This window comes from Aulonocara sp. 'chitande type north' Nkhata Bay, linkage group LG9 (assembly GCF_057382095.1).
Source record: "Aulonocara sp. 'chitande type north' Nkhata Bay isolate Kocher_YH1m ecotype deep benthic linkage group LG9, A_spYH_male_GT1.1, whole genome shotgun sequence".
Lineage (NCBI taxonomy): Eukaryota > Metazoa > Chordata > Actinopteri > Cichliformes > Cichlidae > Aulonocara > Aulonocara sp. 'chitande type north' Nkhata Bay.
The window spans coordinates 12,096,901-12,241,079 of record NC_141352.1 but is presented as its reverse complement, the minus strand read 5'-3'; the positions used below and the strand labels follow the sequence as shown (position 1 = coordinate 12,241,079).

The 144,179-nt window shown below is 41.6% G+C and overlaps 4 protein-coding genes and 1 pseudogene across 11 annotated transcripts in view; all 5 read left to right on the top strand.

Moving 5' to 3' along the window:
• LOC147321743 (uncharacterized) overlaps positions 1 to 6,775 on the top strand; it is a 10,169-nt gene extending 3,394 nt beyond the window's left edge. Inside the window, exons 2-4 of one of the 3 annotated variants that reach the window (XM_086305874.1) lie at positions 586 to 691; positions 2,425 to 2,853; positions 5,464 to 6,775. In XM_086305874.1, coding sequence (XP_086162000.1) covers positions 674 to 691; positions 2,425 to 2,853; positions 5,464 to 6,039 — 1,023 coding nt within the window. In that variant the 5' untranslated portion in view covers positions 586 to 673 and the 3' untranslated portion in view covers positions 6,040 to 6,775. Of the gene's footprint in view, positions 1 to 523; positions 692 to 2,424; positions 2,854 to 5,460 lie in introns of those variants that run through there. The other 2 variants (XM_086305872.1, XM_086305873.1) reach the window with 2 other exon arrangements.
• Positions 6,776 to 13,724: 6,949 nt separating this feature from the next.
• On the top strand, positions 13,725 to 16,112 carry LOC147321742 (uncharacterized; annotated as a pseudogene).
• A 9,656-nt stretch (positions 16,113 to 25,768) lies between these two features.
• Positions 25,769 to 30,868, top strand: LOC147321741 (uncharacterized). Of its 2 annotated transcripts, none has more exons than XM_086305876.1 (3): positions 25,769 to 25,935; positions 27,605 to 28,033; positions 28,857 to 30,868. In XM_086305876.1, exons 1-3 carry the CDS (start codon positions 25,918 to 25,920, stop codon positions 29,430 to 29,432), a joined length of 1,023 nt encoding a protein of 340 aa, XP_086162002.1. In that variant the 5' UTR covers positions 25,769 to 25,917; the 3' UTR covers positions 29,433 to 30,868. The 2 variants fall into 2 exon arrangements, with proteins under 2 accessions (XP_086162002.1, XP_086162001.1); XM_086305875.1 differs by having other exon boundaries at positions 28,854 to 30,868.
• Positions 30,869 to 46,270: 15,402 nt separating this feature from the next.
• Positions 46,271 to 94,277, top strand: LOC147321740 (uncharacterized). 2 transcript variants are annotated; one of them, XM_086305809.1, is made up of 5 exons: positions 46,271 to 46,859; positions 50,968 to 51,564; positions 69,277 to 69,873; positions 87,171 to 87,767; positions 88,320 to 94,277. In XM_086305809.1, exons 1-5 carry the CDS (start codon positions 46,842 to 46,844, stop codon positions 88,896 to 88,898), a joined length of 2,388 nt encoding a protein of 795 aa, XP_086161935.1. In that variant the 5' UTR covers positions 46,271 to 46,841; the 3' UTR covers positions 88,899 to 94,277. The 2 variants fall into 2 exon arrangements, with proteins under 2 accessions (XP_086161935.1, XP_086161934.1); XM_086305808.1 differs by lacking the exons at positions 46,271 to 46,859; positions 50,968 to 51,564; positions 87,171 to 87,767; positions 88,320 to 94,277 and adding exons at positions 61,746 to 62,009; positions 63,682 to 63,787; positions 71,507 to 72,103; positions 72,771 to 77,647.
• A 3,673-nt stretch (positions 94,278 to 97,950) lies between these two features.
• On the top strand, positions 97,951 to 130,764 carry LOC147321739 (uncharacterized). 4 transcript variants are annotated; one of them, XM_086305770.1, is made up of 6 exons: positions 97,951 to 98,214; positions 99,879 to 99,984; positions 101,368 to 101,964; positions 102,975 to 103,571; positions 127,674 to 128,270; positions 129,641 to 130,764. In XM_086305770.1, the coding sequence occupies exons 2-6, from the start codon at positions 99,967 to 99,969 to the stop codon at positions 130,217 to 130,219; spliced, it is 2,388 nt and encodes a 795-aa protein (XP_086161896.1). In that variant the 5' UTR covers positions 97,951 to 98,214; positions 99,879 to 99,966; the 3' UTR covers positions 130,220 to 130,764. The 4 variants fall into 4 exon arrangements, with proteins under 4 accessions (XP_086161896.1, XP_086161899.1, XP_086161898.1 ...); XM_086305773.1 differs by lacking the exons at positions 127,674 to 128,270; positions 129,641 to 130,764 and adding exons at positions 106,389 to 106,958; positions 107,514 to 108,848; XM_086305772.1 differs by lacking the exons at positions 127,674 to 128,270; positions 129,641 to 130,764 and adding exons at positions 106,389 to 106,958; positions 107,511 to 108,848.
• The last annotated feature ends 13,415 nt before the right edge of the window (positions 130,765 to 144,179 follow it).

Below are 144,179 nucleotides of genomic sequence, written 5' to 3'. Positions count from 1 at the left end.
TCAGGCAGCTGTGATTGAGCAGCAATGTAAATCCCACTATTTTCACGGTTGTTGTGGTCGTGACATTGGCTGGTTGGCAGCCAATGTTAAGGAGCATTACCGCCCCCTGGCACACATCTCAGTGGACATTTAGATGAGAAAATATATTTGACACATTTTAGGAAAATAATAATAAAATAACAATAAATAAAATGAATGTTCCCTTTAGAAATCTTTTCTTTTTTTGGCTCTATAAAAATAGTTGTTTTTCATTTTCTCAGGCTCTTACAGCCTTACCTGTATCATAACAAAGTGTATAAACCCCAATCCACCTTTAACATGGTCCTTCTCCCAAACCTTCAAATAGGACTTTCTGGCCCTGTCATAGTAAAGGGCTGCTTAGAATATTAGAGCCAATGTCACAAAGTTCCTCCTGAAGTATAAGTGAGTGAGAGAGTTTCCTCACTTTGCAGCACAACACGTCTCACAAGATTTCTACAAGCAATCAGAGTGAAATTTGTACTTTGTGTTGTCAGATGAACATATGAGACACTTTGACTCTTCAGTGCAGTGTGGAGCCTAACAAAGATCTGTTTTGTGTCCCAGCTGATCAGCAGGAGGAGAAGAGTCTGACGGAGCAGCAGAGGAACATTTTCAGCCATCTGGACTCAGCTGAGTCACTACAGAGGAAACAATGAGCTCAACACAGGAGGTGAGGAAAATATCACAGTTTCACCAAATAATCAGTCACGTCTAAAACTCTCATCCTCCCAACCTGTTATATGACTGTGTTGTATATTATGTTGTTTTTTTAGACTATTATGTTTACAAACATTATTAAGTCACAAGCAAAGAAAGACTACACCACAGCACATGTGTAAGGCTTATTCATCGAAATTATTTAATAATCAAATGGACATAACATTTTGTTCTTCACCCCAAAAATACACATTCAAAGCATCACAACAGCAGCCCGAATGAAGGAAAATGAAGGAAAATAAAACATGTGTGTATTTTCTGTTGCCTACATTGTAGAGGGTGACTTTGCCTCTAAACAGGAACATGAGCAGGGAAGAGGTTAAAGTGGGATTGAGCAGGTGGGAACCCTAAAATCAGCTGTAGTGGCTCAGCGTGGGGAAAAGAATCACAGCTCACAATAATTTCTGTTGAGAGCTCCAGTAGATTTTCTTCAAGTACAGGCTGTGATCAGCTGACCTGCTGCTCTCTGTGGATGTACACAACTGAATTCAACCAGATGTCAGCAGATGTTTCATGAGCTGTCCTGGCTGATTTCCATCCTCTACACTGACAGTACACTGTCTTTATATTAGACACTATACTGTTGGTATGAAGGTGGAACTCAGTGAATGAATGTCAGCATCATGAGCTTCAGTTTAAATGAATCTCTGCTACACTTAATCTAACTGTGACATGAGCACCACAGTCACTGTGCACCAGTCACACACTGTTCTTTACTTTAAATCCATCACAGTTCAGCAAACGAACCTGTTTATCCTGCACTAACCTGCAGAGGATCTTCATGCAGTCTTTAAATAACACAGTTAATCTGCCTCAGATTGTTTTGCAGCATCTTTCACAACCTGAAAAAACACAATGTCACATGTACAGACCCAATATCTGATTTCAACACATGAGGACTTACATGTAAGCTTTAATCTCCAGTTGATCAAATCCCACTGAGCAGTCCTTCCCTTTAAATCTAACCTCTCTTCTTCCTCTCCTGTCCTGTGTGTCTTATCTTTCTCCATCTCTGAGTGAAGTTAGCTCTCTTCCTTTTCTCTCCCTGTGATGTACAGCAGCTGGACCTTTAGCCAGCAACACACTGTGAGACAAACTGCACACAAACAGTTTGTGTGTTTGCTGATGTTTGTTGATAGAAACGCTGCATTTGAAATTACCTGTTTGTTCAGGTGCTGTGCAAAAAAGAAAGAAGAACAACGTCTCACTTTAACTCCTGACTATGACTCACAGTTTTGCCTCTTTCATCTCTTTTTATGTTTCACACCCTGGTGATTAGTACACGATCAGGATTATTTCATGTGTTACTTTTCAGGCTCTAATTGGTTTGATGTTTGATGCCCTTAGTGATGAAATGACTCCTCTCAAATTTCTCAAACCAAAAGTAAAAAATCTGTTTTGTAAATACAATGAGTAGAAAGTCTTTTTTTTCTGTGGGGAGTAAAAGTAAAGAAAAAAAGGAAAAATATTTTAGAGTGTTTGAACAGTCATGAATTATTTTTAACACCAGGTTGGATGTAATGTGTTAGAACTACCAGCAGGTGGGGATAAGAGACCTTTAAGGTGTTTGGTGCCACACTCCACCTTCAGGTTTAAAACTAGTGTTAATGGAGGGAGTTTGAAGGTTGAGTTTGTTCCACGACTGCATTTCACTCACTGCCTCTGTTTGTATCTCTGTCACTGCAGGACCAACATGGAGCGAGAAGTCAGCGCTCTCAGGAGGCTGACAAACCTCACAGAAGAAAGGGAGAGAAAAAACACACCTGTGACGAGTGTGGGATGGGTTTTACTGGGAAGGCTAAACTAAAACGTCATCAGGTCATCCACACTGGAGAGAGACCGTTCAGCTGTGACTTGTGTGGAAAGACTTTTTCCTGGAAGAGTGCTCTAAAAAGACACCAACTCATCCACACTGGAGTTAAAGTGTACTGCTGTGATCAGTGTGGCAAACAGTTTACAAACAACACATTGTTACAACGCCACATGTTTACCCACACTGAGGGGAGACCTTACAAATGCGTCCTGTGTGAGAAGACTTTTAAAGCTCCACGTTACCTGAAAGAACACCAACAGATCCACACCAGAAAGAGACTCTACAAGTGCAGTTACTGTGAGGTATGTACCGTATTTCCCGGACTACAAAGCGCACCTGAATATTAGCCGCACAAGCTAAAATCAGAGGAAAATCCTGTTTTGTACATACATTAGCCGCACCTGACCAAAAGCCGCAGGTGTTTCAATATTGACTTATCATATGTAAGAGAATATGCACAAAGCGAATTGTCAGGAAAGAGATGGCTGTTTGGAGACACACCCCTTTTATTAATATTTTGAAAATCAAGTTATGGGTACATATTTGCACATGTGCTGTGCTTCATAAATGAGTAACAAATGTAGTACATAACAATAACCTACAGCACACCAGAAAAATAGATTCAGACTACCTTTTAGGCTCAGGTGCAGTGACGCGGCTTTAACAAGAAGAAAAGTCAGTCATTCACCACCATCTTCCTGCGCACTAAAACCACCAAAGTCCTCTTCTCCAGTGTCGGATACGAACAGGCTCAGGATGGCTTCGTCATCCACTCTCAGCTTCTTTCCTTCGTTGTCACTTTCAAAACCAAAGATAATCCTCATTGTCATTGTCAGTGTCAGAGTCGAACACCCTCTGAAGGGCCGTGGCGGTGTCCTCCTCTTCATTATGCAGCAGTCCAGCCCTTCGAAATCCGTTGGTGATCGTGGATGTTTGCACACTTTTCCACGCTGTCAGAATCCACCGGTAGAGTTGAGCACAACTTGCTTTTCGCAAGTTTATCGCCGCTCGTCATCCACGACTCCCGCTGAACGCATAGCGCTACTTTGAAGTTTGTTTTTCGCGCTACTTGTACAGCACTATGTTGCCTGGCGGATGGACATGTGACCAACATACCACTCTTGAACCCCGATCCTTCCGCCAGGCAACGTAGTGCCGTACAACAGCGGAACAAACAAAACAAATCGTCTTACGATATCACAAAAATCATGGACAATCTATAGAAAAGCCGCACCTGACTAAAAGCCGCAGGGTTCAAAGCTTGTGCAAAAAGTAGCGGCTTATAGCCCGACAATTACGGTATTTATATTGTTGTCATTTTAGCCTGACTGTTTGGAACAACTCTGCTCATTAAACTGTGTTAGCATGTTAGCAATTCTACTGCATGGAAAAGCAGCTCTGAGTCATTATTCAGATTTTCATTTCAAATTCAAAAATTCAAATTCAAATTTTATTTGTCACGTACACAGTCATACACAGTACGATATGTAGTGAAATGCTTGGACAACTGCTCGTGACCTAAAGAAAACAAAATAGGAAAAGGCTATGAATAAGATAGGAAATAAATATGAAAAATTAAAAAGGGTAAATTTAACTAGGAAGGAATAAAATATAAATTAAGGTTAAAAATGAAATAACTGTACAACACAAATTAGAATGAAGGGTAAATTTAACTGGGAGAATAAGATAAAATATATAAATTAAAGTTGAAAATAAAATAACTGTACAACAAAATACACAATATAGAACTATATAAGAATGTATGAAGAAATATAAATAAATATATACACAATAACAGCAGCGTGATTTAAGTAATGAAGTGATTTCAGTTGTGATTTTTGTTTACAGGATCATGAAAAACTAAAAGTGCTGAAAATTAATATGATGGTGTTATTTAATGTTCAGGCAGTTTCCTGGTATATAATGACATTGTTATTATTTCCACATAAATGGCCTTTTGTTTACAGAGCCTGATTCCTCTGTTAGGAGTACATGGAATAAAATAAAACACAAATGAAAATAAGTACAAAACCAAACATTCAGTAATCTTCTATTATGGTTAACAAAGTTGTGTTGTTACATAATAGTATTTTAGTATAGTAGTAGTGTTAAAATACTCATTTAATATTATAATTGCAGTGTCATGGGGGTAGTAGTGTTTTTCTTGTGTCCCATTCAGCTGAGTGTTATAACTACACAGTTAGTGTTATTAAATTAGTATTATTGCAGTGTTACATTAGTAGTTTTGCACTGTGTTGGTACCCTGCAGATATTAGGATAGTAGTACTTTAGTGCAAGTCAGATGTTATTGTAACATATTAGTAGTATCAGTATTAATGCAGCACGGTGGCACGGTGGTTAGCACTGTTGCCGCACAGCAAGAAGGTCCTGAGTTCAATTCCACCATCAGGCCGGGGTCTTTCTGTGTGGAGTTTGCATGTTCTCCCCGTGTTTGCGTGGGTTCCCCCCGGGTACTCCGGCTTCCTCCCACCGTCCAAAGACATGCAACTTGTGGGGATAGGTTAATTGGATAATCCAAATTGCCACTAGGTGTGAATGTGCGAGTGAAAGTGAGTGCGAATGGTTGTCTGTCCCTGTGTGTTGGCCCTGTGACAGACTGGCGACCTGTCCAGGGTGTACCCCGCCTCTCGCCCTATGACAGCTGGGATAGGCTCCAGCGCCCCCTGCGACCCTGAAAAGGATAAGCGGAAGTGAATGGATGGATGGACAGTATTAATGTAGTATTATGATGGTAGTATTGTAGTTTTTACAGCCCACTAAACTGAGTGTGTTAACTGAAACAGTAAAATGTAATTGGACGTCTGCAGAGATGCTCTTTATTTCAGGCGACGTTCAGGATAAAAATGTTGAAGGACTGACTTACACTGTGTCTTTGTGTCTTTGTTTAGAAGCAGAGCGACACAGATGGATCCAGTTCTCAACCCTGTCATTACTGTGGTGGTGGGAAAAACTTCCTCTGTGACCTTTGTGGAAAAACTTTCAGCCATAGAAAAAACCTAAAAACACATCAACGTAAACACACTGGAGACAAACTGGAACACTGCAAAGAATGTGGGAGAAGTTTCACCACATCAAGTAGATTAAAACGCCATGAACTGATTCACAGTGGGGTTAAAGAGCACCTCTGTGATCAGTGTGGGTCATCTTTCACCACTGCAGTCAACCTTAAAGAACACAAACGTGTCCACACAGGAGAGAAACCATACAAGTGCAGACACTGTGACAAAAGCTTTTCACGCTCATGTCATTGTAACAAGCATGAACGTACACACATGGAAGGAAACTACAGCTGTGACCAGTGTGACAAGAGCTTCAGGAATCTCAGTTCATACACCACACACAAACAATCCCACGTTACTAAAAAACTGTTTCACTGTTACCAATGTCCCAAAACATTCACTAAATTATCTGCTCTGTGCAAACATCACCTTGATCACTCAGGGCTGAAATCGCTCCCATCACAGTGAATCTGCAGAGACAGAAAGATCCTCTTCTGCTTTCAGGGTGAGACTCAAAACTCCTGAGATCAGGCTCCACAGAGTTCAGATGGAATCTCCTGTAAAGATCTGATGAGGCAACTATGAATGAAAATGGTTCCCTAGTTCCATTTTAAGCTTTCTAAACTGTTCTACTTCAGTGTTCATGTCGAGTGGTTTGCTTTGCTTCAGCAGTTGGATGAAAAAATCTGTTTTCATGTTATCAGTGACCTCCTGACCCAGTATGAACCTTCCAGATCCCTCAGGTCATCTGGATCCGGTCTTTTATCAGTTCCCAGAGTCAGAACCAGACACGGAGAAGCTGCATTCAGCTTTTATGCTCCATATATCTGGAACAAACTCCCAGAAAGCCTCACATCAGCTGAAACACTGAGTTTATTTAAATCCAGGTTGAAGATTCACCTGTTCTCAGCTGCATTTGAATAAAACACCAAATCCACACTTTTAAGCTTAAATTTCAAAACTTACATTTTAACTACTGATTATATCTACTGTTCTGATTTTATCTACTGTTTTTTTAATCCATTTTAAATCATGCTTTTCATTTTATTTTATTTTTTTAATGTGTCTGTAAAGCACTTTGAATCACCTTGTTGTTGAATTGTGCTATATAAATAATCTTACCTTATCAAGTTTTTATTGAATGTATTTTGAACGTGAAGTCTTGAAAATGTTAAATAAACATTTAAAATGTTAAACAAAGAAATAGTTTGAGCTGTGATTTCGCTTCCTGTTTTTCAGAGTAAAGACTGAAGTGACAAATGGAAACGTTTACAGTCACAGTCAGATGAACTGTTTTCAGTGGCACAGATGGAGGTTCATCAGAGGAGGAGACTTGGCTGTTCTCCACTCACACTGAACAGGGTTCCTGCAGCTTATTAAAAATCTGAAATGTAAGAACCTGAAATGTAAGAAAAATAAAATATTCAAAACCTGACTTCCGGTAATGGCGGCAAAGTGAGGAGACCCGTGCTTCGCGAGCTCAGTTGTCTTTTTCGTTAAATACTCTCTGTAAATCCAAAATAGAACTTACGTTTTGACATAGTTCGTTTGGGAACATATGAGAACGCTAACATGCCTAAAAAACTGAAAAAGGACAAACAAAAAACTACGTCTGAGGCACAAGACGAAAGCGGGGTGGAGGAAGGGCAGATGGACGCTATGCATGAACACGAGCAAGAAAAGCAACCTGCAAACCCAGAAATGCCTTCTACCTTGGACCTTTTAAACGCTATTCGATTGTTCAAGCAAGAGTTCCATACTGAAATGGGTGGTATTATGTCAGCAATAGGAGCTGTTCAAGCTGATATACAAAAATGTGGAGGGCGAATTGACGAGGCTGAAAAAAGAATCTCCAACGCGGAGGACGAAATCACCTTATTGAAAAATGATATGGAATGCCTTGAAAGACAGGCCAAATTTCTATCTAAAAAGGTGGAGGATTTGGAAGGAAGAAGTCGGCGTAATAACATCCGAATCCTCGGCATCCCTGAGAAAGAAGAAGGTACAGATCCACGTACTTTCATGGAGAAGTTTATATCGGACATTTTGAAAATTCCCCCTCCTGTCCTGGAGAGAGCGCACAGGATAATCACAAGGCAAAGCTCCATTGCAAACCAATCGAGAACTTTTATAATTAAGTGCTTAAGTTACAGAGATCGAGAAGGCATCATGAAAGCCGCTAGGACGACAAAAGAACTGACGTATAAGGACAATAAGATAGCCTTCCTGCCGGACCTGCCTGCAGAGACATATAGACATCAGCGTCAGTATGATGGTATGAGGAAGAAGCTGCGGGAGATTGGATCGTGGAAACATCGGATCATTTATCCAGCGAGGCTGCTTTTGACCAACGAGGAACGTACGCATGTATTCGATACACCAGCGGACGTGGACGCCTACATTAAGAGCCTCAATCAAGTACAAGATGTTTGATAAGGTATATGATGGTAGATCACTAACTCGTAAATACACTAAGTGTATTTATGAACCATAATGGACAGAACAATTTATTATATTGCCAAAGGGTTGTTATACAATGCTGGGTTAGACATTGGTTGTTTTGTTCTCTTAATAAGAGTTACTAGTAATTTCACTTATTGTGTCAAATGTGTGAGAGTAAAAACTTGACAAGGTGGATTTATTTCTATTGTTATTATCTTTTTTTTTCTTTAGTTAAATTCTTTTAATCAATTGTAATTACTTTAACAACTGTTGCTAAATGCAGGTGAATAGTTCCTCGGTTTAGGGTGGACATGTTCCAAGAAGAGGGCGGAAGTAGTTTTGGGGTTAAGGGATGCCTGTATGTTCTTACACAGGCTGGGGTGTGGGAAGGGTTGCTCTCTCAAATCGGTAAATTCTCAACATGGTACAATACTTTTCTTTTGTGTATATACAGTGGGGCAAAAAAGTATTTAGTCAGCCACCGATTGTGCAAGTTCCCCCACTTAAAATGATGACAGAGGTCAGTAATTTGCACCAGAGGTACACGTCAACTGTGAGAGACAGAATGTGAAAAAAAAATAAAAAATAAAAAAAAAAATCCATGAATTCACATGGTAGGATTTGTAAAGAATTTATTCGTAAATCAGGGTGGAAAATAAGTATTTGGTCAATAACAAAAATACAACTCAATACTTTGTAACATAACCTTTGTTGGCAATAACAGAGGTCAAACGTTTACTATAGGTCTTTACCAGGTTTGCACACACAGTAGCTGGTATTTTTGGCCCATTCCTCCATGCAGATCTTGAGAGCAGTGATGTTTTGGGGCTGTCGCCGAGCAACACGGACTTTCAACTCCCGCCACAGATTTTCTATGGGGTTGAGGTCTGGAGACTGGCTAGGCCACTCCAGGACTTTCAAATGCTTCTTACGGAGCCACTCCTTTGTTGCCCGGGCGGTGTGTTTTGGATCATTGTCATGTTGGAAGACCCAGCCTCGTTTCATCTTCAAAGTTCTCACTGATGGAAGGAGGTTTTGGCTCAAAATCTCACGATACACGGCCCCATTCATTCTGTCCTTAACACGGATCAGTCGTCCTGTCCCCTTGGCAGAAAAACAGCCCCATAGCATGATGTTTCCACCCCCATGCTTCACAGTAGGTATGGTGTTCTTGGGATGCAACTCAGTATTCTTCTTCCTCCAAACATGACGAGTTGAGTTTATACCAAAAAGTTCTACTTTGGTTTCATCTGACCACATGACATTCTCCCAATCCTCTGCTGTATCATCCATGTGCTCTCTGGCAAACTTCAGACGGGCCTGGACATGCACTGGCTTCAGCAGCGGAACACGTCTGGCACTGCGGGATTTGATTCCCTGCCGTTGTAGTGTGTTACTGATGGTGACCTTTGTTACTTTGGTCCCAGCTCTCTGCAGGTCATTCACCAGGTCCCCCCGTGTGGTTCTGGGATCTTTGCTCACCGTTCTCATGATCATTTTGACCCCACGGGATGAGATCTTGCGTGGAGCCCCAGATCGAGGGAGATTATCAGTGGTCTTGTATGTCTTCCATTTTCTGATGATTGCTCCCACAGTTGATTTTTTCACACCAAGCTGCTTGCCTATTGTAGATTCACTCTTCCCAGTCTGGTGCAGGTCTACAATACTTTTCCTGGTGTCCTTCGAAAGCTCTTTGTTCTTGGCCATGGCGGAGTTTGGAGTCTGACTGTTTGAGGCTGTGGACAGGTGTCTTTTATACAGATGATGAGTTCAAACAGGTGCCATTCATACAGGTAACGAGTGGGGGACAGAAAAGCTTCTTACAGAAGACGTTACAGGTCTGTGAGAGCCAGAGATTTTCCTTGTTTGAGGTGACCAAATACTTATTTTCCACCCTAATTTACGAATAAATTCTTTACAAATCCTACCATGTGAATTCATGGATTTTTTTTTCACATTCTGTCTCTCACAGTTGAAGTGTACCTCTGGTGCAAATTACTGACCGCTGTCATCATTTTAAGTGGGGGAACTTGCACAATCGGTGGCTGACTAAATACTTTTTTGCCCCACTGTATGTAACACCGGTGAAATTGAATAAATATAATAACAGAAGTCCAGATACATGTTTTAAATGTGGAGAAGCCCGTGGAACATTTTTCCACTGTATATGGGAATGCAGAATTGTCCGTGCATTTTGACCGGACCAGGCGGAGGAGCCGGTGGTGGCTGAACGGCCTCGCCAGAACCATCAGCAGACACTGGGACGTGCTGGCTGGGTCCTCCCGGACCCCCAGCTGACGAGGCAAGAGGCTGAACGGGCCCCTCGGACCCTCCAGCGGAGACAGGTGGCTGACCAGAAGATTGAGGAGAGGAGCGACGGTGGCGTCGTTTCCTTCTGAAGGAGGGAACTGAAACTGGCGGAGAAACGGTGATCTCCTCCTCATCCTCCGACCACATGGCCACCAGGAAAAAGGCAGGCGAATGGGCAGGCGAACAAGGTCCCGGCTGGTGTGAGGAAGGAGAGGCAGTCTGAGGTAGCGACGAGGCAGGTGGTGAGTGTGTGTTGTCCTGGAGCGGCGGTAAAGAAGTGGAGGTGGAGGTAGAGAGAGCAAGCTCGCCAGCCCTGACTTGCTCCCTCCAGGCAGCTATGGAGCTGCCCAGCACAGTGTCCATAGAAAGCTGAGTAAGCCAAGGGTTGCTCCGAATGATGGCATCTACAGCGCTTAGCCCAACTGCCATGGTCCTCAAATCATTGGCCTGAGCAATGCGGTCAAGGAGCTTAATCATCCGCTCCATCTCAGCGTTTAATCCAAAAGCTAAAGAGTCTGCGGGGTCCATGTTCTGGTCGTGATCTTCTGTCAGGTTAAGGCTGTGTGCAGGTAGGAGTGGAAGTAGAAGGACCCAAAGTGCAGACACTCGGAGGCAGAAAATGGCTCAAAACTCAGCTTTTATTGCTGGATGGCAAAAAGTAGTGGCCCGCTTGAAGCTGACGCTCCGGAGCGTGTGTCGAAAAAAACAACACACTGGTTCAGAAGCACTGTGTCGAGGCTTGCTTCGTTTGGCAAAAGTCACGTGACCAGTGACGTCTGAAGCTTCATTACGCACGTAACTGCTTCGGTACCTGATTCAAACGGATATAAGGAAGTGAATCATCCACGGGATTCGTGGAGTGTGTTGATGGTGACAGATAGCGACGAGGTGATCATTCCACTGACAGATATGGAGCCAGCGAGGAAGAGAGGACGTTCTGGCGTGTGGGAATATTTTGAGTTGATTTTGCTCAATTCATTTTATCTGCCGAAGTGAAAAACTTGAAATGTCCAAAATCATGTTTTCATAATGTAAATATCATTACAGCATATGACTTTAGGAACACTTCCATGTGAATTAAAGCTGATGAAGACTACAAAAATGTATTTGACACTATACGTACATTACATTGCTACACAGTTTAGAAAATCATTTTGTTTATTGTTTTTAGGTGATAGTCTGCAGGACCCAGGAATACCTGCATATCTACCAACTTGCAGTGTAGTTCCTGCACTCCACAGCCTCTTCTGTTCCATGCAAGTGGATTTTCTCCAGGGCAGGAGAAACAATTTCTAAGAAAAGAAACAGACTCAGCCAGCGCACAGTAACACTAATCCTCTTTTTAAATGTAAATAACAAAAGGGCTACCTTACATAGATCATGTTTTTACTTTGCAAGTTCTTGATTAGGAGTGGGTTTTGATTATCGCTTTTCTGATTACAATCCATGCTAAATTGAATAAAGTGATATTGATTCATTAAAATCCCGTGTCGATTTGTAAATTAACGTTATTATGCCTGAAACGCCAGCATCTCAGGTTAAACCTCACAACATGTCGTCAAACACCATGCAGCTAAAACAGTAACTGGGAGCAGGTTTACGGATTCTGCATACAAACGTGAACACAGAGCGCGGACCCGACGCGTCAGAATCAGATTTTGGTGTGTCGTTGGGTCCGCGCTGTGTTTGCCTCTTTTTTTCCCGCTGGCTTCTGCAGCTGCAGGTTTCATAACTCTCTGTTTACATCTCTAATTAAGTCTCACATGTGTCAGCTTTCTTTTAATAGATACGAAATTATGGAGGTCGCTCCCGTTCCTCTTACACCGTGGGACAAGGCAGGGTTGTTGCCTCTCTCCAATGCTTTTTGCTTTAGCTCTTGAGCCGTTGGCCATTGCCATCAGAGCCAATTCCCATATCTCTGGTATAAATTGTGGCACGTCAGAGTACACCATTGGTCTGTATGCAGATGATATCATATTGGCTCTTTCAGATTTAAAGATCTCCCTTCCTCCACTTCTTAAGCTGATTGACAGCTTTGGCCACCTATCAGGGTTCACCATAAATTGGAAGAAGTCTGTTCTTATGCCACTGTCGTCTGGTCTGGGCCCTGATTTCCTGTCTAGTTTGCCCTTTAAGGTCTCCCAGGATTACTTTTCATACCTGGGTATTAACATCCCTAGGAACTCAAAACTCCTCTTCAGGCTTAATTATTCGGTTCTAACTGATGAGCTCAAGTGTATGATAGATAGGTGGAAACTTCTCCCACTTTCAATGATTGGCCGTATCAATATAATCAAAATGGTTGTGCTCCCTAAATTCATGTACCTATTCCAGAACGTTCCTATTTTTCTCAGGTCTTCCTTTTTCAAAGCGTTGGATTCCATTATCATGCCTTTCGTTTGGGCCTACAAGCCCCCCCCCGCATCTCGAAGTCTCACTTGCAAAAGCCCTCGGACGAGGGTGGTCTGGGCCTTCCAGTTTTCAGACATTATTACTGGGCCTGTAATGCCAGAGCCTGGGTCTTCTGGAATCTGCCTATAGTTGGTGATGCTGTGGGATGCAGGTCCAGCCCTAAATGGCTCGAATTGGAGCTTAGCACTGCTATCGAGCACACTGGAGCATCCTTGCCAGCTATCTTATTTTCAAAATCGGTTATTAAAAGTGCATGTGATGACTTTATTCTTTGCAACTCCGTAAAAATATTGAATCAAATTAAGAGAATCTTGAACCTCCCGGTAGTGTCAACTTTTGCCCCGATCTGCCACAATCCTAGCTTTACGCCTAGTACAATGGATGCTGCTTTCAAACAATGGCCTGTCAAAGGGTTAATTGCTATAAAGGATCTTTATATCGACAATCATTTTGCCTCTTTTGCTCAGCTTCAGACAAAGTACAATCTCCCTACAAGTCATTTTTTTCGGTACTTACAAATTAGGAATTATGTCAAGCAAGCATTCTCAAATTTAGATACCATCCCCATACAGCATGTCTTTTACAATATGATGAACGAACCTCCCACCTCAAAACACTTAATTTCTCGGCTTGTCAACCTTTTTTCTTCGGCAGCCCCCTCTTGCCATATTAAAGAGGCTTGGACAAGGGACACTGGTTTGGTTATCTCTGACGATCTATGGGCTGAAGTGTTAAGTCGGATAAAACTATGCTCTGTTAACGCCCGGCTTCAGTTAATTCAATTTAAGGTTGTCCATAGACTGCACTATTCCAAAACCAAATTGAACAAGATTTTTCCTAACGTTTCCCCCAAATGTGATAAATGTAAACTTGTGGACGGTACTCTTGGGCATCTTTTTTGGTCCTGTTCTACACTTACAGCCTTTTGGACTAGTATTTTTAGTTTCTATAGCACTGTTTATGATAGGCAACTGTATCCTGACTGTCTTATGGTGATCCTGGGCTGCTCCGGCGACTCCTTGGCACTTCCCTTTGCTGTTCAACAGGCCCTCATGTTTGGTATGGTGATTGCCAAACGTTTGATTCTGGGGGAGTGGAAATCTGCCTCCCCTCCCTGCTTCAAGAGGTGGCTCAAGGAGATGGTCTCCTGTCTATACCTGGAAGAAATTCGGTTCTCTACGTCTGATTCCATGGAGAAGTTCAGGAAGATATGGGGGCCCTTTATAGACCACATTAAGAAGGACAGTCCACGCCCTGGGTCCTGACCACATTGTTTTAACTGCTTTCATTCTGAGCTGTTGCCCATAACTGTTTTTGCATGATTGTTATCAGCTCCTCCTAGCGATCTTTGGATTTGATCTTGTGGATTGGACTCACTAGATTGTGAGTTGTTTGACATGTATACCACTTGCTTTGTTTGCTTCTCTGCTGTTTTTAATAAGTGCTGGCCTTGTACCCTGTTGTGTGGTTTGTTGCTCTGTTTTTTTTGTTTGTTTGTTTGTTTTTTTTGGTTGTTATTGTCTTTATTGTCTGTGTTCTTCTGTCCCGCTGTTTGTGAATGTGTAAAAAAATTTTGAAACTTGCATAAATAAATACATTAAAAAAAAAAAAAAAAAAAAATAGATACGAAATTATGGATATATACTGTTAAATGATCAGAATTGTAATATTTCTGACTGAGGCAAAACTTTCCAGATTCCAATCAAATTGAATCGGATCCTGTATCGAATCAAAATGATTCTACAAATCAGTGACGATGCAGCCGTACTCAGCCCCCTAAGCATTTTCCCTTTCCAGTTCACAATCAATCCCACCCCTAGGTCAAAAATATGTATAGGAATTGGCCTAATCTAATATTTTGTATGAACCTGTCCAGCTGTCCAGTGATTAAACGACAAGTAGATGGAGGCAGGACTTCACAGCAGGGGCATACTCCATAATGTGCTGTGCATTATCATATGTATATTATATATATTGCTCACTTATTGTATTTACCAACATCAAGGAGTTATGAGCAAAGAAAGGCCACACCATAGTGCATGTTTAAATAGGGAAAGTTTATTGATCAAAATGTATTACGCAGATACGCATTACATTTTTTTCAGCCCCCCAATCGAGAAAACAAAACCAATTACATGTTCAAAGCAACGGAACGGTGGCCCAATATCAGAGAGAACTCCACTCTTGAGTGAGCAGTGATAATTGAGCAGTCCGTTTTATTTTGCAGATTCAAGCTGCTCTTCAAAATTTTCACCACCAGATGTCACCGGAGAGGACTGTGTTGAAAAGCTTCGAGTAATGAACCGTTTTTCAATACAAGCTTCAGTGCTTCGGAAAGCTTCATTTGGCCATCACTAGCAAAAAGTAACAGAAATCCAAATAAACTTACATGACCAGGCAAACGGAACACACAGCATGAATGAGAGTAGATCACGACACAGACACAAAGAAACACGGGGCTTAAATACACAAAGGGAGCAATCAGGGAATGGGTAACAGGAGGGAAACACAGCTGGGGCAAATCAGGCCTAACGAGCCAAGGGGAAGCAAAACCAGACACATTAACATCAGACATGGACTTTCAAAGTAAAACAGGAAACATAACACAGACTCACAGGCAGGCACTATAACAAAGGGAACAAAGAGGTGGGACTAGGGTAGACACAGACACTGACTGGATGTGGGGATACAGCAGACAGGGGAGACAGCAACTATGGAACACAGACAGAAAACCAGAACACTAAAACTCTAACCAAACCCCACCCAGAGAACCTAAACTAAGAATGATCCTAAAACCCATAAAGCAAAGCTAGAAAATAATGAAATAACAAAATCAAAGAACCAAAAACACAAAACACTGGGTCAACGACCCAGGGACCCTAACAATTTGCCATCATATTGTCTAGCAGTATTTGGATTTTACAGACGGAGGGGCAGCAGCCGCAAGTCAGCACTTTTTGAATGGCTGAAATCCAAACTGTCCAAAAGAAAATTATCTGAAGAGGATGGCAGTAGCACACGGCAAAAAGAACATTTCCAAACAACCCATAAAAGAAATGCTCTGAAGAGAAATAGAAAAATAGAAATAGGATGGATGCATTATGATGAAGACACTGAGGTTTTCAAGCAGGTTAGAGCTAGATGAGGAGGAGGAACAAGAAAAACAGACATTTGCAAGGATGCCAAGAAAAAGGACATATTACAGGTTGCAACAGGCCTGTTCTTTCCAGATGGAGAAAATCATTCAGGGGCCCTTAAGAGCTGGTTTTCACTTCATGACGAGGAAGTGGTTCGGTGTTAATGCTTGGAGGTCATTTGTGTCCTGTGATAGCTTTTCTGATGGTGCATTAATGCATGAGTCAGTATCTAAAAAGTAATCCCCTTCGAGGTGCACGGCTCTGCTTGTTATGCAAGTGAACGCTACTACATACCGTTTTACAATACTGCGCCCTCTTTTCACAACAAGTGGACCAAAATAATCTAGACCAACGTTTCTGAAAGGTTGCAGATCTGGAACCACTCTTTCCTCTGGCAGGTCTGCCATCTGTTGTTGGCTGGGTTTTCCTCCATTCAGTTTACAGAATAAACATTTTGCACAGCTTAAACTCCATTTGTTATCCGAAACTTTCTTTCTAAAACAATATCTGGGAAACATGCTCTTTGGCCAGTCTTCTCGAGAATCTCATTTGCCTTTGTTCTCTATTTTTCTCTCAGTTTAAATGAAAAAGTTTGAATCAGAAGTTTAATGTTAGCTGGCATTATTAACTCCTGCAAATACTGCAGTTCCTCCATAGCATTGCAACACTCCTGAATATATAGTCAAGTCCAGTCAAGTCAAATTTATTTATATAGCACATGGAAAACAGCAACTGTTGACCAAGGTGATGGACATTTAAGATCATAAAAAGAGATAAAAGAGATAAAAGAGATAAAACATAAGAAGACATGAAAGAATCATAAAATTAGAAGATTTGAGTAAGAAGTAAGATAAAAGTAGTACAAACTCATCCTGATTTAAAAGCCAAGGAATATAAGTGGATTTTTTAGACGGGTTTTGAAAGTGTCCAATGTTGGAGAGGTCTTTGTGTGACAGTTTGTTCCACAATTTAAGAGCAGTCACAGCAAAGGCCCGGTCTCCTCTGTCTTTAACCTGGACCTCGGGACAGCTGAGAGCATCCACAGACCTCAGTGATCTTACAGGAGTGTACCAATTTAGAAGATCAGAAAGGTTGTTTTTTCCTGCCTTGCTTTGTATCATTGTTTGTAGCTCAACCTCACGTGTCTGAATTTATTTGTTTTTTCATTGACACACTGTATTAACACAAGATTCCTGAAATCATACAAAAGACTACCCTAGTAGTATTTTTTTACTGTAAAAACCACAGACATGTTAAATAAATTATTTTATAATTTGAAATGGTAAATGGACTGGTTCTTATATAGTGCTTTTCTACTCTTCTGAGCACTCAAAGCGCTTTACATAACTTGTGCATTCACCCATTCACACCAGCACATTGTTCTAGTTGCTTTCTAAGTAACATTCACACACAAGGATATTTGGCATGCAGACTGGGGAAAGCCAGGAATCGAACCACCAACCTTCCGATCAGTAGATGACCTGCTCTACCACCTGAACTACAGCCACTCACATGCAAACCTACAGCCACCTACAGCCATGCAAATATAAATTGTGTATTTTGAAAACTTATGCACACATTGTGTAAATATATACAATTATTTATCAAAAAATGGAGCCAATACACCAGGGTTTCTTTGTTTTTGCTTTTGTTTTGTTTTTTGGCCACAACTAAGGACCTTACACACCTGCAGCTGATCTGACTTGTCAGGGGAGTAACATAGGAGTGTAGCTTAGAGCTCCTCGACGCTGGATCGTTGAGTTACACTCCATAGTTAGTGTGTGTCTAAGTGTAGTGTCATGCTGGTCATGTATGCCCGCGGGAGTTAGTGTTTCCCTGTAGGAGGAGAGTGGACGAAAAAGGAAAGAACACACAGGGAGTTTGGGAAGACGAGAGCAGAGAGCACGAACGTTTGGGTGAAGACATGACATGGGAGTCTAGTGAGCTCACAGGGATTTGTGTTCTTGGTATTTGCTCCACTGTATATAAAATGCACTCATCAAAGAGTCCAGCATTTGGGTCCTTCTTCCCCACAGTTGGCCAGCGCTAACCATGAGAAATTATGGTAAATTGCCACATGGGAAGGACAATGTATCAAAAGGAGGGATTTCAGGTTTACTCTATAACTATCTGGTGATTTTTCTACAGTTTTCTACAATTTTCAGTGATTTTTCTATGATTTGTGTGACTAACAGTTAATGTACAGGTATTAAACCCCTACAGGTGCTATTAGATAAGTTGTTGATAACCTACAAGTTCACTGAACAGAAAGTGGAATGCTGATTGATGATGATTGATATATTTTCAAAACGGTTAGAAGTTTTTCCTTCAAGTAAGGAAATACAGGTGCAGTATCCAGAGTATTGCTGGGAGAAATCATCCCAAGGGTGGAAGCTCCAGACTGAAACTGGGTGCTGATCAGAAATCTTCAGAGAGCGGGAAGCAGGGACCAGTCCAGGCACAGCCGACAGCCCAGACAGCGGTCAAGGGCCCGAGTCATGTCATTTGGGGTCCTGCTGCTCATCACAGGAAGATTCCAGAGCACACAGAAAAAACCGCAAAGGTTAAGAAAGATCCCTGCGTTAAGACGCTGAGGAAGACAACAAGGGTGTACAACGTGCTCTGCCCTTTCAACCCACAGCTGCGTTAGAACGAGAGAGTGAGGGGTGAAAAAGCGCCCTCCTCCAACAAGAGTGTGCCAAGCACCAACTTAGTGACGTGCAGGTTGAGGCTCTGTGTCACTGATGAGGGATCAGCGATGGAACGCAGACAACACCTGATAAAACCGCCAGGCAGTTTTGCCTGAAAAGTTCAGTGTGTGTTCAATAAGGTGGTTATTGGTGTGACTTTTTAATTGCGTCACAAAATATTTAAATTTACATGACTCTCCAATTATCAAAGAAACAGGAAAGGTGTATATGAATTGCTTGGTTTCAAACTTTTCTCTAGTTCTGATGTGATTAAAAATAATATGCAAATTTCACAGCCATTTGACTAACAATGACTTGTGCACGCTCTGCATGGCAGGTAGACTGCTTTGTGGGCTGTGCATTAGATCCTAAATACCACAGTAAATATATCAACAGCAGTTTGTTAAACTGTAGCTCCTTTGACATAGCTAATTTGTCCTGACACATTATCTGACACCCTAAATAGGATTTTGGGGTCATTACACTTTATTAAGGGATTTTACGAGACCTGAAACATGCTTTGAGGATCTCGAGAATGAACTTGTTCTTTCAGAGCTAAATGTGACTGATTGTTTGGAGCACTGACTAGTTAGAATCTAGATCTATCAAACTACTGTAAACCTTAGATCAGAAGTGTTTGATGTATGGTGGTTGTTAGAGTAGGGGGGGGGGGGGGGGGGGTATTATTTGATTCTTATTTAAAGTATTAGATAAAGCTGTTTTGTTATATACATAATGCGAATGTGCTCATAACTGAGTCGGCGCTCCATATTTTGAGAGTTAAGAGCTTCATTCAGTGTTACTGTCTGTATTGATATATTGCAGGATGACGTAGAGTGCAGAAGGTTTTTTTTGCAGCATGCTTACACATACACATGATGTACACGAGACAAGGTCAGGACGCGGACAGAAGAGGATTAACTAAAGAGTTCAAGCTCTCATTTAGCAGGTGAACAACTAAAGCTCTTTCATATTTCCACGTGTAATCTGTTGTTTTAAAATTTTTTCCTTATTATTATTACTAATATTTTGCATATAAATTTCAGATGAAGAAGAGACGATAGTGAGAGTAAGGATGACCACTAAGTGTAAAATTGTACCTCTAACACTGTAATGATGCACATAATGAACCTCTCTGAGTATTCATTGTTGTTGATGTTACTTGGTGTTGAAGTAAAACTCTTTTAGTGATTTTTGTATGATAAACAATAATAAAAGTGATGTAATGGGAAAATGATCGTTAATCCTCACATTTAGATTTTGTGTTTAGAATCGCACTGTATGATTTTTGTATAACCTTTGCCTGCTTAAGAAAGTGTACTTTATTGGTCCCCGTGGGGAAAATCCCTCTCTGCATTTAACCCATTCACTCATTCATGAAGCAGTGGGCAGCCACTGGGCGCCCGGGGAGCAGTGTGTAGGGACGGTACCTTGCTCAGGGGTACCTCAGGGTAGCTGTTGAGGGGAATCGAACCCCCGACCTTCCGATCACGGGGGTACCACTCTACCTACTGAGCTATCCCTGCCCAGCGATGAAGCAAGTATGTGTGCAGACTTTATTTACAAAATTCAAAGACAGACTGCAGCCATGACAAACAGGCAGCGTGATGCCATTTTGCCAGTCATTGGCATCACTCTGTGAGTCATGAGAGCGACTCATTCATGAAAATCAAAACCGCCATCTTTGAAACCCAGCAGTTTCAACCATATTGCTATAATGACTCCACCCACATTAGTTGGTAGTTAATTATAATGGAAAATGACCAAAACTGAGTAGGTACTAGTGTACCTACATGTATACATGCTTCCCCCAGGTAGTATCATTAGAAGACATAGCATACATTTTCACTGCTATGCTGATGACACCCAGCTCTATCAATCAATGAAGCCAGGTAACACACACCATTTAGTTAGACTGCAGGAATGTCTTAAAGACATAAAGACCTGGATGGCCGCTAACTTTCTGCTTGTTAATTCAGAACAAACTGAGGTCCTGAAAATCTTAGAAATATGGTATCTAACCAGATTCTGTAAGGAGTAATTTTTGACCAAGACATGTCCTTCAATGTACATATTAAACAAATACGTAAGACTGCTTTCTTCCATTTTCACGACATCTCTAAAATTAGAAATATCCTGTCTCAGGGTGACGCTGAAAAACTAGTTCACGCATTTATTTCTTCCGGGCTGGACTTACTATCAGGATGTCCTTAAAACCCCCTAAAAAGCCTTCAGTTAATCCAAAATGCTGCAGCAAGAGTACAGACAGGGACTAGAAAGAGAGAGCATATTTCTCCTGTTTTGGCTTCCTGTTAAATCCAGAATTGAATTCAAAATCCTGCTCCTCACATACAAGGTCTTAAATAATCAGGCCCCATCTTATCTTAATGACCTTGTAGTACCATATCACCCTATTAGAGCACTTCGCTCTCGCTCTGCAGGCCTACTTGTTGTTCCTAGAGTATTTTTAAAGTAGAATGGAAGGGAGAGCCTTCAGTTTTCAGACTAGAGATAGTCTTGATATGCTAGATAACATGCTTTCTTCCATCTTTAAACAACTTGTGTAATTGCTAAAATATATTTGTTTGTAGCCACAACTTCATTTCCCTAAAGGTTTAAAAAAAAAAACCCACTCCTGCATGTTTTTAGTAATAAAATCCTTCATTACTTTCATAAATTATAACACTGCTCATGTCATGTCATCAGAGGCATCCTGGATTTATGCCATTAAAGTCACCAGTTATCTTGATCTTAATGAGGACTCATGTCATGATTTACAGCCGGTATCTTTGTCATGTTTTAGCTTTATTGTTTTTGCAACTGACCTGTAATGTTGTAAAGTATAGGAAAGTAAAATTTAATTTATAGCACCTTTCAAGATAAAAATCACAAAGTGCTTCACAGAAGCAGAAATGGACATACAACCTCAAACAAAATCAACCAAAAGCAAGTATAAACAGATACATTTTTAACTGCTTTTTAAAAGAAATGACTGAGTCCACAGATCTCAAACTCAAAGGGAGCGAGTTCCAGTGTCTGGGAGCCACTGATACAAACGCTCGGTCACCTTTTGTTTTTAAACTTGTATGCTGGACAACCAGCAAGCCCTGATCACGAGACCTCAGGGACCTGCTGGGGCGATAAGGAAGAAGAAGATAACTGATGTAAGTTAGAGCTACACCGTGCCAGGCCCTATAGGTCATGATTATAATCAGTACCAGTACCAGTAACAATGATTGATCTTTACTTTATTTTATTTTTTGCGGGGGAGATGAATACCCAAAAAGAAAATCACACATGGTATGTTAGTGGCCAGAAAGGCAATTTAATGACCAAATAACCATTGAAATGACCACTAAAATGATCAAAATTTATATTCCAGTGTGTGCTTCTGTGTGTATGCTCATTAGCAGCATGATGTGCTAACCACAGTAGAGTGGTTTTTGTACACTTTCTACACCTGGTGCATGGGGCTGCTGTTCCAATCCTGGTGGTGCGCCTTTTGCACCTTCTTCTCATTTCGTTGGTGGAGTGTGGATCACACTCTGGTTCAGACTACTGTATCTTGAGATCAATGGCAGAAGTGGCTGAGAATCAGGGACAAGTGTGTCTTGCAGTTGTTGAGGTCACCAGCATGTGTCCCAGCTCTCCCAGGATCACTCTTCATTTGTAGGCTGTAGAGGACTCCCCCACTTCAGTGAAGTTGTTTCCAGCTGGACAAAGGCATCGTATCCCAAGACATCCAGGAGATTGGAGAAAAGAGCCATCAGCCATCAGTTAGTTTTCCTTCTACAACTCGAGGTGCCAACATCCTCTCTAAGTTATCCAATGTGTATTTGTGCCTATTGTAATCCAGGATTGCTTCTTGCTTTCACGCATCCTTTATTCCCCATCACTGACTGGTTCCTTGTGTGCTGCTGTCAAAAGAAGCACATTCCTCCGTTGCTTTGGCATGTGGGATATCGCCGTGGCAGTTTCGGTGAAGCCAAAGACAGACAACAAAATCTTCCTCTGTTGCAACTGGAGGAGCTGGGGAGGAAGCTCTGGGTTGTTTCCCCTGTGCCAGTTTTCATATAAAGAGTTCCTCTTCCAAAGTGACCGAAGTAAAGACATTGTCCTCAGAGCTCCTCCGTCAGTTGGAGTCTGAACCCTATGCCATTTGTTACTTCCTGAGAACTTCCAGTGTTGTCATCCAACATGCTATGTATTGGTTTCTTCTGGTGTAGTCTCCACTTCATCTATAATCCTCCAATCCTTGCACCTTCGCCCCCTGTGCAGGTTTGTGAGGGTGCACAGCAGCTAAATCTCCTTTATTATAAAAAGTTCAAAAGTAGATCTCAGGTGATCCACTCAGTCACCGGCTCCTCGGTCTCAGAAAATGCCCCTATGTTCTTTTCCATCAGCTGCTCAGCCTCCACCTCCATGCCCCCCAACACCAATCCTCCCCCAAAGAAGAGGATTCGGGCACTGGCTAGTACTCATCATCAGTGGTGAATGATGCAGTCAGCCTCTTTGCAGATTCTCCCCTCATCTTCTGGAGAGGAAGTTTCTTCATCTTGGGCAGATGTCTTTTCTTCAAGGGCAGAGGACTGCTTGCTGTCCTTGCTCTCTGACCAGCTCATATAGGCAGTGCTTGAAGCAGTGATGACCTTCTTGCTGTATTGTCAGAATAAATGATCTGGAAGCTGTTAGGCTTACAAAAAGCGTTTGCTGTCATTTGCGCTGCAGCTGCACATTTGAACTCTGTAAAATGTCCTGTGATTGTTGTTTTTTGAGAGTTAATATTTTGGGTACGGTCTCCTTTTTTGAAAAATACACAAGTAGAAGTGCTTTTAGCATGTGCTTCGAAGCTAGGTTTGACTGGGATCCTCAAAGCTCAATACCCTGCACCTAGAAGTAAAAGAAGAAGAAGGGCGGAGCAAAGTGTGGACGCTTCAAGAGAGGTGTTTGCGCAAAAGGAGCTGGATTTTCATTCAAAGCGAATAAAGTAGTACCAACGTTTGGATCGATATCTGCATCGATCTGCCCACCCTTGTCTCCTGCATCGTAGCTGAGATCAGCGTGAACCACGTGGGTCTCTGCTCCCTGATCTGTTTCCTGTGTTTGGAAAGAGTTGCAGCTTCATCACGATTCAGCTTCATGCATGATTCAAAGGAGAGGAGAAGAGATGAGAAGCACAAGAAGGAGAGGAAAAGAGAGGAGGTGGTCATATCTAGAATAAGATTTGGATATACTGGTTTGAACTCTACACTATTCATGACAGGGAAATATAATACAGGTAAATGTGATTCCTGTGGAGAAGAGGAAACTATAGAACATGATATATTATACGGATCCAAAAACTCAGTAACATAAAAATGGAACTGGATCTTATTGATTTACTGCAAAAAGACTCAAGAAGTGAAAGTGATCAGGCCTTATTCCAGGTTTTAAAAGAGAGTAAACTGTTGCTAGTCGACGTTTCAATTCAATCTCCATACCAGTTGGTGGCGGTAATGCACCATTTTGTTATTTGCCAAACGTATAAAGAAGAAGAAGCATGCTCGGTGGTGACATGCCGTGCGCAGTTTGCACAGACGGAGCTACTTTTTCATCCAAAGCGAGTAAAGTAGTGAACTTAGAGGAGAAAACAAACCAAAGTATCGATCATATACCACTACCAACGTTTGGATCGATATCTGCATCGATCTGCCCACCCTTGTCTCCTGGATCGTAGCTGAGATCAGCGTGAACCACGTGGGTCTCTGCTCCCTGATCTGTTTCCTGTGTTTGGAAAGAGTTGCAGCTTCATCGCGGAGTTTCTCTCGGTTTGTGGGCTCATCTAAAGGTAAGCACCGAGCTAACTTTACTGTGAGTTCAGTTCATGTTGAGTTTAGCTCCTGAATGAGGTCTTCTGCTGCTCTCCTCGGTGTCTGTTCTCAGTTTATTGTGAACACGTTGAGAGAAGAGTGAGAGAGTGTTTGGAGAAAAACACCAACTAATCATTAGCTCAGCATGCTGGGAGAAGTTGGAGCAGAAAAGTCTTTTCATTGTCCCTGCAGCTGTTTTTCTGCCTGCACCAAACCTCTACAGCCTCATTTCTATTTGAAGCGATAACAGGAAATGGATGAGAGCGATCTGCTGCAGTATCAGGGTCACAATAAACTTTATTGTCCAGCTGCTGTGGATGAACACATGAGAGGAAGTGAACTCCTACAAAGTCTCATTTTAATGAGTGTGGCTGCTGTAAAGTGATGCACAGGAAGATGTTAACAAAAACTAATGAAACAGAGATGAAAGTAAACAGTATTCATATTTGAAAGCACAGAGAATAAAATATATTGTGGTGTTAATTTCTCCCAATTCTTTCGATCTTTGGGCTGAAGGAAGGACAATACTCGGTGTATAAATGCTCAATCAACAATTACTTCATTTCATACAATTCAACACCTTTGAGCACAAACCATCCGGATGGGGAGACATCAAATCTCCAACTGGTGGAGGGTTACTCAAGCTCTTATAGCCTCTAGTGGCCCCCACCGAGTCGTAAAAGAATGTAAAAATGTCTTCCTGTGTCAAACACAGCTGCAGTCAAAGCAGGAAGGAAAGCACTGAAACCACTGATCAAAGCTCATTAATCAAAGACCGCTGATCAATGGCCATGATTACCGTTCACAGTGAGTGAGTCGCTGCAATCACAGCATTTGATCAATGAGCTTTAATCATTGGTTGTCGGGGAATGGTGGAGGTGGTGGGACTGGGGGGCTGAAGGAGTTGAAAGTGTGGGGTGGGGGAGTAACAGGTCTGTCCCTGTTTGTGGAAACCACAGGAGGAGCTGTTCAGGCTGTTGCTGGGTGTGAATTGTTGATGGAGTCTTTAAACTTGTAGTTGCTGTTTTCCAGACTGAAGCAGAGTTGTTAGCTGAAAACTGGTTTTAGAGCTTCATTCAGGACACCTTCTCAGGCTCTTACAGCCTTACCTGTATCATAACAAAGTGTATAAACCCCAATCCACCTTTAACATGGTCCTTCTCCCAAACCTTCAAATAGGACTTTCTGGCCCTGTCATAGTAAAGGGCTGCTTAGAATATTAGAGCCAATGTCACAAAGTTCCTCCTGAAGTATAAGTGAGTGAGAGAGTTTCCTCACTTTGCAGCACAACACGTCTCACAAGATTTCTACAAGCAATCAGAGTGAAATTTGTACTTTGTGTTGTCAGATGAACATATGAGACACTTTGACTCTTCAGTGCAGTGTGGAGCCTAACAAAGATCTGTTTTGTGTCCCAGCTGATCAGCAGGAGGAGAAGAGTCTGACGGAGCAGCAGAGGAACATTTTCAGCCATCTGGACTCAGCTGAGTCACTACAGAGGAAACGATGAGCTCAACACAGAAGGTGAGGAAAATATCACAGTTTCACCAAATACTCAGTCACGTCTAAAACTCTCATCCTCCCAACCTGTTATATGACTGTGTTGCATATTATGTTGTTTTTTAGAGACCACAGCACATGTGTAAGGCTTATTCATCGAAATTATTTATTAATCAAATGGACATAACATTTTGTTCTTCACCCCAAAAATACACATTCAAAGCATCACAACAGCAGCCCGAATGAAGGAAAATAAAACATATGTGTATTTTCTGTTGCCTACATTGTAGAGGGTGACTTTGCCTCTAAACAGGAACATGAGCAGGGAAGAGGTTAAAGTGGGATTGAGCAGGTGGGAACCCTAAAATCAGCTGTAGTGGCTCAGCGTGGGGAAAAGAATCACAGCTCACAATAATTTCTGTTGAGAGCTCCAGTAGATTTTCTTAAATTACAGGCTGTGATCAGCTGACCTGCTGCTCTCTGTGGATGTACACAACTGATTTCAACCAGATGTCAGCAGATGTTTCATGAGCTGTCCTGGCTGATTTCCATCCTCTACACTGACAGTACACTGTCTTTATATTAGACACTATACTGTTGGTATGAAGGTGGAACTCAGTGAATGAATGTCAGCATCATGAGCTTCAGTTTAAATGAATCTCTGCTACACTTAATCTAACTGTGACATGAGCACCACAGTCACTGTGCACCAGTCACACACTGTTCTTTACTTTAAATCACAGTTCAGCAAACTAACCTGTTTATCCTGCACTAACCTGCAGAGGATCTTCATGCAGTCTTTAAATAACACAGTTAATCTGCTTCAGATTGTTTTGCAGCATCTTTCACAACCTGAAAAAACACAATGTCACATGTACAGACCCAATATCTGATTTCAACACATGAGGACTTACATGTAAGCTTTAATCTCCAGTTGATCAAATCCCACTGAGCAGTCCTTCCCTTTAAATCTAACCTCTCTTCTTCCTCTCCTGTCCTGTGTGTCTTATCTTTCTCCATCTCTGAGTGAAGTTAGCTCTCTTTCTTTTCTCTCCCTGTGATGTACAGCAGCTGGACCTTTAGCCAGCAATACACTGTGAGACAAACTGCACACAAACAGTTTGTGTGTTTGCTGATGTTTGTTGATAGAAACGCTGCATTTGAAATTACCTGTTTGTTCAGGTGCTGTGCAAAAAAGAAAGAAGAACAACGTCTCACTTTAACTCCTGACTATGACTCACAGTTTTGCCTCTTTCATCTCTTTTTATGTTTCACACCCTGGTGATTAGTACACGATCAGGATTGTCTTTCATGTGTTACTTTTCAGGCTCAAATCAGTTTGATGCCCTTAGTGATGAAATAACTCCCCTCAAATTCCTCAAACCAAAAGTAAAAAGTCTGTTTTGAAAATGTAATGAGTAGAAAGTCCTTTTTTTAATGTGGGGAGTAAAAGTAAGGAAAATAAGGAAAAATGATTTTAGAGTGTTTGAACAGTCATGAATTATTTTTAAGACCAGGTTGGATGTAATGTGTTAGAACTACCAGCAGGTGGGGATAAGATGTCTTTAAGGTGCTTGGTGCCACACTCCACCTTCAGGTTTAAAACTAGTGTTAATGGAGGGAGTTTGAAGGTTGAGTTTGTTCCACGACTGCATTTCACTCACTGCCTCTGTTTGTATCTCTGTCACTGCAGGACCAACATGGAGCGAGAAGTCAGCGCTCTCAGGAGGCCGACAAACCTCACAGAAGAAAGGGAGAGAAAACATACACCTGTGACGAGTGTGGGAAGGATTTTACTTGGAAGTATGAACTAAAACAGCATCAGGTCATCCACACTGGAGAGAGACAATTCAGCTGTGACTTGTGTGGAAAGTCTTTTTTCTGGAAGAGTGCTCTAAAAAGACACCAACTCATCCACACTGGAGTTAAAGTGTACTGCTGTGATCAGTGTGGCAAACAGTTTATAAACAACACATTGTTACAACGCCACATGTTTACCCACACTGAGGGGAGACCTTACAAATGCGACCTGTGTGAGAAGTCTTTTAAAGCTCCACGTTACCTGAGAGAACACCAACAGATCCACACCAGAAAGAGACTCTACAAGTGCAGTTACTGTGAGGTATGTATTTATATTTGTATTTTGTCATTTTAGCCTGACTGTTTGGAACAACTCTGCTCATTAAACTGTGTTAGCATGTTAGCAATTCTACTGCATGGAAAAGCAGCTCTGAGTGATTATTCAGATTTTCATTTCAGTTGTGATTTTTGTTTACAGGATCATGAAAAACTAAAAGTGCTGAAAATTAATATGATGGTGTTATTTAATGTTCAGGCAGTTTCCTGGTATATAATGACATTGTTATTATTTCCACATAAATGGCCTTTTGTTTACAGAGCCTGATTCCTCTGTTAGGAGTACATGGAATAAAATAAAACACTAATGAAAATAAGTACAAAACCAAACATTCAGTAATCTTCTATTATGGTTAACAAAGTTGTGTTGTTACATAATAGTATTGTAGTATAGTAGTAGTGTTAAAATACTCATTTAATATTATAATTGCAGTGTCATGGGGGTAGTAGTGTTTTTCTTGTGTCCCATTCAGCTGAGTGTTATAACTACACAGTTAGTGTTATTAATGCAGTATTAAATTAGTATTATTGCAGTGTTACATTAGTAGTTTTGCACTGTGTTGGTACCCTGCAGATATTAGGATAGTAGTACTTTAGTGCAAGTCAGATGTTATTGTAACATATTAGTAGTATCAGTATTAATGTAGTATTATGGTGGTAGTATTGTAGTTTTTACAGCCCACTAAACTGAGTGTGTTAACTGAAACAGTCAAATGTAATTGGACGTCTGCAGAGATGCTCTTTATTTCAGGCGACGTTCAGGATAAAAATGCTGAAGGACTAACTTACACTGTGTCTTTGTTTAGAAGCAGAGCGACACAGATGGATCCAGTTCTCAACCCTGTCATCACTGTGGTGGTGGGAAAGAGTTTCATTGTGACCTTTGTGGAAAAACTTTCAGCCATAGAAAAAGCCTAAAAACACATCAACGTGAACACACTGGAGACAAACTGGAACACTGCAAAGAATGTGGGCGAAGTTTCACCACATCAAGTAGATTAAAACAACATGAACTGATTCACAGTGGGGTTAAAGAGCACCTCTGTGATCAGTGTGGGTCATCCTTCACCACTGCAGATGGGCTTAAAACACACAAACGAGTCCACACAGGAGAGAAACCATACAAGTGCAGACACTGTGACAAAAGCTTTTCACGCTCATGTCATTGTAACAAGCATGAACGTACACACATGGAAGGAAACTACAGCTGTGACCAGTGTGACAAGAGCTTCAGGAATCTCAGTTCATACACCGAACACAAACGATCCCACGTTACTAAAAAACTGTTTCACTGTTACCAATGTCCCAAAACATTCACTAAATTATCTGCTCTGTGCAAACATCACCTTGATCACTCAGGGCTGAAATCACTCCCATCACAGTGAATCTGCAGAGACAGAAAGATCCTCTTCTGCTTTCAGGGTCAGACTCAAAACTCCTGAGATCAGGCTCCACAGAGTTCAGATGGAATCTCCTGTAAAGATCTGATGAGGCAACTATGAATGAAAATGGTTCCCTAGTTCCATTTTAAGCTTTCTAAACTGTTCTACTTCAGTGTTCATGTTGAGTGGTTTGCTTTGCTTCAGCAGTTGGATGAAAAAATCTGTTGTCATGTTATCAGTGACCTCCTGACCCAGTATGAACCTTCCAGATCCCTCAGGTCATCTGGATCCGGTCTTTTATCAGTTCCCAGAGTCAGAACCAGATACGGAGAAGCTGCATTCAGCTTTTATGCTCCATATATCTGGAACAAACTCCCAGAAAGCCTCACATCAGCTGAAACACTGAGTTTATTTAAATCCAGGTTGAAGATTCACCTGTTCTCAGCTGCATTTGAATAAAACACCAAATCCACACTTTTAACCCTCCTGCCTTCTTGGGACCTTTTTGTGCCACTGCTATGTGTTAAATGGCTGCCATTTCCACTGTGTTCAGTGGAATATAACCAAACTTGCCACAGGATAGTTTTTACCTGTCAATGTTAATATTCCAGTGTGAATTCCTTAAATCAGCCTAAAATGGCTGAGCAGCAGAAACCCCCACACCCATCACCCTGGGGACCATTTTCTGCCCATTGACTTCCATTATAAACGCTATTTTTCAACCCCAAATTATCATCATATGATTTTATTTTTTCTTCTTTTCTTGGATGTCAATGAAGACTCAGGGCCTTGAAGTTTTAATTTTTAAATTGCAAAAAAAATGCAAAAAAAATAATGGCAGGTCAAAATGTATGTTGGTGCCAATCTTTGGTCCATCTAAAGGCCTACTTATAATGACAATCACATATTACTTAAACTGGTTTTTTGTGGAAATATTTAGTTTCGTTTTTTGGTTTTTGGGGCTTATAACACAGGGCGCTCATGTAATAACACTGGGATTTGAAGGGTTAAAACAACGAAAATATAATTAAAACTTTACATGAATATTTCAGGGAGAAGTAGTTTTACAAGGTTGGCTAATTTAAAGTGGAATAAAATATGGATATATGGTCTTTTTATGCCGTGGCTGAGAATGGTCCCTAGGGTGATGGGTGTGAGTTTTTTAAAGGATGGCAGGAGGGTTAAGCTTAAATTTCAAAACTTACATTTTAACTACTGATTTTATCTACTGTTCTGATTTTATCTACTGTTTTTTAATCCATTTTAAATCATGCTTTTCATTTTATTTTATTTTTTTAATGTCTCTGTAAAGCACTTTGAATCACCTTGTTGTTGAATTGTGCTATATAAATAATCTTACCTTATCAAGTTTTTATTGAATGTATTTTGAACATGAAGTCTTGAAAATGTTAAATAAACATTTAAAATGTTAGACAAAGAAATAGTTTGAGCTGTGATTTCGCTTCCTGTTTTTCAGAGTAAAGACTGAAGTGACAAATGGAAACATGTTTACAGTCACAGTCAGATGAACTGTTTTCAGTGGCACAGATGGAGGTTTATCAGAGGAGGAGACTTGGCTGTTCTCCACTCACACTGAACAGTAGTGATAGGCAGATGAAGCTTCATGAAGCACTGAAGCTTTTCATCCAATTGGTTCACCCCAGCACAAAGCTTCTTGAAGCTTCATTTGCTCTAGTAGGACACCTACTGGACATAAAAATATTAGTTGGCAAGAATTTGAAGAGTGTGGCCTTTTGCACACAGTCAACAACAAAAGGAGTGTGTAAAACATCTATATTGTAGTGATGGCAGCATACTGTGTATATTTATACTGGCAGTATGGAAAATGATCATTTGGAAATGCTTAAAATGGAAATGATCATTTACTGTGAGGTGAGGACAGTGGTTGTGCTTTTGTAACGTTGAGGTATGGACAGCTACACACTGAGGCCTCAGTCCTGCCTGTTCACATTTTATTCTGTAAAAACTAAATTTTTTTACGTCCTTTTTAGTGGGGAGAACATAGCTAGGATTTAATGATTTAACAACTCTTTTGAATCCTTTGTCCTCCACAATGCTAAATGGCTGGGAGTCCTCAATCACCATGCTGACCAGGTCTTCATCTATTTGAGATTGTTCTCTGAGGAAAGACAATAAAGACAAAGCACAAATATAAATATCACACACGTAACTTATTACAGTTGTATAATATTGTTATATCATTTAGTAACATTACTGCATGCTATATTATGGCATTTGATGGCTCACCTCTTGCTTCTCAATCGGTGTTCCCCTTATTCTCATGCAAAGCTCTGTAGTGCCTAAGCATGGATGAGGTGTTGTTGTTATATCCCAGCTCCCTGGCACATAGCAAACACTTCACCTTGTACAAAAGTAAAGACAGCTTAACATATATTGTATTGCACCATCAGTATTATGAAAATACATCTTCTGTAGAAATTTACATACCTTGTTGGGAGGAATAAGATCAAAATGTTACCACACAGGGGAGGACATCCTCCTCTTCTTAGCTGGCTCCATTCTCTCCTGACTTTCTCTCCTCACTCTCATAAACCTCCAAACTGTCTCCAAACTCTCACTAACCGCAACTCTCCATCAAACACCCACATTTTTGAATGAAGTCTGAGGGGTTTATATCGCTGTCATATCTCGCGGCAAAGTTCGAACCACTTCATGAACCAGTCACGTGGTACAGCCGGGCAGCGAGGCTTCGGACGTCATCATTTTCAGCTCCTCCCATAAATGAAGCAAGCCTCGATATGCGCATCGCGGAAACGCCCCCTCCATTACTCGACACAAGCTTCGAAGCCTCGATACAGAACGTCACATCACTACTGAACAGGGTTCCTGCAACTTACAGTAGGGCAAAAAAAGTATTTAGTCAGCCACCGATTGTGCAAGTTCCCCCACTTAAAATGATGACAGAGGTCAGTAATTTGCACCAGAGGTACACTTCAACTGTGAGAGACAGAATGTGAAAAAAAAATCCATGAATCCACATGGTAGGATTTGTAAAGAATTTATTCGTAAATTAGGGTGGAAAATAAGTATTTGGTCACCTCAAACAAGGAAAATCTCTGGCTCTCACAGACCTGTAACGTCTTCTGTAAGAAGCTTTGCTGTCCCCCACTCGTTACCTGTATGAATGGCACCTGTTTGAACTCATCATCTGTAAAAAAGACACCTGTCCACAGCCTCAAACAGTCAGACTCCAAACTCCGCCATGGCCAAGAACAAAGAGCTTTCGAAGGACACCAGGAAAAGTATTGTAGACCTGCACCAGACTGGGAAGAGTGAATCTACAATAGGCAAGCAGCTTGGTGTGAAAAAATCAACTGTGGGAGCAATCATCAGAAAATGGAAGACATACAAGACCACTGATAATCTCCCACGATCTGGGGCTCCACGCAAGATCTCATCCCGTGGGGTCAAAATGATCATGAGAACGGTGAGCAAAGATCCCAGAACCACACGGGGGGACCTGGTGAATGACCTGCAGAGAGCTGGGACCAAAGTAACAAAGGTCACCATCAGTAACACACTACAACGGCAGGGAATCAAATCCCGCAGTGCCAGACGTGTTCCGCTGCTGAAGCCAGTGCATGTCCAGGCCCGTCTGAAGTTTGCCAGAGAGCACATGGATGATACAGCAGAGGATTGGGAGAATGTCATGTGGTCAGATGAAACCAAAGTAGAACTTTTTGGTATAAACTCAACTCGTCGTGTTTGGAGGAAGACGAATACTGAGTTGCATCCCAAGAACACCATACCTACTGTGAAGCATGGGGGTGGAAACATCATGCTATGGGGCTGTTTTTCTGCCAAGGGGACAGGACGACTGATCCGTGTTAAGGACGGAATGAATGGGGCCATGTATCGTGAGATTTTGAGCCAAAACCTCCTTCCATCAGTGAGAACTTTGAAGATGAAACGAGGCTGGGTCTTCCAACATGACAATGATCCAAAACACACCGCCCGGGCAACAAAGGAGCATTTGAAAGTCCTGGAGTGGCCTAGCCAGTCTCCAGACCTCAACCCCATAGAAAATCTGTGGCGGGAGTTGAAAGTCCGTGTTGCTCGGTGACAGCCCCAAAACATCACTGCTCTCGAGAAGATCTGCATGGAGGAATGGGCCAAAATACTTTTTTCACATTCTGTCTCTCACAGTTGAAGTGTACCTCTGGTGCAAATTACTGACCTCTGTCATCATTTTAGGTGGGGGAACTTGCACAATCGGTGGCTGACTAAATACTTTTTTGCCCCACTGTATTAAAAATCTGACCTGAAATGTAAGAAAAATAAAATATTCAAAACCTTTTTTTCCTAATCTTTTTATTTAGTGTTAGACAATAAAACATAAAAGGTAATGCACATACACACCCAACACATACACAAAACTCGTTTGGCTCTCGGTGAAGGCGGTCGCACTTTTTCTCCTCTCCTCTCCCTTATCTTCCCTGCTTAGCTTCTTATGTCCTTTTCTTGTCTGGTGTTTTTACTTTTCCCTGGAACACTCTCTCACAGTCTGTTTCTAAACTCAAGGCTGGAGCTGAACAACAACACTCTGATAATGGACTGTGTTTAGACTGTTCTTCCCATTCCATGCAAGGCCACCTGGGTTGTCTGGTAGACTGTTTACTTAGCCTAGCAGGGTGAAGGACACTATCTTAGCTGAACTCTGGACATGCACACACATACATATACACTGATAAGCACACACTCATCCCCCCTCCCTTTCCAAATGCCTTCAATGCTTGTTCCCTCCTGGGGAACACGGCCAGCGGTGAGCCCGCGCTGGAATGGTAGCACTGGGCAGGATGGCTGCTGTGTTTGCTTCGGATTACTCCTCACCCCCTACCCAACCCTGTGGCTTGTCACGTGTTCCATAATGTTGTGCTGTGGACATTTATGTGCTTTTCTGTGCAGAGGATTTTTTTGTTTCCTGTTCTCATGCTGTCCTCCCAGGAGCCCAGCATGAGTAGAGGTCTCTGTTTTTCCTCTTATACCCTCCCATTGTAGTGTATATTTCAGTGTTTTTTCTGTAACGCTACCGATTTCCAACCTGTATCCCTATGTGATGGGGGGGGGGGGGGGGTGTCTCATTTCACTGCAGGGCAACCTGCACATGTCGAATTGATTGATTGATCGACTGACAATGAAAAAAAACTAAAGCAGACAAACTTTCAGTAAGTCACATAGTTAATCCCTCATATAACGGCTACACATACGTATATATATATGGAAGCCGGTTTCCGCCACTAAATAAAAACCAAAAAAATAGTATCCATAACTCAAAATTTCGAGTTACTTTTCTCAAAATTTCGAGTTACTTTTCTCAAAATTTCAAGTTACTTTTCTCAAAATTTCGAGTTAGCTCTGCCAATCAAAAATCTACGTGAATGAGGTCGCTTCCTTGTTACCCGGAAGCATATGGCGCAGAGGAACGCGCACTCAAAAATGGATCCCAACAAATTGGTGCTTTCGCGAGTACGTTTGCTGATAGTAACACCATGTGATTCAGCTAATAACACAGGGATTTTATCATTTGTGAAGCCAGGCTGAAAACACTCAGCAATCTGTGCATTCACGACTGGATGTAATACCGGTAGCTTAGCTGTAGCATTTGTAGCTGAGGGCTTCAGCTTCCGGGTAACAAGGAAATGACGTCATTCACGTAGATTACTGATTGGCAGCGCTAACTCGAAATTTTGAGTTACTTTTCTCAAATTTTTGAGTTAATAAATCAAACGGGTGCGCACTCAAAACTAGATTGTGTCGTGAGCTACTGTATAACAACAAATGGCGCCAGGCTCTTCAGCTTTGAATACCTTCCTACAAATGATAACTGGATAAAAGGTATACAAAACAGTGTGACAGCGATTGTTACATACAAAGTTGAATAGAATGCAATGTGAAGGTTAACCAAAGGTACCTATAAGGTTTCTGTTACACGCTAATGACACCTGTTACGTCTGATGAAACAGACGTTTTGCTGAAAGCATACGTAATAAGTGTACAGCACTATATAAAACAAAACCACAAATCACCCAAAACAGGGAATATGACTGAAAACTATATAAATAAGGAACAAAACCAATAAAAATGTAACCAGGCAAATGGGAAAAGGTGGGATTGACTGTATTGTGATGCTGATTGTAGTTACAGTGCAAATGGACACTTAAAAATGCCATTCCCACTTCCCCACCATAGTCAGAGCTCATAATGTAGGTAGGCACAGATACTTTGATGATAACATGGTGGCTTTATAATAGGTAATTTTAATTTACATCCTTCCTTACAGCATGGGAGACTTGACTGAATTCTTGAAACAAAGAGAAGTCTCTGAGGAATTTATACAGACCTTGGAGAATGAGAAGGTACTTAATTCCAACAAGATACTGGTTGAAATGCAACTTTTCCTCATTGTTCTTAAGTTAAAAATAGGATTGTATTTTCAAGGCTGGTTGTTTTAATAAATTAAATTATTTTTCCATCTTTAGATTGATGCCAGTGTCATAAGTCTAATGACAGATGAGGAGCTGAAGACTTATTTGCCATCATACGGTGATTGTCTAGCAGTATTTGGATTTTACAGACGGAGGGGCAGCAGCCGCAAGTCAGCGCTTTTTGAATGGCTGAAATCCAAACTGTCCAAAAGAAAATTATCTGAAGATGATGGCAGTAGCACACGGCAAAAAGAACATTTCCAAACAACCCATAAAAGAAATGCTCTGAAGAGAAATAGAAAAATAGAAATAGGATGGATGCATTATGATGAAGACACTGAGGTTTTCAAGCAGGTTAGAGCTAGATGAGGAGGAGGAACAAGAAAAATAGACATTTGCAAGGATGCCAAGAAAAAGGACATATTACAGGTTGCAACAGGCCTGTTCTTTCCAGATGGAGAAAATCATTCAGGGGCCCTTAAGAGCTGGTTTTCACTTCATGACGAGGAAGTGGTTCGGTGTTAATGCTTGGAGGTCATTTGTGTCCTGTGATAGCTTTTCTGATGGTGCAATAAAGCATGAGTCAGTATCTAAAAAGTAATCCCCTTCGAGGTGCACGGCTCTGCTTGTTATGCAAGTGAACGCTACTACATACCATCTTACAATACTGCGCCCTCTTTTCACAACAAGTGGACCAAAATAATCTAGACCAACGTTTCTGAAAGGTTGCAGATCTGGAACCACTCTTTCCTCTGGCAGGTCTGCCATCTGTTGTTGGCTGGGTTTTCCTCCATTCAGTTTACAGAATAAACATTTTGCACAGCTTAAACTCCATTTGTTATCCGAAACTTTCTTTCTAAAACAATATCTAGGAAACATGCTCTTTGGCCAGTCTTCTTGAGAATCTCATTTGCCTTTGTTCTCTATTTTTATCTCAGTTTAAATGGTAAATGGCCTGCATTTGTATAGCGCTTTTCTAGTCCATAGGACCCCAAAGCGCTTTACACTACATTCAGTCATTCACCCATTCACACACACATTCACACACTGGCGATGGAAAGCTACATTGTAGCCACAGCTGCCCTGGGGCGCACTGACAGAGGCGAGGCTGCCGGACACAGGCGCCACCGGGCCCTCTGACCACCACCAGTAGGCAAACATGGGGTTAGTATCTTGCCCAAGGATATTTGGCATGCAAAAGTTTGAATCAGAAATTTAATGTTAGCTGGCATGATTAACTCCTGCAAATACTGCAGTTCCTCCATAGCATTGCAACACTCCTGAATATATAGTCAAGTCTAGTCAAGTCAAATTTATTTATATAGCACATGGAAAACAGCAACTGTTGACCAAGGTGATGGACATTTAAGATCATAAAAAGAGATAAAAGAGATAAAACATAAGAAGACATGAAAGAATCATAAAATGAGAAGATTTGAGTAAGAAGTAAGATAAAAGTAGTACAAACTCATCCTGATTTAAAAGCCAAGGAATATAAGTGGATTTTTTAGACGGGTTTTGAAAGTGTCCAATGTTGGAGAGGTCTTCGTGTGACAGTTTGTTCCACAATTTAAGAGCAGTCACAGCAAAGGCCCGGTCTCCTCTGTGTTTAACCTGGACCTCGGGACAGCTGAGAGCATCCACAGACCTCAGTGATCTTACAGGAGTGTACCAATTTAGAAGATCAGAAAGGTTGTTTTTTCCTGCCTTGCTTTGTATCATTGTTTGTAGCTCAACCTCACGTGTCTGAATTTATTTGTTTTTTCATTGACACACTGTATTAACACAAGATTCCTGAAATCATACAAAAGACTACCCTAGTAGTATTTTTTTACTGTAAAAACCACAGACATGTTAAATAAATTATTTTATAATTTGAAATGGTAAATGGACTGGTTCTTATATAGTGCTTTTCTACTCTTCTGAGCACTCAAAGCGCTTTACACAACTTGTGCATTCACCCATTCGCACAAGCACATTGTTCTAGTTGCTTTCTAAGTAACATTCACACACATTCATACTCCGATGGATGCATCGGAGAGCAATTTGGGGTTAATATCTTGCCCAAGGATATTTGGCATGCAGACTGGGGAAAGCCAGGAATCGAACCACCAACCTTCCGATCAGTAGATGACCTGCTCTACCACCTGAACTACAGCCACTCACATGCAAACCTACAGCCACCTACAGCCATGCAAATATAAATTGTGTATTTTGAAAACTTATGCACACATTGTGTAAATATATACAATTATTTATCAAAAAATGGAGCCAATACACCAGGGTTTCTTTGTTTTTGTTTTTGCTTTTGTTTTGTTTTTTGGCCACAACTAAGGACCTTACACACCTGCAGCTGATCTGACTTGTCAGGGGAGTAACATAGGAGTGTAGCTTAGAGCTCCTCGACGCTGGATCGTTGAGTTACACTCCAAGTTAGTGTGTGTCTAAGTGTAGTGTCATGCTGGTCATGTATGCCCGTGGGAGTTAGTGTTTCCCTGTAGGAGGAGCGTGGACGAAAAAGGAAAGCACACACAGGGAGTTCGGGAAGACGAGAGCAGAGAGCACGAATGTTTGGGTGAAGACATGACATGGGAGTCTAGTGAGCTCACAGGGATTTGTGTTCTTGGTATTTGCTCCACTGTATATAAAATGTAGGGTGCAACGATACACAAAATTCACGGTTCGGTTCGGTTCGATACTTTGGTGTCACGGTTCGATATTTTTTCGATACAAAAAAAATGTTCATGCCTTTTTAATTTGTCATTTATTAAAATTATAAATATATATTTTAACTCAAAAGTACAGTTTTTAAATTTAACCCTAACCCTTGTACGTGTTTTTTATTTTGACAGCGAATGCGCACCTGCGGACCACTTATGTGCAGCCCTGGTTATTTAGCTCGTCATATTGCAGCCACAGAAATTATTTTGTCCATGAAACCATAAAGCTGCACTTTCTTTTTGCCTTATAGTCTGATTTGTCATAACTTCTCCGTTTTGTGGTAAGCTTTTCTTTGGCTGTCACTTTTTCACCCTGACCTGTCTTATTTGGCTCAGCAGAACTGAAATATATATCTGTCTGTGAAGGTTCTCAGTCATCCAGGTCATCGTAGTCAAATATAAATCCTGCTGCTTTTACACACTCACTCACATAAGCTAAGCGATTCTCTGCGCGATCAACCTCTCACATGTTTAAGCTGCGGGAGATTTCACTTGTCATGTTTGCATAGTAAGCTAACGATTAATAAGACGATGTCAGAGGAATTGGTGCACAAATTATCATCACTCACAGATCAGTGCTGTCGCTCTCTATACACAGTTCGCACAATTGCAAAGTGAAAGCAAAAAAACAAGCGCAAATTCAAACGCGATTTCAATATGTCACATATTGACAGTGGCTCACCGATGCCAATGACATAATTACCCAGCTACATTTCTGAAAGAATGCAAAAGCATTGACATATATTTTTCCTTCCTACAATAGCCCGACGGGCAGGGAAGAGATAGATTTTTGTAGCCCGACTGAAAAAATCGCTAGCCCCAGGACGTCAGGCTAGCGATATTGCAAGCCCTGTATCTGATTGAGGAATCATGCATCTTTGGAAAAGAGAGTTTATTACAGAGAAATGTCTCTTTCCAAAATAAAAGCTATACTATCCGCTTCTTCTGGGCTATATTCTCAGCAGCATAAGGAGAATCATGTGCTAACAGCTGTCTAAATGACTCGGCTAAAGTTAGTAGCATGCTTGTTGTTTTTGTCTTTGCACTAGGATGATGTCGGCGTAAATGTGCAGTCATATTCGTTGTGTTCCCACTAGTGCTTTCAGGTTAATCTCGTTGAAATGACCTTAACGCCACAACACGGCAAATCTCCGTTAACGAGCTACCGCCGATCGCCCCGTGCATGGGGCTAGACGGCCAACACGTTAACGAGCTAACTGCGCTAACACACTAGTTCCCACCCATGTAATTGAGCATTGCATGGCACATCCAACATACTGTTTTACTTTAGTCCATGACTCGCTTACCTTCAGGGTCATACGTCACATGAAAACCAAAATAATTCCAAACGCCAGATCTGAATGAGGGTGGGGGAGGTGCCCTGCGCTCTTCCTTCTGACTATGCTGTCTGTGTGGAGCACTCAGTGGATCTGCGCTCGACAGTGCAGCCTAGGCGGAGTAGTCGAACGCAGATTCACTGAGCGCTCCACACAGACAGCATCGTCAGAAGGAAAGTTGATAAAATAAATTACAAATGTTGTATTGTTCGATACATATGCGTACCGAACCGAAAGCACTGTATCGAACGGTTCAATATCGATACGAATATCGTTGCACCCCTAATATATATATATATATATATATATATATATATATATATATATATATATATATATATATATACATAAACGGAGCTATTTTTTCATCCAAAGCAAGGGCGTAGATTTGGTTTTGGCATTGGTGGGGACGGATTTTGATTTTAAAAAAAAAGGAGAAATATACTTGCCTACATATGCTATTCTACGTGTTTTTAAACCATTTAAAAATACAGTCATGACAATAAAAGAATATGACTTTAAGGACTTAACAACATTACTTCAGTTATAGGACACCAACATCTCTGAATGACCTGCTGGTTTTTGTCCATAAAACTACTCATCTAAGATTACCACAAAGTAACAGATCTCTTAGCAAAATTATGCAACATTTTAGGCACTCTTGCCCCTATCTGTCAGGGTCCTGGGTCTCTTGACCCAGTGTTTTTAGTTCTTTGTGATTTTTGTATTATTGTACTTGTGTGTGTGATTTATTCTATGTCTGTGAAGGTTCTCAGTCATCCAGGTCATCGTAGTCAAAGGAGCTTGCAAAGAAAAGCGTCTGGACTTCTTTAAGTTGCTTGAAGACGTTTCACCTCTCATCCGTGAAGCTTCTTCAGTTCTGAGGTCAAATGGTGGAGAGTCCCAGATATAAACCTAGTGGGAGTGACCCCCCACAGAGGGACAAAAGGACCCCTTGATGATCCTCTAATCGCCTGAGCCAAGGTGTGAAACTGGGTGTGGGTCCCAATCAGCCAGAGTTTCGGGTGCGTTCATTGTGAAACCTGGCCCCACCTTATCATGTGAATTCCTGAGATCAGATGGCCCAGGATGTGAGTGGGCGTTAAGGCGTTAGGGTTGTCTAAAGGCAAAGAAAGATGCCCAACGGATTTACTTTACCAAACTGACCATCCCAGCCTTGCCGTAATGGTCCATTTGATTCACCTTTTATTGTTTATTTTATTTTCACTTACTGAATACGGGACAGACTTGACTGGGGGAAAGAAGGGGAGAAAGAAAGAAAGAAGGAAAGAGAAACCGCTGAGAAGAGGGACGGGGGAGAAGGGCAAAAGACAAAAACCAACAGAACGGGCAGAGAAAAAAAATGCATATATCAATCACCTGGGTCACCTGCTGAGAAAGAAAAAAGAAAGCAAGCAGAAGAGAACAAGAGTAATAGAATAAACAACATCACAATGATATATGGGAATATGACAGTAAATACTAAATGTTAAACATTATTGTGCAGCACATAAGATCAACAGAACACAGTGTGCTTTGAGGTAGGAGCCAAAAAGGGTGTAGTTTGTGGGTGTGATCACCCGTGTGTACACCTGTGAGCATGGACGCGCTTGTTTTTTGTTTTTTTAAAAGGTTCCTTCATGTAATAATCTGCTAGAGGGTGTGGGGGGGCCACAGCCCCGTCCTCCAGGGCGTGAAGCAGGTGTGGAGGAGATCAAAACTCCAGACATCCAGAGGCCCCCAGAACACAAGAGACCAAGGAAGACCAACAGAGGGGCAGCTGCGCCACTGTCCCGGAAAGAGCTGAGGAGAGTCCCAGATGAGGGCTCACTCAGCAGCCGCGGAGCAGAAGCCAGGGGGAGTTGCAGTGACGCGCCCGTGAGCTCCGCTGGCAGCCAGCTGCGCCTGAGTGACCGAAGTGGCCCGAGCAAGCCCCAGGCTCCAGGCCCCGATAAGCGGCCGCCAAGGAGTGAGCCGGTGTGTACCTGGACGCCCATCCCCGGACACAAAGAACCAGCAACGCACCGATGTCTGAGGGGGTCCGCCACTGGCAGGGGAAGTGGTGGTAGGGGGAGATAGGCCTCCAAACCTTGGAGGGCCTGAGATGTCCCCAGAGAGGTGGCGCCTGACACCCAACCTGACATATAGACACAGACATACAGGCACACACAGATACAAACATCCATTCCCGCCCTCATGCTCTCATATGCACTTACTCCACACTCAACCAACGTGGAGACAGACATAAAGAGACGTTGTACACACGATCACACTCCCCAAGCGTACTCTACAAACCAGGTCTACGTGCCCCCGCCCCTGGAGGGGGGAACTGCACCCAGACCCAGGTGGTGTTTCCCTTTTTCCTGCGGTGGGGGGAGGCAGACCGCCCCGACTCCGCAGCAGCAGGAAGGCTCCACACTCCAGACCGCAGTCGGACGGCCAACTCCTCCTCCTAGTCCTAGCCCCCCCGCTCCAGCAGGTCGCAGAGAATGGGGGTGAGAGAAGACTCCAAACCTCCCTCCACCCGCTCATTGTAGTGTTGATGCATGTGTGTTCTAAGGTGCATTTAAAACCCAGGAGGGCATGGAGCTACCTGCCAGAGAGCAGCAGGTAAGCGCATGGTCCCTCCTGCTAGCCCTCAATGTCTAAGTGTATTTAAAATTGAGAGGTGGGCAACGATGCCAGGGGTGGATGGTACTTTGGACTCCGTGTATCGTGCCCACCCCCAAGATCCTATATGTATGTGTAATGAGAGTGTGAGTAATGTGAATGTCTAAGTTGTGGGATAAAATTGAGGCAGAGGCAGCCAGAAGGGGACAGAGGGGGGGGGGGGGGGGGGGTAGCCTCCTCTGCACCCTGGTGACATACCCCTACTCCAAGGCCCTGCATGTGTGGGTGGTTGTGGTGGAGCGGGTATAGGCAAATGCTAAGGGCGCCGTCCATCAGGGGGCGCCACGCCAGTGCCACAAATGTTGAAAAAAAAAAAGTTGGTACTATTATTTCTAAATACAAAAAAATAATCCCACGTTAATTAAAATGCAAAGTAAAGCTTATTTAATAGAAATATTATTTGTTACAACATTACACTACACTGCTGATGTAGGGGGGCGCCACCTAAAATCTTGCCTAGGGCGCCAGATTGGTTAGGGCCGTTTCTGGGTCCAGCAACACTAACACACCGACGCATGTATCAAGCTCACCTAGCGATGCCTGTATCGATGCGTGCGTCGCTTTAAGAAAAAGTCACGTGATCGACACAGCTGCTGTATCGTTCATTGCCAACGACCCAATCTGTGTTTAAAAGGTACCGCATCTGCATCTGCCAACGGAATGAGTCGCTACCAAAAAAACACAAAATTACTCTCGCAAAGATTAAAAAAATAATAATAATACACATCTCTCTCCATAACAAAATGGAGCCCGAAAGAAAAAGAAATGTTTCTGCTGTGTGGGATCATTTTGATCTTTTAACTGCAAATAAGGTAATAGTTTGTCTGTCTTTGTTTCAGTGTAATCTATCATTCTTCAAGGTTCTTCAAGGTTCTTTATTTGTCACATGCATAGTTATACAAGTATAACATACAGTGAAATGTAGCCTGACACGCTCCTCGACATGTGCAAAAATTGTATATACTATATACATATAGTATATACATATAGTATATACACTGGGTGAATGTGCAGTAGTAGCAGCAAGCAGGTGAATTCTGTACATTAATATGAATAGACATCTGACTATTTTACAGGATAGACAATATAAACATATTTAAAATTAAAGGAATTGAAATGTACATTGTGCCTTGGTTTAGTGTCTGGAAGAGTCCTGTCTCAGTCAATTATAGATGATGTGAGAGGGCGGGTGTGTGTGTTTAGGGCACGGATGGCTTGGGGATAGAAGCTCCTCTTGAGTCTCTCTGTCCTTGCCCGGAAGATGTGGAACCTTCTACCAGATTGCAGAAGTTGGAACAGTTTGTTGCCAGGATGGGACGGGTCCTTCAGTATCTGCGCTGCTCTAGTCCGGCATCTCCTGGTGTAGGTGTCCTATTTTCCATAATAGGAAAAACAGCAATGTGACTTGAAGTGTAAATTATTTATTTCATTTTATGCAGGTTAAATGTCGCATCTGTTCTGCGGCGCTTTCTTACACAAACAAAAGCACCTCCTCAGTGTTTAGGCATTACAGAGCCAAACATGAAAATGAGGAGACAAACACACCGAGGATGAACACTGGTGGGCCTATATAGACACTGAACATCTTTATCATCATTTGTTTTAATTAATATGTGTTTTATTATTTTCATCTAGGAAGACTGTTCTGGACCAGGCAGTCCTGAATTTTATTATAAAGGACTGCCAACCCCTTAGTATTGTGGAGATTGAGTGTAACGTACTGAGGGAATAGGAAGACATATTATCAGAACCTTATCCACCTGGCTTTACAGTTTTTGTGTACCCCAGCTTCATCTGTTCCTGTGAGTTTTCCAAAGCTGGGGAAATGGTGTAAAAAACAAAACAAAAAACGCAATAGACTGAATGCAAATACATTGGATAAACCTAATTTTCTGAATACAAATTTATAATAAACTCTGAGTCAAATGGGTAATATTACATTCACAATACTTTCATTTTAATTTTCACTTAATGTCATTCATAATATGTTTTAAAGATGTCTACAATATTTGTAATATAGATGTAAAATGATTCCATGGAAAGTACAATACCTTACAGTGTATACAGTGTATATAAGTATGACTAGGTCATTGAATCAGTGTCTGTTGTGAGTCTCAAGTCAGTTGCCTGCAATGATATTTAAGGTCCAGCAGGTGCCAGTATGGAGCAAAACAGCAAAACTGTGTCGACACAGCATGGATACAGTTTGTGCTAAAACGCTTCATGAGGCCTCATCTACCCATCATTAAAAAAATACTTTCTTATATCCAGGATCTTTTTGCTGCCATCCTCCTCTCCTCCTCACAGCGCAGGCTTGCCGCTGCTAAAACTAAACAGACCTCCCTGAAAGGCTCAGCCAATCACATTGGCCATATTTGTCACATGACGTAGGACTCCAGTAGAGAACGTAATTTAACTCTTTCTGCACCGCTGGGTGAGTGAAACGAGACGCTGACAGATCGTTTTTTTGTTTTTTTTGTTTTTTAAATTTCTATCGGTTTTGTTTTTCTTTACTCAAAGAGATCAAATTATTGGTGGGGACATGTCCCTTCCGTCCATCCCAAATCTACGCCCTTGATCCAAAGTGAGTAAAATAGTGAATTTGGATGATAAAACAAACTAAACCAGCGTTTGGATCGATATCTGCATCGATCTGCCCACCCTTGTCTCCTGGATCGTAGCCGAGATCAGCGTGAACCACGTGGGTCTCTGCGCCCTGATCTGTTTCCTGTGTTTGGAAAGAGTTGCAGCTTCATCGCGGAGTTTCTCTCGGTTTGTGGGCTCATCTAAAGGTAAGCACCGAGCTAACTTTACTGTGAGTTCAGTTCATGTTGAGTTTAGCTCCTGAATGAGGTCTTCTGCTGCTCTCCTCGGTGTCTGTTCACAGTTTATTGTGAACACGTTGAGAGAAGAGTGAGAGAGTGTTTGGAGAAAAACACAAACTAATCATTAGCTCAACATGCTACTGGTGTCAACCCAGCCTCCAGTTTGGGAATTAAAGTCAAGTCAGCCTCCACCATGCTTTGTGTTTCCTTTGTATTCTAAGTATTACGGCAGGATGCGCGGACACCTGATTTCAAAATAGAGACCAGCTTCGACTGAATTAACAGATATGTCAAGAACATAAAAAATATTATTTAGTCTTTAGTCAGCTGCTGTGGATGAACAGGATGGACTCAGGATGTGTCATATACGATCATGGGGCCTCACAACGAGAAACAGGAAACAGATGGAGGTGAGAGAGTGCTGAAACCGTTAGTGAGGAACAAACATCAATACTATAAAAGGAGTTGCAGACAACTGTAACTCACTGGCGCATGTTATGTTATCTGCTTAGGCATGAAGGGGCGTGAACCCTGACATGTAAAACTGTGTATCGAAGTGCTTCCTCTTTGAGATCTACTGGACTACGCTGAGGGTGGTGTCGTGTACATCTCCCACATATGTGCTTAATAAATAATTGTTGTTGACTGGACAAGATCTGAGTAATGTTTTTTTGTTCTCAGCCCAACATCAAAGAATCAGGACAGTACCGTTCACAGACAGTTGGGGAATGGCTGCACAGAATCAAACTTTTAGGAGTGGTGGAGGTGGTGGGACTGGGGGGCTGAAGCAGTTGAAAGTGTGGGGTGGGGGAGTGACAGGTCTGTCCCTGTTTGTGGAAACCACAGGAGGAGCTGTTCAGGCTGTTGCTGGGTGTGAATTGTTGATGGAGTCTTTAAACTTGTAGTTGCTGTTTTCCAGACTGAAGCAGAGTCGTTAGCTGAAAACTGGTTTTAGAGGTTCATTCAGGACACCTTCTCAGGCTCTTACAGCCTTACCTGTATCATAACAAAGTGTATAAACCCCAATCCACCTTTAACATGGTCCTTCTCCCAAACCTTCAAATAGGACTTTCTGGCCCTGTCATAGTAAAGGGCTGCTTAGAATATTAGAGCCAATGTCACAAAGTTCCTCCTGAAGTATAAGTGAGTGAGAGAGTTTCCTCACTTTGCAGCACAACACGTCTCACAAGATTTCTACAAGCAATCAGAGTGAAATTTGTACTTTGTGTTGTCAGATGAACATATGAGACACTTTGACTCTTCAGTGCAGTGTGGAGCCTAACAAAGATCTGTTTTGTGTCCCAGCTGATCAGCAGGAGGAGAAGAGTCTGACGGAGCAGCAGAGGAACATTTTCAGCCATCTGGACTCAGCTGAGTCACTACAGAGGAAACAATGAGCTCAACACAGGAGGTGAGGAAAATATCACAGTTTCACCAAATAATCAGTCACGTCTAAAACTCTCATCCTCCCAACCTGTTATATGACTGTGTTGTATATTATGTTGTTTTTTACAGACCACAGCACATGTTAAAATAAGGAAGGTTTATTCATCAACATTATTAATAATCAAATGGACATTTGTCAGAGTTTTACCCCTGATACTGCTGGATAAACAGAAACTCACTCAGGAACGAGGTCACACAGAGCTCAAGTTTTCACTCGCGAGGGGGAAGCAGTTGTCTCCAACCCACTTCAACTTGCTTTTCCCCCTGCAGGTTGTTTTTATTGGTTACACACATGAAGCATAAAGCTTGTTGCTGTATTACCTATGAGAAACTACTATAACTGGTTATAAAGTGATTGTGCTGTGCAAGTGTGATTATACATTGTGTGTGGTTATATGATGAGAGTGCAGCTGTCCCAGATTGTTGTTGGTAGAATCTGTTCTTCTCAAGGCTGCTTGTTCCCCTTATCAATGTCATGCATGTAGTCATATGCGTAGGTTACCTAGATAGCAAACAGAAGCATTCTAGCTTTCTAAATGGCATTGTGTAGCTTTTTAAATGGCAACCTACAACACATACATTAAACCTAACAGTTTTTTCATGACCCCAAAAAATACACGTTCAAAGCACCACAACAGCAGCCCGATATCAGACAGAAGCTCTCAGCTGAGCTCTGTAGAGTGGGCAATTATAATGAAGCTCTATATTATAATTTGTAGATTCAAGCTGCTCTTCACATTTTTGGCCAGCAGATGTCACCAAAGAGGACTGTGTTGAAAAGCTTTGAGTAATGAACCTTTTTCAATACAAGCTTCAGTGTTTCAGAAAGCTTCATTTGGCCATCACTGATATAAATAATATTATAGAAACGATCAGAGGAGGCAAAAGTACATTTACTCTATACTTAAGTAGAAGTACAGATATTAGTGTTATAAATACTTCAGTAAAAGTATTCATTCACCTTCTTTATTTAAGTACCAGTGAAAAAGTACAGGCTCTGAAATGTAATCAGAGTAAACAAGTAAAAGTAGCTCCTTGAAGAACATTTTAACCACATGTTTTTATCCAAAGTTAACTGAACCTTGTGCTTTGTTAATGTAATAATAAAATAAGATTAGTAAATGAAGTAAAAACTATTTATTTCTAATAAAGGTTCTCTGTTTGAATCGGGTGTGAATGTGCGAGTGAATGGTTGTCTGTCCCTGTGTGTTGGCCCTGCGACAGACTGGCGACCTGTCCAGGGTGTACCCCGCCTCTCGCCCTATGACAGCTGGGATAGGCTCCAGCGCCCCCCGCGACCCTGAAAAGGATAAGCGGAAGCGAATGGATGGATGGATGTTTGAATCAGTTAATTAGAAAATGAAGGAAAATAAAACATGTGTGTATTTTCTGTTGCCTACATTGTAGAGGGTGACTTTGCCTCTAAACAGGAACATGAGCAGGGAAGAGGTTAAAGTGGGATTGAGCAGGTGGGAACCCTAAAATCAGCTGTAGTGGCTCAGCGTGGGGAAAAGAATCACAGCTCACAATAATTTCTGTTGAGAGCTCCAGTAGATTTTCTTAAATTACAGGCTGTGATCAGCTGACCTGCTGCTCTCTGTGGATGTACACAACTGAATTCAACCAGATGTCAGCAGATGTTTCATGAGCTGTCCTGGCTGATTTCCATCCTCTACACTGACAGTACACTGTCTTTATATTAGACACTATACTGTTGGTATGAAGGTGGAACTCAGTGAATGGATGTCAGCATCATGAGCTTCAGTTTAAATGAATCTCTGCTACACTTGATGTAATCTAACTGTGACATGAGCACCACAGTCACTGTGCACCAGTCACACACTGTTCTTTACTTTAAATCCATCACAGTTCAGCAAACGAACCTGTTTATCCTGCACTAACCTGCAGAGGATCTTCATGCAGTCTTTAAATAACACAGTTAATCTGCCTCAGATTGTTTTGCAGCATCTTTCACAACCTGAAAAAACACAATGTCACATGTACAGACCCAATATCTGATTTCAACACATGAGGACTTACATGTAAGCTTTAATGTCCAGTTGATCAAATCCAACTGAGCAGTCCTTCCCTTTGAGGAATTATGGATTTGATCAACTGGTCTGTGAATGCAATTGACACCCCTTCTCAACAAGAAGTCTGGGCTCGGGTGAGCCTGAGTGCTTAAGATATCTACCTATTCGGAACCATGATAACAGGGTTCTTGCTGATCGGAGCTGGCTTGGCCCTGGCTTATCGCAGAATTAAGGAAGTGGAACTGACTGTTCAAACCCCCACAAGGCTGCCCGCTGGGATTGAAATGATGGGACGAGGCGTGAGTTTCTCAAAATGGGCTCATTGAGTGCAGCACGGAGAAGATCTTGGAGAACGCATGGCTGCCGTGAATACTCAGAACAAGACCTCTGAGTGAAAAACTGGATTACATCTGGAGGGGCTAGCTCCAATAACACCTTTGAGCGCAAATTGGATCAAATCTTGGGAAGTGCACTGCGGTCGTGAGTTCTCAGAACCTGCTCTTTGACCACAAGAATGACAACATCACGGAGCGTAAGTTTGGATAACATCATGGAGAAGCTCACGGCTCTCCAACGGGAGATTGAGAGACCAGCGTTGGAACAGCTTTGAAATACATATGAGTTGTTCGCACTAAAGTAAAAACCATCATCACTTCATGCGGCTACCCCTTCGGCGCCAGCTGCGGCCTCAAGGCTGGAGCCGAACAAAACACCCTGATAACGACTGTGTTTAGTCTGTTCCTTCCCATTCCATGCAAGGCCACCTGGGTTGGCTGGAAGACTGTTTACTTAGCCTGATAGGGCGGAGGACACTGTCTCAGCTGAACACACACATACACTTACACTGATAAGCACACACTCATCCCCCTCCCTTTCCAAACGCCTTCGATGCTTGTTTCCTGTTTCCTGCTTCCTGCGGGGGAACACGGCGGGTCTGTGTGCTGGAATGGTAGCGCTGTGCAGGGCGGCTGCTGTGTTCGCTTCGGATTACTCCTCACTCCTCACCCAATCCTGTGGCTTGTCATGTCTTTCACAAAGTTGTGCTGTGGACATTTATGTGCTTTTTGTACAGAGAAGTTTTTTGTTTCCTGTTCTCATGCTGTCCTACCATGGAAGCACAGCACGAGTAGAGGTCTCTTTTTTTCCTCTTGTACTTTCCCATTGTAGTGTACATTTAAGTGTTTTTCTGTAACGCTACCGATCTCCAACTTGTAACCCCATGTAATGTCTGTGTTGTGTGTGTAAGGTCGGGGGGGGTCCCATTTCACTGCAAGGTAACCTGCATGTGGTGAATAAAGCTTTGATTGATTGATTAAATCTAACCTCTCTTCTTCCTCTCCTGTCCTGTGTGTCTTATCTTTCTCCATCTCTGAGTGAAGTTAGCTCTCTTCCTTTTCTCTCCCTGTGATGTACAGCAGCTGGACCTTTAGCCAGCAACACACTGTGAGACAAACTGCACACAAACGGTTTGTGTGTTTGCTGATGTTTGTTGATAGAAACGCTGCATTTGAAATTACCTGTTTGTTCAGGTGCTGTGCAAAAAAGAAAGAAGAACAACGTCTCACTTTAACTCCTGACTATGACTCACAGTTTTGCCTCTTTCATCTCTTTTTATGTTTCACACCCTGGTGATTAGTACACGATCAGGATTGTCTTTCATGTGTTACTTTTCAGGCTCAAATCAGTTTGATGCCCTTAGTGATGAAATAACTCCCCTCAAATTCCTCAAACCAAAAGTAAAAAGTCTGTTTTGAAAATGTAATGAGTAGAAAGTCCTTTTTTTAATGTGGGGAGTAAAAGTAAGGAAAATAAGGAAAAATGATTTTAGAGTGTTTGAACAGTCGTGAATTATTTTTAACACCAGGTTGGATGTAATGTGTTAGAACTACCAGCAGGTGGGGATAAGAGACCTTTAAGGTGTTTGGTGCCACACTCCACCTTCAGGTTTAAAACTAGTGTTAATGGAGGGAGTTTGAAGGTTGAGTTTGTTCTACGACTGCATTTCACTCACTGCCTCTGTTTGTATCTCTGTCACTGCAGGACCAACATGGAGCGAGAAGTCAGCGCTCTCAGGAGGCCGACAAACCTCACAGAAGAAAGAGAGAGAAAACATACACCTGTGACGAGTGTGGGAAGGATTTTACTGGGAAGGGTTCACTAAAACATCATCAGGTCATCCACACTGGAGAGAGACCGTACAGCTGTGACTTGTGTGGAAAGACTTTTTCCTGGAAGGATGCTCTGAAACAGCACCAAGTCATCCACAGTGGAGTTAAAGCGTACAGCTGTGATCAGTGTGGCAGAGCTTTTACTCACAGTAGCAGCTTACAGAGGCATCTAGTTACCCACTCTGGAATTAAGGCATACAGCTGTGACATTTGTGGGAAAACCTTCAGTCAGATAGGGTACCGAAATATACACCTACGCATTCACACCGGACATGATGTGTACTGCTGTGAAAAGTGTGGCAAACAGTTTACAACCAACACGCAGTTCCAACAACACATGTTTACCCACTCTGAGGAGAGACCTTATAAATGTGACCTGTGTGAGAAGACTTTTAAATCTCCACATGACCTGAGACTACACCAAAAGATCCACACCAGAAAGAGACTCTACAAGTGCAGTTACTGTGAGGTATGTATTTATATTTTTATCTTGTCATTTTAGCCTGACTGTTTGGAACAACTCTGCTCATTAAACTGTCTTAGCTAGGGTTGGGTTTTGATAATCGATTTACCGATTAAAATCGAGTCTGGCATGGATAACGTGATATCGATTCATTAAAATCCTGAATCGATTTTTTTATTATAATTTTATTTTTTCCCGAAACGCCCGAATCTCTGGTAAAACCTCATACAATTTCGACAACCACCAAACAGTAAATGAGAGCAGGAACACGGATTCTGCACAAAGACGTAAACACAAAGCGCCGACTCGCAGATCAGAATCAGTGAGATGTCGCCTTTCTCCCCTGACGGCACGGACATGGTCGGGGCTGAAAGCTTGCAGCTCACTGATTCTGATGTTTCGGCAATTCTACTGCATGAAAAAGCAGCTCTGAGTGATTATTCAGATTTTCATTTCAGTTATGATTTTTGTTTGTTTTTTATTTGCTCTTTATTTCAGGCGATGTTCAGGATAAAAATGTTGAAGGACTGACTTACACTGTCGTTGTGTCTTTGTTTAGAAGCAGAGCGACACAGATGGATCCAGTTCTCAACCCTGTCATCACTGTGGTGGTGGGAAAGACTTTCATTGTGACCTTTGTCACAAAGCTTTCAGTCGGCAAGAAACCCTGAAAATACATCAACGTAAACACACTGGAGACAAACTGAAATACTGCAATGAATGTGGGAGAAGCTTCAGCACATCAAATGGATTAAAACGACATGAACTCATTCACAGCGGGACAAAAAAGCACATCTGTGATCAGTGTGGGTCATCTTTCATTGCTGCAGGTGGGCTTAAAACACACAAACGAGTCCACACAGGAGAGAAACCATACAAGTGCAGACACTGTGACCAAAGCTTCTCACAATCAGCTAATCGTAACTATCATGAACGTACACACATGGAAGGAAACTACAGCTGTGACCAGTGTGACAAGAGCTTCAGGAATCTCAGTTCATACTCCAGACACAAACGATCCCACGTTACTAATAAACTGTTTCACTGTTACCAATGTGCCCAAACATTCACTAAATTATCTGCTCTGTGCAAACATCAGTGTCATCACTCGGGGCTGGAATCACTCCCATCACAGTAAATCTGAAGAGACAAAGATCCTCTTCTGCTTTCAGGGTCAGACTCAAAACCCTTGAGATCAGGCTCCACAGAGTTCAGAGTGAATCTCCTGTAAAGATCTGATGAGGCAACTATGAATGAAAATGGTTCTCTAGTCTCATTTTAAGCTTTCTAAACTGTTCTGCTTCAGTGTTCATGTCGAGTGGTTCGCTTTGTTCCAGCAGTTGGATGAAGAAGTTTGAGCTGTGATTTCATTTCCTGTATTTCAGAGTAAAGGCTGAAGTGACAAATGGAAACATGTTTACAGTCAGTCAGATGAACTGTTTTCAGTGGCACAGATGGAGGTTTATCAGAGGAGGAGACTTGGCTGCTCTCCACTCACACTGAACAGGGTTCCTGCAGCTTATTAAAAATCTGACCTGAAAGTTATGAAAAATTTCCTTGTAACACTGAGTTACAGTAGGGGGCTGCTCCGTAATCCAGTTCAATAACACATCTCCTGACATTAAACATAAGCTTATTTAATAATGTGGATCTCTTTTTGTCCAGATTTTTATTCAGAGGCAGCAACTGTGGTAAGAATTGACCCGGATCTTTACAGATCTTACAGTTTAGTATCAAGTTCATTTCCTTGTTGATGCAGAGCCAGAATTTAGATATTTTTAGACAATTCCATAAAAGATGCATGTAAGTTCCATCTGCTGTTTTATATTTGAGAAGAAAAGGTTGAAAGATCTTTAAAATCTTTTATTTTTCCCTAAACTTGCTGTAGGTATTAAAACTTATGATTTTGTGTTTAAGATGTCGAAACAATTAATTTTGGGAATTGATTTTTTAAAGTTGTGGTTTCATTTGCTCAGAGTTCATCAACGTTTTCCTGATACAAGGTAGGATGGATCCATGCTTTTATGCTGTTTAAGACAAATTCTGAAAGCTGAACGTTGCAGAGATTGAGACCCATTAGACCAGGCAGCATTTTTCAATCTTCTATTGTCCTAAGCTGTGGCCTCAGTTTCACTGGAAGTTGAACCCAAGTACGGTGTTCAGCTGTGGACTGGTCCATGGACCCGCCTGTCCTCCAGGAACACAGGTACACATCCTGGACAGGGAGGAACGCCTGTTTGAGACCAGAGTCAAGGAGACCATTTACATGACAAGGGAAAGACTCTGAATCAAGGAGGGGGCTTAAAGGTGCATTTATTTCCTTTGCAACATCCATTTAAATTTCCATTTAAACACAGACAACAAGTAACTAGGCTAAGCACAGTAGGAAATGGTTTGCCCCTTCTCATCAGCAACACCTGGACAGAATTACCCTTGACCTTAAATAACCCCGTACCTACCTCTGTTATAACCAGCAAGGTGTTCAAATAGCGCACCACTTCAGTTTTTTTATTATATGATGACTTCTGCATTATTAAGTGATAAGAACAAGTAGTCTGATGTCCTGTAATCATGATGACGCTAAAATTGGAGATACAATAGAAGATACAATAAATAAAATAATTTTTTGTACAAAGTATCAGTATCGGTTCAGTATCATCGATACCAGCCTGAATTTTACTTGGTATCGAATCAGAAATGAAATCAGTGGTATCCCACATTACTAGTCATGATACATCTTTACAATATGCACAAGAGGGCAAACCATGTTTCATTTATAGGCAAGGCAAGTTTATTTATATAGCACAATTCCACAACAAGGTGATTCAAAGTGCTTTACAGAGACATTCAAAAACAAAAACAAATAAAAAGCACGATTTAAAATTGATTAAAAAACAGTCGATAAAATCAGTAGTTAAAATGTAAGTTTTGAAATTTAAGCTTAAAAGTGTGGATTTGGTGCTTTATTCAAATGCAGCTGAGAACAGGTGAGTCTTCAACCTGGATTTAAATAAACTGAGTGTTTCAGCTGATCTGAGGCTTTCTGGGAGTTTGTTCCAGATATAAGGAGCATAAAAGCTGAATGCAGCTTCTCCGTGTCTGGTTCTGACTCTGGGAACTGATTTAAAGAAAAATGGATCCAGATGACCTGAGGGATCTGGAAGGTTCATACTGGGTCACTGATGTATTTTGGTACTAAACCATTCAGAGCGTTATAGACCAGCATCAGGACTTTAAAGTCTATCCTCTGACGGACAGGCAGCCAGTGTAAGGACCTCAGAGCTGGACTGATGTGGTCCACTTTTTTGGTCTTAGTGAGGACTCGAGCAGCAGAGTTCTGAATGAGCTGTAGTTGTCTGACTGATTTTTTAGGTAGACCTGTAAAGATGCTGTTACAGTAATCAAGCCTACTAAAGATGAATGCATGGACTAGTTTTTCCAGGTCCTATTGAGACATCAGATCTTTTATCCTTGAAATATTCTTGAGGTGATAGTAAGCTGACTTTGTTATTGTCTTAATGTGTTTTTCTAAGTGTAGGGCTGCATCCATCACTACACCCAAATTTCTCGCCTGGTTGGTGGTTTTTAGGTGTATAGATTGAAGTTCTCTGGTGACCTGTAATCGTTTTTCTTTGGCACCAAAGACTATTACCTCACTTTTGTTTTTGTTTAGCTGGAGAAAATTGTGGCACAACCAGTCATTAATTTCCTCAATGCATTTACCAAGAGCCTGTACAGGGCCTTGGTCTCCTGGTGACATTGTGATATATATTTGTGTGTCATCTGCATAGCTATGATAGTTTATTTTGTTGTTCTTTATAATCTGTGCCAGTGGGAGCATGTAAATGTTAAACAGAAGGGGTCCCAAGATGGAACCTTGGGGAACTCCACATGTGATACTTGTCTGCTCAGATGTGAAGTTACCTATTGATACAAAGTATTTCCTGTTTTCTAAGTATGTTTTGAACCAGTTTAGTACAGTTCCTGAAAGACCTGTCCAGTTCTCCAGTCATTTGAGTAATATGTTGTGGTCAACTGTATCAAATGCTGAACTGAGATCCAGTAAAACTAAGACTGACATTTTTCCACTGTCTGTGTTCAGACATATGTCATTAAACACTTTGGTCAGAGCAGTTTCAGTGCTGTGGTTCTGTCTAAAACCTGACTGGAAGGCATCGTAGCAGTTATTCTGTTTTAAGAAGTAATTGAGCTGTTGAGAAACTGCTTTTCAATGATCTTACTTAAAAATGGGAGATTTGAGATTGGCCTGTAGTTGTTCATTTGTGTCTTGTCAAGATTGTCCTTTTTTAGTATAGGTTTGATTACAGCAGTTTTTAGTGGTTCTGGAAACACACCTGATATTAAAAAAAAGTTGACGATCTGTAACAGGTCTGACTCTAAAGTCTTTGAGACCTTTTTGAAAAAACCTGTTGGCAGGACATCTAAACAGCAGGAGGAGGAGTTCAGTTGACCTAAGATGTCCTCCAGGTCTTTGCTGTTAATCGGGTGAAACTGTTTCATGGTGTTTAAACAGTTTTTCGGTGGACACAGTACATATCCTGAATCTGCTGTTGATGTACCAATTGCTTGTCTAATCTTTTGGATTTTTTCTGTGAAGAATTTGGCAAAGTCATTGCAGGTCATGGTCGAATGAAGTTCAGCTGCCACTGACACAGGAGGGTTTGTTAGCCTGTCAACTGTAGAAAAAAACATCATTCTATACATCATTCTACCAGTAATCTAGTTCATCAGTTTGTAGTTTCACAAAACAAAACTAAAAGGAATTTTTGCCACAGGTTTTTCAATCAATTTTGTTAATTTTGTTTCCAGATAAGAGAGGCCAGACCTTTCTTATCCTCTGTGTTTAATCTGGACCTTGGGACAGCTAAGAGCATCTGATCCACAGACTTCAGTGATCTTACAGGAGCGAACCAATTTAAAAGATCAGAAAGGTTTGAGGGTGCTAACCCATGCAACGCCTTAAAAACACATAATAAAACGTTAAAATTAATTCAAAACCTAACTGGCAGCCACTGTAAGGATGCCAGTACGGGAGATATGTAGTCTTGGTTGCATAAAATAAGATAACCTTTATTAATCCTTCGTGTGGGAAATTTTTGTTACAGTAATAGACAGTGCAAAGTTGCATAGAAAATTTTGAGAAAAAACACTGGAATAATACAGTGGGGCAAAAAAGTATTTAGTCAGCCACCGATTGTGCAAGTTCCCCCACTTAAAATGATGACAGAGGTCAGTAATTTGCACCAGATGTACACTTCAACTGTGAGAGACAGAATGTGAAAAAAAAAATCCATGAATCCACATAGTAGGATTTGTAAAGAATTTATTGGTAAATCAGGGTGGAAAATAAGTATTTGGTCATAACAAAAATACAACTCAATACTTTGTAACATAACCTTTGTTGGCAATAACAGAGGTCAAACGTTTACTATAGGTCTTTACCAGGTTTGCACACACAGTAGATGGTATTTTGGCCCATTCCTCCATGCAGATCTTCTCGAGAGCAGTGATGTTTTGGGGCTGTCGCCGAGCAACACGGACTTTCAACTCCCGCCACAGATTTTCTATGGGGTTGAGGTCTGGAGACTGGCTAGGCAACTCCAGGACTTTCAAATGCTTCTTACGGAGCCACTCCTTTGTTGCCCAGGCGGTGTGTTTTGGATCATTGTCATGTTGGAAGACCCAGCCTCGTTTCATCTTCAAAGTTCTCACTGATGGAAGGAGGTTGTGGCTCAAAATCTCACGATACATGGCCCCATTCATTCTGTCCTTAACACGGATCAGAATAGAATGAAATAAAATACTACATACAATCGAATAAAATAGACTACAAATGCTATATAGAATTGAGTATAATACAACGATGCCAGAAAGAGTATTGCACATGTGTGGATGTGTGTGCTTAGTCAGTTGAAGTCTTTCTTGTGCTGTGGAGTCTGATGGCAGTGGGGAGGAAAGACCTGCGAAATCTCTCCGTCCCACATCATAGGTGCCGCAGCCACTGAAGGAGCTGCTCAGAGCTGTCAGAGTCTCCTGCATGGGGTGGGAGATGTTGTCCAACAGGGATGACAGCTTAGCCACCATTCTCCTGTCACTCACCACCTCTAGGTCCAGAGGGCATCCTAGAACAGAACTGAAAGTAGAGATAGTGTCTGTCTCCCAAATCCAACCTGGAAGCTGGTTCCACAGAAGAGGGACCTGAAAACTGAAGGCTCTCCCTCCCATTCTACTTTTAAATACTCTAGGAACAACAAGTAAGCCTGCAGTGCGAGAGCGAAGTGCTCTAATAGGGTGATATGGTACTACAAGGTCATTAAGATAAGATGGAGCCTGATTATTTAAGACCTTGTATGTGAGGAGCAGAATTTTGAATTCATGCCAGTATATGACATCCCCTCATCTCATCTATCACTCTCCACTTGGTGTCCATCTGAGAACAAGGCACAACTTGCTATTGCAATAAACTATTATGTAATTATCCACACCTAACAACTCCTGCACTTAATCTATAATAAAAATTGTGACAGCAGCAAAACATTCCAGTTGTGCTTATTATTATTATTCTTATACTGGAATACCTCTCCAACAACTGGTCCATGTGTTAATGTTACCTGTGCTCTTTGTAATCCAGCTGCTGAGGAATCCTCTGCCTTTAGTAGCCTCACACAGCTCTGTTTCCTCCCCATGTCCTTACCAGCCATGTCTGGACAATGTTATATCATGAATAATAATTTTAAAAATCTATATACATAAAACACACACAGTGACATTTTAGACCTTCTTCAGAATACTGGATATACTTTGGGCATCATGGTGCTGATCCAGAATCCTTCCCTTATTATTTATTACTAGAGCTACAATAATAAGGCAATGAGGGGGGGAAAGTAATAAATATGAAATATTGTATTCATGATGTATTCGTTTCACTATTCACTCTGTGCAGGCAGAAAGCTTATTACATGTTTAAACTGTAGAGATACAATCATTTTACTGCTGTAAAATCAGCATTTTGTCTTATTTAAAATATAAATCTAATATGATCTGCTTCTTAATGTATGTTCTTTAAAATACAGCGTGTGATTTTTAAATATTAATTATATATAATATTAATTATAATCATCCATAATTATGTGGACATGAATATTAGATAGCTTTTAGTGAAATACAAGCCCTCGCGGAAAGGCAGGAGAAGCCCTGTAACTTACTTTAAAACTAAATATGTTCCATAAAACGCTGACAGAGCTACAGACCCATGACAGCCTTACCCAGTTAGCCAGCAGCTACGACCAGCACTACTTGTACAGTTAATAAAAGGACAGGTAATGTGTGTCGCGCTGTTGCACACACAGCACGCTCAATTGTTTCAATTCGTCAGTTGCCACAAGACAACTTACCAACGTGTACGTAATAAGCTAATACTGTGTGCTGTAGACTACAGTGTGCACTGTACACCTACTTACTGGTTTTGTCGCATCAGTCTGTGGCTACGTCCACACGTATACGGGTATTTTTGAAAACTGAGATTTTCCATTTTCGTTTTAAAAAATAATCCCGTCCAGACGTAAAGGCAGAAATGAAGGAAAACGCTGCTATGAACATGCCAAAGCAACAGTGCAAAAATATTCCTAACCGTGCAGAAATGTTGGCCAATCAGAAGTCTGGAAGCCTCAGTGGGAAAAAGTAAACAAAGCTGGGGCATAGAAGCAGAACCGAGTCGTATGTGTGGAGGGACAGTAACTGTGTGTATATGTAAGCATTTAAACACTGCAGAGAGTACAATTAACAGTAATAGTATTGTAGAAATTCATTTCACCGAAACAATAACGTGGCGCACAGTGTGACGTCAAAAAAGGCGCACACCTTTGACGCTGCGTTTTCTCCGTTTTTCTCGTCCACACGTAAATGCAAAAACTGAGTTTTCAAAAATATCCACTCTGGCCGGAGTTTTTAAAAATCTCCGTTTTCAGTGACCAAAAACGCCGTTTTCGTGTGGACGAAAGGTGCAAACACATAGAAAAATCTGCATTTTCAAAAATACCCATTGGTTAATGGCGATCATGTGACTGATGCAAGTCATTTCCTTTTATTTAGCAAAAACTAGGATTGATAGTTAAATATTATTTTTGAGGGGCACAGACAGGACTCCACAAGTACACACACATAAAAAAAATGCCTCAACAAACGGGCACTTTGGGCTCCCATCAGGAAAGGGACGGGTGCTCAAGCCCCTTCCGCCCCACACCCAACCAATCCTTGAAATCTGTGGAAAAGTAGGACACGTTCGTCACCACATTTGGAGGACTCTTCGACTTTGAAAAGCCTTCATCGCATCACTGTGACATAATTGCCTACAAATACGGCATTTGAAGTATCAATCCCCTGAATTTGGACACAGTCTTCCTCTCCTGGTGCATGCTCACTTTTTTTTCGTGGTTTGCAAATAAGGAGGTGGGGCATTGCCACCACTAACTAGTGTGGACCAGAATTCACTCTTGCCTGTGTGTGCGCGTACCCGTGTGTATGTGTGTGCACGTGAGTGAGTGTGCATGTGGGTGCGTAACAGTTAAAGCACTGTGTGTGTGTGTCTCTGTGACTTCCTGCCGGTCAAAAGTAATCTCCTCACCAAGCTACATCAGATTACTTTAGACAACACACAAAACAGAGTTAACATATTACAAACACTGAGACCCCCACTCTGCATCCACTGGGCCAGTGGCCTCTTGTTGTCTTACATTTACAGATAAGCATGTGGAGAGTCTCCTTCAAACCTACTTCTAACTTATAACAATTATGAGTTTTTATTAAAGGTACAAGCATCAGCATCAGCAACCCCACACTGTAGCTTCCTGCCTCCATTTATGACAGCAGACCCCCAGTGTCCATAAATTCCTTTCTCTCTAAACAATTACACACTCTCAGGCTACAGCTAAGCCAAACTAAAACACAGACAAATCCTTCCTTATTCCTATAATCTAAACAAGTTTAACACATCATATTATAATAATTTTTTTCTTGTACTCACTCTTAACAAATAATAAAAAATAGATGTTAAAAAAAAACAACCAGACAGAAAGATGATAAATTCCCCTCTTGCCCATGCAGGTGGTTTATCATTCAAGCTCAGGTCCTCTAACAGAGGCCTGGGGGCTTGAGGGTCCTGTGCATCCTAGCTGTTCCTAGGACTGCGCTCAAATCTCCAATGTTGTTCCTGGGATAAGCTGGAGCCAAATATTCTGATGTCACAGTAGATTTCACATTACACGAAAAGAAGAACAAGAATAGGGAATTTAATTTAAACTTACATACAGTACAGACTTACATTGATCAGTATTATAATTATGTACAAATATATACAGATGCATCAAAGAATACAGCCAGTCAAACCGGGGTAGCATTTGTGGTCCCTGAAAAGGATCAATGGTGGACCGTCAGTACACACTGGAGAAATGCTTCCAGTACTGTCAGCTGTTCAGTGGGTAGAAGACATGTGACCGTTACAATCAGGCATTTGTTCAGACTGAAGCTCTTCATTGGCCAGTTTACAGTGTAGCCACTCAGAAAGTAGAGCAGATGTACTAACAGAGGTTCAGCAAACATTTAACGAAATACACATGATGGGACTTATAGTTGGCTTTTTATGGATTCCAGCTCACTATGGAGTCAGAGGAAATGAAACGACAGAGTTGTGAAGAAAGCCACAAAACATGGGGTTAACTGAACTGGCTATTAACTTCTGTCAGACAGAGATAACGAGTATAATAAGACAAGAAATAAAGGAAACATGGTAAAAAAAAAGTGGGAGGAAGAAAGGAGGGGACGATGGTTGTATAAAAATTTAAGGAGGGTAGGAGAAATGAGAAGCACAGGAAGGAGTAGGAGAGAGGAGGTGGTCATATCTGGAATAAGATTTGGACATACTGGTTTGATCACTACTATTGGTGACTGTCAAACCTTTGAGTCGCCGAGAAGCTGAATAGGGGGATAATGTTGACGCGCCCGCTGTTCAAAACGTAAGTTTACTGCAAAAGGGTTCAAGAAGTGAAAGTTGTCAGGCCTTATTCCAGTTTTGGGTGTCGACGTTCCACTCCACACCATTTGGTGGCGGTAATGCTCCATTTTGGTGTTTGACAACCGCCAATAACCAATAAAAAGAAGAAGAAGTCTGTTCCGGGATCACATGCTGGACACAGTTTACGCAGACGGAGTTACCGTTTCATCCTAAGCGAGTAAAATCCTGAATTTGGATGATAAAACAAACTAAACCAACGTTTGGATCGATATCTGCATCGATCTGCCCACCCTTGTCTCCTGGATCGTAGCTGAGATCAGCGTGAACCACGTGGGTCTCTGCTCCCTGATCTGTTTCCTGTGTTTGGAAAGAGTTGCAGCTTCATCGCGGAGTTTCTCTCGGTTTGTGGGCTCATCTAAAGGTAAGCACCGAGCTAACTTTACTGTGAGTTCAGTTCATGTTGAGTTTAGCTCCTGAATGAGGTCTTCTGCTGCTCTCCTCGGTGTCTGTTCACAGTTTATTGTGAACACGTTGAGAGAAGAGTGAGAGAGTGTTTGGAGAAAAACACCAACTAATCATTAGCTCAGCATGCTGGGAGAAGTTGAGTGTTTGCTGTGATGCACAGGAAGATGTTAACAAAAACTAATGAAACAGAGATGAAAGTAAACAGTGTTCATATTTGAAAGCACAGAGAATAAAAATATATTGTGTTGGTTAATGTGCAGCTCTTGGTGATTTGGGAGAATCATGTTTTTAATCGTGTTGTGGATTAAATGTTGGGTTTGATTTCATTTTGTCTACAGAAGTTTTTCCCACCTGTGATCGTTCAGATTGATTTGTTGGTTTGACTTGAATCATGTGAAGGTTTAAAGCTGCACTTCCCCCAAAAAGAATAAAGTATAATCATGAAGAATGTAATAATGTCTTCCTGTGTCAAACACAGCTGCAGTCAAAGCAGGAAGGAAAGCACTGAAACCACTGATCAATGACCATGAGTACTGTGGGAAATATAAATGTTGTAATTTTAAATAAGTGCCATATTAATCAAGAGGTTATAGAAGGTTTAAACTGGAAGACATTTAAAGTAGTGTTTTGCTTGTAACTGCATACGTGCCTGCGCAGATTAGAACAGGATGGACTCAGGATGTGTCATATACGATCATGGGGCCTCACAACGAGAAACAGGAAACAGATGGAGGTGAGAGAGTGCTGAAACCGTTAGTGAGGAACAAACATCAATACTATAAAAGGAGTTGCAGACAACTGTAACTCACTGGCGCATGTTATGTTATCTGCTTAGGCATGAAGGGGCGTGAACCCTGACATGTAAAACTGTGTATCGAAGTGCTTCCTCTTTGAGATCTACTGGACTACGCTGAGGGTGGTGTCGTGTACATCTCCCACATATGTGCTTAATAAATAATTGTTGTTGACTGGACAAGATCTGAGTAATGTTTTTTTGTTCTCAGCCCAACATCAAAGAATCAGGACAGTACCGTTCACAGACAGTTGGGGAATGGCTGCACAGAATCAAACTTTTAGGAGTGGTGGAGGTGGTGGGACTGGGGGGCTGAAGGAGTTGAAAGTGTGGGGTGGGGGAGTAACAGGTCTGTCCCTGTTTGTGGAAACCACAGGAGGAGCTGTTCAGGCTGTTGCTGGGTGTGAATTGTTGATGGAGTCTTTAAACTTGTAGTTGCTGTTTTCCAGACTGAAGCAGAGTCGTTAGCTGAAAACTGGTTTTAGAGGTTCATTCAGGACACCTTCTCAGGCTCTTACAGCCTTACCTGTATCATAACAAAGTGTATAAACCCCAATCCACCTTTAACATGGTCCTTCTCCCAAACCTTCAAATAGGACTTTCTGGCCCTGTCATAGTAAAGGGCTGCTTAGAATATTAGAGCCAATGTCACAAAGTTCCTCCTGAAGTATAAGTGAGTGAGAGAGTTTCCTCACTTTGCAGCACAACACGTCTCACAAGATTTCTACAAGCAATCAGAGTGAAACTTGTACTTTGTGTTGTCAGATGAACATATGAGACACTTTGACTCTTCAGTGCAGTGTGGAGCCTAACAAAGATCTGTTTTGTGTCCCAGCTGATCAGCAGGAGGAGAAGAGTCTGACGGAGCAGCAGAGGAACATTTTCAGCCATCTGGACTCAGCTGAGTCACTACAGAGGAAACAATGAGCTCAACACAGGAGGTGAGGAAAATATCACAGTTTCACCAAATAATCAGTCACGTCTAAAACTCTCATCCTCCCAACCTGTTATATGACTGTGTTGTATATTATGTTGTTTTTTACAGACCACAGCACATGTTAAAATAAGGAAGGTTTATTCATCAACATTATTAATAATCAAATGGACATTTGTCAGAGTTTTACCCCTGATACTGCTGGATAAACAGAAACTCACTCAGGAACGAGGTCACACAGAGCTCAAGTTTTCACTCGCGAGGGGGAAGCAGTTGTCTCCAACCCACTTCAACTTGCTTTCCCCCTGCAGGTTGTTTTTATTGGTTACACACATGAAGCATAAAGCTTGTTGCTGTATTACCTATGAGAAACTACTATAACTGGTTATAAAGTGATTGTGCTGTGCAAGTGTGATTATACATTGTGTGTGGTTATATGATGAGAGTGCAGCTGTCCCAGATTGTTGTTGGTAGAATCTGTTCTTCTCAAGGCTGCTTGTTCCCCTTATCAATGTCATGCATGTAGTCATATGCGTAGGTTAGCTAGATAGCAAACAGAAGCATTCTAGCTTTCTAAATGGCATTGTGTAGCTTTTTAAATGGCAACCTACAACACATACATTAAACCTAACAGTTTTTTCATGACCCCAAAAAATACACGTTCAAAGCACCACAACAGCAGCCTGATATCAGACAGAAGCTGTCAGCTGAGCTCTGTAGAGTGGGCAATTATAATGAAGCTCTATATTATAATTTGTAGATTCAAGCTGCTCTTCACATTTTTGGCCAGCAGATGTCACCAAAGAGGACTGTGTTGAAAAGCTTTGAGTAATGAACCTTTTTCAATACAAGCTTCAGTGTTTCAGAAAGCTTCATTTGGCCATCACTGATATAAATAATATTATAGAAATGATCAGAGGAGGCAAAAGTACATTTACTCTATACTTAAGTAGAAGTACAGATATTAGTGTTATAAATACTTCAGTAAAAGTATTCATTCACCTTCTTTATTTAAGTACCAGTGAAAAAGTACAGGCTCTGAAATGTAATCAGAGTAAACAAGTAAAAGTAGCTCCTTGAAGAACATTTTAACCACATGTTTTTATCCAAAGTTAACTGAACCTTGTGCTTTGTTAATGTAATAATAAAATAAGATTAGTAAATGAAGTACAAACTATTTATTTCTAATAAAGGTTCTCTGTTTGAATCAGGTGTGAATGTGCGAGTGAATGGTTGTCTGTCCCTGTGTGTTGGCCCTGCGACAGACTGGCGACCTGTCCAGGGTGTACCCCGCCTCTCGCCCTATGACAGCTGGGATAGGCTCCAGCGCCCCCCGCGACCCTGAAAAGGATAAGCGGAAGCGAATGGATGGATGGATGTTTGAATCAGTTAATTAGAAAATGAAGGAAAATAAAACATGTGTGTATTTTCTGTTACCTACATTGTAGAGGGTGACTTTGCCTCTAAACAGGAACATGAGCAGGGAAGAGGTTAAAGTGGGATTGAGCAGGTGGGAACCCTAAAATCAGCTGTAGTGGCTCAGCGTGGGGAAAAGAATCACAGCTCACAATAATTTCTGTTGAGAGCTCCAGTAGATTTTCTTAAATTACAGGCTGTGATCAGCTGACCTGCTGCTCTCTGTGGATGTACACAACTGAATTCAACCAGATGTCAGCAGATGTTTCATGAGCTGTCCTGGCTGATTTCCATCCTCTACACTGACAGTACACTGTCTTTATATTAGACACTATACTGTTGGTATGAAGGTGGAACTCAGTGAATGAATGTCAGCATCATGAGCTTCAGTTTAAATGAATCTCTGCTACACTTGATGTAATCTAACTGTGACATGAGCACCACAGTCACTGTGCACCAGTCACACACTGTCCTTTACTTTAAATCCATCACAGTTCAGCAAACGAACCTGTTTATCCTGCACTAACCTGCAGAGGATCTTCATGCAGTCTTTAAATAACACAGTTAATCTGCCTCAGATTGTTTTGCAGCATCTTTCACAACCTGAAAAATCATAATGTCACATGTACAGACCCAATGTCTGATTTCAACACATGAGGACTTACAGTGGCTTGCATTTTTGGCTCCCTATAACTTTTTTTCACATTTTGTTACATTACAGCCACAAACATGAATCAATTTCATTGGAATACCACGTTTTCAAGAGATGTATTCGAAGACATTTCTTCAGCTGAGAATCAGAGAGGAGAAACACACAGTTTTACTTGCAGCAAGGGCAGTCACAGAGCACTCGCACGGGAGTGAGGGCTCTGAGACTGTCCTGGTCTTTATTTATATACATCAGTGGGTGCGTTTGTTCATTACACTGGAATGTGGATGTGTATACAGGGCTCTAGACTAACCTTTTGCCATGGGCGTATCGGTACGCCTAACTTTAAAAAGTTAGGCGTACCGGCACAAAAGTTAGGCGCACACAAATTTTATAATAATTGATATAATATAATGTGTTTTCTGGATACACTGTGCTTTTTCAGCATTCAAAGATTGATGATACCGTGTCAGAGCACTGGCTATGAATTTCAGAAGGATCAGGCCTTAACTTAACAGAAAAGTGAGCAATAGTTCTTTTCCTTTTGCAGCTACATCCACTGCTGTCGGGCCTAGGCTGCTCACTAGGGCTGGGTATCATCACTGATTTCTATAATCCATTCGATTCCGGTTTTCAAAGTCCCGATTCGATTCAACTTAGCCTCAGACAGTCAGAAATATTATAATTCTGATCATTTATCAGTACTGACTTCTTCAGAATTGTGAACATCACAGCAGATGCCTTTGTGTGAAAGTAACTGAGAATAAAACACAGAAAAACATGAAGGAGATTTTCCCTGGTCTGGCTTTTTATAGCAGATAACCTTAAAAATATTCTACAATGTTCTGCATATAAAGTTTAAATTTCTTCAGTCTTGAATAACAGAAAAAATAGGCTTTCTTGTCCGAGGTCATTTAAGTGAAAAAAAGAAAAGAAAAAGACAGCGCTGTAAACAACGGTAGACTGGTGGGTAATAAGCGAATGAATAATACAGAAAACAGAGGTTGGAGACGGGAAACTGTTCTTGAAGTACAGAGAGAGAGAGAGAGAGAGAGAGACCACCAGCTAGTTACATCGTTTTTGTGGGGAGGGAAACACCCCAGGGTGAGGAAATCATTATTACAGAGACTGACATTTGATGGCGGTCTTGCCTTGCCTAACTTTTTATTTTACTATTGGTCCTCTCATGTTCACAAATTGACCCATTGGCTTGAATCTCAAGAACTGCTGTGGTGCAAACTGGAGCGCCTGTCGTGCACTTCCTCATCCTTAGAAGCTTTATTGTTCTCTCCACTACCACTTAAGCCTTCTCATTTCACCCAAAATCCCGTGGTACAGTCTAGTCTAAGGATCTGGTCACAATTCAGGAGTCATTTTAAGTACGTCTCTGCGTCAGTACACATGCCCATCACGCAGAGCCATCTGTTTACTCCTGGCCTCATTGATGGTACCTATGTACAGTGGAAGCGTCATGGTATTAATACGTTTAAGGATCTCTATAAAGATGGCACTTTCTTAACTTTTTTAGACCTGTGTTCAGAAACAAATCTTCCGGCTACCAATCTATTCCGTTATTTTCAGGCATGGCATTGCACTTCTGCTCTCTTCCCCTCCTACCCTCTTCTTCCAAATGTCCAACCGTGGGAGGAATTCTTATCCCTTAAACCCAATAAGAAGTCAATTATATCTTTAATATATAAACAAATTATGGGTTTAAATGTCCATTCAGTTGCTAAGATTAGGGGGGCTTGGGAGCGGGAGTTAGGAGTAATTTTTTTCGGATCAGCAATGGGAGAAGGCAGTATCCAATGTCCGTTATAGTACGTCCTGTGCCAGGTTACAACTTATCCAGTTCAAGGTGTTGTACAGGGTTTACTATTCAAAGTCTCGTCTGTCTGACATTTACCCACAAGTGATGGATCAGTGCGAGAGATGTCATGCCACCCCATGGGACCTAGGCCATATGTTCTTTCTGTGCCCAAGACTCCATGGCTTCTGGAGTCAGTATTCAGTTATTCTTTCCAAGGCTCTTGGGACCCAAATCTGCATGGACCCTTTTCTAGCTGTTTTTGGGCTTCCAGTCAACACTGGTCTAACCCACCCTACACACTTCAAAATATTAGCCTTTACATCACTTTTGGCTAGACGTTGCATCTTACCCCTTTGGAAATCTTCAAAGCCACCTTCAGTTTCTTTTTGGTTTAGAGATGTGATGTCATTTCTTAAATTGCAAAAGATAGGCCTTGTGGCGAAGGGCAAATACAGAGAATTTTATCGTATCTGGGGCCCCTTCGTAGACTATTGCAAGTCTTTAAAAGCTCTACCAGCTGATTGATATCATATCTCCCCCCCCCCCCCCTTTTTTTTTTTTTTGTGTGTTTTGGGGTTTGTTTGTGTTTGTTTTGGGTTTCTTATTAGGTTTTGTTTTGTTTGTTTATTTAAGCGTGTGTGTGGGTGTGCCTGTGTGTGTTATCGTATCTGTTCATGTAAGAAAAACTAAAAAATATGTGAGGGGAACAGATTGTATTGTCATTGTAAACTACTGTACACACAAAAAAAATTGGTCGCACTCTAGAGCCCTGGTGTGCGTGTGTGTGTGTGTGTGTGTGAGACAAAGGAACGACTCCTCTGCCTGGTACGAAGCGAAGATAAGAGTGTCCAGCTGTCACTATCGCTGTGGGAAGAAATTTATAACAAGTCTTGTAGTGAACAACAAGTCATCAAAAGGTCAACATGCAGTACTCTACCATATGCACACTTATATCATTAAAAGATTATACTGACTACTAAGTACAATTTTCTGTTGACACACGTGAAAGACCAATACAAAGTGGTGTAGACGTTAGAAGTGGAACACAATCATACATGATTCCAAACATTTTTTTTTTTTTACAAATAAATCATCTGTTTTGTAAATTAAGCAGATAGAAATACAGATGTTTTTTTTTCTTTTTTTAGGTAGGTAGTATGTTTTATAAAAGAAATCCCTCGGGTTGCAATCAGACTCTGACATTTTCCTTCACTAAACCAAGCTAGTAACTGTTACATTGGATTTATTATTGTTAAAAAAAATGAGAAAATTATATAAATATCTAATAGGAAACAACAAAAGGAAATATAAAAATAAGTATAGACCTGGTAAACATTCATTACTTTTCTGAGTGTGTTAGCATGCTAGTATTAATATTTGTGTACAGCAGGAGGGATGGGCATGATTTTACTGTTTGAACAGTCATGAATTATTTTTAACACCAGGTTGGATGTAATGTGTTAGAACTACCAGCAGGTGGGGATAAGAGACCTTTAAGGTGTTTGGTGCCACACTCCACCTTCAGGTTTAAAACGAGTGTTAATGGAGGGAGTTTGAAGGTTGAGTTTGTTCCACGACTGCATTTCACTCACTGCCTCTGTTTGTATCTCTGTCACTGCAGGACCAACATGGAGCGAGAAGTCAGCGCTCTCAGGAGGCCGACAAACCTCACAGAAGAAAGGGAGAGAAAAAACACACCTGTGACGAGTGTGGGAAGGGTTTTACTTTGAAGGGTTCACTGAAACAGCATCAGGTCATCCACACTGGAGAGAGACCGTTCAGCTGTGACTTGTGTGGAAAGACTTTTTCCTGGAAGGGTTCCCTAAAAAAACACCAACTCATCCACAGTGGAGTTAAAGCGTACAGCTGTGATCAGTGTGGCAGAGCTTTTACTCACAGTAGCCACTTACAGAATCATCTAGTTACCCACTCTGGAATTAAGGCATACAGCTGTGAGATTTGTGGAAAAACTTTCAGCCACAGAGGGAACCGAAATACACACCTACGCATTCACACTGGACATGATGTGTACTGCTGTGAACAGTGTGGCAAACCGTTTATAAGACATACAAAGTTACAACAACACATGTTTACCCACACTGAGGAGAGACCTTATAAATGTGACCTGTGTGAGAAGACTTTTAAATCTCCACATCACCTGAGAGAACACCAACAGATCCACACCAGAAAGAGACTCTACAAGCGCAGTTACTGTGAGGTATGTATTTTTATTTTTATCTTGTCATTTTAGCCTGACTGTTTGGAACAACTGTGCTCATTAAACTGTTAGCATGTTAGCAATTGCATGGAAAAGCAGCTGTGAGTGATTATTACGTCCCGTGTTAATTACTGTAATTCCCTCCTTTGGTCTCCCTAAAAGGTCCCTTCATAAACTCCAACTGCTTCAAATTTCTGCAGCTCGGGTCATAACTTGCACTCTGTCAAGAGCTCATATTACCCCAGTTCTTCAGCACCTTTACTGGTTGCCCATAGAAGCCAGGATACATTTTAAAATCTTACGTCTTACATACAGGTGTATCCATAAATCTGCTCCTTCATATTTGTGTGACCTGCTCCATATCACCACTGTTTCCTGCCTTCTCAGATCATCATCTGCTATTCATCTTACTGTTCCGTCCTCACACCTTAGTACTATGGGGAACAGAGCTTTCAGTCGCTCAGCATTCAGTTATGATTTTAGTATTACTGTAGTATTATGGTGGTAGTATTGTAGTTTTTACAGCCCAATTCAAACAAGTGCCCTGCCGACAGCCAAACCCATCTGTTCTCTGATTGGATTGTTACATTTGTGATTGACATGACATTGACCAATCAGATGAAAGGAAGAAAAATAGGGGCAAAATTCGTACTTGTAACGTTTTTTGGTTTTTTTTTTTGCTAAGTCCACAAACAAATCTTTTTTACGCACACACAAATTCTTTTTACACATACAAAACTGATTTACAAGTACAGAATATTAATGACTACACTTTGAGCCCATAGATATTAATTAAATTTTCAGTTCAATTCAGTGTTATTTATACAGCACCAAGTCACAACAATAGTCGCCTCAAGGTGCTTTTTATTGTAATGTGGATCCTACAATAATACATACAGAGAAAAACCCAACAATAATATGACCCCCTTTGAGCAAGCATGTTGGCGACAGTGGGAAGGAAAAACTCCCTTTTAACAGGAAGAAACCTCCAGCAGAATAAGGCTGACAGAGGGGCGGGGCCATCTGCAGAGAGTGGTTGGGATAAAAGACATGCTGTGGAAGTACATTATTATTATTATTATTATTATTATTATTATTGTTTTTATTATTCTGATTACTATTAATAATAATATTATTATTATTATTAATAGTAGTATTATTGTTGTTCGAACAGACTTAATATTGGTTTATCACTGCAAAAAAACACGTTCAAAGCACCACAACGGTAGCCCGGTATCAGGCAGTAAACACATTAAGTGTGTATATTTTCCCTTTTTTGTGTTTTTTTTTTTTTTTTTTTTTTTTTTTTTTTTTTTTTTTTTTTTTTTGCTCATACAAATAAAATGCGATTAATATAGATTGAAAATGAATGGCACTTAATTGCCTTTAATCAAAAATTAATCCAATGTTTTCTACAGTGAAACGTTTGAACAGTCATTAATTATTTTTAACACCAGGTTGGATGTAATGTGTTCCTACTACCAGCAGGTGGGGATAAGAGACCTTTAAGGTGTTTGGTGCCACACTCCACCTTCAGGTTTAAAACGAGTGTTAATGGAGGGAGTTTGAAGGTTCAGTTTGTTCCACGACTGCATTTCACTCACTGCCTCTGTTTGTATCTCTGTCACTGCAGGACCAACATGGAGCCAGAAGTCTGCGCTCTCAGGAGGCCGACAAACCTCACAGAAGAAAGAGAGAGAAAAAACACACCTGTGACAAGTGTGGGAAGGATTTTACTTTGAAGGGTCATCTTAAACAGCATCAGGTCATCCACACTGGAAAGAGACCGTTCAGCTGTGACTTGTGTGGAAAGTCTTTTTCCTGGAAGAATGCTCTAAAACAACACCAACTCATCCACAGTGAAGTTAAACCGTACAGCTGTGATCAGTGTGGCAGAGCTTTTACTCAAAGTGGCCACTTACAGAGCCATCTAGTTACCCACTCTGGAATTAAGACATACAGCTGTGACATTTGCGGAAAAACCTTCAGTCGGATAGACAGCCGAAATACACACCTACGCATTCACACCAGACATGACGTGTACTGCTGTGATCAGTGTGGCAAAGAGTTTGCTAAACACACAAACTTACAACGCCACATGTTTACCCACACTGAGGAACGACCTTATAAATGTGACCTGTGTGAGAAGACTTTTAAATCTCCACATTACCTGAGAGAACACCAACAGATCCACACCAGAAAGAGACTCTCCAAGTGCAGTTACTGTGAGGTATGTATTTATATTGTTATCTTGTCATTTTAGCCTGACTGTTTGGAACAACTGTGCTCATTAAACTGTTAGCATGTTAGCAATTCTACTGCATGGAAAAGCAGCTGTGAGTGATTATTACGTCCCGTATTAATTACTGTAATTCCCTCCTATTTGGTCTCCCTAAAAGGTCCCTTCATAAACTCCAACTTCTTCAAAAATTCTGCAGCTCGGGTCATAACTTGCACTCTGTCAAGAGCTCATATTACCCCAGTTCTTCAGCACCTTTACTGGTTGCCCATAGAAGCCAGGATACATTTTAAAATGTTACTTCTTACATACAGGTGTATCCATAAATCTGCTCCTTCATATTTGTGTGACCTGCTCCATATCACCACTGTTTCCTGCCTTCTCAGATCATCATCTGCTATTCATCTTACTGTTCCGTCCTCACACCTTAGTACTATGGGGAACAGAGCTTTCAGTCGCTCTGCATTCAGTTATGATTTTAGTATTACTGTAGTATTATGGTGGTAGTATTGTAGTTATTGCAGCCCAATAAACTGAGTGTGTTAACTGAAACAGTAAAATGTAATTGGACGTCTGCAGAGATGCTCTTTATTTCAGGCGACGTTCAGGATAAAAATGTTGAAGGACTGACTTACACTGTCTTTGTGTCTTTGTTCAGAAGCAGAGTGACACAGATGGATCCAGTTCTCAACCCTGTCGTCACTGTGGTGGTGGGAAAGACTTTCATTGTGACGTGTGTGGAAAAACTTTCAGTTGGCAAGTCTCCCTAAAAAGACATCAACGTAGACACACTGGAGACAAACTGAAATACTGCAAAGAATGTGGGAGAAGCTTCACCACATCAAGTTACTTAAAACAACATGAACTGATTCACAGTGGGGTTAAAAAGCACCTCTGTGATCAGTGTGGGTCATCCTTCACCACTGCAGGTCACCTTAAAACACACAAACGAGTCCACACAGGAGAGAAACCATACAAGTGCAGACACTGTGAAAAAAGCTTCTCACGATCAGGTCATCGTAACCTTCATGAACGTACACACATGGAAGGAAACTACAGCTGTGACCAGTGTGGGTCATCCTTCACCACTGCAAGTCAACTTAAATCACACAAACGATCCCACGTTACTAATAAACTGTTTCACTGTTACCAATGTGCCAAAACATTCACTAAATTATCTGCTCTGTGCAAACATCAGCGTGATCACTCAGGGCTGAAATCACTCCCATCACTGGATCACAGTGAATCTGAAGAGACAGAAAGATCCTCTGGTTTCAGTGTCAGACTTAAAACCCTTGAGATCAGGCTCCACCGAGTTCAGATCGAATCTCCTGTAAAGATCTGATGAAAATGTTCCACTGGATGGATGGATGGATGTATAATTTCTTTTTCTGAAGGCTGTTCTCTTCCTGTTTCTGCAAGTGCTGACTGCACAGATGTAATATAGATCCATGTCACTGTTTGGAAGTATCAGAGAACTGCTGATGCTGTAAAGCTGCTGCTCAGTCTGGTGGGCTGTTGTGTTTTTGTTGGTGATGCTGGATGAAGGGCTGGTGGACCAGGTGAGCTCAGGTTGAGGGTAGATCCCGTCTGAGCTGCAGGTGATCCTTTGTCCTATTTGTTGGAGACACAGACTGGAGCTAGAAAAAATCTAAGAATAAAAAAAACAAAAGAAAAATATATTTCTAAACAAGTCAGAACACAGTTTTCCTTTTCTGTTTATTTCATGTTAACATGATTTAATTTAACAAAAATCATGTAAACATGGTGAATGGACTGCTGAGGACTGGGGCAAAGTCATTGTTGGGTTTAGATTTTATTATTGTCATTTGTATTAGGAAATATTTAACCATATATGCTTAGAGGTGTATAATCAATTGTGTAGTGATAGGATGCGTGATCTTTAGCAGGCTGCAAAGGCTTGGTGTGCATTCCAGGAATGCACACCTACATCCTGGGAGCATGGGAAGAGGTCGTACCTTGTTTTATTGTTTTACGGTAGGATTAATTCAATTCAATTCAATTTTATTTATATAGCGCCAAATCACAACAAAAGTCGCCTCAAGGCGCTTCATAGATACAGAGAAAAACCCAACAATCATATGACCCCCTATGAGCAAGCACTTTGGTGACAGTGGGAAGGAAAAACTCCCTTTTAACAGGAAGAAACCTCCGGCAGAACCAGGCTCAGGGAGGGGCGGCCATCTGCTGCGACCGGTTGGGGTGAGAGAAGGAAGACAGGATAAAGACATGCTGTGGAAGAGAGACAGAGGTTAATAACAGATATGATTCAATGCAGAGAGGTCTGTTAATACATAGTGAGTGAGAAAGGTGACTGGAAAGGAAAAACTCAATGCATCATGGGAATCCCCCAGCAGCCTACGTCTATTGCAGCATAACTAAGGGAGGATTCAGGGTCACCTGGTCCAGCCCTAACTATATGCTTTAGCAAAAAGGAACGTTTTAAGCCTAATCTTAAAAGTAGAGATAGTGTCTGTCTCCTGAATCCAAACTGGAAGCTGGTTCCACAGAAGAGGGGCCTGAAAACTGAAGGCTCTCCCTCCCATTCTACTTTTAAATACTCTAGGAACAACAAGTAGGCCTGCAGAGCGAGAGCGAAGTGCTCTAATAGGGTGATATGGTACTACAAGGTCATTAAGATAAGATGGGGCCTGATTATTTAAGACCTTGTATGTGAGGAGCAGGATTTTGAATTCAATTCTGGATTTAACAGGAAGCCAATGAAGGGAAGCCAAAACAGGAGAAATATGCTCTCTCTTTCTAGTCCCTGTCAGTACTCTTGCTGCAGCATTTTGGATTAGTTGAAGGCTTTTCAGCGAGTTTTTAGGACATCCTGATAATAATGAATTACAGTAGTCCAGCCTGGAAGTAATAAATGCATGAACTAGTTTTTCAGCGTCACTCTGAGACAGGATATTTCTAATTTTAGAGATGTTGCGCAAATGGAAGAAAGCAGTCTTACATATTTGTTTAATATGTGCGTTGAAGGACATGTCCTGGTCAAAAATGACTCCAAGGTTCCTCACCGCGTTACTGGAGGCCAAGGTAATGCCATCCAGAGTAAGAATCTGGTTAGATACCATATTTCTAAGATTTTCAGGGCCGAGTACAATAACCTCAGTTTTATCTGAATTAAGAAGCAGAAAGTTAGCGGCCATCCAGGTCTTTATGTCTTTAAGACATTCCTGCAGTTTAACTAATTGGTGTGTGTCATCTGGCTTCATGGACAGATAGAGCTGGGTGTCATCAGCATAGCAGTGAAAATGTATGCTATGTCTTCTAATGATACTGCCTAAGGGAAGCATGTATAATGTAAACAGAATTGGTCCTAGCACTGAACCCTGTGGAACTCCATAATTAACCTCAGTGTGTGAAGAGGACTCTCCATTTACATGCACAAATTGGAGTCTATTAGATAGATATGATACAAACCACTGCAGCGCAGTACCTGTAATACCTACAGCATGTTCTAATCGCTCTAATAGGATATTATGGTCAACAGTATCGAACGCTGCACTGAGGTCTAGCAGGACAAGCACAGAGATGAGTCCACTGTCAGAGGCCATAAGAAGATCATTTGTAACCTTCACTAAAGCTGTTTCTGTGCTGTGCTGAGCTCTGAAACCTGACTGAAACTCTTCAAATAAACCATTCCTCTGCAGATGATCTGTTAGCTGTTTGACAACTACTCTTTCAAGGTTTTTGATATGAAAGGAAGGTTGGAGATTGGCCTATAATTAGCTAAGACTGCTGGGTCTAGAGATGGCTTTTTGAGTAAAGGTTTAACTACAGCCAGCTTGAAGGCCTGTGGTACATAGCCGATTATTAGAGATAGGTTGATCATATTTAAGATCGAAGAATTAATTAATGGCAGGACTTCTTTGAGCAGTTTTGTAGGAATGGGGTCTAAAAGACAGGTTGATGGTTTGGAGGAAGTAATTATTGAAGTTAACTCAGAAAGATCAATTGGAGAAAAAGAGTCTAACTTAACATCAATGGTACTAAGAGTAGCTGTAGATAATAATACATCTGTGGGATGATTATTGGTAATTTTTTCTCTAATGATAAAAATTTTATTTGTGAAGAAGTTCATGAAGTCATTACTAGTTAACGTTAAAGGGATGGTTGGCTCAAAAGAGCTCTGACTGTTTGTCAGCCTGGCTACAGTGCTGAAGAGAAACCTGGGGTTGTTCTTATTTTCTTCAATCAGTGATGAATAGTAAGATGTTCTGGCTTTGCGGAGGGCTTTCTTATAAAGCAGCAAACTATTTCTCCAGGCTAAATGATGATCCTCTAGATTTGTGACACGCCATTTCCTCTCCAGATTACGAGTCATCTGCTTTAGGGTACGTGTTTGAGAATTATACCACGGAGTCAGGTACTTCTGATTTGAGGCCTTAGTTTTCACTGGAGCTACAGTATCCAGAGTCGTACGTAGTGAGGAGGTGAAATTATTAACAAGATAATCGACCTCTGTTGGGGTAGCGTTCAGATAGCTGCTCTGCTCTATGTTGGTACAGGGCATTGGAGATGATAACAGTGGGTGGATTATATTCTTAAACTTAGTTACAGCACTTTCAGAAAGACATCTACTTTGATAAAGTCTACTCTTCACCGCTGTGTAATCAATTATTGTAAAAGTAAATGTTATCAGGAAATGATCAGACAGGAGAGAGTTTTCAGGAAACACTGTTAAATGTTCAGTTTCTATGCCATATGTTAAAACAAGATCTAGAGTGTGATTAAAGTGGTGGGTGGCTTCTTTTACATTTTGAGAGAAACCAATTGAGTCTAATAACAGATTAAATGCCATGTTGAGGCTGTCATTTTTAGCATCTACATGGATGTTAAAATCACCCACAATAATTATTTTATCTGAGCTCAGAACTAAATTAGATATAAAGCCTGAGAAATCAGACAGAAACTCTGTGTAAGGCCCAGTTGGACGATAGATGATAACAAGTAAGACTGGTTTCTGAGTTTCACAGCTGGGGTGGACAATGTTAAGCATCAGGCTTTCAAATGAATTAAAAGTCTGTCTTGGTCTTTCATTAATTAATAGGCTAGTGTGAAAAATTGCTGCCACACTGCCCCCTCGGCCTGTGCTTCGAGATTTCTGGTAGTTAGAATGACTCGGGGGTGTTGATTCATTTAAACTAACATAATCATCCTGCTGCAACCAGGTTTCTGTAAGGCAGAGTAAATCAATTTGTTGATCAATTATTAAGTCATGTACTAACAGGGACTCTGAGGAGAGAGATCTAATATTTAATAATCCACATTTCACTGTTTTACTCTTTGGTTCAGATGTGGATACTGTATTGTTCTTCCTTTGTGATTGTTTATGTTTAAGTTGTTTGTTGCTGGTTTTTAGTTTGTTTTTGTCTTTTTTGGAAGCTGACACAGTCTCTATGGAGATGGGTTTTTGGGGGGGTAGCAGGAGGAGAGAAGCTGCAGAGAGGCGTGTAAGACTGCAACTCTGCTTCCTGGTCCCAACTCTGGATAGTCATATTTTGGGGGGTTTAATAAATTTGTCCATATTTCTAGAAATGAGAGCTGCTCCATCCAAAGTGGGATGGATGCCGTCTCTCCTAACAAGACCAGGTTTCCTCCAGAAGGTTTGCCAATTATCTATGAAGCCCACATCGTTTCTGGGACACCACTCAGACAGCCAGCAATTTAAGGAGAACATGCGGCTAAACATGTCACTCCTGGTCTGATTGGGGAGGGGACCAGAGAAAACTACAGAGTCCGACATTGTTTTGGCAAAGTTGCACACCGATTCAATATTGATTTTAGTGACCTCCGATTGGCGTAACCGGGTGTCATTACTGCCGACGTGAATTATGATTTTACTGAATTTACGTTTACCCTTAGCCAGCAGTTTTAAATTTCCTTCAATGTCGCCTGCTCTGGCCCCTGGAAGACAATTGACTATGGTTGCCGGTGTCTCTAGCTTCACATGTCTGAAAACAGAATTGCCAATTACCAGAGTTTGACCCCCGGCGGGTGTGTCGCCGAGTGGGGAAAAACGGTAAGACACATGAACGGGTTGGTGGTGTACCTGGGGCTTCTGTTTAGGACTATGCTTCCTCCTCACCGTGACCCAGCCTCCCTGTTTCCCCAGCTGCTTGGGGTCTGCCGGGGAACAGCTAGCGGGGCCTACGCTATCTTCGGCTGCACCAGCTACAGGGGCCTGGCTAGCTACGGGTGAATGAAGGGTGCGAAGCCGAGTCTCCAATTCAGTAATCCTGAATTAACGTAGCTATGTCAGTTTTAGTCTAAGTGCTTTTTTACATATAGATGAACTGTTGGATTTTCCAGACGAGCAGGTTAAGGGAAGTCGTTTATGGGGTCACACTCTGACCCCACACACACACACACACACACACACACACACACACACACACACACACACACACACACACACACACACACACACAGTATTCTTTGTTCACATGTATACCTATGTAAGATGTTGTATGTTAATGACCCTATGCATATTCATGTGACCACAATAAAATGAGTGCTATGGGGACCCTGGCTGAGAGTCTGACGGAGGTCAAGTGGTGGAACGACACTTGGCTCCAGGCAGGTCTCCCTCATGCATGAGTAACACGAAGAACTTTGGTGCCTTGTGTCTTGCTTTTTGCTGTGTAGCAAGTTGTCCTTAACGTTCCAGCGAATAGGTTTATGCTGCAAACCTATCAGTCATATTCTCAGCTGAAGCCTCTTTCCGATTGTTTGAAGCATCTGGGAAAAAGGCTTGTGCAGAGAAGAAAAGGTGAGCGCTACCATCAGTCCTGTGTCATGCCAACAGTAAAGCATCCTGAGACCATTTATGTGTGGGGTTGCTTCTCATCCAAGGGAGTCTGCTCACAATTTTGCCCCAAAACACAGCCATGAATAAAGAATGGTACCAAAACACCCTGCAACAGAGCTACAGATTAAAAATGCACTTGACTTATACTGACATGTATACACTATACATACACTGGAGTGGTTATATAATGGAATCACTGTGATAAGCATCTAACCTACATGTTTAAAATCACAAGACCCGCATATTTACGTCAAATATTATCTACAATTATATTAATGAAGTTTTTGCCACCTGGGATTGTTTTTTCTCGCCTCAGCTGCCAGAAGGCAAGAAGAACTGTATTTTCTTCCTGTTGATATAATTCTGTGTATTAAACTCTGTTCCAAGAATTTTAATCTTTTCCAGAGGATCTTTTTGAGTGCTTTGATTTTGCTGAATCTAAAACAGCTCGATCTCCACATCGTTGGCGGAATAAGTGCGACCTGTGGGAGGTACCTATTGAAATTGGTACCTACCTGGATTATTGAGCACGCATCAAGACATTATTTTATTAATATCTTTAAAATGATAGCAGCACAAACGTAGCACAAATGTTTGACATCATTTTTATAGATTTGGGTAATGTGGGGGGGCTGGTTGACCTTTTGACCTTTACATTTTTGTTAATATCCTGTAAAACAGAGACAGCACAAACGTAGCACAGTTGATTGACACCAGTTTTGTTTGTTTCCATTATTGTGGGGGGACTGGTTGACCTCTGATGACCTCTAGAAATTTTCCTGAATATCTTTAAAATGATAGCAGCACAAATGAAAATTTTTGCAGCATAAACCAGCACAAACGTTTGATACCACTTTTGTTGGATTTGAAGAAGGTGGGGGGGCCAACTTCACTCACATTTAAGGAACCTAGGATCTAATGCCAAAAGGACAAACTATAAACAAAAGAAAACACAGAGCGATGTGTGATCCAGGACTGTTTTTTATAAAATCAAGTTTTTAAATTGTTTTTAGGTGCTACTGTTACGTGTTTGATTCTATTTTGATATAACATTAAACCCTTGTGAACTGAATATGCCTACGGCTCCACCCTCGCTCTGGAGGGGGGAGAAGCAGAGAGTGCTTGCTGGTGCTGTCCTTACGTGACGAAACTATTGAGGAAAAAACGCCGTGTATATCTTGTTTATCATGACTCTGGTTTTACGTGGCCTATAAACACAATTTAAAAACTGGTATATACCACCTTGTTGCTTCGTCTTTAATTGGTCATGGGATTGGCTTACCACGACTACTTTATTCTTCCTCAGTCAAACAGCTCCAGGTGTTGTGCTAGACAGTGATCGTGATTACCGTTCGCGGGAGCGCCCAGCTGCTTAAAGCTGTAGCGTCCAGATTACTTACGTAGTCAGCTACTTCCGTGCAACTGATATAAGATGCAGTAAGCTGAACACAGCTTCAACCCTCTGTTTGTTGAAAAATAGTGACGGACCGCGTTTCCTTGCTAGTAACTGTAACGGCATTGTAACGATAGGAATAGTAAGTAGTTCGATTACTCGTTACTGAAAGAAGTAACGCCGTTATTCCCATCACTGATCCTCACCAGCTGCATCACTGTGTGGTATGACTCCTGCACTGGGTCCTGCAGGAAAAAAATGACAACGGGTAGTGAGAGCAGCAGAGAGGATTGTGGGGACCTCTCTTGCCTCCCTCTCTAGGAGATCTACTGCGCCTGCCTCATCCGGAAGGTCCTCTTCATTACAGGTGACTCTCTTCATCCCTTAAACAGCTTCTTCAGTTTGCTGCCATCAGGAAGGATACTGAAGAGCCTCCGGGCCAGAACCCGCAGACTGAGAGACAGCTTCGTCCATCAGGCTGTCAGGATGCTGACCATCTCTGAATCGAGAAGGGGGGCCCAAGGGTACATCTTTCGCCATCTTACAATGCTGTGATTGCAGCCATTCCCCAACTCTCGGTGAATGGTACTCATGGCCATTTGAGAATCTGTGTCTTTGATTAGTAGTCGTTGATGAATGGTCATAAGAATTTGCATACTAACAATCATGGAACTAACCCCCCAGCCCATTGTTCATTCAGTGGTGCTAGTTTCCTTCGCTGTGCAAATGTACTGTTTATAAGGTTGGGGAAACCTGCAGTCAGCTGAGACTGAAGTCACTTGGATGACTGACAAAACGTTTCTCCCACTGAAAATGTCCAGGTGAACAGAATCAACTTTTGGAATTTACTTACCTGGATGATTGAGCACACATAAAGACATTATTTTATTAATATTTTTGAAATGATAGCAGCACGAACGACAATTTTTGCAGCACAAACCAGCACAAACGTAGCACAATTGATTGACACCGGTTTTGTTTGATTCCATTAATGTGGGGGGGCTGGTTGACCTCTGATGACCTCTAGAATTTTTTATTAATATCTTTAAAACGATAGCAGCACAAACGAAAATCTTTGCAGCACAAACGTTTGATAACACTTGTTGGATTTGAAGAAGGTGGGGGGGCCAACTTCACTCACATGAATAGGGAGGATGGAGTAGGTTGAAGTTTATTAGATTGATCAGTTTTGCTGAACTCTGAAATATTTTGGGTGCAGTGTATTTTTTGCATACAGGTATAACAATAATAATTACTGTTTTTTTTAACTTCAGTATGAAGTTATACAAAAAGCAGCAAGATATTTAAAAAACAGTTTTATTGATTAAAAAGCAGATATCCAAATTTATGATATCGGTATCGCACATAAAAAAGTGGTCGACCCCTCAGGGTTAAAATGTAACTAGGTGGATATTTTCATTGACATCATGTGTTTACATCACATAAGGTTTCTCCTCAGTGTGGGTAAACATGTGTTGCTGCAAGCTCGAGTCTGTTGTAAACTGTTTGCCACAGCAGTACACAAGATGTCTGGTGTGAATGCGTAGGTGTCTATTTCGGCTCTCTATGTGGCTGTATCACACTGATGTTTGCACAGAGCAGACAATGACGTGAATGTTTGGGCACATTGGTAACAGTGAAACAGTTTATTAGTAACGTGGGATCGTTTGTGTTTGGAGTATGAACTGAGATTCCTGAAGCTCTTGTCACACTAGTCACAGCTGTAGTTTCCTTCCATGTGTGTACGTTCATGATTGTTACAATTACCTGAATGTGAGAAGCTTTTGTCACAGTGTCTGCACTTGTATGGTTTCTCTCCTGTGTGGACTCGTTTGTGTGTTTTAAGCTCCAATGCAGAGATGAAAGATGACCCACACTGATCACAGAGGTGCTTTTTAACCCCACTGTGAATGAGTTCATGGCATTTTAATCTACTTGATGTGGTGAAGCTTCTCCCACATTCTTTACAGTTTTTCAGTTTGTCTCCAGTGTGTTTACGCTGATGTACTTTTAGATTGTCTTTTCGACTGAAAGTTTTTCCACAAAGATCACAACGAAAGTCTTTCCCACCACCACAGTGACGACAGGGTTGAGAACTGGATCCATCTGTGTCTCTCTGCTTCTAAACAAAGACACAAAGACAGTGTAAGTCAGTCCTTCAACATAAATAAAGAGCATCTCTGCAGACGTCCAATTACATTTTACTGTTTCAGTTAACACATTTTACTGGGCTGCAATAACTACAATACTACCACCATAATACTACAGTAATACTAAAATCATAACTGAAATGAAAATCTGAATAATCACTCACAGCTGCTTTTCCATGCAGTAGAATTGCTAACATGCTAACACAGTTTAATGAGCAGAGTTGTTCCAAACAGTCAGGCTAAAATGACAAGATAACAATATAAATACATACCTCACAGTAACTGCACTTGTAGAGTCTCTTTCTGGTGTGGATCTGTTGGTGCCTCAGGTAACGTGGAGCTTTAAAAGTCTTCTCACACAGGTCACATTTATAAGGTTTCTCCTCAGTGTGGGTAAACATGTGTTGTTGCAAGCTTGAGTCTGTTGTAAACTGTTTGCCACACTGATCACAGCAGTACACAACATGTCTGGTGTGAATGCGTAGGTGTGTATTTCGGCTCTCTATGTGGCTGAAAGTTTTTCCACAAATGTCACAGCTGTATGCCTTAATTCCAGAGTGGGTAATTAGATGCCTCTGTAAGCTGCTACTGTGAGTAAAAGCTCTGCCACACTGATCACAGCTGTACGCTTTAACTCCACTGTGGATGAGTTGGTGTTTTTTTAGGTAACCCTTCCAGGAAAAAGACTTTCCACACAAGTCACAGCTGAACGGTCTCTTTCCAGTGTGGATGACCTGATGCTGTTTTAGGAATGCCTTAAAAGTAAAATCCTTCCCACACTTGTCACAGGTGTGTTTTTTCTCTCCCTTTCTTCTGTGAGGTTTGTCGGCCTCCTGAGAGCGCTGACTTCTCGCTCCATGTTGGTCCTGCAGTGACAGAGATACAAACAGAGGCAGTGAGTGAAATGCAGTCGTGGAACAAACTCAACCTTCAAACTCCCTCCATTAACACTAGTTTTAAACCTGAAGGTGGAGTGTGGCACCAAACACCTTAAAGGTCTCTTATCCCCACCTGCTGGTAGTTCTGACACATTACATCCAACCCGGTGTTAAAAATAATTCATGACTGTTTAAACTCTAAGATCATGCCCATCCCTCCTGCTGTACACAGTTATTAATGCTAGCATGCTAACACACTCAGAAAAGTAATAAATGTTTACCAAGTCTATACTTTTTTATGTTTCCTGTTTCCTATTATATATTTCTATCATTTTGTCATTTTTCAATATTAATAATTACAATGTAACATTTAAAAGTTGATTCAGTGAAGGAAAATATTTTACTTTTGCTCCCTACATTAGAAAAAGAAAATCGTATTTTGTACTCCTTACATTTACAAAACAGATGTGTTACTTTTAAGGCATCTGAGGGCTTTATTTCATCACTGCAGGCATCAAACATCAAACCAACTTGAGAAACGGGAAAAGTAACACATGAAAGACAATCCTGATCGTGTACTAATCACCAGAGTATGAAACATACACTCAACAAAAATATAAACGCAACACCTTTGTTACTGCTCCCATTCCCCATGGGATGGACGTAGAGACCTAAAATTCATTCCAGATACACAATATAACCATCCCTCCCAAACAGTGGTCACAAATCAGTCCAAATGTGTGGTAGTGGGCACATCTGCCATATTGAGATAATCCATCCCACCTCACAGGTGTGCCACATCAGGATGCTGATCTGACAAAAGGCCACCCTGGAATGTGCAGTTTTTTGCGCTAATGGGGGTCTGGGGACCCAGAACCGGTCAGTATCTGGTGTGACCACCATTTGCCTCATGCAGTGCAACACATCGTCACATGGAGTCTATCAGATTGTCAATTGTGGCCTGTGGAATGTTGGTCCACTCCACTTCAATGGCTGTGCGAGGTTGTTGGATATTCGTGGGAACTGGTACACGCTGTCGTATACGCCGGTCAAGCACATCCCGAACATGCTCAATGGGTGACATGTCCGGTGAGTATGCTGGCCATGCAAGAACTGGGACATTCTCAGCTGCCATCTGCCCTGAACAATGTGAACCATGATTCATCCGTGAAGCGCACACCTCTCCAACGTGCCAGACGCCATCGGATGTGAGCATTTGCCCACACAAGTCTGTTACAGCGACGAGCTGGAGTCAGGTCAAGACCCCGATGAGGACGACGGGCATGCAGTTGAGCGTCCCTGAGACGGTTTCTGACAGTTTGTGCAGAAATTGTTTGGTTGTGCAAACCAATTGTTCCAGCAGCTGTCTGGGTGGCTGGTCTCAGACGATCTTGGAGGTGAACCTGCTGGATGTGGAGGTCCTGGGCTGGTGTGGTTACACGAGGTCTGCGGTTGTGAGGCCGGTTGGATGTGCTGCCATATTCTCTGAAACGCCTGTGGAGACGGCTTATGGTTGAGAAATGAACATTCAATGCACGAGCGACAGATCTGGTTGACTGACTGTTTGGAACAACTCTGCAAATTAAACTGTGCTAGCATGTTAGCAATTCTACTGCATGGAAAAGGCTGCATCTGAGGCGGCACAGTCAATCTCCCTCAGATTGTTTTGCAGCATGTTTCATAATCTGAAAGAAAAAACATAATGTCACATGTACAGACCCAATATCTGATTTCAACACATGAGGACTTACATGTAAGCTTTAATCTCCAGTTGATCAAATCCGACTGAGCAGTCCTTCCCTTTGAGGAATTATGGATTTGATCAACTGGTCTGTGAATGCAATTGACACCCCTTCTCAACAAGAAGTCTGGGCTCGGGTGAGCCTGAGTGCTTAAGATATCTACCTATTCGGAACCATGATAACAGGGTTCTTGCTGATCGGAGCTGGCTTGGCCCTGGCTTATTGCAGAATTAAGGAAGTGGAACTGACTGTTCAAACCCCCACAAGGCTGCCCGCTGGGATTGAAATGATGGGACGAGGCGTGAGTTTCTCAAAATGGGCTCATTGAGTGCAGCACGGAGAAGATCTTGGAGAACGCATGGCTGCCGTGAATACTCAGAACAAGACCTCTGAGTGAAAAACTGGATTACATCTGGAGGGGCTAGCTCCAATAACACCTTTGAGCGCAAATTGGATCAAATCTTGGGAAGTGCACTGCGGTCGTGAGTTCTCAGAACCTGCTCTTTGACCACAAGAATGACAACATCACGGAGCGTAAGCTTGGATAACATCATGGAGAAGCTCACGGCTCTCCAACGGGAGATTGAGAGACCAGCGTTGGAACAGCTTTGAAATACATATGAGTTGTTCGCACTAAAGTAAAAACCATCATCACTTCATGCGGCTACCCCTTCGGCGCCAGCTGCGGCCTCAAGGCTGGAGCCCAACAAAACACCCTGATAACGACTGTGTTTAGTCTGTTCCTTCCCATTCCATGCAAGGCCACCTGGGTTGGCTGGAAGACTGTTTACTTAGCCTGATAGGGCGGAGGACACTGTCTCAGCTGAACTCTGGACACGCGCACACACATACACTTACACTGATAAGCACACACTCATCCCCCTCCCTTTCCAAACGCCTTCGATGCTTGTTTCCTGTTTCCTGCTTCCTGCGGGGGAACACGGCGGGTCTGTGTGCTGGAATGGTAGCGCTGTGCAGGGTGGCTGCTGTGTTCGCTTCGGATTACTCCTCACTCCTCACCCAATCCTGTGGCTTGTCATGTCTTTCACAAAGTTGTGCTGTGGACATTTATGTGCTTTTTGTACAGAGAAGTTTTTTGTTTCCTGTTCTCATGCTGTCCTACCATGGAAGCACAGCACGAGTAGAGGTCTCTTTTTTTCCTCTTGTACTTTCCCATTGTAGTGTACATTTAAGTGTTTTTCTGTAACGCTACCGATCTCCAACTTGTAACCCCATGTAATGTCTGTGTTGTGTGTGTAAGGTCGGGGGGGGTCCCATTTCACTGCAAGGCAACCTGCATGTGGTGAATAAAGCTTTGATTGATTGATTAAATCTAACCTCTCTTCTTCCTCTCCTGTCCTGTGTGTCTTATCTTTCTCCATCTCTGAGTGAAGTTAGCTCTCTTCCTTTTCTCTCCCTGTGATGTACAGCAGCTGGACCTTTAGCCAGCAACACACTGTGAGACAAACTGCACACAAACGGTTTGTGTGTTTGCTGATGTTTGTTGATAGAAACGCTGCATTTGAAATTACCTGTTTGTTCAGGTGCTGTGCAAAAAAGAAAGAAGAACAACGTCTCACTTTAACTCCTGACTATGACTCACAGTTTTGCCTCTTTCATCTCTTTTTATGTTTCAAACCCTGGTGATTAGTACACGATCAGGATTGTCTTTCATGTGTTACTTTTCAGGCTCAAATCAGTTTGATGCCCTTAGTGATGAAATAACTCCCCTCAAATTCCTCAAACCAAAAGTAAAAAGTCTGTTTTGAAAATGTAATGAGTAGAAAGTCCTTTTTTTAATGTGGGGAGTAAAAGTAAGGAAAATAAGGAAAAATGATTTTAGAGTGTTTGAACAGTCATGAATTATTTTTAACACCAGGTTGGATGTAATGTGTTAGAACTACCAGCAGGTGGGGATAAGAGACCTTTAAGGTGTTTGGTGCCACACTCCACCTTCAGGTTTAAAACTAGTGTTAATGGAGTTTGAAGGTTGAGTTTGTTCCACGACTGCATTTCACTCACTGCCTCTGTTTGTATCTCTGTCACTGCAGGACCAACATGGAGCGAGAAGTCAGCGCTCTCAGGAGGCCGACAAACCTCACAGAAGAAAGAGAGAGAAAACATACACCTGTGACGAGTGTGGGAAGGATTTTACTGGGAAGGGTTCACTAAAACATCATCAGGTCATCCACACTGGAAAGAGACCGTACAGCTGTGACTTGTGTGGAAAGACTTTTTCCTGGAAGGATGCTCTGAAACAGCACCAAGTCATCCACAGTGGAGTTAAAGCGTACAGCTGTGATCAGTGTGGCAGAGCTTTTACTCACAGTAGCAGCTTACAGAGGCATCTAGTTACCCACTCTGGAATTAAGGCATACAGCTGTGACATTTGTGGGAAAACCTTCAGTCAGATAGGGTACCGAAATATACACCTACGCATTCACACCGGACATGATGTGTACTGCTGTGAAAAGTGTGGCAAACAGTTTACAACCAACACGCAGTTCCAACAACACATGTTTACCCACTCTGAGGAGAGACCTTATAAATGTGACCTGTGTGAGAAGACTTTTAAATCTCCACATGACCTGAGACTACACCAAAAGATCCACACCAGAAAGAGACTCTACAAGTGCAGTTACTGTGAGGTATGTATTTATATTTTTATCTTGTCATTTTAGCCTGACTGTTTGGAACAACTCTGCTCATTAAACTGTCTTAGCTAGGGTTGGGTTTTGATAATCGATTTACCGATTAAAATCGAGTCTGGCATGGATAACGTGATATCGATTCATTAAAATCCTGAATCGATTTTTTATTATAATTTTATTTTTTCCCGAAACGCCCGAATCTCTGGTAAAACCTCATACAATTTCGACAACCACCAAACAGTAAATGAGAGCAGGAACACGGATTCTGCACAAAGACGTAAACACAAAGCGCCGACTCGCAGATCAGAATCAGTGAGATGTCGCCTTTCTCCCCTGACGGCACGGACATGGTCGGGGCTGAAAGCTTGCAGCTCACTGATTCTGATGTTTCGGCAATTCTACTGCATGAAAAAGCAGCTCTGAGTGATTATTCAGATTTTCATTTCAGTTATGATTTTTGTTTGTTTTTTATTTGCTCTTTATTTCAGGCGACGTTCAGGATAAAAATGTTGAAGGACTGACTTACACTGTCGTTGTGTCTTTGTTTAGAAGCAGAGCGACACAGATGGATCCAGTTCTCAACCCTGTCATCACTGTGGTGGTGGGAAAGACTTTCATTGTGACCTTTGTCACAAAGCTTTCAGTCGGCAAGAAACCCTGAAAATACATCAACGTAAACACACTGGAGACAAACTGAAATACTGCAATGAATGTGGGAGAAGCTTCAGCACATCAAATGGATTAAAACGACATGAACTCATTCACAGCGGGACAAAAAAGCACATCTGTGATCAGTGTGGGTCATCTTTCATTGCTGCAGGTGGGCTTAAAACACACAAACGAGTCCACACAGGAGAGAAACCATACAAGTGCAGACACTGTGACCAAAGCTTCTCACAATCAGCTAATCGTAACTATCATGAACGTACACACATGGAAGGAAACTACAGCTGTGACCAGTGTGACAAGAGCTTCAGGAATCTCAGTTCATACACCGAACACAAACGATCCCACGTTACTAATAAACTGTTTCACTGTTACCAATGTGCCCAAACATTCACTAAATTATCTGCTCTGTGCAAACATCAGTGTCATCACTCGGGGCTGGAATCACTCCCATCACAGTAAATCTGAAGAGACAGAAAGATCCTCTTCTGCTTTCAGGGTCAGACTCAAAACCCTTGAGATCAGGCTCCACAGAGTTCAGAGTGAATCTCCTGTAAAGATCTGATGAGGCAACTATGAATGAAAATGGTTCTCTAGTCTCATTTTAAGCTTTCTAAACTGTTCTGCTTCAGTGTTCATGTCGAGTGGTTCGCTTTGTTCCAGCAGTTGGATGAAGAATTTTGAGCTGTGATTTCATTTCCTGTATTTCAGAGTAAAGGCTGAAGTGACAAATGGAAACATGTTTACAGTCAGTCAGATGAACTGTTTTCAGTGGCACAGATGGAGGTTTATCAGAGGAGGAGACTTGGCTGCTCTCCACTCACACTGAACAGGGTTCCTGCAGCTTATTAAAAATCTGACCTGAAAGTTATGAAAAATTTCCTTGTAACACTGAGTTACAGTAGGGGGGTTGCTCCGTAATCCAGTTCAATAACACATCTCCTGACATTAAACATAAGCTTATTTAATAATGTGGATCTCTTTTTGTCCAGATTTTTATTCAGAGGCAGCAACTGTGGTAAGAATTGACCCGGATCTTTACAGATCTTACAGTTTAGTATCAAGTTCATTTCCTTGTTGATGCAGAGCCAGAATTTAGATATTTTTAGACAATTCCATAAAAGATGCATGTAAGTTCCATCTGCTGTTTTATATTTGAGAAGAAAAGGTTGAAAGATCTTTAAAATCTTTTATTTTTCCTTAAACTTGCTGTAGGTATTAAAACTTATGATTTTGTGTTTAAGATGTCGAAACAATTAATTTTGGGAATTGATTTTTTAAAGTTGTGGTTTCATTTGCTCAGAGTTCATCAATGTTTTCCTGATACAAGGTGGGATGGATCCATGCTTTTATGCTGTTTAAGACAAATTCTGAAAGCTGAACGTTGCAGAGATTGAGACCCATTAGACCAGGCAGCATTTTTCAATCTTCTATTGTCCTAAGCTGTGGCCTCAGTTTCACTGGAAGTTGAACCCAAGTACGGTGTTCAGCTGTGGACTGGTCCATGGACCCGCCTGTCCTCCAGGAACACAGGTACACATCCTGGACAGGGAGGAACGCCTGTTTGAGACCAGAGTCAAGGAGACCATTTACATGACAAGGGAAAGACTCTGAATCAAGGAGGGGGCTTAAAGGTGCATTTATTTCCTTTGCAACGTCCATTTAAATTTCCATTTAAACACAGACAACAAGTAACTAGGCTAAGCACAGTAGGAAATGGTTTGCCCCTTCTCATCAGCAACACCTGGACAGAATTACCCTTGACCTTAAATAACCCCGTACCTACCTCTGTTATAACCAGCAAGGTGTTCAAATAGCGCACCACTTCAGTTTTTTTATTATATGATGACTTCTGCATTATTAAGTGATAAGAACAAGTAGTCTGATGTCCTGTAATCATGATGACGCTAAAATTGGAGATACAATAGAAGATACAATAAATAAAATAATTTTTTGTACAAAGTATCAGTATCGGTTCAGTATCATCAATACCAGCCTGAATTTTACTTGGTATCGAATCAGAAATGAAATCAGTGGTATCCCACATTACTAGTCATGATACATCTTTACAATATGCATAAGAGGGCAAACCATGTTTCATTTATAGGCAAGGCAAGTTTATTTATATAGCACAATTCCACAACAAGGTGATTCAAAGTGCTTTACAGAGACATTCAAAAACAAAAACAAATAAAAAGCACGATTTAAAATTGATTAAAAAACAGTCGATAAAATCAGTAGTTAAAATGTAAGTTTTGAAATTTAAGCTTAAAAGTGTGGATTTGGTGCTTTATTCAAATGCAGCTGAGAACAGGTGAGTCTTCAACCTGGATTTAAATAAACTGAGTGTTTCAGCTGATCTGAGGCTTTCTGGGAGTTTGTTCCAGATATAAGGAGCATAAAAGCTGAATGCAGCTTCTCCGTGTCTGGTTCTGACTCTGAGAACTGATTTAAAGAAAAATGGATCCAGATGACCTGAGGGATCTGGAAGGTTCATACTGGGTCACTGATGTATTTTGGTACTAAACCATTCAGAGCGTTATAGACCAGCATCAGGACTTTAAAGTCTATCCTCTGACGGACAGGCAGCCAGTGTAAGGACCTCAGAGCTGGACTGATGTGGTCCACTTTTTTGGTCTTAGTGAGGACTCGAGCAGCAGAGTTCTGAATGAGCTGTAGTTGTCTGACTGATTTTTTAGGTAGACCTGTAAAGATGCTGTTACAGTAATCAAGCCTACTAAAGATGAATGCATGGACTAGTTTTTCCAGGTCCTATTGAGACATCAGATCTTTTATCCTTGAAATATTCTTGAGGTGATAGTAAGCTGACTTTGTTATTGTCTTAATGTGTTTTTCTAAGTGTAGGGCTGCATCCATCACTACACCCAAATTTCTCGCCTGGTTGGTGGTTTTTAGGTGTATAGATTGAAGTTCTCTGGTGACCTGTAATCGTTTTTCTTTGGCACCAAAGACTATTACTTCAGTTTTGTTTCTGTTTAGCTGGAGAAAATTGTGGCACAACCAGTCATTAATTTCCTCAATGCATTTACCAAGAGCCTGTACAGGGCCTCGGTCTCCTGGTGACATTGTGATATATATTTGTGTGTCATCTGCATAGCTATGATAGTTTATTTTGTTGTGCTTTATAATCTGTGCCAGTGGGAGCATGTAAATGTTAAACAGAAGGGGTCCCAAGATGGAACCTTGGGGAACTCTACATGTGATACTTGTCTGCTCAGATGTGAAGTTACCTATTGATACAAAGTATTTCCTGTTTTCTACGTATGTTTTGAACCAGTTTAGTACAGTTCCTGAAAGACCTGTCCAGTTCTCCAGTCATTTGAGTAATATGTTGTGGTCAACTGTATCAAATGCTGAACTGAGATCCAGTAAAACTAAGACTGACATTTTTCCACTGTCTGTATTCAGACATATGTCATTGAACACTTTGGTCAGAGCGGTTTCAGTGCTGTGGTTCTGTCTAAAACCTGACTGGAAGGCATCATAGCAGTTATTCTGTTTTAAGAAGTAATTGAGCTGTTGAGAAACTGCTTTTTCAATGATCTTACTTAAAAATGGGAGATTTGAGATCGGCCTGTAGTTGTTCATTTGTGTCTTGTCAAGATTGTCCTTTTTTAGTATAGGTTTGATTACAGCAGTTTTTAGTGGTTCTGGAAACACACCTGATATTAAAAAAAAGTTGACGATCTGTAACAGGTCTGACTCTAAAGTCTTTGAGACCTTTTTGAAAAAACCTGTTGGCAGGACATCTAAACAGCAAGAGGAGGAGTTCAGTTGACCTAAGATGTCCTCCAGGTCTTTGCTGTTAATCGGGTGAAACTGTTTCATGGTGTTTAAACAGTTTTTCGGTGGACACAGTACATATCCTGAATCTGCTGTTGATGTACCAATTGCTTGTCTAATCTTTTGGATTTTTTCTGTGAAGAATTTGGCAAAGTCATTGCAGGTCATGGTCGAATGAAGTTCAGCTGCCACTGACACAGGAGGGTTTGTTAGCCTGTCAACTGTAGAAAAAAACATCATTCTATACATCATTCTACCAGTAATCTAGTTCATCAGTTTGTAGTTTCACAAAACAAAACTAAAAGGAATTTTTGCCACAGGTTTTTCAATGAATTTTGTTAATTTTGTTTCCAGATAAGAGAGGCCAGACCTTTCTTATCCTCTGTGTTTAATCTGGACCTTGGGACAGCTAAGAGCATCTGATCCACAGACTTCAGTGATCTTACAGGAGCGAACCAATTTAAAAGATCAGAAAGGTTTGAGGGTGCTAACCCATGCAACGCCTTAAAAACACATAATAAAACGTTAAAATTAATTCAAAACCTAACTGGCAGCCACTGTAAGGATGCCAGTACGGGAGATATGTAGTCTTGGTTGCATAAAAAAAGATAACCTTTATTAATCCTTCGTGTGGGAAATTTTTGTTACAGTAATAGACAGTGCAAAGTTGCATAGAAAATTTTGAGAAAAAACACTGGAATAATACAGTGGGGCAAAAAAGTATTTAGTCAGCCACCGATTGTGCAAGTTCCCCCACTTAAAATGATGACAGAGGTCAGTAATTTGCACCAGATGTACACTTCAACTGTGAGAGACAGAATGTGAAAAAAAAAACCATGAATCCACATGGTAGGATTTGTAAAGAATTTATTTGTAAATCAGGGTGGAAAATAAGTATTTGGTCAATAACAAAAATACAACTCAATACTTTGTAACATAACCTTTGTTGGCAATAACAGAGGTCAAACGTTTACTATAGGTCTTTACCAGGTTTGCACACACAGTAGCTGGTATTTTGGCCCATTCCTCCATGCAGATCTTCTCGAGAGCAGTGATGTTTTGGGGCTGTCGCCGAGCAACACGGACTTTCAACTCCCGCCACAGATTTTCTATGGGGTTGAGGTCTGGAGACTGGCTAGGCCACTCCAGGACTTTCAAATGCTTCTTACGGAGCCACTCCTTTGTTGCCCAGGCGGTGTGTTTTGGATCATTGTCATGTTGGAAGACCCAGCCTCATTTCATCTTCAAAGTTCTCACTGATGGAAGGAGGTTGTGGCTCAGAATCTCACGATACATGGCCCCATTCATTCTGTCCTTAACACGGATCAGAATAGAATGAAATAAAATACTACATACAATCGAATAAAATAGACTACAAATGCTATATAGAATTGAGTATAATACAACGATGCCAGAAAGAGTATTGCACATGTGTGGATGTGTGTGCTTAGTCAGTTGAAGTCTTTCTTGTGCTGTGGAGTCTGATGGCAGTGGGGAGGAAAGACCTGCGAAATCTCTCCGTCCCACATCATAGGTGCCGCAGCCACTGAAGGAGCTGCTCAGAGCTGTCAGAGTCTCCTGCATGGGGTGGGAGATGTTGTCCAACAGGGATGACAGCTTAGCCACCGTTCTCCTGTCACTCACCACCTCTAGGTCCAGAGGGCATCCTAGAACAGAACTGAAAGTAGAGATAGTGTCTGTCTCCCAAATCCAACCTGGAAGCTGGTTCCACAGAAGAGGGACCTGAAAACTGAAGGCTCTCCCTCCCATTCTACTTTTAAATACTCTAGGAACAACAAGTAAGCCTGCAGTGCGAGAGCGAAGTGCTCTAATAAGGTGATATGGTACTACAAGGTCATTAAGATAAGATGGAGCCTGATTATTTAAGACCTTGTATGTGAGGAGCAGAATTTTGAATTCATGCCAGTATATGACATCCCCTCATCTCATCTATCACTCTCCACTTGGTGTCCATCTGAGAACAAGGCACAACTTGCTATTGCAATAAACTATTATGTAATTATCCACACCTAACAACTCCTGCACTTAATCTATAATAAAAATTGTGACAGCAGCAAAACATTCCAGTTGTGCTTATTATTATTCTTATACTGGAATACCTCTCCAACAACTGGTCCATGTGTTAATGTTACCTGTGCTCTTTGTAATCCAGCTGCTGAGGAATCCTCTGCCTTTAGTAGCCTCACACAGCTCTGTTTCCTCCCCATGTCCTTACCAGCCATGTCTGGACAATGTTATATCATGAATAATAATTTTAAAAATCTATATACATAAAACACACACAGTGACATTTTAGACCTTCTTCAGAATACTGGATATACTTTGGGCATCATGGTGCTGATCCAGAATCCTTCCCTTATTATTTATTACTAGAGCTACAATAATAAGGCAATGAGGGGGGGAAAGTAATAAATATGAAATATTGTATTCATGATGTATTCGTTTCACTATTCACTCTGTGCAGGCAGAAAGCTTATTACATGTTTAAACTGTAGAGATACAATCATTTTACTGCTGTAAAATCAGCATTTTGTCTTATTTAAAATATAAATCTAATATGATCTGCTTCTTAATGTATGTTCTTTAAAATACAGCGTGTGATTTTTAAATATTAATTATATATAATATTAATTATAATCATCCATAATTATGTGGACATGAATATTAGATAGCTTTTAGTGAAATACAAGCCCTCGCGGAAAGGCAGGAGAAGCCCTGTAACTTACTTTAAAACTAAATATGTTCCATAAAACGCTGACAGAGCTACAGACCCATGACAGCCTTACCCAGTTAGCCAGCAGCTACGACCAGCACTACTTGTACAGTTAATAAAAGGACAGGTAATGTGTGTCGCGCTGTTGCACACACAGCACGCTCAATTGTTTCAATTCGTCAGTTGCCACAAGACAACTTACCAACGTGTACGTAATAAGCTAATACTGTGTGCTGTAGACTACAGTGTGCACTGTACACCTACTTACTGGTTTTGTCGCATCAGTCTGTGGCTACGTCCACACGTATACGGGTATTTTTGAAAACGGAGATTTTCCATTTTCGTTTTAAAAAATAATCCCGTCCAGACGTAAAGGCAGAAATGAAGGAAAACGCTGCTATGAACATGCCAAAGCAACAGTGCAAAAATATTCCTAACCGTGCAGAAATGTTGGCCAATCAGAAGTCTGGAAGCCTCAGTGGGAAAAAGTAAACAAAGCTGGGGCATAGAAGCAGAACCGAGTCGTATGTGTGGAGGGACAGTAACTGTGTGTATATGTAAGCATTTAAACACTGCAGAGAGTACAATTAACAGTAATAGTATTGTAGAAATTCATTTCACCGAAACAATAACGTGGCGCACAGTGTGACGTCAAAAAAGGCGCACACCTTTGACGCTGCGTTTTCTCCGTTTTTCTCGTCCACACGTAAATGCAAAAACTGAGTTTTCAAAAATATCCACTCTGGCCGGAGTTTTTAAAAATCTCCGTTTTCAGTGACCAAAAACGCAGTTTTCGTGTGGACGAAAGGTGCAAACACATAGAAAAATCTGCATTTTCAAAAATACCCATTGGTTAATGGCGATCATGTGACTGATGCAAGTCATTTCCTTTTATTTAGCAAAAACTAGGATTGATAGTTAAATATTATTTTTGAGGGGCACAGACAGGACTCCACAAGTACACACACATAAAAAAAATGCCTCAACAAACGGGCACTTTGGGCTCCCATCAGGAAAGGGACGGGTGCTCAAGCCCCTTCCGCCCCACACCCAACCAATCCTTGAAATCTGTGGAAAAGTAGGACACGTTCGTCACCACATTTGGAGGACTCTTCGACTTTGAAAAGCCTTCATCGCATCACTGTGACATAATTGCCTACAAATACGGCATTTGAAGTATCAATCCCCTGAATTTGGACACAGTCTTCCTCTCCTGGTGCATGCTCACTTTTTTTTCGTGGTTTGCAAATAAGGAGGTGGGGCATTGCCGCCACTAACTAGTGTGGACCAGAATTCACTCTTGCCTGTGTGTGCGCGTACCCGTGTGTATGTGTGTGCACGTGAGTGAGTGTGCATGTGGGTGCGTAACAGTTAAAGCACTGTGTGTGTGTGTCTCTGTGACTTCCTGCCGGTCAAAAGTAATCTCCTCACCAAGCTACATCAGATTACTTTAGACAACACACAAAACAGAGTTAACATATTACAAACACTGAGACCCCCACTCTGCATCCACTGGGCCAGTGGCCTCTTGTTGTCTTACATTTACAGATAAGCATGTGGAGAGTCTCCTTCAAACCTACTTCTAACTTATAACAATTATGAGTTTTTATTAAAGGTACAAGCATCAGCATCAGCAACCCCACACTGTAGCTTCCTGCCTCCATTTATGACAGCAGACCCCCAGTGTCCATAAATTCCTTTCTCTCTAAACAATTACACACTCTCAGGCTACAGCTAAGCCAAACTAAAACACAGACAAATCCTTCCTTATTCCTATAATCTAAACAAGTTTAACACATCATATTATAATAATTTTTTTCTTGTACTCACTCTTAACAAATAATAAAAAATAGATGTTAAAAAAAAAACAACCAGACAGAAAGATGATAAATTCCCCTCTTGCCCATGCAGGTGGTTTATCATTCAAGCTCAGGTCCTCTAAAAGAGGCCTGGGGGCTTGAGGGTCCTGTGCATCCTAGCTGTTCCTAGGACTGCGCTCAAATCTCCAATGTTGTTCCTGGGATAAGCTGGAGCCAAATATTCTGATGTCACAGTAGATTTCACATTACACGAAAAGAAGAACAAGAATAGGGAATTTAATTTAAACTTACATACAGTACAGACTTACATTGATCAGTATTATAATTATGTACAAATATATACAGATGCATCAAAGAATACAGCCAGTCAAACCGGGGTAGCATTTGTGGTACCTGAAAAGGATCAATGGTGGACCGTCAGTACACACTGGAGAAATGCTTCCAGTACTGTCAGCTGTTCAGTGGGTAGAAGACATGTGACCGTTACAATCAGGCATTTGTTCAGACTGAAGCTCTTCATTGGCCAGTTTACAGTGTAGCCACTCAGAAAGTAGAGCAGATGTACTAACAGAGGTTCAGCAAACATTTAACGAAATACACATGATGGGACTTATAGTTGGCTTTTTATGGATTCCAGCTCACTATGGAGTCAGAGGAAATGAAACGACAGAGTTGTGAAGAAAGCCACAAAACATGGGGTTAACTGAACTGGCTATTAACTTCTGTCAGACAGAGATAACGAGTATAATAAGACAAGAAATAAAGGAAACATGGTAAAAAAAAAAGTGGGAGGAAGAAAGGAGGGGACGATGGTTGTATAAAAATTTAAGGAGGGTAGGAGAAATGAGAAGCACAGGAACGAGTAGGAGAGAGGAGGTGGTCATATCTGGAATAAGATTTGGACATATTGGTTTGATCACTACTATTGGTGACTGTCAAACCTTTGAGTCGCCGAGAAGCTGAATAGGGGGATAATGTTGACGCGCCCGCTGTTCAAAACGTAAGTTTACTGCAAAAGGGTTCAAGAAGTGAAAGTTGTCAGGCCTTATTCCAGTTTTGGGTGTCGACGTTCCACTCCACACCATTTGGTGGCGGTAATGCTCCATTTTGGTGTTTGACAACCGCCAATAACCAATAAAAAGAAGAAGAAGTCTGTTCCGGGATCACATGCTGGAAACAGTTTACGCAGACGGAGTTACCGTTTCATCCTAAGCGAGTAAAATCCTGATTTTGGATGATAAAACAAACTAAACCAACGTTTGGATCGATATCTGCATCGATCTGCCCACCCTTGTCTCCTGGATCGTAGCTGAGATCAGCGTGAACCACGTGGGTCTCTGCTCCCTGATCTGTTTCCTGTGTTTGGAAAGAGTTGCAGCTTCATCGCGGAGTTTCTCTCGGTTTGTGGGCTCATCTAAAGGTAAGCACCGAGCTAACTTTACTGTGAGTTCAGTTCATGTTGAGTTTAGCTCCTGAATGAGGTCTTCTGCTGCTCTCCTCGGTGTCTGTTCACAGTTTATTGTGAACACGTTGAGAGAAGAGTGAGAGAGTGTTTGGAGAAAAACACCAACTAATCATTAGCTCAGCATGCTGGGAGAAGTTGAGTGTTTGCTGTGATGCACAGGAAGATGTTAACAAAAACTAATGAAACAGAGATGAAAGTAAACAGTGTTCATATTTGAAAGCACAGAGAATAAAAATATATTGTGGTGGTTAATGTGCAGCTCTTGGTGATTTGGGAGAATCATGTTTTTAATCATGTTGTGGATTAAATGTTGGGTTTGATTTCATTTTGTCTACAGAAGTTTTTCCCACCTGTGATCGTTCAGATTGATTTGTTGGTTTGACTTGAATCATGTGAAGGTTTAAAGCTGCACTTCCCCCAAAAAGAATAAAGTATAATCATGAAGAATGTAAAAATGTCTTCCTGTGTCAAACACAGCTGCAGTCAAAGCAGGAAGGAAAGCACTGAAACCACTGATCAATGACCATGAGTACTGTGGGAAATATAAATGTTGTAATTTAAAATAAGTGCCATACTAATCAAGAGGCGATAGAAGGTTTAAACTGGAAGACATTTAAAGTAGTGTTTTGCTTGTAACTGCATACGTGCCTGCGCAGATTAGAACAGGATGGACTCAGGATGTGTCATATACGATCATGGGGCCTCACAACGAGAAACAGGAAACAGATGGAGGTGAGAGAGTGCTGAAACCGTTAGTGAGGAACAAACATCAATACTATAAAAGGAGTTGCAGACAACTATCGTGCATGTTATGTTATCTGCTTAGGCATGAAGGGGCGTGAACCCTGACATGTAAAACTGTGTATCGAAGTGCTTCCTCTTTGAGATCTACTGGACTACGCTGAGGGTGGTGTCGTGTACATCTCCCACATATGTGCTTAATAAATAATTGTTGTTGACTGGACAAGATCTGAGTAATGTTTTTTTGTTCTCAGCCCAACATCAAAGAATCAGGACAGTACCGTTCACAGACAGTTGGGGAATGGCTGCACAGAATCAAACTTTTAGGAGTGGTGGAGGTGGTGGGACTGGGGGGCTGAAGGAGTTGAAAGTGTGGGGTGGGGGAGTAACAGGTCTGTCCCTGTTTGTGGAAACCACAGGAGGAGCTGTTCAGGCTGTTGCTGGGTGTGAATTGTTGATGGAGTCTTTAAACTTGTAGTTGCTGTTTTCCAGACTGAAGCAGAGTCGTTAGCTGAAAACTGGTTTTAGAGGTTCATTCAGGACACCTTCTCAGGCTCTTACAGCCTTACCTGTATCATAACAAAGTGTATAAACCCCAATCCACCTTTAACATGGTCCTTCTCCCAAACCTTCAAATAGGACTTTCTGGCCCTGTCATAGTAAAGGGCTGCTTAGAATATTAGAGCCAATGTCACAAAGTTCCTCCTGAAGTATAAGTGAGTGAGAGAGTTTCCTCACTTTGCAGCACAACACGTCTCACAAGATTTCTACAAGCAATCAGAGTGAAATTTGTACTTTGTGTTGTCAGATGAACATATGAGACACTTTGACTCTTCAGTGCAGTGTGGAGCCTAACAAAGATCTGTTTTGTGTCCCAGCTGATCAGCAGGAGGAGAAGAGTCTGACGGAGCAGCAGAGGAACATTTTCAGCCATCTGGACTCAGCTGAGTCACTACAGAGGAAACAATGAGCTCAACACAGGAGGTGAGGAAAATATCACAGTTTCACCAAATAATCAGTCACGTCTAAAACTCTCATCCTCCCAACCTGTTATGTCACTGTGTTGTATATTATGTTGTTTTTTAGAGACCACAGCACATGTTAAAATCAGGAAGGTTTATTCATAAAAAATATTTATTAATCAAATAGACAAAACATTTTTTCATCATCCCCAAAAATACACGTTCATAGCACCACAACAGCAGCCCAACATCAGACAGAAGCTGTCAGCTGAGCTCTGTAGAGTGGGAAATTATTATGAAACTCTTCAAACTCTCTTTACTCTATACTTAAGTAGAAGTACAGATATTAGTGTTAAAAAATACTTCAGTAAAAGTATTCATTCAACTTCTTTACTTAAGTAACAGTGAAAAAGTACAGGCTCTGAAATGTAATCAGAGTAAGAAAGTAAAAGTAGCTCCTTGAAGAACATTTTAACCACATGTTTTTATCCAAAGTTAACTGAACCTTGTGCTTTATTAATGTAATAATAAAATAAGATTAGTAAATGAAGTACAAACTATTTATTTCTAATAAAGGTTCTCTGTTTGAATCAGTTAATTAGAAAATGAAGGAAAATAAAACATATGTGTATTTTCTGTTGCCTACATTGTAGAGGGTGACTTTGCCTCTAAACAGGAACATGAGCAGGGAAGAGGTTAAAGTGGGATTGAGCAGGTGGGAACCCTAAAATCAGCTGTAGTGGCTCAGCGTGGGGAAAAGAATCACAGCTCACAATAATTTCTGTTGAGAGCTCCAGTAGATTTTCTTCAAGTACAGGCTGTGATCAGCTGACCTGCTGCTCTCTGTGGATGTACACAACTGAATTTTGCTGATGTTTGTTGATAGAAACGCTGCATTTGAAATTACCTGTTTGTTCAGGTGCTGTGCAAAAAAGAAAGAAGAACAACATCTCACTTTAACTCCTGACTATGACTCACAGTTTTGCGTCTTTCATCTCTTTTTATGTTTCATACCCTGGTGATTAGTACACGATCAGGATTGTCTTTCATGTGTTTCTTTTCAGGCTCAAATCAGTTTGATGTTTGAAACCAAAAGTAAAAAGTCTGTTTTGAAAATATAATGAGTAGAAAGTGTTTTTTTTTTTTTTTTTCTGTGGGAAGTAAAAGTAAGGAAAATAAGGAAAAAATATTTTAGTGTTTGAAGAGTCATGAATTATTTTTAACAGCAGGTTGGATGTAATGTGTTTCCACTACCAGCAGGTGGGGATAAGAGACCTTTAAGGTGTTTGGTGCCACACTCCACCTTCAGGTTTAAAACTAGTGTTAATGGAGGGAGTTTGAAGGTTGAGTTTGTTCCACGACTGCATTTCACTCACTGCCTCTGTTTGTATCTCTGTCACTGCAGGACCAACATGGAGCGAGAAGTCAGCGCTCTCAGGAGGCCGACAAACCTCAACCAAGAAAGGGAGAGAAAACATACAGCTGTGACGAGTGTGGGATGGGATTTACTCTGAAGTCTAATCTAAAACATCATCAGATCATCCACACTGGAGAGAAACCGTTCAGCTGTGACTTGTGTGGAAAGACTTTTCCCAGGAAGGATTCCCTAAAAAACCACCAACTCATCCACAGTGGAGTTAAAGCGTACAGCTGTGATCAGTGTGGCAGAGCTTTTACTCAAAGTGGCCACTTACAGAGGCATCTAGTTACCCACTCTGGAATTAAGGCATACAGCTGTGACATCTGTGGGAAAACCTTCAGTCAGATAGGGCACCGAAATACACACCTACGCATTCACACCGGACATGATGTGTACTGCTGTGATCAGTGTGGCAAACGGTTTATAACCAACATGCAGTTACAACGCCACATGTTTACCCACACTGAGGAGAGACCTTATAAATGTGACCTGTGTGAGAAGACTTTTAAATCTCCACATTACCTGAGACGACACCAACAGATCCACACCAGAAAGAGACTCTCCAAGCGCAGTTACTGTGAGGTATGTATTTATATTTTTATCTTGTCATTTTAGCCTGACTGTTTGGAACAACTCCGCAAATTAAACTGTGTTAGCATGTTAGCAATTCTACTGCCTGGAAAAGGCTGCATCAAGGCGGCACAGTTAATCTGCCTCAGATTGTTTTGCAGCATGTTTCATAATCTGAAAAAAAAAAAAAACGTGTCACATGTACAGACCCAAGATCTGATTTCAACACATGAGGACTTACATGTAAGCTTTAATCTCCAGTTGATCAAATCCCACTGAGCAGTCCTTCCCTTTAAATCTAACCTCTCTTCTTCCTCTCCTGTCCTGTGTGTCTTATCTTTCTCCATCTGAGTGAAGTTAGCTCTCTTTCTTTTCTCTCCCTGTGATGTGCAGCAGCTGGACCTTTAGCCAGCAACACACTGTGAGACAAACTGCACACAAACAGTTTGTGTGTTTGCTGATGTTTGTTGATAGAAACGCTGCATTTGAAATTACCTGTTTGTTCAGGTGCTGTGCAAAAAAGAAAGAAGAACAACGTCTCACTTTAACTCCTGACTATGACTCACAGTTTTGCCTCTTTCATCTCTTTTTCTGTTTCATACCCTGGTGATTAGTACACGATCAGGATTGTCTTTCATGTGTTTCTTTTCAGGCTCAAATCAGTTTGATGTTTGATGCCCTTAGTGATGAAATAACTCCCCTCAAATTTCTCAAACCAAAAGTAAAAAAGACTGTTTTGAAAATGTAATGAGTAGAAAGTCCTTTTTGTTTGAGGAGTAAAAGTAAAAAAAAAAAGTCAAAAATATTCTAGAGTGTTTGAACAGTCATGAATTATTTTAAAACCAGGTTGGATGTAATGTGTTAGAACTACCAGCAGGTGGGGATAAGAGACCTTTAAGGTGTTTGGTGCCACACTCCACCTTCAGGTTTAAAACTAGTGTTAATGGAGGGAGTTTGAAGGTTGAGTTTGTTCCACGACTGCATTTCACTCACTGCCTCTGTTTGTATCTCTGTCACTGCAGGACCAACATGGAGCGAGAAGTCAGCGCTCTCAGGAGGCCGACAAACCTCACAGAAGAAAGGGAGAGAAAAAACACACCTGTGACGATTGTGGGAAGGATTTTACTGAGAAGGATAAACTGAAGCAGCATCAGGTCATCCACACTGGAGTTAAAGGATACAGCTGTGACTTGTGTGGAAAGACTTTTCCCAGGAAGGATTCCCTAAAGAGACACCAAGTCATCCACAGTGGAGTTAAAGCGTACACCTGTGATCAGTGTGGCAGAGCTTTTACTGACAGTAGCAACTTAAAGGCTCATCTAGTTACCCACTCTGGAATTAAAGCATACAGCTGTGACATCTGTGGAAAAACTTTCAGCCTGATTGTGAGCAGAAATACACACCTACGCATTCACACCGGACATGATGTGTACTGCTGTGATCAGTGTGGTAAACACTTTACAAGAAACCAGCAGTTACAACAACACATGTTTACCCACACCAAGGAGAGACCTCATAAATGTGACCTGTGTGAGAAGACTTTTAAAGCTCCACGTTACCTGAGACGACACCAACAGATCCACACCAGAAAGAGACTCTCGAAGCGCAGTTACTGTGAGGTATGTATTTATGTTTTTATCTTGTCATTTTAGCCTGACTGTTTGGAACAACTCTGCTCATTAAACTGTGTTAGCATGTTAACAATTCTACTGCATGAAAAGGCTGCATCTGAGGCGGCACAGTTAATCTGCCTCAGATTGTTTTGCAGCAAGTTTCATAATCTGAAAAAAAGACATAAAATCATATGTACAGACTAGAGATGGACCAATCCGATATTATGTATCTTTCTTATACTGACGTAAATTACTGGATCGGATATCGGAGAGAAATAAAAAATGTAATCTGATCCATTAAATATCAAAAAAGCACTTCACAAAACTTGCGACATGGCGTAACTCGGCTCATAACCGTAGCACGTGGCAGCAGTATGCATCACGTGATAAAGTGGTTGTGGCGTGCGGGACCTGTCTGCAGTCTGTTTGAGCATTTGGAGCCTCGCTACCAATCCGGCATTTCATCTCCGAGGAAGTTATCCCCGAGAGAAGTAAAGCAAGTGTGTAAGTTCATCTCTGAATGTTTGTAAAGCATTCCAGCGTTAAGCTTAACAACCGATATATGGAGCGACTGCCTCTTCTCTCTCTCTCCCTCTCCTGCTGCTACTTCAATCATGAAACTGCTTAATGATCAGCTGATCGGCTTTTCTGTCGCGAGTCCGTCTCTCTTGTTTGTTTTTGGCCCACTTCGCACCAGAAAGAGGAAACCAGCGGCTGAACAACTGCAGCACGTTTAAGCTTGATAAGCTGTTGTTAGAATTTATTTACGTTCCACACCAGGATCTTTTTCTACGTAGCTGACGCTGGTAACTGTGCAGGGGCTGATCTAGCAAAGTTTAGCCAGGGGGGCCGATAGGGCATTAACAGGGAAAAGGGGGCACAAAGACATATTTTTCTTTCATATTCTCATTTAAAATGTCTAGCTTTTAATAAATAATTATACGAAGCTTACACCCAAAGTTTTAATCTGATGTAAAATGTATAGAAGTTCATTACTGTATATAGTAACTATCAAGTCTAATATACCCTAGTAAGCTATACTACTTTTTCCTTTGGGAAGGTCCCATCTGTGCAGTCTGCAAATCTGTTGAAGATGTTGAATCTATTTAAATGTTCTTGAAAAATAATTGATTTCCTTGCAAGTATCATGAGGTGGAGGGTGGGTGGTTGCCTTTTGTTTTTGTTTTTTTTTGCTGGGAGTTTTAGAGCCCTATTAGTTAGGTTGCTTACTCTTTAAAATACCAGAATAGGGAGGATGGAGTAGGTTTACATTCATTAGATTGGTCAGTATTGCTGAACTATGAAATATTTTGGGTGCAGTGTATTTTTTGCATACAGGTATAACAGAATAGCTTTAGTTTTTTTTTTGTTTTTTGTTTTTTTGTTTTTACTTGAGCATGAACTTATACAAAAAGCAGCAAGATATTTAAAAAAAACAGCTTTATTGATTAAAAACACACTATATGTCAAGAGATGTTTGTTTTCATATAATTTGATCAGCTTCATGAAATGTGCTAAACGTCTATGTGACTTTTCACCCAATAACCATGTGATGAATTTATCCAGCTACTGAACCATTTCCTGTTTTTTGAGTACAAATGTAGAAAAGGGAAAGAACCCGTTGCTTTTAGTACACTCTGTACAAAGTGTAGACAGGAAACTGCAGGTTTGCAGAGCATGTTTTTTACAGAAGTGAAACTATAATCTTAAGTGTGTATGTGCTGATTCTGTTGCTCTGAGTGACGTTGTTATTTTTGTACACACACACACACACACACACACACACACACACACACACACACAGACATGTATAAATGTACCACGCAGGCAGATCGCAGATTCGCAGATCTCAGAAGTGACTGCCCACGCGTGTAAATACGACTGCAGTCTTTGTGTTTTCTAACTCAGGTGTCTTAGCTGAAGAATTACAGGGTGATTTAAAGAAATCCCCTGTCACTATATCAGATTCATATCGACAGATATCCAAATTTATGATATCGGTATCGGACATAACAAAGTGGTATCGTGCCATCTCTAGTACAGACCCAATATCTGATTTCAACACATGAGGACTTACATGTAAGCTTTAATCTCCAGTTGATCAAATCCCACTGAGCAGTCCTTCCCTTTAAATCTAACCTCTCTTCTTCCTCTCCTGTCCTGTGTGTCTTATCTTTCTCCATCTCTGAGTGAAGTTAGCTCTCTTTCTTTTCTCTCCCTGTGATGTACAGCAGCTGGACCTTTAGCCAGCAACACACTGTGAGACAAACTGCACACAAACAGTTTGTGTGTTTGCTGATGTTTGTTGATAGAAACGCTGCATTTGAAATTACCTGTTTGTTCAGGTGCTGTGCAAAAAAGAAGGAAGAACAACGTCTCACTTTAACTCCTGACTATGACTCACAGTTTTGCCTCTTTCATCTCTTTTTATGTTTCATACCCTGGTGATTAGTACACGATCAGGATTGTCTTTCATGTGTTAATTTTCAGGCTCAAATCAGTTTGAGTTTGAAACCAAAAGTAAAAAGTCTATTTTGAAAATATAATGAGTAGAAAGTCTTTTTTTCTGTGGGGAGTAAAAGTAAGGAAAATAAGGAAAAGATTATTTTAGAGTGTTTGAACAGTCATGAATTATTTTTAACACCAGGTTGGATGTAATGTGTTAGAACTACCAGCAGGTGGGGATAAGATGCCTTTAAGGTGTTTGGTGCCACACTCCACCTTCAGGTTTAAAACTAGTGTTAATGGAGGGAGTTTGAAGGTTGAGTTTGTTCCACGACTGCATTTCACTCACTGCCTCTGTTTGTATCTCTGTCACTGCAGGACCAACATGGAGCGAGAAGTCAGCGCTCTCAGGAGGCCGACAAACCTCACAGAAGAAAGAGAGAGAAAACATACACCTGTGATGAGTGTGGGAAGGGTTTTATTTCCAAGTGTCACCTGAAACATCATCAGGTCATCCACACTGGAGAGAGACCGTTCAGCTGTGACTTGTGTGGAAAGTCTTTTTCCAGGAAGGATTCCCTAAAAAACCACCAACTCATCCACAGTGGAGTTAAAGCGTACACCTGTGATCAGTGTGGAAGAGCTTTTGCTCAAAGTGGCCACTTACAGAGTCATCTAGTTACCCACTCTGGAATTAAGGCATACAGCTGTGACATCTGTGGGAAAACCTTCAGCCGGTTAGGGAACCGAAATACACACCTACGCATTCACACCAGACATGATGTGTACTGCTGTGATCAATGTGGCAAACAGTTTATAACCAACAAACAGTTCCAACGCCACATGTTTACCCACACTGAGGAGAGACCTTATAAAGCTCCACATTACCCGAGAGTACACCAACAGATCCACACCAGAAAGAGACTCTCCAAGTGCAGTTACTGTGAGGTATGTATTTATATTTTTAACTTGTCATTTTAGCCTGACTGTTTGGAACAATTATGCTCATTAAACTGTCTCAGCTAGGGGTGGGTTTTGATAATCAATTTACTGATTAAAATCAATTCTGGCTTGGATAACGTGACATCAATTCATTAAAATTCTGAATCGATTTTTTTAATATAATTTTATTTTGCTCAACATGCCCGAATCTCAGGTGAAACCTCACAAAATTTTGACAACCACCAAACAGTAAATGAGAGCAGGTACACGGATTCTGCACAAAGACGTAAACACAAAGCGCCAACCCGCAGATCAGAATCAGTGAGATGTCGCCTTTCTCACCCGACAGCACGGACACGGTCGGGGCTGAAGGCTTGCAGCTCACTGATTCTGATGTTTCGTCAATTCTACTACATGAAAAAGCAGCTCTGAGTGATTATTCAGATTTTCATTTCAGTTATGATTTTTGTTTGTTTTTTATTTGCTCTTTATTTCAGGCGATGTTCAGGATAAAAGTGTTGAAGGACTGACTTACACTGTCTTTGTGTCTTTGTTTAGAAGCAGAGCGACACAGATGGATCCAGTTCTCAACCCTGTCATCACTGTGGTGGTGGGAAAGACTTTCGTTGTGACCTTTGTGGAAAAAATTGCAGTCAAGTCAAGTCAAGTAGTCAAGTATTTATTTATTGTCATTGTCAAAGAACAATGAAATTGCGTTTGGGGCTTCCGTACACCCGTAAAAAAAACAAAAAACAAAAAACAAAAAAAACCCCTTAACCCTTTAGAGCCGATCGGAGCGGGAACGCTCTGTTATGCGTAACTATTTTTAAATCCCTGTAGCACTGCAACCACGTAAGCTAGCGCAAAATTTTTTTTTGCATATGAAACCGGAGGAGTTGTACTTACATATTGTGCCATCAGCTTGTCCTCGGTCACGGTTTCCTTCCACATAAAGCTTAGCAAAAACTGCATAAAAAGCGCTTGCAGGAACAAAAACATAATATTCCAGAAACACGCTTTGCCGGTCCGATCAGCTGTTCAAAACACTTCCTACGTTGGAATAGACGTCAGCGCGAACTTTTGCATTTCCGCCATTACCTGGCCGAAACCGGAAGTGACGTCATTTTCGCGGAAATGTAGTCTTTTTTGCGATCAGGGCCTCAGGGCCTATACTGCTCTTTTTAAAAGTTATCTTTGACTTTATGACTTTCTGTGTCGTTTCTGGGATGCTTAGGACTCATATTGCTCTGCTGGAAATAGTTTATTTTGATGCATATGCTGCTTTTTTGCAAATTTGCACTATAATATTTATTTTCGTTTTTCCTGCAGTGTATAAAAATTGGTGTATTTCAAAAATAAAACTATGAAGACACTCAAAATAAATTTCCTGTGGTGGGAAACTATTTTGTGCAACTTTTTTGTATTTACAGTTTTGAGGGATAAGCCTCTTAAATTTCTCTAACTACAAATATATGTTAAAAAATCAAAAACGATTTTCAATTTTTTTGTAGTTTATTGCACTTTTTTTTGCAATTTATGTAATTACTATGCACTTAATGAATACATATTATTAAAATCTGGGCTATAATGGTTGTATTGATATATAGCAACTTGAAATGCTCCCAAAAATGGCTCCACAGCATGTAAAAATATAATATAAGCTCTGGCGGACTTGGTTCTATGGTAGGTCTTAAAGGGTTAAAACCCAAGTGTAAATATTTAACCCAGTGTAACTTCAGTGCAATGAGACAATCCTTAGCAACAACATGAGAACAAGACAGGTAATGTTCATAGGACATTCAGACAAAGAACTGAGAAACATGACAAAATGCAACAATGCAACCCGTTCAATATTATTGTACTGTGAGATATGATGGTTGTCTATTTAAGAAAGAAGGGGGGGGGGAAAGAGAGAATAAAGATATAATGCACCAATGCAAACCAGTTCAGTGCTATTAAGAAGTTGGATATGGTTATTGTCTGTGAGAGGGGGGCAGAGAGGGGAGGGGGGCAGAATTCAGGAGCCTCACAGCCTGTGGATACAGGCTGTTGGCCAGTCTGGATGTTCTGGCCTGTATAGACCTGTACCTTCTCCCTGAGGGCAGCAGATGGAAAAGGTGGCGCGCAGGGTGATGTTGGTCCCGCAGGATACTGTGCACCTTCAGACAGCGAGTGGGGAAGATATTACTAATCTCTGGCAGAATTGTTCCAATAATTCTGCCAGCTTCTTTCACCACCCGCTGGAGTGCTTGCTGGTTGGCCTTGGTGCAGCTGGGGAGCCACACTAGAAATCCATGCGTCAGGACGCTGCTGATGGCACAGTTGTAGAAGTTCAACATCAGAGATCTGGGAATGTGTGCGCTCCGTAGTCTCCTCAGGTAGTAGAGGCGCTGTTGGGCCTTCCGTGCAACTAAGGTGATATGGTTGCCCCAGGACAGGTCCTCGGTCACAGTTACCCCCAAGAATTTAAAACTGCTCACCCTCTCCACCGCCTCACTGCCAATGAAGAGAGGCAGATGGTTGTTATGACCCTTCCTCCGGAAATCTACAATGATCTCCTTGGTCTTTTTGGTGTTTAAGACCAAGTTATTGTCGTGGCACCATGACTCTAGTTGTTGCACCTCTGTCCTGTAGTTTGTCTCATCGTTGTTGGATATAAGTCCGAGCACTGTGGTGTCATCGGCAAACTTAACAATGAGATTGGACGCGCAGGAGGAAATACAGTCATGGGTGAAGAGGGTGTATAGCAGAGGGCTCAGAACACACCCCTGAGGGGCACCAATACACCTTAAAAAGACATCAACGTAGACACACTGGAGAAGAACTGAAATACTGCAAAGAATGTGGGAGAAGCTTCACCACATCAAGTGGATTAAAACGACATGAACTCATTCACAGTGGGACAAAAAAGCACATCTGTGATCAGTGTGGGTCATCTTTCATTACTGCAAGTGGGCTTAAAACACACAAGTCCACACAGGAGAGAAACCATACAAGTGCAGATACTGTGACAAAAGCTTCTCACAATCAGCTAATCGTAACTATCATGAACATACACACATGGAAGGAAACTACAGCTGTGACCAGTGTGACAAGAGCTTCAGGAATCTCAGTTCATACTCCGAACACAAACGATCCCACGTTACTAAAAAACTGTTTCACTGTTACCAATGTGCCCAAACATTCACCTCATTGTCTGCTCTGTGCAAACATCAGCGTGATCACTCAGGGCTGAAATCACTTCCATCACTGGATCACAGTGAATCTAAAGAGACAGAAAGATCCTCTGGTTTCAGTGTCAGACTCAAAACCCTTGAGATCAGACTCCACAGAGTTCAGAGTGAATCTCCTGTAAAGATCTGATGAGGCAACTATGAATGAAAATGGTTCTCTAGTCTCATTTTAATGTTTCTAAACTGTTCTGCTTCAGTGTTCATGTCGAGTGGTTCGCTTTGTTCCAGCAGTTGGATGAAGAAGTTTGAGCTGTGATTTCATTTCCTGTATTTCAGAGTAAAGGCTGAAGTGACAAATGGAAACATGTTTACAGTCACAGTCAGATGAACTGTTTTCAGTGGCACAGATGGAGGTTTATCAGAGGAGGAGACTTGGCTGCTCTCCACTCACACTGAACAGGGTTCCTGCAGCTTATTTAAAATCTGACCTGAAAGTTATGAAAAATTTCCTTGTAACACTGAGTTACAGTAGGGGGCTGCTCCGTAATCCAGTTCAATAACACATCTCCTGACATTAAACATAAGCTTATTTAATAATGTGGATCTCTTTTGTCCAGATTTTTATTCAGAGGCAGCAACTGTGGTAAGAATTGACCCGGATCTTTACAGATCTTACAGTTTAGTATCAAGTTCATTTCCTTGTTGATGCAGAGCCAGAATTTAGATATTTTTAGACAATTCCATAAAAGACGCATGTAAGTTCCATCTGCTGTTTTACATTTGAGAAAAAAGTTTGAAAGATCTTTAAAATCTTTTATTTTTTCTTAAACTTGCTGTAGGTATTAAAACTTATGATTTTGTGTTTAAGATGTCGAAACAATTAATTTTGGGAATTCATTTTTTTAAAGTTGTGGTTTCATTTGCTCAGAGTTCATCAACGTTTTTCTGATACAAGGTGGGATGGATCCATGCTTTTATGCTGTTTAAGACAAATTCTGAAAGCCGAACGTTGCAGAGATTGAGACCCATTAGACCAGGCAGCATTTTTCAATCTTCTATTGTCCTGAGCTGTGGCCTCAGTTTCACTGGAAGTTTAACCCAAGTACGGTGTTCAGCTGTGGACTGGTCCGTGGACCCGCCTGTCCTCCAGGAACACAGGTACACATCCTGGACAGGGAGGAACGCCTGTTTGAGACCAGAGTCAAGGAGACCATTTACATGACAAGGGAAAGACTCTGAATCAAGGAGGGGGCCTAAGGGGACTTTTATTTCCTTTGCAACATCCATTTAAATTTCCATTTAAACACAGACAACAAGTAACTGGACTAAGCACAGTAGGAAATGGTTTTCCCCTTCTCATCAGCAACACCTGGACAGAATTACCCTTGACCTTAAATAACCCTGTACCTACCTCTGCCATAACCAGTACATAAAATGAAATACAACCCTCTAGTGGTGATAAGGACAGGGAAATAAGAAAAATGGCTGAGGCAGAGGACATAGGCTGTGTCCCAATTAAGAGACTGCACGCTTGAAGTACGCATTTTAAGTGCGGTTATGTCACCGCCACGCGACGACGGCTGTCCCAATTTGAAGTGTACTTCAAATGCATACTCCAAATGCGCCGTCGATTTCCCCAAATATCAAGCGTGGTCCGGTGCACGCTTCGTGGTCCCATATATCCCACAATTCATAGCGCGGCGGTGGGTGTGGAGAAGTGTGCCGCAAAATACGGCAGAAGGGAGTGGCCGAAGAGGTTTCTTATTTATTTCCAAACTTTATTGAAATCATAAAGCAAACAGTCAGGCATTCCAGTTCAGTTTGTACAGTAGACATACAAGGCAAATAAGAGTAACAATATACAGTACAATGAAATAAGAAGGATAAATAAATAAAGGATAGAAAAGAAAAAAAGGGGGGAATATGTGACAGACTTCATAACAACTTTGTACTTGAAAGTTGTGACAGCTCATTCGTTAAACATTTCTGAATGAATTTCAATCAGTGATAAACCTTTTTTATTGGAAGTTAATTTAAGAGAGTTTAAGTAATATTCAATTTCAATCAAAAACAAATTAAATGATGGGGTTGAGTTTTGAAATTTACATTTATGTATGTGGAATTTCTCTAATAAGATGGAGCGGCCGAAGAGTGAACTGTCAAAAGTACTGAATATGACGTCACTTATTTATGTGCGAATGTTTAATAAGTAAAGTCAGTCATATATCCACAAACACAACAAGCTGAAAGTCAGTGATTATATATACACACATATATATACACTGAACAAAAATATAAACGCAACACTTTTGTTTTTGCTCCCATTCCCCATAGGATGGACGTAGAGACCTAAAATTCATCCCAGATACACAATATAACCATCCCTCCCAAACAGTGGTCACAAATCAGTCCAAATGTGTTGTAGTGGGCACATCTGCTATATTGAGATAATCCATCCCACCTCACAGGTGTGCCACATCAGGATGCTGATCTGACATCATGAGTAGTGCACAGGTGTACCTCAGACTGCCCACAACAAAAGGCCACCCTGGAATGTGCAGTTTTGTCTCACAGCAAAATGCCACAGATGCCACAAGCAATGAGGGAGCGTGCAATTGGCATGCTGACAGCAGGAATGTCAACCAGATCTGTCGCCCGTGCATTGAATGTTCATTTCTCAACCATAAGCCGTCTCCACAGGCGTTTCAGAGAATATGGCAGCACATCCAACCGGCCTCACAACCGCAGACCTCATGTAACCACACCAGCCCAGGACCTCCACATCCAGCAGGTTCACCTCCAAGATCGTCTGAGACCAGCCACCCAGACAGCTGCTGGAACAATTGGTTTGCACAACCAAACAATTTCTGCACAAACTGTCAGAAACCGTCTCAGGGACGCTCAACTGCATGCCCGTCGTCCTCATCGGGGTCTTGACCTGACTCCAGCTCGTCGCCGTAACAGACTTTTATGGGCAAATGCTCACATTCGATGGCGTCTGGCACGTTGGAGAGGTGTGCGCTTCACGGATGAATCATGGTTCACATTGTTCAGGGCAGATGGCAGCTGAGAATGTCCCAGTTCTTGCATGGCCAGCATACTCACCGGACATGTCACCCATTGAGCATGTTCGGGATGTGCTTGACCGGCGTATACGACAGCGTGTACCAGTTCCCACGAATATCCAACAACCTCGCACAGCCATTGAAGTGGAGCGGACCAACATTCCACAGGCCACAATTGACAATCTGATAGACTCCATGCGACGATGTGTTGCACTGCATGAGGCAAATGGTGGTCACACCAGATACTGACCGGTTCTGGGTCCCCAGACCCCCAATAGCGCAAAAAACTGCACATTCCAGGGTGGCCTTTTGTTGTGGGCAGTCTGAGGTACACCTGTGCACTACTCATGATGTCAGATCAGCATCCTGATGTGGCACACCTGTGAGGTGGGATGGATTATCTCAATATAGCAGATGTGCCCACTACCACACATTTGGACTGATTTGTGACCACTGTTTGGGAGGGATGGTTATATTGTGTATCTAGAATGAATTTTAGGTCTCTACGTCCATCCCATGGGGAATGGGAGCAAAAACAAAAGTGTTGCGTTTATATTTTTGTTCAGTGTATATATATATATATATATATATATATATATATATATATACCGTATTTTCACGACCATAAGACGCACTGTGCTAAAAGGCGCAGTCTCAGTTATGTGTGCCGTTACTGTATTTAACACACACATAAGGCGCACTGGATCATAGGGCGCATACAAGTACCGTATGCGTATTTAAAAATAAAGCGGGAGCAAACCTGAGTTCGGTACTCACATTTTTATTACCAGTAATCATCATCATCAACAACACACAAGCATACAAGTGTGCGTATTTAAAAATAAAGCAGGAGCAAAACAAAGTTTGGTACTCACATTTTTATCATCAATCAAACCCATCGAAGTCCTCATCCTCTGTGTCTGAATTGAACAGCTGCGCTAAATCTCCATCAAACATGCCAGGTTCACTTTCTTCACTGTCAGAGTCACTTTCCGTGCCGTGCGGCTCCTCGGAAATGATGCCGGCTTTTGCGAAAGCTCGAACAACAGTGCCAGCAGACATGTTAGCCCAAGCATCTACAATCCATTCGCAAATTGTGGCGTAACTCGCCCGGCGCTGCCTTCCACTCTTTGTGCCAAGCACAACAGTAAAAGAAGACTTTTCATACCCCGTTGTGCGTATCGCTACCGTGCTGGTCCCCTTCTCCACAGTGTGACTCACTGGGATGTCAAAAGTGAGCGGGACCTCGTCCATGTTAGTGATGTGGCTGGGCTGGATGTGTTTGCTGCAATAGGAGCGGAAGATGGCCAGCTTTTCCTTATAATCCGCTGGAAGTTGCTGCGCTACCGTAGTCCTGGTCCGGATGGAAAAATGGCACCATTTCATAAAAAGTGAAAGTGAAACTGCTTTTAGCTGAATGGTGACCGTCGAAACGCTTCTCCCGCTCGTTCTTTGCTCGATGATCCACCGCTCGAGTCTTTCCTCCAACTCGGCCACACTTCACCCTTTAGCGTTCTCATGGTGTTCTCTACTACGTCCTCATTACAACACACAGGGCGCACTGCGCTATAGGGTGCGCCGTACTTTTTGAAGAAAATCTAAGACTTTTAAGTGCGCCTTATGGTCGTGAAAATACGGTACATATATATACATACACATATATATACATACATACATACATACATACAGTGGGGCAAAAAAGTATTTAGTCAGCCACCGATTGTGCAAGTTCCCCCACCTAAAATGATGACAGAGGTCAGTAATTTGCACCAGAGGTACACTTCAACTGTGAGAGACAGAATGTGAAAAAAAAAAATCCATGAATCCACATGGTAGGATTTGTAAAGAATTTATTCGTAAATCAGGGTGGAAAATAAGTATTTGGTCAATAACAAAAATACAACCCAATACTTTGTAACATAACCTTTGTTGGCAATAACAGAGGTCAAACGTTTACTATAGGTCTTTACCAGGTTTGCACACACAGTAGCTGGTATTTTGGCCCATTCCTCCATGCAGATTTTCTCGAGAGCAGTGATGTTTGCAACACGGACTTTCAACTCCCGCCACAGATTTTCTATGGGGTTGAGGTCTGGAGACTGGCTAGGCCACTCCAGGACTTTCAAATGCTTCTTACGGAGCCACTCCTTTGTTGCCCGGGCGGTGTGTTTTGGATCATTGTCATGTTGGAAGACCCAGCCTCGTTTCATCTTCAAAGTTCTCACTGATGGAAGGAGGTTTTGGCTCAAAATCTCACGATACACGGCCCCATTCATTCTGTCCTTAACACGGATCAGTCGTCCTGTCCCCTTGGCAGAAAAACAGCCCCATAGCATGATGTTTCCACCCCCATGCTTCACAGTAGGTATGGTGTTCTTGGGATACAACTCAGTATTCATCTTCCTCCAAACACGACGAGTTGAGTTTATACCAAAAAGTTCTACTTTGGTTTCATCTGACCACATGACATTCTCCCAATCCTCTGCTGTATCATCCATGTGCTCTCTGGCAAACTTCAGACGGGCCTGGACATGCACTGGCTTCAGCAGCGGAACACGTCTGGCACTGCGGGATTTGATTCCCTGCCGTTGTAGTGTGTTACTGATGGTGACCTTTCTTACTTTGGTCCCAGCTCTCTGCAGGTCATTCACCAGGTCCCCCCGTGTGGTTCTGGGATCTTTGCTCACCGTTCTCATGATCATTTTGACCCCACGGGATGAGATCTTGCGTGGAGCCCCAGATCGAGGGAGATTATCAGTGGTCTTGTATGTCTTCCATTTTCTGATGATTGCTCCCACAGTTGATTTTTTCACACCAAGCTGCTTGCCTATTGTAGATTCACTCTTCCCAGTCTGGTGCAGGTCTACAATACTTTTCCTGGTGTCCTTCGAAAGCTCTTTGGTCTTGGCCATGGCGGAGTTTGGAGTCTGACTGTTTGAGGCTGTGGACAGGTGTCTTTTATACAGATGATGAGTTCAAACAGGTGCCATTCATACAGGTAACGAGTGGGGGACAGAAAAGCTTCTTACAGAAGATGTTACAGGTCTGTGAGAGCCAGAGATTTTCCTTGTTTGAGGTGACCAAATACTTATTTTCCACCCTAATTTACAAATAAATTCTTTACAAATCCTACAATGTGGATTCATGGAATTTTTTTTCACATTCTGTCTCTCACAGTTGAAGTGTACCTCTGGTGCAAATTACTGACCTCTGTCATCATTTTAAGTGGGGGAACTTGCACAATCGGTGGCTGACTAAATACTTTTTTGCCCCACTGTATTATGTGGTAAGCCTTGTATGACTGCAGACGAGTCAGAACACTTACAATCTTTGTAACACCAGCTAGATAAGGTGTAGTTGATTAAGGCTAAAGGAGCATATATAAGGTCTAAAGCCAAGTGGATTGAGCATGGGGGAAAAAATAAATTTTATTTCTATAGTCTAGAGATGAAAGAGTTGTTATTTAATGGCTTTTTGGATTGTTTAAAAAATGAAGAACTATCCCCAACAATGAAAACAGGATTAATAACCTTATTGCCCAAACCAAACAAAAATTTACAAGTGCTACACAATTGGAGACCCATAACACTTTTATGTAATGATTACAAATTATTAGCCTTAGTATATGCAAATAGGATTAAGAGCATCTTAAACAAATTAATTGATGAGTGCCAATCAGCGTTTATTAAAGGAAGGCAGATTCATAATAGCATAAGATTAATATTAGATATGATTGACTACCGATCCGTTATTAATTCAGAAAGTTTAATATTATTTATTGACTGTTTTTTTTAAAGCATTTGATTCAATAGACCATAATTTTTAATTTAGATCTTTAGAACTTTTTGGATTTGGAAACAAATTTTGCAAAGTGATCAAACTGTTCTACAAGCAGATTTATAGTTATGTTTCGCTCAATCCAGGCATAACACCTAGGATAGACGTATTCCGTGGAATTCGACGGGGTTGCCCAATTTCTCCAAAATTATTTATTCTTTGCACTCAATTAATGGCCTACCTCATTGTGAACCATTCAGACATCGAAGGAATAAATATTTTTGATATTGAACTTGTTAGAGGATTTTTAAGTTTTATTGTCATGAAATGCAACTGAGTTGTACTGATAAGTGTTTACTATTTCTGCTTATGCAAACGTCTTTCTATCATGAACTCTCTGAACAGTCACATCACAACACCACAATGAGTTGTGAAAACAAGCTGTTATTGTTAGATTAAGTTCCAGAAACTGAATGTAATTAAAAAAATTTCTAAAGCTTCAGGCTTGTGTCTGAATCTAAAGAAGTGTGAACTTTTGCCACTTTATGATTGTTTGGAAAATAGCATGAGGACGATTCCAGTGAAACATAAAGTCAAATATCTAGGCATTTATTTAAACAAAGACATCAACACTAGAGAATCAAAAAACCTAAAAGACAAAATTGATGGTATGTCCAAAACGCTAAATCATTGGTTAACAAGAGATATTACAATTTTTTCTTTTTTTTTCTTTTTTTTGTCCCATTTGGATCTTTAGCCATCAGAATTGTTGTCTTAAGGCCAAGAAAGATGCCAAGCGGATTTATTTTACCAAGTGGATCATCATGGCCTTGCCATATTGGTCCATTTGATTGACCTTTATTATAATTATGTATTTATTTTATTTTCGGTTGCTACAAACAGGACAGGCATGACTGGGGGATAGGACAGGGAGAAAGAGTGAAAGAAAGAGAGGGAGAGAAAGAAAACCAAAGGGGAGAAGAGACGGTGAGAAAGGGGGAAGAAAGAAAGAAAAACAAGCCAGAGGCCCCAGAGTACGAGGACCCGAGGAGGACCACCAAAAGGGGGGGGGAACCGTGCCACCCTCCTGGGAAGAGCCGAGTAGAGTCCCAAACGAGAGGTCACCCAGCAGCTACGGAGCAGAGGCCAGAGGGGGTTGCAGTGGCGTGCCCGCGAGCTCTGCCGGCAGCCAGCTGTGCCAGAGAGGACCGAGCTTCAGGCCCAGAGGCCAGAGGACTGAGGGCACCCCACCCCCCGGTAGGAGCCCAGCCGGGCCACAGGCGCCAGGCCCCGCCAATCGGCCACCAGGAGTGAGCCGGTACATACATGAGCGCCCAGCCCCAGTCGACAAGAATCACCAACACACCAACATCTGAGGGCATCATCCACCGGCAAGGAGTGTGGTGAGGGGAGATAGCCTCCGTCCTTTAGAGGGCCCGAGATGTACCCAGAGAGGTTGAGTCTAAGACCCAACCTGACATATAGACACAGACGAACAGGCGCACACGGACACAAACATGCATTCCTACCCCCATATACACAACCAAATACTCGGCACTCACCCAACGTGTAGACAGACACAAGTAGACACTGCACAGACAGTCACACTCCCCAAACATACTCTATATCCCAGGTCCAGGTGCCCCCAGAGGGGCAAGCCGCACCTAGACCCAGGAGATGTTACCCTTGTCTCTGGGGTGGAGGCAAGCGGACCACCTCCTTATCTGCAGTAGCAGGGAGGGCCCGCATCCCAGACCCCAATCTGACGGCCAGCACCTCCTCCCAGCCCCCCAGCCCTGATGGCTAACAGAAGCGGGGTGAGTGAAGACCCCAAAACCTCCCTACGCCCGCTCATATGTAGTGTTGCTGTGTGCTGTTCTAAAGTGCCTTTAAAACACAGGAGAGCACATCCCGGACCCACCCAGGGGCAGCCAGGCTACCAGGCCAGTAACCAACGTCCGCCAGCACAGACCCTGCCCCATCTCCGCTGTACGCAGCCACAAGAAAAACACCATCTAAGAGCCACCAGAGCCCCTAACCAGGTCATGGCCACATCCCCCGGGTTAGGCCCTCCAGGGAAAACGTCCCTAGGGACTCCCCAGACGTCCTAAGGCCGTCCCTACCCCCATATCAACTACAATAGCGAAGGCAGGACCAAACCATGACATCCCACCCCCACTAGGTGATGGAGCCCAAAGGGATTGATCAAATGTGATGGCAGAGGCTGTATCAAGACGAATGTGATCTATTAGAGGGTTTTTATATTGGTTACAATTAAGATTATTTTTATTTTTCCAGTTAATGAGGACCATTTTCTTTGCAATGCATAGGGCCGTAAAAACAACGTGTTTATTTCTGCAGTGACCTCATCCAAGTTGCCCAGCAAGCACACTAAAGGGGAGGCTGGAATGTTACATTTCAGACACTTTGATAAGTCTTCACATATCTCACGCCAAAACTTCTGAACTGGTGGACAGAACCAAAGAGCGTGGATGTAATTGTCCGGTGTATTTGCTGTGCAGTGTGAGCAGTTGTTGGAAGGCGTATAGCCCATCTTGAACATCCTATGACCAGTATAGTGCACTCTGTGTAATATTTTGTATTGTATTAATTGCAAACTGGGATTTCTGATCCATTGAAAGGTTTTTAAGCATATCTGAGACCAAAGATTTGGGTCTAAGCTGATTGATAAATCTGCTTCCCATTTTGCAATAGCAAGGGATATTGATTCATCTATTTTAGAAAGTGTTCTGTATATTTTAGACAATAATTTGGGGGGTTTTAGACTAAAAAAATTGTACCACACTTGGTGGTGTTTGTAATTCAGCTTCACTGGGATTAAATTTCTTTTTTACTATGGGTTTAATTTGTTGATAATCCAAAAATCGTTTCTTGTTGATCCCATATTTTGTCTGTCAAACGAAATAAAGTCTGTTCCTTCCAATATATGTTCCAAGTATTTAATTCCTTTGCAACTCCAATCTGGAAAGTTTATCATATTATTGTTTTGTAATATGTCCGGATTGTTCCAGATAGGTGTACGTTTGCATGGGATTAATGAAGACTCTGTCATTTTTAGAAACTCCCACCATGCTGTCAGAGAAGAGCTGATGCTGATGCTTTTGAAGCATTCATGTCGTTGGATGTTTGAGATTTCTAGGTTATTACAGTGTTCTACATCTATCCAAGGTTCATCTAAGAGGGTGTGTTTAAACCATCTAGAGATGAACTGAAGCCTGTTGGCTAAAAACTAGTGATTAAAGTTAGGCAGATCTAATCCTCCTTTATCCTTGGTCTTTTTCAGTGTTTTTAAGCTGATACGTGGGGGTTTATCTTTCCAAAGGAATTTAGAAATATACGAGTCTAGAGATCTGAACCAATCTTGTGATGGCTTATTTGGGATCATTGAAAATAAATAGTTTATTTTTGGCAAGACCATCATTTTTATAGCAGCGACCCTTCCCATGAGTAATATGGGTAAAGATTTCCATCTAGCCAGATTGCCTTCTACTGTCTTTAAAAGTGGGATGTGGTTTAATTTAGTTAATTCTGAAAGCTTAGGAGAGACATTAATACCTAAATATTTTATATTTCCAGATTGCAGTGGGGAAGGAGAGGAATTATGGAAGGAGCAATTAATCGGAAGAACTGTAGATTTTGACCAGTTAATTGAATAATCTGAGACACTTGAGGAAGAATTTATTAATGCAATTACCCCAGAGAGATTGGTTTGTGAATTTTGGAGAAAAAGTAACACATCAGCTGCATAAAGGCTGATTTTATGTTCTACATTCTTACATTTTCTGCCCTAAATTGTTGTAGCCTGTCTAATTGCTGCTGCTAGTGGCTCAATAAAAATAGCAAACAGTGAAGGGGAGAGTGGGCATCCCTGCCTGGTGCCCCTCAGGAGACAGAAGCTGGAGGATGTTTGGTCATTTGTTCTGACACAAGCTGTTGGGGAATTATATAATATTTTTAACCAGTTTATGAAAGAGGATCCAAACCCAAATTTGTGTAAAGTTGCAAATAGAAATTTCCAGTTAACTCTGTCAAATGCTTTTTCTGTATCTAAAGAAAATATTACGGTTTCAATGTTTTTACTGCATGAGTAGTCTATTAAATTAAGTAATCTACGTGTATTTGTTGATGAGTGCCTACCTTTTATAAAACCAGTTTGGTCAGGATGAATTAAAAGGGGGGTTATTTTCTCTAATCTTTTTGAGAGAGCTTTGCAGATTATTTTAAGGTCTACATTAATAAGGGATATTGGACGATAGCTTGAAGGAAATACAGGGTCTTTGCCTGGTTTTAGTAAGAGACTGATATTTGCAGAGTTCATATTTGGTGGTAGTCTACCATTTTCTTTGATTTCCTGCAACATCTTGTGAAAAACTGGTGCCAGAATCGTCCAGAATTCTTTGTAAAAATCTGTTGAAAAGCCGTCTGGACCTGGAGCCTTATTATTGGGCATACTTATCAGAGCTTCCTGGAGTTCACCTGGTGTCAGTGGCGAATCCAGTGCCATTGTTTGGGTGTCTAATAATTTTGGAAGAGTTATGTTGTCGAGAACTTGATCAATTTCATTTTTAGATGGGTTTATTTGTGGTGTATATAAAGTTTCATAGAAATCCCTAAAAAATTTGTTTATTTTTTTAAGATCATATATTGTATTCCCAGATAAATTTTTAACAGCACATATAATGTTTTTTTCTTTATTGATTTTTAACTGGTTAGCAAGAAATTGTCCGGATTTGTTACCGTGTTCATAATTTTGCAGGCGAAGTCTTTGTACTAAGAATTTAGTCTTTTTATTAATAATTTCATTTAATTCTAGTTTTGTCTTGCGTATTTTGTTTAATATTTTTATCATATAAAATTTATTTACAAACAACAGTTTAACATACAAGGCACCATCATTAATCCGATTATGTTACATCCTCGGTTGAGCATTATAGCAAAACAAACAAACAAACAAAACGAACAAAAAAAACCCCAAAACAACAACAATAAGCACAAAGTTAAAAGAGTTAGCACAAAAATAAAGAACAGTCATTGAAGGATTCGAACCAAAGGCAAAAACTAACGTGCAAAAAAAGGGCAGTCGTGATTATAAAATAGGGAGTTTTTTGTTTTTTTTAACATAGGTTAAACTCTTTAAATAAAACAACAAGTTTATGGGCTTTCTTGTTATTCACAAGTTTCAGCGATTTAGCCCAGAGTCTAAAGTCATTCAGCCATCTGTTTATACATGGTTTAGCTTTAAAGTATCTGCATTTGTGAATAAAAAATTTTCCCATTAACAAAATCGTCCTAATCAACAGGTCAAAATCTGCATTCTCAGCAAGTATTCCAAATTTTATTACTGTCACCGTCAAATGTGGTAACTGAATTCTCCTGGACTGTAGCCAGCTCCACATGTCAGTCCAGAAGGAGTGCACTGATTCACAGTTGAAAAACAAGTGATCCAGACTTTCAATATCATTTTCACAAAATGTGCAGGCGTTCACATCTAAATTAAATTTCCGTCTTAAGAATTCATTGGTTGGATAAACCTCATTAATGATTTTAAAGTGAACGGTACGAATCGGGTAGTGACAGTGACAACTCAGACGGAGCTACCGTTTCTTCCTAAGCGAGTAAAGTAGGGAATTTGGATGATAAAACAAACTAAACCACCGTTTGGATCGATATCTGCATCGATCTGCCCACCCTTGTCTCCTGGATCGTAGCCGAGATCAGCGTGAACCACGTGGGTCTCTGCTCCCTGATCTGTTTCCTGTGTTTGGAAAGAGTTGCAGCTTCATCGCGGAGTTTCTCTCGGTTTGTGGGCTCATCTAAAGGTAAGCACCGAGCTAACTTTACTGTGAGTTCAGTTCATGTTGAGTTTAGCTCCTGAATGAGGTCTTCTGCTGCTCTCCTCGGTGTCTGTTCACAGTTTATTGTGAACACGTTGAGAGAAGAGTGAGAGAGTGTTTGGAGAAAAACACCAACTAATCATTAGCTCAGCATGCTGGGAGAAGTTGGAGCAGAAAAGTCTTTTCATTGTCCCTGCAGCTGTTTTTCTGCCTGCACCAAACCTCTACAGCCTCATTTCTATTTGAAGTGATAACAGGAAATGGATGAGAGCGATCTGCTGCAGTATCAGGGTCACAATAAACTTTATTGTCCAGCTGCTGTGGATGAACACATGAGAGGAAGTGAACTCCTACAAAGTCTCATTTTAATGAGTGTGGCTGCTGTAAAGTGATGCACAGGAAGATGTTAACAAAAACTAATGAAACAGAGATGAAAGTAAACAGTGTTCATATTTGAAAGCACAGAGAATAAAAATATATTGTGGTGGTGTTAATTTCTCCCAATTCTTTCGATCTTTGGGCTGAAGGAAGGACAATACTCGGTGTATAAATGCTCAATCAACAATTACTTTATTACATACAGTTCAACACCTTTGAGCACAAACCATCCGGATGGGGAGACATGCATGCAGAGGGTCACAGCAAATCTCCAACTGGTGGAGGGTTACTCAAGCTCTTATAGCCTCTAGTGGCCCCCACCAAGTCGTAAAAGCCTAAACATTCACATTCTTTCTCTCTCTCAGTGAGTTATGACCTGTTTATCTGCTTCCAACAAGGGGTGAAGCTCCTGTGGAATGTGCTTTGTGCTCTCTGCACAAGGTATTCTCTTCTTAACTCAGCAGTATGAAATGTCATGAGACAGTGTAGCTCATTCACAGTAAATCAACAGTATAGGATAATACAAACCTATCTGATAAATCTAGTGATTCTCACATTCTTTTTAATTCAGCAGTATAATGCAAACTAGAACTACAGCTACATACTAATTATACTCTCTATAATAAGAAGTATGATGCTGCTTACAGCAGTATAATGATTCACTCATTTCGATTACAGGCATAGGATAACATATGATAGAATAATAATCTCACAGTGGTTAATGTGCAGCTCTTGGTGATTTGGGAGAATCATGTTTTTAATCATGTTGTGGATTGAATGTTGGGTTTTGTTTTATTTTGTCTACAGAAGTTTTTCCCACCTGTGATCATTCAGATTGATTTGTTGGGTTGACTTGAATCATGTGAAGGTTTAAAGCTGCACTTCCCCCAAAAAGAATAAAGTATAATCGTGAAGAATGTAAAAATGTCTTCCTGTGTCAAACACAGCTGCAGTCAAAGCAGGAAGGAAAGCACTGAAACCACTGATCAAAGCTCATTAATCAAAGACCGCTGATCAATGGCCATGAGTACCATTCACAGAGAGTGAGTCACTGCAATCACAGCATTTGATCAATGAGCTTTAATTAGTGGTTTTTGGGGAATGGTGGAGGTGGTGGGACTGGGGGGCTGAAGGTGTGGAAAGTGTGGGGTGGGGGAGTAACAGGTCTGTCCCTGTTTGTGGAAACCACAGGAGGAGCTGTTCAGGCTGTTGCTGGGTGTGAATTGTTGATGGAGTCTTTAAACTTGTAGTTGCTGTTTTCCAGACTGAAGCAGAGTCGTTAGCTGAAAACTGGTTTTAGAGGTTCATTCAGGACACCTTCTCAGGCTCTTACAGCCTTACCTGTATCATAACAAAGTGTATAAACCCCAATCCACCTTTAACACGGTCCTTCTCCCAAACCTTCAAATAGGACTTTCTGGCCCTGTCATAGTAAAGGGCTGCTTAGAATATTAGAGCCAATGTCACAAAGTTCCTCCTGAAGTATAAGTGAGTGAGAGAGTTTCCTCACTTTGCAGCACAACACGTCTCACAAGATTTCTACAAGCAACCAGAGTGAAATTTGTACTTTGTGTTGTCAGATGAACATATGAGACACTTTGACTCTTCAGTGCAGTGTGGAGCCTAACAAAGATCTGTTTTGTGTCCCAGCTGATCAGCAGGAGGAGAAGAGTCTGACGGAGCAGCAGAGGAACATTTTCAGCCATCTGGACTCAGCTGAGTCACTACAGAGGAAACAATGAGCTCAACACAGGAGGTGAGGAAAATATCACAGTTTCACCAAATAATCAGTCACGTCTAAAACTCTCATCCTCCCAACCTGTTATATGACTGTGTTGTATATTATGTTGTTTTTTAGAGACCACAGCACATGTTAAAATAAGGAAGGTTTATTCATCAAAATTATTAATATTCAAATGGACATTTGTCAGAGTTTTACCCCTGATACTGCTGGATAAACAGAAACTCACTCAGGAACGAGGTCACACAGAGCTCAAGTTTTCACTCGCGAGGGGGAAGCAGTTGTCTCCAACCCACTTCAACTTGCTTTTCCCCTGCAGGTTGTTTTTATTGGTTACACACATGAATATTCATAAAGCTTGTTGCTGTATTACCTATGAGAAACTACTATAACTGGTTACGAAGTGATTGTGCTGTGCAAACGTGATTATACATTGTGTGTGGTTATATGATGAGAGTGCAGCTCTCCCAGATTGTTGTTGGTAGAATCTGTTCTTCTCAAGGCTGCTTGTTCCCCTTATCAATGTCATGCACGTAGTCATATGCGTGGGTTACCTAGATAGCAAACAGAAGCATTCTAGCTTTCTAAATGGCATTGTGTAGCTTTTTAAAGGGCAACCTACAACACATACATTAAACCTAACAGTTTTTTCATCACCCCAAAAAATACACGTTCAAAGCACCACAACAGCAGCCCGATATCAGACAGAAGCTGTCAGCTGAGCTCTGTAGAGTGGGCAATTATAATGAAGCTTCATTAGGATTTGTAGATTCAAGCTGCTCTTCATATTTTTGGCCAGCAGATGTCACCAAAGAGGACTGTGTTGAAAAGCTTTGAGTAATGAACCTTTTTCAATACAAGCTTCAGTGTTTCAGAAAGCTTCATTTGGCCATCACTGATATAAATAATATTATAGAAATGATCAGAGGAGGCAAAAGTACATTTACTCTATACTTAAGTAGAAGTACAGATGCTCTATTGACGACTCTGCAATAGTCGGTCTCATCACTGATGGGGATGACAAGGAGTACAGAGAACTGACCAAAGGTTTTGTTGACTGGTGCCAGCAGAACTACCTCCAGATCAACACTAGTAAAACCAAGGAGCTGGTGGTAGACTTCCGCAGGCACAAACATCCCCCACTGCAACCACTCAACATTCAAGGTATGGACATTGAGACTGTGGACAGCTACGGGTACCTTGGTGTTCATCTGAACAATAAACTGGACAGGTCTCATAATTCAGACGCCCTCTACAGGAAAGGGCAGAGCTCTGTTCTAGGATGCCCTCTGGACCCAGTAGTGGTGGTGAGTGACAGGAGAATGGTGGCTAAGCTGTCATTCCTGTTGGACAACATCTCCCACCCCATGCAGGAGACTCTGACGGCACTGAGCAGCTCCTTCAGTGGCTGCGGCACCTACGATGTGGGACGGAGAGATTTCGCAGGTCTTTCCTCCCCACTGCTGTCAGACTCCACAAGAAAGACTTTTGCAGCTGATTTGCAGCAGTTGTACTTTTGTATTTTCTTATTCAGTTGTATATAGCATTTGTATTCTATTTTATTCTATTCTATTATTCTATTGTATTTTATTTCATTTTATTGCATTCCAGTGTTTTCTAATTTCTGCTACATAACTTTGCACTTTTGCTGTAACGAAACAAATTTCCCACCTGTGGGACTAATAAAGGTCATCTTATCTTATCTAACTGTGACATGAGCACCACAGTCACTGTGCACCAGTCACACACTGTTCTTTACTTTAAATCCATCACAGTTCAGCAAACGAACCTGTTTATCCTGCACTAACCTGCAGAGGATCTTCATGCAGTCTTTAAATAACACAGTTAATCTGCCTCAGATTGTTTTGCAGCATCTTTCACAACCTGAAAAAACACAATGTCACATGTACAGACCCAATATCTGATTTCAACACATGAGGACTTACATGTAAGCTTTAATCTCCAGTTGATCAAATCCCACTGAGCAGTCCTTCCCTTTAAATCTAACCTCTCTTCTTCCTCTCCTGTCCTGTGTGTCTTATCTTTCTCCATCTCTGAGTGAAGTTAGCTCTCTTTCTTTTCTCTCCCTGTGATGTACAGCAGCTGGACCTTTAGCCAGCAACACACTGTGAGACAAACTGCACACAAACAGTTTGTGTGTTTGCTGATGTTTGTTGATAGAAACGCTGCATTTGAAATTACCTGTTTGTTCAGGTGCTGTGCAAAAAAGAAGGAAGAACAACGTCTCACTTTAACTCCTGACTATGACTCACAGTTTTGCCTCTTTCATCTCTTTTTATGTTTCATACCCTGGTGATTAGTACACGATCAGGATTGTCTTTCATGTGTTACTTTTCAGGCTCAAATCAGTTTGATATTTGATGTCCTTAGTGATGAAATGACTCCTCTCAAATTCCTAAAAACAAAAGTAAAAAATCTGTTTTGTAAATGCAACAAAATACAGATTTGTTTTGTAATGTGGGGAGTAAAAGTAAGGAAAATAAGGAAAAAATATTTTAAAGTGTTTAAACAGTCATGAATTATTTTTAACACCAGGTTGGATGTAATGTGTTAGAACTACCAGCAGGTGGTGATAAGAGACCTTTAAGGTGTTTGGTGCCACACTCCACCTTCAGGTTTAAAACTAGTGTTAATGGAGGGAGTTTGAAGGTTGAGTTTGTTCCACGACTGCATTTCACTCACTGCCTCTGTTTGTATCTCTGTCACTGCAGGACCAACATGGAGCGAGAAGTCAGCGCTCTCAGGAGGCCGACAAACCTCACAGAAGAAAGGGAGAGAAAACATACACCTGTGATGAGTGTGGGAAGGATTTTACTGGGAAGTCTACACTAAAACGTCATCAGGTCATCCACACTGGAGAGAAACCGTTCAGCTGTGAGTTGTGTGGAAAGTCTTTTTCCTGGAAGCGTTCCCTGAAAAATCACCAACTCATCCACAGTGGAGTTAAAGCGTACAGCTGTGATCAGTGTGGCAGAGCTTTTACTCACAGTAGCAGCTTACAGAATCATCTAGTTACCCACTCTGGAATTAAGGCATACAGCTGTGACATTTGTGGAAAAACCTTCAGCCAGATAGGGAGCCGAAATATACACCTACGCATTCACACTGGACATGATGTGTACTGCTGTGATCAGTGTGGCAAACAGTTTATAACCAACACGCATTTACAACAACACATGTTGACCCACTCGGAGGAGAGACCTTATAAATGTGACCTGTGTGAGAAGACTTTTAAAGCTCCACATCACCTGAGACGACACCAACAGATCCACACCAGAAAGAGACTCTCCAAGTGCAGTTACTGTGAGGTATGTATGTATATTGTTATCTTGTCATTTTAGCCTGACTGTTTGGAACAACTCTGCTCATTAAACTGTGTTAGCATGTTAGCAATTCTACTGCATGGAAAAGCAGCTCTGAGTGATTATTCAGATTTACATTTCAGTTATGATTTTTGTTTACACGATCATGAAAAACTAAAAGTGCTGAAAATTGATAATTCATGTGTTATTTAACGTTTCCTGGTATATCATAACATGGTTTTTATTTCCGCATAGATGGCATTTTGTTTACAGCGGCTCGTTCCTCTGTCAGGTGTACATGGAATAAAATAAAACACAAATGAAAATAAGTACAAAACCAAACATTCAGTAATCTTCTATTATGGTTAACAAAGTTGTATCGGTTTTGTAATATTGTAGCAGTAGTATCATTGCTTGTTTTTAACTTTAGTACTTTTAGACACTAGTGTTAAAATACTAATTTAATGTTATAATTGCAGTGTCATGGGGGTAGTAGTGTTTTTGTTGTCCCAGTCAGCTGAGTGCTTTAAATGCACAGTTACAGTGTCATTAATGCAGTATTGTCAGAATCAGAATTTATTGATCCTACGGGAAATTATGTTGGTTACAGTGCTCCAGTACAAGCAGTAGCAAAAACAGACAACACAAGAAGAAAGAAATAGCACAATATACACACACACACACACACTATTGCCACAAGCAGGAATGACTTTCTGTGCCATTCAGGGGTGCTCTTTGGTAATGTCAGTCTCTCATTGAACGTGCTCCTGTGGCTAGCAAGCATGTCATGGAGTGGGTGGGAGGAATTATCAATTCAATTTCAATTAGATTAATCAGATATTAATAACACATATGATTCAGTGCAGAGAGGTCTATTAATATATAGTGAGTGAGAAAGGGGACTGGAAGGGGAAAACGCAATGCATTATGGGAATCCAACATTGTCTTTATCCTGGATAACATTCACCTCTCCGACACTACCCTAAGGGAGTCCAGCTCCATCCCAACAACATTGCTGGCCTTGCAGCAACTGTAACATGCGCTGGTTGGCGCATGCACACAATTTTTTTTTTTTAATTTTAAATTAGTATTATTGCAGTGTTACATTAGTAGTTTAGCACTGTGTTGGTAGCCTTTAAATTACCCTGAAAATATTAGTGTGGTAGTACTTCAGTGTAACTCAGATGTTACTGTAACATGAAATAAGTATTACTGTAGTATTATGGTGGTAGTATTGTAGTTATTGCAGCCCAGTAAACTGAGCATGTTAACTGAAACAGTAATTGGACGTCTGCAGAGATGTTCTTTAGTTCAGGCAACGTTCAGGATAAAAATGTTGAAGGACTGACTTACACTGTCTTTGTGTCTTTGTTTAGAAGCAGAGCGACACAGATGGATCCAGTTCTCAACCCTGTCATCACTGTGGTGGTGGGAAAGACTTTTTTTGCGACCTTTGTGGAAAAACTTACATTCGAAAAGACGGGCTTCAAGAACATCAGCGTAAACACACTGGAGATAAAATGATAAAATGCAAAGAATGTGGGAGAAGCTTCACCAGATTAAGGGACTTAAAACATCATGAACTCATTCACAGTGGGGTTAAAAAGCACCTCTGTGATCAGTGTGGGTCATCCTTCATCACTGCAGGCAACCTTAAAACACACAAACGAGTCCACACAGGAGAGAAACCGTACAAGTGCAGATACTGTGACAAAAGCTTCTCACAATCAGCTAATCGTAACTATCCTGAACGTGCACACATGGAAGGAAACTACAGCTGTGACCAGTGTGACAAGAGCTTCAGGAATCTCAGTTCATACTCCAGACACAAACGATCCCACGTTACTAATAAACTGTTTCACTGTTACCAATGTGCCACCACATTCACTAAATTATCTGCTCTGTGCAAACATCAGCGTGATCACTCAGGGCTGAAATCACTCCCATCACTGTGAATCTGCAGAGACAGAAAGATCCTCTTCTAGTTTCAGTGTCAGAGTTAAAACCCTTGAGATCAGGCTCCAAAGAGTTCATCAAAGCTATCCAAGTTACATGGTTTATTAAAATAATCACATTACAGCATTTACATTCATGTTAGACTACTTTTAATTAACTGCTTTAGCCCACAATGAAAAAAAAAACCCATTTTGTTCATGACCTGTGTAGGATCATGAACAAAACTAACTCGGGATCTCGCAAAAGTTTCATACATCTCCGAAAACATCGGAGCACTTTTGCAAGTATGTGATGTCTTGTAAACCGAGCAGATATCTGACGTTTGCACAACTACATTCACGCCTCAAAATATCTTAAAAGTGTATTTTCTGACCCAGAAAGAGTAATATTACAACTAAGTAGCTGCTGCCATTGTTGGAATTCAACTTTTGTTGAAACGTTTCTGAAAGGTTGCAGATCTGGAACCACTCTTTCCTCTGGCAGGTCTGCCATCTGTTGTTGGCTGGGTTTTCCTCCATTCAATTTACAGAATAAACATTTTGCACAGTTGAAACTCCATTTGTTATCCGAAACTTTCTTTCTAAAACAATATCTGGGAAACATGCTCTTTGGCCAGTCTTCTCGAGAATCTCATTTGCCTTTGTTCTCTATTTTTCTCTCAGTTTAAATGAAAAAGTTTGAATCAGAAATTTAATGTTAGCTGGCATGCTTAACTCCACTTTCCTCCATAGCATTTCAACACTCCTGACTATATAGTCAAGTCCAGTCAAGTCAAATGTATTTATATAGCACATTGAAAACAGCAACTGTTGACCAAGGGGCTGTACATTTAAGATCATCAAAAGAGATAAAAACATAGGACGACATGATAAAAGTTAAAAGGAATCATAAAATTAGAAGATTTGAGTAAGAAGTAAGATAAAAGTAGTACAAACTCATCCTGATTTAAAAGCCAAGGAATAAAAGTGGGTTTTTTAGATGGGTTTAAAAAGTGTCCAGTGTTGGAGAGGTCCTGATGTGAAGTTTGTTCCACAATTTAAAAGCAGTCACAGCAACGGCCCGGTCTCCTCTGTGTTTAATCTGGACCTCGGGACAGCTGAGAGCATCCACAGACCTCAGTGATCTTACAGGAGTGTACCAATTTAAAAGATCAGAAAGGTTGTTTTTTTTCCTGCCTTGTTTGGTATCATTGTTTTTAGTTCAAACTCACGTGTCTAAATATAGTTATTGTTGTACTAACACAAGATTCCTGAAATCACATAAAAAAAACATAAAACCTAGCAGTATTTTTTTTTTACTGTAAAAACCACAGACATGTTCAGTAAATTATTTTAGAACTTGAAATGCAAATATAAATTGTACACTTTTAAAACTTATGCACACATTGTGTAAATATATACAGTTATTTATCTAAAAATGCAGCCAATGCACACCTGGCATTTTTTTTATTTTATTTTGTACAACCATTTAAAAATATTAGTATAACTAAAATGAGAGAACAAACAGGGGCCCGTTCTTCGTACCTCGCTAAGTAGGTTAGCTGGATTAGATTGTTGACGATTTCGCGTGATCTTGGATCGTTCGGTTCCCCGAAGCTCATCCGGGACTTGCTGCCATAGCAACAGAGCCGTAAGCGTAAACCTGCTCGGGAGCAGGTTTACTTTATGTAAACAGGATTAGATCGCGGCCACGCAGGTATGTCCGCTTCATTTATACGAAAGCAACAGCGATATCCCACCACTGTTTCACCATAAATAAATAACATCAATGTAACTAAAGATAGTGCAGCACCTGATCCATTTATTGATTTCACACAGATACATACAGGTCATTTCCTAAAAAAGGGAAATGTACTATTAATCATTCTATTTCATGTATTTGATTATTACAGATGTAATTCATATTTCAGAGTAGCAATTGCAAATTACTTTGTGTAATCAAGATGAGAGACCACGGCTATAAAAGCGAAGGTGGATTTGGGAAGCCTGTCGCAGCCATGTCCTGTCCGTATACGCGAGCCACCCATTGCGGAAGGTGCAAGATTGATAAGGAGAGTCCTCAGAATTCAGCGTATATTGCGGGACAGACAGGATCCTTTAGCTCAGCGCGACAGTGTGCTCATTGAGAGATATCGATATTCCCGTGAGGGTATTATTTACTTAACCAACTTGTTGACGAGGGGGTGCAGGACCACCACCTGTCTTTTTTTTGCTCTGCCCTTTTCTTGGTTGGGCAAGGCACTCTACCCTACTGGTGTTGGCCAGAGGGGCCAATGGCGCGATATGGCAGCCTGGCTTCTGTCAGTCTGCCCCAGGGCAGCTGTGGCTACAACCGTAGCTGCCTCCACCAGTATGTGAATGTGAGAGTGACTGAATAGTGGCATTGTAAAGCGCTTTGGGTGCCTTGAAAAGCGCTATATCAATCCACTCCATTATTATTGTTATTATTAAATCACTTACGAGTTTAATTTGTCAGCAACTTTCTGCCAGCCCTCTCTCCTTGCTTTTGCAGCCTTTGCAGTGTTCCCTTGCGTTCTGATTAAACTCTGAAACTCCTGAAATCCCTCACTCAAGAGTTCTTGCTCTGCTGCCGAAAAATACCGAGCGCTCTCCTTCGACATTTTCGCCGACCAATCAGAGGGTTGCCGATCAATGTTTCTACTATCGATGCGTAGCCCCTTTTACGACACCCAGTGATCTCACATTACTTCATCCAGCTGTACTAATCATCAACAGCAGGTGTGTTCGGAGAACCGGATTAGCGAGCTCACGGTTAGCGCGATGATTCGGTCTTGGATGTGTCATTTGATCTTGGATGTAGTAAGCGACGTACGAAGAACGGGCCACTGGTGTCACAATAAGATGCCCCACAAATTATCTGTGTCTGTTCGCCACAACAAAGAAGAGAACACCACAGGGATAAACTTGCAGGTCTGACAACAGGAGCTTCATCACTTCTCTTTTCCACCTGCAGACTGTGTTTACATTGCCATCTGCCAAAACTACACAACACAACACACCAACTACACACTCCACACTAAACGTCACAAATCTCCCACATCTCAAACCACGTAGTAAAAACTCAATTTCTCTGTCTCTCTGGTGTCACTCCCAAAATGTTCCCCTCTTCCTAAACAACCAAATCCCAAATCTATAAAAAATTGGTCGACATAGTACATTTTTCAACCAATAGGAAAGAGGTGGCCTTTTTCTTTCTTTACTGTTTTTCTGCTGTCCTTAGAAAATACTTTTTTAAAAAACATGTGACGAAAGTATTTAGAAAAAGCTTGGCTAATATTTTTTTTTAATCATAACTCTGGTTTTAGTGGCCTGTCATTAACATTTTAAAACCGGTGTATACAATTCACCGGACAATTATATCCACGCTCTTTGGTTCTGTCCACCAGTTCAGAAGTTTTGGCGCGAGATATGTGAAGACTTATCAAAGTGTCTGAAATGTAACATTCCAACTTCCCCCTTAGTGTGTTTGTTGGGCAGCTTAGATAATGTCACTTCAGAAAAGAATATAGCCCATATGGTTTTCACTGCCCTATGCATAGCCAAGAAAACAGTCCTCATGAACTGGAAAAATAAAAATAATCTTAATTCTAACCAATATAGAAATTATCTATTAGATTACATTAGTCTTGATACAGCCTCTGCCACCACATCAGATCAATTGCTCTGGGCTCCTTTGATCAGCTCCATCACCTAGTGGGGGTGGGGGGGTCATAGTTTGGTCCCGCCTTCACTGTTGTGATTGGTGTGGGGGTAGGGACAGGCCTAGGGCGTCGGGGGGTTCCCCGGAGGCATCTTCCTTGGGGGGCTCAACGCGGGGTAGCGGTCATGTCCGGTTAGGGGCTCTGTTGGCTCTCAGGTGACTGTTTCCTCGTGGCTGTATGCAGCGGGGCTAGGGGAGGATCTGTGCTGACGGACGTGGGTTACTGACCTGGTAGCCTGGCTGGCCCTGGGTGGGTCCGGGATGGGCGTGAGGTTCTGGGGGCGCTCCGTCTCTGGGCTGGGGCCCTGGCCGGGCCTCGGGGGCTTGGGTCCTGGTTGGTGTGTTGCCGGGGTTGTGGGCGGGCGGGTGCATGGGGGCCCAGCCCTGGCACAGGGTGCCGCCGGTGTGTCGAGCCACCTGGGGGGCTCTTCAACTGGTGGGGGAGGTTGTCACATCTTGCAGGAGCTTTCCTCTCTTCAGGAACTCTCTCTGCAGGAAGGGGAGATATAGGAGAGGTGGAGGAAGATCTCAGCCTGGGCGTCTATTGTCTTATGTAGTCTGGAAGATGAGTGGATGGTGGGGTGGGTGCAGTTTTCTCTGTGGTGGGGTTGGGTGGACTGTCCCGGGCTCTGTGGGGCCGGGAGGCGCTGCTGCACTGGGCCCCGGTCTGGATGGGCCTGGGCCCCATTTCCCTGGCGGGTCGCGGAGTATGGGGGTGCCTACTGGGGTCAGCGGGGGAGCTGGCCCCAGGGAGGGGTCACTTGCCCCTCCCTTCCTTCCCTCCCCATCTCCAGCTGCCTCCCTCTTCCCGCTCCACCACAACCACCCACACATGCAGGGCCTTGGAGTAGGGGTATATCACCAGGGTGCAGAGGAGGCTAACCCCCCCCCCCCCCCCTCTGTCCCCTTCTGGCTGCCCCTGCCTCAATTTTATCCCACAACTTAGACATTCACATCACTCACACTCTCATTACACATACATATAGGATCTTGGGGGTGTGCACGATACACGGAATCCAAGTTACCATCAGGGTGTACACCTCACCCCTGGCGTCATTGCCCACCTCTCAATTTTAAATACACGTAGACATTGAGGGCTAGCAGGAGGGACCATGCGCTTACCTGCTGCTCTCTGGCAGGTAGCTCCATGCCCTCCTGGGTTTTAAATGCACCTTAGAACACACATGCATCAACACTACAATGAGCGGGTGGAGGGAGGTTTGGAGTCTTCTCTCACCCCCATTCTCTGCGACCTGCTGGAGCGGGGGGGCTAGGAGGAGGAGTTGGCCGTCCGACTGCGGTCTAGAGTGTGGGGCCTCCCTGCTGCTGCGGAGTCGGGGCGGTCTGCCTCTCCCCACCGCAGGGAAAAGGGTAACACCACCTGTGTCTGGGTGCAGTTCCCCCCTCCAGGGGCAAGGGTACCTAGACCCGGTTCGTAGAGTACGCTTGGGGAGTGTGATTGTGTGTACAGCGTCTCTTTATGTCTGTCTGCACGTTGGTTGAGTGTGGAGTAAGTGCATATGAGAGCATGAGGGTGGGAATGAATGTTTGTGTCTGTGTGTGCCTGTATGTCTGTGTCTATATGTCAGGTTGGGTATCAGACGCCACCTCTCTGGGGACATCTCAGGCCCTCCAAGGTTTGGAGGCCTATCTCCCCCTACCACCACTTCCCCTGCCAGTGGCGGACCCCCTCAGACATCGGTGCGTTGGTGGTTCTTTGTGTCTGGGGATGGGCGTCCAGGTACACGCCGGCTCACTCCTTGGCGGCCGCTTATCGGGGCCTGGATCCTGGGGCTCGCTCGGGCCACTTCGGAGGTGGGGTGCCCCCAGCCTCTCGGCCTGGGGCTTGGTCACTCAGGCACAGCTGGCTGCCGGCGGAGCTCACGGGCGCGTCACTGCAACTCCCCCTGGCTTCTGCTCCGCGGCTGCTGAGTGAGCCCTCATCTGGGACTCTCCTCAGCTCTTTCTGGGACAGTGGCGCGGCTGCCCCTCTGTTAGTCTTCCTTGGTCTCTTGTGTTCTGGGGGCCTCTGGATGTCTGGAGTTTTGATCTCCTCCATACCTGCTTCATGCCCTGGAGGACGGGGCTGTGGCCCCCCCACACCCTCTAGCAGATCATTACATGAAGGAACCTTTTAAAAAAACAAGCGCGTCCATGCTCACAGGTGTACACACGGGTGATCACACCCACAAACTACACCCCTTTTGGCTCCTACCTCAAAGCACACTGTGTTCTGTTGATCTTATGTGCTGCACAATAATGTTTAATATTTAGTATTTACTGTCATATTCCCATATATCATTGTGATGTTGTTTATTCTATTACTCTTGTTCTCTTCTGCTTGTTTTCTTTTTTCTTTCTCAACAGGTGATCCAGGTGATCGATATATGCATTTTCTTTTTCTTTTTTTTTTCCTGCCCATTCTGTTGGTTTTTGTTTTTTGCCCTTCTCCCCCGTCCCTCTTCTCAGCTGTTTCTCTTTCCCTCTTTCTTTCTCCCCTTCTTTCCTCCAGTCAAGTCTGTCCCATATTCAGCAAGTGAAAATAAAATAAACAATAAAAGGTGAATCAAATGGACCATTATGGCAAGGCTGGGATGGTCAATTTGGTAAAGTAAATCCGTTGGGCATCTTTCTTTGCCTTTAGACAACAATTCTGATGGCAAAAGAGCCAAACGGGACAGGAAAAAAAATAAAATAAACAGATGTGTGGAAGTGAATTATAACAACATTGAGGCTTGCCACCCTCTACCCCGAAAAAATGACGGTGACAAACCAGCCATCATTGTGAGATTTGCTAACAGAAAACACAAAACAGCACTGTTAAAACAAGGAAAGAAACTGAAAGGAGCCGATGTCTTCATGAATGAACATCTGATAAAAAGAAATGCGGACATTGCCAGGAAAGCACGTTACTTGAAGAAATAGGGAAAAATTCAGAATACATGGACCACCAACTGTAAAGTATTCATTAAACTCAATGGAACACCGGAACAAGCCAAAGTGTTGGTCAACAGAAATATGGAGGAGCTGGACAAATACTGAGGTTCAACCTACACTGGAGGCATGAACAGTAGCGGTTTTTTATACGGACGACACGGGCGGTTGCCCGGGGCGGCATCGTGGTGGGGGCGGATTCAAAAAATAATAATAATAAATTGCTCGTGCTCATGTTGCCCCGACATCAGACAGCGCATATGGGGAATGTCACAGGCACCGATCGGTTTTCTATCGCCCATTTGCTGGGAGTAAGGGCGCCCTCCGTTTGCGAGGTGCGCCTGCTGCTTGCGGCACAGGGAGGAGAGGGCGGGGCGGCGGGGGAGTCTCTGGCTGGCTAGAGCGGCATTTAATAACCAACTGGCAAAATAAAACAATAAAAAAAACCAACAAACACGAAAACACGAGACATTATGATACAGACTTATAATTTGCACCGATGGTTTTTCGAAATTCTATAGGCGAAAAGTGAGCGCGAGAGCCCTCGGTGCGCCTGCTTGCTGCTGAAGTCAAAGTAAACTTTATTGACAGCTCCGCTACATACAGTCCAGTATATAGAGAGACGAGACGACGAGGCTCCAGTTACAGCAGTGCAAGTAAACAAACAACAAATATAAGAAGAGTAAGAAAATAAATATGCACTTTAGGACCAGGGGTAAAGGGATCAATAACAATTTAAAATTTATAATTTACAGTTTTATGATCTCACACACAACCTGTCGACAGGGGAGGGGGGCCGGCTGCTTCCAGATAGAGCACATTTCATTCATAATGATGCAAATCCAAGCCCATTATGTATTCATGATTTGAATCCTGGGTTGTGTGAAATCCCAGAAATAAAGCCTACACAAAGTGAATCTGAGAACTAAGGTGTAGGTCTGTTAGGTTATGTTGTGGTGATCCTCGGGTTGGGGGATTTGTGTTCATACTAGTGCAAAATTAAAACCAATGGAAGATGTACAAGAAAAGTTCAAAGCCATCAGGTGCTCAGTTTAGAAAAAATAGAAAAGAAGAAGAGAAACGAGCAAAAGATACAGGTAAGCAGATGTGTGATTGGATGATGGCAGGTCATCCTGAAACAATCAGAGTCAGAATACTTTATTAATCCCTAAGGAAATATGTGGGTTACAGTTGCTCCAAAAAGAAATGGTAAAAATATCAACAGTAACAGACTGAACTCCAAACAATACATTATGTTACAGATTTTAATATTAATTAGTCGTTGTCAATCGTTGATTCGTCCAGTTCTCATTGTATGACGAATTATGATGGCTGTTTGGTAGCCGTTTGCATACAATGCATTCTCTCTCTCTCTTCATATGTGTGTCTGTGTGTGTGTGTGTTTCTCTGGCGAAATTCAGTATGGTTCCGACAACAGTTTTATGTTAATGTATAATCCTTAATATGTTTTGTGTCTGTGTGTGTGGGGGGGTGGGGGGTGGGGGCAGAGGGAGTGTTCGCGCCAAACAGGCTAGGACTGCCACTTGGTATGAATACACATTTGACATGACACAACACAACACATGGCACAGTCTAAAAGAACTTCATCTGCATCTGGCAACAATATCACTATAACTCATTGGAATTCTGTTTGTCATAATCTGGAAATAAAATCAACGACATATGTAAGCGGCAATACATGAAAACCACAAGACACACGAAAGCTAGTTTACTGGCACTTTTTACAAAGATTACATTAATTTAAAGATAAACATACGCAGATGCCCAAACCCTAACAACACAAACACTACAAAAATATATATTAGTACCACCAGATGTTCATATAATTGCATTTAAAAGTGTACAAAAAATTCTCCTGGATGACTGGAAATGAATCCTGGGATATGGTGGGCCACGAAGGATACACCCGACCCATCCTTCAAATCTGGGGAAAAGTAGGACGCATTTGTTGCCACATTTAGACGATGAATTTGGAAAGCCTTCATCACGTCGCTGTGACATAATTGCCTACAAATAGTGCATTGAAGCATCATTCCCCCTGAATTTGGACACAGCCCTCCTCTCCTGGAGCAGCTCACTTTGCTCCGCCCCCTTCTTCTCCATCATTATCTTTTTTGGCATTTGGCAAACAAGGATGTGGTGCTTTGCTGCCACCAACCATCTGGCTTGGAGTGTGGATCAGAATTTGAGCTTATCAAATAATCAAAAATGTTAAAAACCAAACCAAACAAAAAGATAATAAATTCCCCTCTCGCTCCTGCGGGTGGTCTATCCTTCAAGCTCAGGTCCTCTACCAGAGGCCTGGGAGCTTGAGGGTCCTGCACATCCTAGCTGTTCCTAGGACTGCGCTCCTTGGGCAGAGATCTCCGATGTTGTTCCTGGGATCTGCTGGAGCCAAATCTACTGATGCCACAGTAGATTTCACATTACATGAAAAGAATAACAGGGATAGGGCATTTAATTCAAACTCACATAAAGTACAGACTTACATTGATCAGTATTATAATTATGTACAAATATACACAGATGCATCAAAGAATACAGCCAGTCAAACCGGGGTAGCATTTGTTGTCCCTGAAAAGGATCAATGATGGACAGTTTACAGTGTAGCCACTGTGAGTACAAGAAAACAATTATTACAATATAATGTGTTAAATTTGCTTAGATGAGAGTGTCCACCAGTAGATCAGAGAAATAGGGAAGGATTTGTCTGTGTGTTTTAGTTTGGCTTAACTATAGGCCTGAGAGTGTGTGTAATTTTGTAGAGGCAAAGGAATTTATTGAAACTGGGGGTCTGCCTGTCATAAAAGGAGACAGGAAGCTACAGTGGGGGATGCGGAATCTGATGCTTTAACCTGAATCTAATAAACGGTCATAATTGTTATAAACTTAGAAGTAGGTTTGCAGGAGACTCTCCACCTTATCTGTAAATGTAAGACAACAAGAGGCCAATGGCCCAGTGGATGCAGAGTGGGGGTCTCAGTGTTTGTAATATCTTAACTGTGTTTTGTGTGTTGTCTAAAGGAATTTGGTGTAGCTTGGCTGAGGAGATTACTCATATGACCGGCAGGAAGTCACAGATACAGACACACACACAGTGCTTTGACTGTTACGACGCACCCACACCTACACGCACACTCACTCACTTGCACTCACACATACACACAGGTACGTGCACACACAGGCACTCACATGCTCGTGCATACGCACACAGACACAGAGTTCGCACGCGCATTTTTAGCGGTCCGGAGCTGTAGGAGAAACACAAGTTAACTCAGAGACACAAACTGATGCGACAAAACCAGTAAGTAGGTGTACAGCGCACACTGTAGTGTGTAGCACCCAGGAGTATTAGCTTATTACGTACATGTTGGTAAGCTGTCTTGTTGCAACTGACGAACTGAAACAAACGAGCGTGCTGTGTGTGCAACAGCGCGACAAACATTACCTGTCCTTTTATTAACTGCACAAGTAGTGCTGGTCATAGCTGCTGGCTACCTGTGTAAGGCTGTCATGGGTCTGTAGCTCTGTCACCGTTTTAGGGAACATATTTAGTTTTAAAGTACGTTTCCGGGCTTTTCCTGCCTTTCTGGAGGGATTATATTTCACTAAAAAACGATCTAATATGAATGTCCACATAATAATTATTATAATTATAATATTTTAAAAAACACGCTGTATTTTAAAGAACATACATTAAGAAGAAGATTATATTAGATTTATATTTTAAATAAGACAAAATTTGGATTTTACAGCAGTAAAATTATTGTATCTCTACAGTTTAAACATGTAATAAGCTTTGCCCTGCACAGAGTGGATAGTGAAACAAATGGAATCATCATAATGACATTATTTCATATTTATTACTTCCCCCTCCTCATTGCTTTATTATTGTAGCTCTAGTAATAAATAATAATGTAAGGATTCTGGATCAGCACCATGGATGCCCATAGTATATACAGTATTCTGAAGAAGGTCTAAAATGTCACTGTGTGTGTTTTATTTAGATGGATTTTTAAAAAAAATATTACTCATGATATAACATTGTCCAGACATGGCTGGTAAGGACATGAGGAGGAAACAGTAGAGCTGTGTGAGGCTACTAAAGGCAGGGCTATAACATTTTTCTGTCATCATTTTATTATAGATTAAGTGCAAGAGTTGTTAGGTGTGGATAATTAGCTTATAGTTTATTGCAATAGAAAGTTGTGCCTTGTTCTCACATAGCAAGTGGAGAGTGATATATGAAAAGATGGGATGGAAGGAAGAAGAGAAGCAAAGAGTGATTCACAGGCAGAGTCTAAATTATTTCTCACAGTTTTTTGTTGCCTTATGGTTCCAAGCGCTGTCACCAATCTTTGCATTTTGTTATTATCTCATGACACTTGTTTAATCAGCTACCATCTCTCCTATGGACTTTTTAATGTCTACAGTCTCAGATCAACACAGCCCTGCCCTTCCCATATTAGATTCTTGATGAATGTGTGTTGCTGTTATTCAGCCTGGTTCAATGTGCCCCTTTTTAACTTTGAGCACCCGCCCCTTTAAACCTCTCTGCACAGCCCTGCGTAACACCACTCAGAAAGTAGAGCAGAAGTACTAACAGAGGTTCAGCAAACATTTTACAAGATACACATGATGGGACTTATAGTTGCCTTTTTATGGATTCCAGCTCATTATGGAGTCAGAGCAAATGAAACAACAGAGAGAGCTGCGAAGGAAGCCACAACACATGGGGTAGTTGACCTGGCTATTGACAGAAACAAAGAGTATCATAAGGCAAGAAATCAAGAAAAGATGGCAAAAACAGTGGGAGTAAGAAAGGAGGGGACAGTCATATACTGGGTTGCCTGTGTTGAGCGGGTGGGCATTGCGGCTTTACGCCACCCTGACATGCTTTGCTTTGCTAATCGACGTTTCAATTCAATCTCCATACCAGTTGGTGGCGGTAATGCACCATTTTGTTATTTGCCAACAATATAAAGAAGAAGAAGCATGCTCCGTGGTGACATGCCGTACGCAGTTTGCACAGACGGAGCTACTTTTTCATCCAAAGCGAGTAAACTAGTGAACTTAGAGGAGAAAACAAACTAAAGTATCGATCATAAACCACTACCAGCGTTTGGATCGGTATCTGCATCGATCTGCCCACCCTTGTCTCCTGGATCGTAGCTGAGATCAGCGTGAACCACGTGGGTCTCTGCTCCCTGATCTGTTTCCTGTGTTTGGAAAGAGTTGCAGCTTCATCGCGGAGTTTCTCTCGGTTTGTGGGCTCATCTAAAGGTAAGCACCGAGCTAACTTTACTGTGAGTTCAGTTCATGTTGAGTTTAGCTCCTGAATGAGGTCTTCTGCTGCTCTCCTCGGTGTCTGTTCACAGTTTATTGTGAACACGTTGAGAGAAGAGTGAGAGAGTGTTTGGAGAAAAAAACAAACTAATCATTAGCTCAACATGCTACTGGTGTCAACCCAGCCTCCAGTTTGAGAATTACAGTCAAGTCAGCCTCCACCATGTTTTGTGTTTCCTTTGTATTCTAAGTATTACGGCAGGATGCGCGGACACCTAATTTCAAAGTAAAAGGTCGTGAAACCTGATTCCAAAGTAGAGACCAGCTTCGACTGAATTAACAAATTTGTCAAGAACATAAAAAATATTATTTAGTCTTTAGTCAGCTGCTGTGGATGAACACATGAGAGGAAGTGAACTCCTACAAAGTCTCATTTTAATGAGTGTGGCTGCTGTAAAGTGATGCACAGGAAGATGTTAACAAAAACTAATGAAACAGAGATGAAAGTAAACAGTGTTCATATTTGAAAGCACAGAGAATAAAATATATTGTGGTGGTTAATGTGCAGCTCTTTGTGATTTGGTGAAATCATGTTTTAATCATGTTGTGGATTGAATGTTGGGTTTTATTTTATTTTGTCTACAGAAGTTTTTCCCACTTGTGATCGTTCAGATTGATTTGTTGGGTTGACTTGAATCATGTGAAGGTTTAAAGCTGCACTTCCCCCAAAAAGAATAAAGTATAATCATGAAGAATGTAATAATGTCTTCCTGTGTCAAACACAGCTGCAGTCAAAGCAGGAAGGAAAGCACTGAAACCACTGATCAAAGCTCATTAATCAAAGACCATCAGTACTGTGGGAAATATAAATGTTGCAATATTTAAATAAGTGCCATATTAATCAAGAGGCGATAGAAGGTTTAAACTGGAAGTCATTTAAAGTAGTGTTTTGCTTGTAACTGCATACGTGCCTGCGCAGATTAGAACAGGATGTACTCAGGATTAGAGCAGGGCGATATGACCAAAAATATTTATCACGATATACATTTGAAAATTTGCGATAACGATATAACTGACAATATAATTGACACTAGACAAAATGCTTTACAACTCCACAACTTTATTAGTGCAAAAAAAACATCAATGTATTTTCACTTAAACAAGCAGCTGTTTTTTTTTTTTTTTTTATGTGCATTAAAGTTATATAAAAATGTAACAGTGCAAATTCCTCGCTGACAGTTTAACCAAAAGGCATTTCCAGTGGAAACTGGCCGACATATCCTCAGCATAACCATGTATAATATCCACAAAACTTAAAAAGAGGTTATACACACACAATACGGTAATATTATGTTGAAGCACAGTACGTATCACTCCGCGAGGCTCCTGCCTACGACAGCCGTATTGCTCCGACAATCCATCAAGCGGTGCGGCTTCGTAGCTTAGCAAAGTCGTACTGAAACATTTGACAGATTTTCGAGCACCGTATACATAAAATCGTTTCCAGGTCAGTAAACACAACCAGAATTCCTACATAAGGCACACGGGATTATAATGGACACTTGATTTTCAGAAAAATCAAAGGATTGATTTTAAGTGTGCCGTATTTTCCAAACAACACTGTAATAACGGCGGCCCGCTAGCATGCGCTACCAAAAATAGTGCTTTGTTGTGTATCTGACGGACGAAAGCTAAACCAGTTCCACACCACTGAAGTTGCAGCATTTTTACAAACCAATTCTGGTTCATCCATTTCATTTAACGATCCACTTTCGCTCTTCTCATTCTGCGTCGCCGCCATGTGCGTATGTAATCACAGGCACTGCGCACGCGCATTTTACCCATATTCTATCGCGATATTTCATTTTCCTATCGTTGCCCAAAATTACACCGGTATTACCGTGAACGGTATGATATGGCCCGGCCCTACTGAGGATGTGTCATATACGATCATGGGGCCTCACAACGAGAAACAGGAAACAGATGGGGATGAGAGAG

Bases quoted from the DNA above. Each gene is read 5' to 3' on its own strand.
- LOC147321741 (XM_086305875.1), top strand. The intron at 28,034-28,853 runs GTATGTATTTAT...GTCTTTGTTTAG, and splicing joins ACAAGTGCAGTTACTGTGAG to AAGCAGAGCGACACAGATGG.
- LOC147321740 (XM_086305809.1), top strand. The intron at 69,874-87,170 runs GTATGTATTTTT...CTGTCACTGCAG, and splicing joins ACAAGCGCAGTTACTGTGAG to GACCAACATGGAGCGAGAAG. The intron at 87,768-88,319 runs GTATGTATTTAT...GTCTTTGTTTAG, and splicing joins ACAAGTGCAGTTACTGTGAG to AAGCAGAGCGACACAGATGG.
- LOC147321739 (XM_086305770.1), top strand. The intron at 103,572-127,673 runs GTATGTATTTAT...CTGTCACTGCAG, and splicing joins CGAAGCGCAGTTACTGTGAG to GACCAACATGGAGCGAGAAG. The intron at 128,271-129,640 runs GTATGTATGTAT...GTCTTTGTTTAG, and splicing joins CCAAGTGCAGTTACTGTGAG to AAGCAGAGCGACACAGATGG.